Here is a 144179-nt window from a genome sequence, read left to right on the forward strand (position 1 = left end):
TCCAGCACGGGTATGAGCGTGTTTGCATTACTTGATATAAAAAAAAAAAATATATGTATTTTAATGCAATTTTAAAATTCAGATATTTGTATCTATACACACTCCTGTACAACATAAATAACATTATGTTCTCAAATTCTTCTCACGTACAGTCTTAGTAGCGCTCGCATAGAAACAGTGATGAACGGCATGATTGACAGCTGTCACTCAGGGCAGAGCACCATGGTAACCGCAGATCACCTGACGGCTCTTTTGGGACTCGCTGACAAAAAGACGGCAGTAAAGATCTGCTCGCTCTACTCGAAGGTAACGCAGTGTGTTTTTCTTTAAAAGAACTTAATGCCATTGATACTTTTGGAACGATTTCGGAATAATGAATGTGTGTTTCAGGATGATTCTGTGGATTTGAAACAGTTTTGTTTGAGTGTGTCTGCTGTATCTGGATTCAGAAGTCTGGAGTCGCTCTTACACACTGCATTCACGGTGAGGGTGTGTGTGATTTCACCACAGGACCTTTTAAAATGAATCGTAGACGAGGCAAAAAGGTGGTAAAAATGATGAAAATCAAATGACAAGCACTTATAGTCTGTGTGTCAACTAACCGTTTTCAGATGATGCAATCAATCCATCAAGAGAAACTAAATGTTTTAATTGTAAAATTATTTGCGTAAACATTTCGCAGTGGTACGACAGTGACTGCGATGGATTGCTGAGCGCGGAAGATCTGTGTGGCCTGATGGGGGCGCTGGTGGGCGTTCCACAGTACGATATTGCAGAGATGTACTCTGCGCTGACCACCAGGGGGCGACCTACAGAAGGTAAGAGCTACACAAATTAAAGACTCTACGACGTTAAGTTGATACATTTACATACGCAGTTATAACGGTCCTCATTCGTCTGTCCAAATATACATGAAAGTACGATTTCAGACTAATGATTATTTTCGTAAAGTGCATGTAAACGTATGAAGTGTTGGGTGGATTACTTCTGAAATACAATATGGTATCTATTACAAACTAAGTGTAATTTTACACTATGTAATCTGATTACTTTTGGATTACTTATTGCATGTTTTGAAATCTTATTTTAAGTGTAGCAAGCACCCATTTGAACTCCTTTCATTAGTACATTTAGTAAACAAACATGAAATAAAACAGAAATGTGCTTTTTTTTTTAAAAACTACTGCTTTGGCTCAGTATAAATTACAAGTTCATTGTCATATCGACCAGCAAACAAAAATAAAAAAATGACTTGTGCCTTTTTAATTAGTTGCACAAATAATATTTTAGCATTGAATGAGAAATTTACGATTTTATTTATTTATTTTTTTTAAATCCAACTACAACAGCATTACTTCAAGACCTATTGATGACGCATCCAATCTATCATAAACTCCTTACCGATTATCTCCACTCCGATGCGATTGTGACGGCTGACGGAAATCACAACGGGATACTGAATGGGAAAGCCAACGGCAACAACGGAATTTATAAGAAGTTTGACTAAGGACTAACGTCAGATCTCTTCAAAGTTTTTAATTGGTCAGTTGCTGTATCGTAATACTCATGACGAGTGTTTGCGAATGTGCAATATACTTCTGGCGTATTTATCCAGTCACATATTTTAACATGATTGCATGTATGTTAGCGTGCGCTTTGGAAGATATGAAGTGAGACTGAGTGTTGAGTGTGTGGGAAGTTTACATTTTTATTTTTGCGTTATGTTTTCTTAATATTGCTGTGAATGGTACTGTGAGAATGTATTGCTAAAAATGTGCCTTGCAATAAATACCTTTCTTTTTTTTAATGATGTTAGAAGGATTTGTATGTGTGTATATTGTCATTTAAGCTATATTTAATTGAAAAGCAAATTACTTTTGTATCATGAAAGCACACTGTCAACTTGTCATATTTTATACTTTAATATATTAAAGTTTCTTAATCTGTCTGCTGTGGTCCTGTCTAATAGTGTGTGTGTGTGTGTACTGTGTACAGTGGAAATATTTAAACATTTTAATGTAAATATGAAAATGATTAAATGTTTAATCAAATATTTTGTCAACTATATATAGAATCATGAATGAGCTTTATTGCCAAGTATACTTACACATACAAGGAATTTGTCTTGGTGACAGGAGCTTCCAGTGCACAACAATACAAAAACAACAGCAAGACATAGATAATAATAAAAAATAATTACACACACTGTGTGTATATACACACTCAGTGATCACTTTATTAGGTACACCTGCACATCTACATATTCATGATTATCTAATCAGCCAATCGTGTGGCTGCAGTGCATAAAATCATGCAGATACGGGTCAGGAGCTTCAGTTAATGTTCACATCAACCATCAGAATGGGGAAAAAAATGTGATCTCAGTGATTGAGTGTGGCATGATTGTTGGTGTCAGACGGGCTGGTTTGAGTATTTCTGGGATTTTCACACACAACAGTCTCTAGAATTTACTCTGATGGTGCCAAAAACAAAACGCATCCAGTGAGGGGCAGTTCTGCGGACGGAAATGCCTCCTCAAAACTGGACTATTAAAGCCTGAAAAAAACAGTTTTGGTGAGACCGTGCCCACTGCGGCCTCCGTTTTCTGTTCTTGGCTGACAGAAGTGGAACCCAACATGGTCTTCTGCTGTTGTAGCCCATCTGTCTAAAGGTTCGACAGTTGTACAGAGCGGTTATCTGAGTTACTGTAGACTTTGTCACTTCAAACCAGTCTGGCCATTCTCTGTTGATCTCTCATCAACAAGGTGTTTCCATCCACAGAACTGCCGCTCACTGGATGTTTTGTTTTTGGCACCATTCTGAGTAAATGGCATCAACAATCATGCCAGTCCGAATCACTGAGATCTCATTTTTCCCCATTCTGATGGTTGATGTGAACATTAACTGAATCTCCTGACCTGTATCTGCATGATTTTATGCACTGCTGCCACACGATTGGATGATTAGATAATCACATGATAATGCGCCATTCATAGTGAGTCATGGGACTGCAGAGCTCTTTTGGAGCTCTTTGTTAGCTGCGATTCTCTGATTGGTGGATTTTCCCACTCAGGATTATGGGTAGTGTAGTTCTGCATTGGGAATTCCATTATAAAACATGATTTCTTAAAGAAAAAGAAAAGGTTGAAATAACATGGAACTGTTGGCTTTAACAGAAGCATATACCATCGATTAACAACCTCGGAGCTCAAGTTAGGTCTGTCTTTAAAGATTTATAAGTTATCCTTAAAAATCAATTCACATATGGAAAAAATAAATGTATTTCTTTTTTACTTATGGACCCAACGGTCATGGTCAAGTTTACCCAAAAATGTATATTCTCTCAGTATTTACTTGCCCTCATGTCATTGTTAAACCTGTATGTTCTCCTTTTGTAAACCTCCTTCTGAAATACCTCCTTTTGTTTGGATCAAAATGAGGGTTTGTAAATGTTGACCGATTATTCATGTTGGGGTGAAATATTCCTTTAACCTTCTATTTCCAATATCTTTGTATATAATTTGATCGAGCTGCCAAAAGTCAAATCTTAAAAGATTAAGATGCAAAACCATGTTATTACTGACATGATGCTACTTGCAAAGTTAAAACCAAAGATATGGGCGAGTATTGATGCTGACTACCACCCCTGGAGTCACGAGTTCAAATCCAGGGTGTGCTGAGTGACTCCAGCCAGGTCTCCTAAGCAACCAAATTGGCCCGGTTGCTAGGGAGGGTAGAGTCACATGGGGTAACCTCCTCGTGGTCGTGATTAGTGGTTCTCGCTCTCAATGGGGTGTGTGGTAAGTTGTGTGTGGATCGCGGAGAGTAGCACGAGCCTCCACATGCTGTGAGTCTCCGTGGTGTCATGCACAACGAGTCACATGATAAGATGCGTGGATTGACGGTCTCAGAAGCGGAGGCAACTGAGACTTGTCCTCCACCACCCGGATTGAGGTGAGTAACCATGCCACCACGAGGACCTACTAAGTAGTGGGAATTGGGCATTGCAAATTTGGGAGAAAAGGGGAAACAAAACAACAAAAATAAACTATCAATATGAGGTCATCTGACAACACTGTAGCGTACTAGTTGCATTTAATTTACCTCCGTTACAATCTCGCTTTTGCTGGAAAATTCGCAAAGATACTGCGCAAGTACACTTACATTCATCTTCAACTCCTCATTGACTGACATGACCTCTGACCCATCATTGACTTGAATACTCGCTATCGGCGAGATCCTGAGTCGCCGACATCTGGACAGTTTTTTTAGCGCTTTGATCTGTTTCTTCACTTCAGTTGAGCTGTGCTTCACAAAACAACCTTAAAACAAACAGACAGAGAGAATTACAGGTAACATTCTGATGTTTCTGCATCCTAAACATGTTCGTTGCGTTAAGAGTCACCTTCAAATAAATATGTAATGCTGTTATTTTACATTGTCTGAGTTCTGCTCTGGGCAGGAATTGCATTGCTTTGCTTGTCTGTGAGAATTCCCACTGTAATGGCCCTCTTTTTCCTGTTCTTCAACCTCAGTGAACCTGAAGGAGTATAAACACAAACTAGCAAACCAACCAGATAATCTCCAAGTAAACCAAGGCAGATTATTGCATTGATAAAGTCACATTTGCTTTTTAAACATGATTCATAACTCTTCAACTTGACCCGTTTACAAAGGTTGATCATCGAAGCAAATACCGGGTGCTCCGATATCACTGATATGCAATCACATACAGATATGATGCAAAATAAAGTCATTATTTTGGGGTGATTCTCAGAAAACCTGTCCATAAAATGTCCTGCTCTTATTTCCTCCAAAATACAAACAAACAAATAAGATTTATTATGTTCTTATTTATTTTGCACATAGAATATAAAGTCTGTTTATATATATATATATATATATATATATATATATATATATATATATTACGATTATTTACATTGTGACATTTTTCTCATGAACGTTACGCACATTTTGCCCCCCAATTTTCATTAATGCGATCCAAAAGACATTGTATATAGTTTAAACTGTAAAGCATTTATACATCGTAGTTTACTCCCTTGGTACTGCCTTTCATTTCCAATAATTTAAACATTATTTTCTCTACGATGAGCATGATGTAAATGATGGCAGACTTGTCATTTCACAATATATTTATGTATGATTCTAGTGTGCACCATCTGTGGGATGGTCTACATGCATGTGTACTCACATGAAGAGCTTCAGTATCTGGACTGCTGGAGAAGAAGACTTTAGCCCTCTTGCAATATCTCTGCCACAGGCTGTAGTTATCAAGCACCTCTTGAGGAGGGAAGGGGAAACCTGGGTTCTTTGAGGAACTAGAAAGTTGAGCTCTACAAGAGGCACTAAAATGGGCCTGCTGAGGTTTACTTGAGGCACTAGCAAGGGGCTGATGAAGCTTGGTTGAAGTTGAAAAGTGGGGTAGTTGGTGTTTAATTGATGAATTGGAAGGGCGAAGTTTAGTTGAGGCATAAAAATGGGGCAAGTAGAGTGTTGATGAGGCATTGCAGATTGACAGTTAATGATTATACTTAGACAGTTGGGGTTTGGTTGAAACATTGGAGTGGGACAGTTGGGGTTTGGTTGAAACATTGGAGTGGGACAGTTGGAGTTTGGTTGAAACATTGGAATGGGACAGTTCAGGTTTGGTTGAAACATTGGAGTGGGACAGTTGGGGTTTGGTTGAAACACTGGAGTGGGACAGTTGGGGTTTGGTTGAAACATTGGAGTGGGACAGTTGGGGTTTGGTTGAAACACTGGAGTGGGACAGTTGGGGTTTGGTTGAAACACTGGAGTGGGCAGTTCAGGTTTGGTTGAAACATTGGAGTGGGACAGTTCGGGTTTGGTTGAAACATTGGAGTGGGACAGTTGGGGTTTGGTTGAAACATTTGAGTGGGACAGTTGGGGTTTGGTTGAAACAATGGAGTGGGACAGTTGGGGTTTGGTTGAAACACTGGAGTGGGACAGTTGGGGTTTGGTTGAAACATTGGAGTGGGACAGTTGGGGTTTGGTTGAAACATTGGAGTGGGACAGTTGGAGTTTGGTTGAAACATTGGCGTGGGACAGTTGGGGTTTGGTTGAAACACTGGAGTGGGGCAGTTCAGGTTTGGTTGAAACATTGGAGTGGGCAGTTCAGGTTTGGTTGAAACAATGGAGTGGGACAGTTGGGGTTTGGTTGAAACACTGGAGTGGGACAGTTGGGGTTTGGTTGAAACATTGGAGTGGGCAGTTCAGGTTTGGTTGAAACATTGGAGTGGGACAGTTGGGGTTTGGTTGAAACAATGGAGTGGGACAGTTGGGGTTTGGTTGAAACACTGGAGTGGGACAGTTGGGGTTTGGTTGAAACACTGGACTGGGACAGTTGGGGTTTGGTCGAAACACTGGACTGGGACAGTTGGAGTTTGGTCGAAACACTGGACTGGGACAGTTGGGGTTTGGTTGAAACATTGGAGTGAGACAGTTGGGGTTTGGTTGAAACACTGGACTGGGACAGTTGGAGTTTGGTCGAAACACTGGACTGGGACAGTTGGGGTTTGGTTGAAACATTGGAGTGGGACAGTTGGGGTTTGGTTGAAACACTGGACTGGGACAGTTGGGGTTTGGTTGAAACATTGGAGTGAGACAGTTCAGGTTTGGTTGAAACACTGGAGTGGGACAGTTGGGGACTGGTTGAAACATTGGAGTGAGACAATTAGAGTTCCAATGGGGTAGTAAAGTGGGCCAGTAAGGGCTTACATGAGGCATTACATAGGGCCAGAAGGTTCTGGTGGTTCAGGGTATTCTGAAGGACTTGACTGAAGATCTTTGATGGCTAAGGACATTTGAATTGAGTTGATCGGTGGATGAAGATCTTGACGACTTGCCTCCTGCTCTTCGGAGTAGAACTGCTCCAATCCAAAATCCCCTTTTTGATTGAGAACTGCCATCGATAGAGTCAAGTGTTGTGACATACTCTCAGGTTTTAGATCAAGTTCTTGATCACACTGCTGAATAATCTGAGCTCCTTTTCGATTTACAAGAGTTTTCCTTTTCAAGAGTTTTCTGAATTCAATTCAGCGTCCACATTGATTGGCTGTTGAATCATCTTGTGATGTTCAGTATTGGTGAAATCTAGCACATTTTCCCATGTCATATCAAACATTTCTGAGTGTGCTAGAGATCTATTTGACTGATCTGTAGTCAGGATGTTCACTAGTGTTAATACAGACTCTTCATCTTCAGTAAGTGGAAGCAAGTGGTGGAGTTCAGCAATGTGAGGAGATCTCAGATGTGTATCTTCAGACTCTTGATGTGTATTTGAGTGTGGAGGAGGTGAAAAAAGCAGTCCTGAAATGGTGTCATATTGTGGCTGGTCTGTTTGGTCTAGTTCGGATGAGAAAGATGGATCTAAGCTGAACTCAAAGGATCAGGTTCAGACTCCTGATGGTTCCTGTGTGATTGAAGGTTCTCCATCTGAATTTAGGAGGACAATCAGTTTTATGAAAGTGAAAGCACAAGTGATGCAAAATCAAATCACTTTAAAGGGTTACTTCACCCAAAAATGAAAATTCTGTCATGATTTACTTACTTTTAATCCCAGATGTGTATGAATTTCCTTCTTCAGCAGAACCGAAGTGAAGATTTTTATAAGCAGATTTCAGCTCTGTTTGTCCATACAATGCATGTGAATGGGTGCCATCAGTCTGCTGTCTGTTTGACAACTATTTCATGAGGAGTGATTGTAACAAGATTTCAACTATATTGTTTAAAAGTATATATATATTTTTTTACTTTACTCTTGTTTGGAATCTCAGAGACCAAATGAATGTTCACACACTAGCACTATCTGATTGGTTATCCGGTCACAGTACACTCCTGTCAGTTATTTGAATTTTGTATTATTGTATTTTTTTTTTTTTTTTTTTTTTCACAATAAATTTGCAAGATAATAATCACTTTTCTGAAAAAGTGCATGCCTAATTTATGATAAAACCATAGGGTTAATGCTTCAATAATATTCAGGTTAGAGGGAAATGAGAATTTGGAGAGACAAGAAAAGAAGGTATTGTTTAAATTACATTATTATTTTTACTCATACAGCACTGAAATCCAAACAGAAAGAAACTACAGTGAACATGAGAGTAAATCATACCTTTTCAGCACAGACAGCTGACATACAACCAGCAAGCAGAGTACATATTAAAACTCTTTCAATAAAAAAAAAACACACTTTTAAAAACAAACATAAACATCAAAGGATTCCAATGACACACAGATAGAAACTTATATTATTTTTTTATTATTTAGATTTATTTATAGAATTGAATTGCTTATTAATTAAATGATATGTATATACAAATTATTAAATAAATAAATCTTCGTTGCTTACAGTTGGCGGCGCTCGAAGCTCGAAAAAATAAAAAATAAAAAATAAAAATCCATTACCCAACATCCTGTCTGTCGCTCGCGCACTTCCGGTGTGCTGTGAGTTGGGTCGCGCACGTGTGACTGTGAGCCGCTGTGCTGTTTATACTCTTTATAACCTCATCTTTGACTGTGAGAGTGATTTTTCATCATGTTCCTGCAGTTTTATCTGAATGAGAACGGCGACAGGGTTTATACTTTGAAGGTGAGACGAGACTTCTAGTCGTTGTTTTAACAGTGATATTTTTTGCTTGTGCATATTTATTTTTTCTGGATAAAACTCTGCATATATATATATGGTACTCCAAGTTAATTCAAAGAATACCGTGGTATAACCATGGTACCATGTAAAAAAATAATAAAAAAAACACACATTATTAACATAATTTCCTAAAAACCATTGTAGTTTTTGTTAGTGAATGAAATATGCATAATGAGTGGACATGTTTTAAAATGTAACACTTAATTTTTATTTTTATTTTCTCTTTACAGAAAGTGGACCCATCCGGTCAGCCCACCAGCTCGGCGCACCCGGCCCGCTTCTCTCCGGACGATAAGTTCTCCAGACACCGAGTGACCATCAAGAAACGCTTCGGGCTGCTGTTAACACAACAACCACGACCTGTGCTGTGAACGGACCGATGAACTGATCAACAATGGACTTTAACACACAATTGTTTCCATTATATGAGTGTGTGTGTGTGTGTGTTTTATTCCAGAAAGTATGTCATCAGTTTTTGTAGATTGCTCGACAAGAATGTGTTTATTCAGTTAATATAATAAACATGTGAGCAATCATATGGAATAAAATGCATTATTTGTATCTCTTTTACATCTTCTGTCTAAGATCTATTTGGAAAGCATTGCTAACAGGGAATAGACCTATTTATGTTTGTAATACTTAAAGTATGCAATCAGTTTGTGCAGGTTATTTAAATGAATAGTTCACCCAAAAATGAAAATTCTCTCATCATTTACTCACCCTCATGCCATCCCAGATGTGTATGACTGTCTGTCTTCTGCTGAACACATGAAGATTTATAGAAGAATATCCCTGCTCTGTTGGTCCATACAATGCGAGGGAATGGTGACCAGAACTTTGAAGCTCCAAAAATCACACAAAGTCAGCATAAAAGTAATCCATAAGACTCCATTGGTTTAATGCATGTCTTCAGAAATGATATGATGGGTGTGGGTGAGAAACAGATCAATATTTAAGTCCTTTTTTACTATAAATCTCCAGCTCTGATTAGTATGTGGCAATATGCATGAAGAATGCAAATTGCCGGGGAAAAAAAGAAGAATGTGGAAGTGAAAGTATTTATAAAATGAATTAAATACCGATCTGTTTATCTCCCACACATATTATATTGCTTTTGAATCGTGGATTTAACCACTGGAGTCTTATAGGTTACTTTTATGCTGCCTTTATGTGCTTTTTGGAGCTTTAAAGTTCACTTGCATAGAGCTGTTCAGCCGTGACGTCAATTTGTAGGCAAACCCGGAAGTCTAATTCGCCATGGGTTCCCTCTGGATTTTCCTATTGGGTTTTTCAACTTCTGAGTGATCTGTGGTAAACATTACTTCATGGAAGTTTTGTTCTACAACATATTACACGCTTTCATACCTCAAACGTGAATTTTGATGCCACCGTGATTTTTTTTTTTTAAAGTATGCAATTCAATACGGCTTCAAAATTTTTGTTTGAGGCATGAAAGTGTGTAATATATGTTGTAGAACAAAACGTCCCCGTATCGTCAAGTAATGTTTACCACAGACCTTATTTTACTAATAAATACAAAACTCCCATGATAAAACCCCATAGGAAAAATCTGCATTGGTTGTTTATGTGGTATAAAATGTCTGCCAGAATTTATGTAAATGAACTGAGAAATATGCTTACAAGGAAAATAATGAGAAAACAAAATAAACCGCCCGCTTATTAGATTTAACCCGCATTTATTGAATCGAAACGCAAAAGAACTACATTTCCCACAACGAGTCTCTTACGCACACGACGTCATGACATCACAGCTCGTCACAGTCGGGAGCGCGTCCGCAGTCAAACGTGCTGATTTGATGAACTGCAACTAGAGATTCAAGCAAACGAATCAACCGAGCACACCGAGCTCGGGCTTCAGTGGAGCAAGTGACAATTGTCGGCAGGTGAATGAGCGTCTGAACGGTCAAGACTTTCGATCGTGTTGATCAGAAGTGAATGTAGCCGGTTTATTCTGGTTTAAATATACTCGCGCGTGTGAGAGGTAACCGGGTTTATTCGCACATGTGGCCCATTTGACCCGGTCTGAGGTGTGTATGTATGCGTGTATGTATGTATGTATGTATGCGTGTGTGTGAGCGGATTATAATTGGTTTAGTAGAGGCTTTCAGGTGCTGTTTGTGTGATGATAGAAGTGTCGCAGGATGTAAAAGTCTATCAGACCTACTGAGCTGCCTAGCTAGACAACATTATGGGATGTCATAGGTGCTATGGTACCAAAACAAGCTGTCTAGGAAGCTGCCTACATAGGGTTTGAGAGAATCTGAGGGTTTGAGAGATGTGCTTTCACTGTTCTCATATGTGAGGGGATCTAGATATTTCCAGATCAGTCCAGTTTTATGCATAAGCAAAAATCACATCAGTGATATGTGCAGTGATTGACAGCTGTCAGAGCACCTGTCTGTCTGAGAGAGATGGGCAGGTGAGTTGAACAAGATGGTGTAAGTTAAACCATCCCTGCTGTAAAAACATTGTATACCAGTTTCAGTGTGTGTGTGTGTGTGTGTGTGTGTGTGTGTGTGTGTGTGTGTGTGTGTGTGTGTGTGTACACACACACACACACACACACACACACATACTGTTGGTATCTAATCTGTTGCTGGTCTAAGGTGGTCTTTTAGCTCTAACCAGCTTGATCTGCCATATAAAACCCAGCATAGTCCAAAAAAATGACCATATAAAAAAACATGTTAAATCCATTACTATTAGAAGCTGGTTTAAACTTTGATAACGTGCAACATTTGTTCATATTGTGCTTTTTTATGTTATTTTTCTCTTCCCTTCGTGCACACACAATGTTTTCATTAGATATCCATATTTATAGAATCCGAGTATAAATAACCAACTTTTTTCGGTATATATTTACCATTTTTTCACAACTGAATAGTCAAATTTGTAATAAAGTAACTTGAAATTACACGTTACAATTCACAGCTACATCAATACATCGTAATCACTGCTGTTAAAAATACAATTTCATACATCTACTATCAAAATTATTTATCTGCACTCATAGCCACTGAAATATATTTTAATCACCAATATTAACCTCATAGAAATCTGAGTGTAGTTGGTTTCCGAAACATATTGCAAAAGAACGTACGAGCATTCGTACATAGTAACATACACACACGTCCCAGACTCACTTTACTGTCTCCATGGCGATGAGTCGGCCCACGTCCACGCCGCCGCACACCATCAGCTGAGTGTCAACAGGTCATCGTCGCTGGACTTCCAATACTGCCGTGATGTCGGACCCCCAGCAACCAGCGGCGCGGGAAGCCATGGCATCATCCGTGCGCTTCACCGTCACGCCCATCAAAGCCGAAGATCTCCCAGGTGTGTCGGACACGTCTCCAGACATCAGCTCACGTTCCAGCGGGAGGGTTCGGTTCGGCTCCAGGGAGAGCATGAACCGAAGCGAGCCGCACAGCGAAATGTCCGGTGGGATCGCGACATCTGCGGGGGCCAATACGCCGGACCGCTGTAACATGGATCAAGGTAAGCAAATCGGCTATTAAATTGTTTTTGCTGGTTTTCTTTTTAACGTTATTTTATTTTTCGCAATAGAGTGCAACAGTTGAGTAAAAATTCCATTTTATGTTAATTGTATTTAATTGCTGAGTGATAAACTACACTACCCATAATCCTTAAGAGATCCACCAATCTGAGAATTCACTGTTACCGTGAAAATGGGAATCGCGGCAACGGAGCTCAACAGCGACCACTCGCATTAAGCCTTACGAATGTAGTCGAATTTCCATGCACTCTCAAACTACTTATGTTGGTATCATTGTTGGGGAGTAACTAGCCTAACTACAAGTAGCGACGCTACTAACTTAATTGCGACAGTAGTTCAGCTATTTTCACAATAGTGTCGCTATTCCATTAACAAGCTACTTTTCCAGCGAGTAGCACTGGAGTGTCACAAAACGCGAAATGTTTCACATTTTATCGCAAATGGAGCTGCGGGAGTAATCAAACACGCTTGCCTAAACCGCTGGGAAATCGGAATCATTTAAGTGATCTGGTTCTTTCGGACAGTGCTTGTTAATGAACCAGTTGAAATAAGTGATTCAGTTGTTTTTATCGTTGGGAGTTCCAATTTATTTTCGTTGAAAAAGAGTCGCTTTGTTCGGACGGTTCATGTAAGTGAACTTGTTCACATAAATGATTCACTGATTCACTTGAGCCGTGCACAGCCTTAAAGGGACATTGCCTTCTTTTTTTTTTTTTTTGTAAGCGAAATATTTAGTTGATTGCTACTGTTTATTTGACTCTTTCATATCAAATACATTTTGTTAGTTTAAATTTAATATGAATGTATATGTTCAATTTAATCTAGTCACCCTAATTGTTTAATGTCTCCCTAATTAAAAAATATAACCCAATTGTTATATATTAAAAAAAAAAATCTTGAATGTATTTAGCTACTTCTTGTTAGTAACTCGTGGCGTAGCTAACTGCGTTTTCAAAAGATTATCTCGTTTGTAGTGTAACTACTTTAGTAGCTTGAGTAGTAATAAGCTGTAATTGAGCTAAATGAGCTATAATTTTGAGCTAATATATTTCTTGTATGCTTATAATGACTATAAGGCCACGCCCACTCATCAGTTTTCATTTTTAGTGTCCCAACACCACTTTCCAAAGTATGCGGTAATAATTTTATTGAAACGCTGAGTTTTTGTTGGAGAAAACGCTGTTTTAGTGTGAACGAGAGGAATAAATAGAGCAAAATCAAATAATATTGTGGACGTGGCCTGCTACAGTAGTTTTAAATCGTTTTTGTACGGTCATTTCTCATTCAATTACGTCATTCGCAATGTTTCATGGGATTGTAGTTCATTCCCTGATTAAAGACGTTAAGTACACGGTCTTGTACCTTTGACGTTTTGTTTGATTTTCAAATACTTTTTTATTTCAAATCAAAGTTTGTATTGTTGTGATTCACCTCGGAGCTGGTTGGTTTGTTTTTATGCCTAAAACTATTTATTTAAGAAAAGTTTAATTATGGAGAAAATGAACAGGGTAAATACTCCCAGAATCAAGGCTGCTGAAAAATTGGGCGATCACCGTTGAAAATAGGCCAGTTTCTTGAAGAGTTGGTGGTGGCGTAGTGGGCTAAAGTGCAGAACTGGTAAGCAGAAGGTTGCTGGTTCGATCCCCAATGCCATCACCATTGTGTCCTTGAGGAAGGCACTTAACTCCAGGTTGCTCCGGTGGGGATTGTCCCTATAATAAGTGCACTGTAAGTCACTTTGGAGAAAAGCATCTGCCAAACGCATACATGTAAATGTCTTATCCGCTAGTGTTTAGTATTTAGTGTTTAACCATGTCATTAGGTGCTCTTATCATGTTATAAATGGTAACAGTTGTGCATTATGCTAAACTTATCTGTGATAAAACAGGTCAGTATTGTACATTGTGACTGGCTGATGTTTCATTGGCTATGTCTGGAATGGTATACTGCCATACTACTCATACTATTTCTGCAGTACATTTTCAGGACTCAAGCCATATCTAGAGAACAGAATATCATATAGACTTTTGACTTGGGCCGTCTAGCAACTGCCCTGAATACCCTAGCAACCACCTAGCAACGTAGTGTTTCTGGCCTTAGAGTGTACACACACACACACACACACACACACGCTTCAGTCAGTCACTATGTTGCACTAAAAGCTTCAGACGTGGACGACACACCTCAGTGCTGAATGTAAAGAAATGACAAAAATACCCCCAAAATCAAAAATGGTGTACGGTGGTCCATGACGGACACTGTCCACACAAGGCAAGTTTGTTTTTTACTTAATTGCAGTTAATTAATATTTAACGTAATTACGTAGTTGCATATCATGTATCCACTGGATACACAAGTTATTTTTGATCATCTTAAGCGTCTGAATCAGTATAATCCCTCACTGAGCTATGGCTAATTTTAGCTCTTCCATTAGTAAAGTTGGCCAGAATATAGAAATACTTCCTTGAGTGACAACACAAGCAATTTCATTTTGAAAACAGTTGAAAAGTTGCATGACAGAAATGACCCTTGTGATGAGACGTGGTGTGTGTTACAGAGAAGTTGGCATGAGTTGTGTGTGTTGGGGAAGTGAGAGTGTGTTTGTGCTGACTGTGGTGCTGATGGTGACACAATATCATGTGATACAGTGCTGATCATTTCTTCCATTTCTATTGCAGTATCAGTTGAAAGTGCTTTATTGGCATGACAAATCACTGCTCATTTTGCATTTGCAGCTTAAATCTGCGGGGTGTAATTTCTACGGCACTCACGTCACCAAACGACATTGCAGCCTGATCTCGTGAAAATTACGCGACCGTGGCAACATTTTGCAAAACAAAATGATGCGCTTCATTACACGTTTTGTAGTGGCGGGAAAAAATATCGATATGTTAAAGTCTTGTAAGATTATATCGATATTTGCAGTCCAAATATCAATATTATTTACATTTTCCCACATTTGTATTATGGTGATGGGAATTTTTTTTCTCTTTGCCAAATTGATCTAGGAATTCAACAACAGTCCATTAGAAGGTGCAGTTATCATGTTTTACACATAATAACCCACCGTTACTCAAATCTGTCATGTTTTTACAGTAACATTAACTGAGGTATTTTGACAAAAATGTTAGTATCATATAAAATAGGCTAAACTTTTAGGTGAAATCAGTTATACTTTTGTGTTTTGAAACTGGGTTGTAATAAATAATATATTAAAAGTGTTTAGGCTACTATTGTATTCATAAATACTATAATTAACGTTTAGAAAGATTCGCTATATTGACATAACCGCAGAAATAAGGAGCCATTATGGTCTTATATGCCTTATGGCTTTGCATTGTACATGATATTAGGAAATAAACTGGCCTTGTTTTGTAGACTGGCACTTTTATATTAATTTATCAATGCGTTTGGTGATTTGGAAACAGTTCTCATAAGTCCGATGAAGACGAATGAGAAACATTGAGAGAAATATCACAATACACCAAAAATAATCGCAATAATATCGTATTGTGACCTAAATATTGATATAACATCGTATCGCCAGTAACCTTGTGATTCCCACCCCTAACGTTTTGGTGCAGTTTCCCAGTGAAATGTCCAGCGGGGGGCGCCAAAAGCAAGTGAAAAGGTGTCTTAACCAGACGAGGTTTATAAGGTGAATATTAGATGGAGGTTAATGAGTAAAACGTACCCCCCCTTACCTAAAAATTTCACCTGAATGTAATGCAACCACGTCATTCTGTGTCATTTTTTAGCACGTCTAGTGTTCATTTTAACAGCGGCGAAATGTAGAATGCGGCACATAAAAGTCAATTCGCAAAAAATGAAATTATAGTAACGTTCATTCTGAGACTAGGTTTTGGAATTGCAGAAAAACTGTAGATTGGTAAATTTTTGGACGAAAGTGTAAGTGGTGCTTGCACCTCAATGCCCCACCAGGAGCTTGAGTACAAAAGAGCCCACCCCATGTTTCTTTGAATGTTCTGATGCTGAGATATGGCTGGGTCATGTTGCTTTATGGTTGCTAGGGTGCTCTGGATGGTTGCTAGGGTGTGGCTATAAAGTTACGAAGTTATTACTGAATGGCTGCTTGCTGATCCGAGTCAAATCAGCCCACCTCCAAGTCTTTTTGACATTCAGATCTGGAGATACTTTAATCACTTATTTGACACCTCATTTATGGGTGTACGACCAAACGGTCACATGCCAAATTTTGGCGGGAAAATGAAGAATTGGTTTAGGCATTTGGAAAGTCCTTAAACAAAGGGCATAGCAGTAGTAATAGTGATGCCTTGCTAAAGACAGTTTTCAAACAGATTTCAGAAAACTCACCTGTCAGCCGTTGATCAGACAAAAAAAGATAGTCCCGCCTACTACTTACTAGGTCCTCGTGGTGGCGCAGTTACTTGCCTCAATCCGGGTGGCGGAGGACAAGTCTCAGTTGCCTCTGCTTCTGAGATAAAGAGTCTACACATCTTATCACGCGACTCGTTGTGCATGACACCGCGGAGACTCACAGCATGTTGGGGGCTCATGCTACTCTCCGCGATCCATGCACAACTCACCACACGCCCCACTGAGAGTGAGAACCCCTAATCGCAACCACGAGGAGGTTACCCCTTGTGACTCTACCCTCCCTAGCAACTGGGCCAATTTGGTTGCTTAGGAGACCTGACTGGAGTCACTCAGTACACCCTGGATTCGAACTCATGACTCCAGTGGTGGTAGTCAACGTCAGTTCTCGCTGAGCTACCCAGGCCCCCTCCTGGTGTGATTATTATACCACGAAAGGCTGTAATCTTAGTCTGCATGAGCTGTGTGCTTTAATGTGAATGTGTGAATCATACCGCTCATACACTAAAACTCCACAGACAAAGAGAATCATTTGTGTTGTATTAGATGACAAAGCAGAGCACTAATCCACTGTAAAGTGCTTATTACATGTAGACTATATAGTATACAGTATCGAGAACTATGAAATTTATCTGGTCTCGGTACTGACTACTGATTGTGGTAGTGTGACATCACTAATAATTATATTGATTTTAAATATATAATATAGAATAATTCAGATAATTAAAATGCTTTGCATTATTATGGCAGACGAGTAAAGCATTGATAAGACAATCCAAAATGTGGCTAATTGTGTATTTCCATATTATTGAACATGAGCCTATTATTGGCCTACAGTCCACAGCAATCCATTTTATAATAAATTCGTCACTCTGTACAAGATAGATATATGACGAGGCCTTTTCTAAGGATGCGTCAACGTACACATGTGTCAGACGGACACTTTTGGAGTGTGCACTTTGGTTGCGTCACATCATAAACACTGGGTTTTAAGGTTGCTGTGTCAAGTTGGGCAAGGCAAGTTTATTTATGACACATTTCATACACAGTGGTAATTCAAAGTGCTTTACATACAAATTTATTACGAAAATAAAAGATACATAAAATCCATTTTAAAATCACAAGAATGAGATAATAATAAAGACATTTAACACTGAGTTTGGGCACCCCTTGAATGCTGAACATGTGCCCTAGGGGTCCGACAGTCTATCACCCAGTGATTTTGAAGCGACGACTCTCTTCAGTCTTCATGACCCCCCTCCTTTATCATTCACATGATTCCACCAGATATTTAAATGAATAAAAAATGAAATGAAAAAAAGAATACAGAGATAAAATGATGCAGTGCAGCACAGTGTTCAGTCAATAAATGCACAGCTTAACAGATGTGTGTTTTTGTCTGGATTTGAATTTGTCTTTAGACCCCTGAAGTCAAGGTATGTGAATTTCGCCCTTGTTGCCAAATATATAAGACCATCTGTCTTGTCGTTGTTTAACTGAAGGACGTTTTGGCACATCTAATGGTTAATTAGTCTGTTACATTCGGAGCTGTGCTCCGTCCAGCTGTGTCTGAACGCAAGAACGCGTCCTCATCTTGTGCTGTCTGCTGTCAATAAGTGTGGTTTGTTGTCGGTACAGCTGGAGTTGCGCTTACTGCCCCTTGCTGACAGAAACTTGTAAAAACATGAAGGTGAATATTGCATTTTAGGGTCCGGTGGCATGATTAAATGCAATGCATTTATTAACAATAATTACTTAACAGTGCGTTAATTATTAATTAATTATTAAGTCGACAGCCCTATTTCAGCCAAATATTCATCAGGATGTCTGTAGCACAAACGCTGCAGGATGAGTTACACACTGAATGTTTAATATTTACTGTACTTAGAGGTTTGATCAGGTCAGTATGAACAATTGCAACAGAGATGCTTGACTTAATAAAACAGCACTAATAAATCTCTCTCTCTCAGGTGATGATGGTGTGAAGCTGTCCAATGTGTACAGTAATAACTCGCATGCGGGTGATGACGATGATTTCTACGACAGGAATCTGGCCCTGTTTGAGGTTTGTATTGAATACTCGCTGTCATTCTCGCTTTCATTCTTTTTCATGTTTCATATTAGATAACAATATATTTTTTCTTCTGTCAGGGCAGTAGTTCAGATTATTATATGGCCTGTCTATATGCTTAAGCAACATTTAAGCAACGTAATTTTATACGATGTGTCAAATTAAAATAGATTTGTATTTTTCTTTACATATTACCTTCAGGGTTCTCACGGTCATGGAAAACCTGAAAATTTCCATGCAATTGTAAAACTGTATTTTCCAGGCCTGGACAGAAGTCAGTAGTCATGGAAACTATAAATACATTTTTTACTGCTCTAACTATTTCTTGTGTAAATTAAAACTTGCTAGCGACAGTCATGTCTGATTTTTCAGCGAATCGTTCTTTTGAGTCTTTTTCAGTGAACCAATTAAAACGATTCACAAATAATTGTGGGTAAATATATTGATTTTTGGATGCATCACGATCTTCATTTGAGCGATATCAATTCTTAAATCCCAAGATTGATCTTTTGACTCCATGCACAACCGTCCACTACAATGAGAGAAAACCGCTCGCATTTGCAACCGAATTTTGCGCTATGTGACTAAAATATACTGTGTATATATTTGGCAACTGGCTGGTACATGTTCAGATTTCACTCACCAGTAATTGTGAAGTATTCAGCAGCGAGATCCTTTCACAGCGTGTTGAGAGTAAAAATTGTTCCGTGTAATGTGTGTCCAAAGACGAGATTCACGCGACCCATTTGTCATTGAATAATGTCTCTTTTAATATCCTTTCTTTTCTTTATAGTCAGTTGTTGATTAATAAATAACAAAACATTTAATTCTAATCATGCAAAGCACAGATGAGATAAAGCAGTTAGAGTCTCTCTCGTTAACATGCGCTCGTCTACTGGCGCTCTTTACAGTAATGCCAGTTTTCTTAAAGAGACAGTACCGGTTTAACAAATCAGTGTAAATACTTGTAAATAGTACAAATTATGCAATTGAACAATAAACGTAACAAAAAATAATATATTGAAAACATGGATTTGTTCATTTTTAAAAAGCCAAGATGTGACCAAAATTATGAAAATAAAATATAATTAGTCAAATGTATATTTCTGTAATGTACCTAGTTAGAAGGTCTCCTGTATAATTAACAGCTGGGAGAGAAAGTTTTCCATATAGAATCGAAAGCTTGTGAATCAGAATCGAATTGGGAAATCTGTATCAATACCCAGTCCTATTCACAAATCAGCCTAAATAATTTATTTAAAAATATGTCTGAATCAAAATGGTTTTAGAAAGCTATGTAGTGATAGACCGATATATCGGCCATGCTGGCTAATCAAACGATATTTGGCCATTTTGCGGTTATTGGCAAGGGTTGATAACCTCGTTCGCTTAACTTTGATTAACTTTCCCTTGTGTCAGTTCCAAAATCTGCTCATAGATTTGTCAGTAGATATCAACACTTCCTGTTTTCAAAGTTTTTTTTCTTTTCAAGCTTGTGCAAATTTGAGTAAATATCGCATAAAATAAGCTTTATTTTCACTTGAGATTTTTGTACATCTGATTTGCTGTTGTTAATTGTATTATGTTTATCGGCATTTATACCAGCCATCCTGATCTCTACATGTCGGTATCAGCCGTTGAAAAACCCGACCTCTATAACTAAGATCAGCAAACCAGCTTAGGCTAGTTGAAGCAGTTTTTTATTTATTTTTTAGCAGGGTAAGTTTATTTGACGAGGAGGAGGGCGTGGCCAGCTGATCAGCAGGAGTGCGAGATAAGGGCCAGCCGGAGATGCCAGTTCGAGAGAGAGAGACGCATGCGGCTGCGTTGCATGTGTGTCTGTGTCTTATGTTGTTTTAAGTTCATTTATATCATTAAAGTTTATGTTTACTGTTCAGCCGGTTCTCGCCGCCTCCTTGCCTGTCCTTACCTGTTACAGTGGTGCCGAGACCTGGGAAGCAGGAGGGATGCGCTATCGCGTAGTCCTTGCCACTGCCATCCGCCAGGAGAACAGCCGCAGCCGTCTGCGTGGGGACGGAGGGGTTGCTGCCGGCTGCCAAGAGCCGGAGGAACTGCGGCCGTCTGCCGAGAAGGGGAGGAGTGGTCCTGTCCGCCAGGGGCCGGAGGACTCGCTGCCGTCTACCGGGGAAGGTGCAAGCTGGGGTCCGCCAAAGGGCAGAGGAGCGGTTCACGCCTCCCCTGGCTGACGGCAGTGAGTCCTTCGAACCCTGGCGGACGGAACCGCTCCTCCCCTTCTCTCTCTCTCAAACCGGCGCCTCCGGCTGCCCCTTATCTCGCTTTCCCGCTGATCAGCTGATTCAGCGCCAGCCATGCTCCATCACGGCCCGGCCATGCCCTCCTCCTTGTCACACACCTCTCCCGCCCGATTCGGACAGGGGCGCCTCTGGTCTGACTAACTCCGCCCCCCCATCTCCGGGGGGGAGACGCTGGCCTTCCGGCTGTTCTGTCAGCCGGTGGCCCACCCCGCCTCCTGTGAACCTGGGGGGAGAGACGAGGGAAGGCGTGGGGAGAGGGAAAGGGAGAGCGGAGACACAGAGGGAGAGAGGAGAGAGAAAACTTGCTCGCCGGCTCCCAGACGCGCTGTCACCCGGTCCTCAACCGCTTCTCCCCCAGCGGACGGCAGTGGTGAAGACTCCACGACAGCACATCCCTCCTCCTTCCCGGGTTTCGGCACCACTATAGCAGTTAAAGGTCGGGCAAAGAGGTGGCGGGAACAGGCTGAACAGTCAACATAAACTTTTAATGCATTAATTTACTTAAAATAACATAACTTAAAACAGACCGGTGTCTCCGGCTGCTCCTTATCTCGCTCTCCCGCTGATCAGCTGATTCAGCGCCGGCCGTGCTCCATCACGGCCCAGCCATGCCCTCCTCCTCATCACAGTTCACTTCACAAAAACAGCTATAAATTAATAAAAACACTTTTGGTGGAAAACGGCAAGGCATATGGAGCAAAACATTCCAGTTTTGTTAATAATTTTCAACACATTTGAACTGATTATTATTGCATGTTTCCTTTGAGAAATTAATAGTTTGTCATTTGAATATTCATGTAAATCTCTCTCTTTAGGAAGAGATGGACACTCGTCCTAAAGTGTCGTCTCTGCTCAATCATCTGGCGAACTACACGAACCTCACACAGGGCGCTAAAGAACACGAGGAGGCGGAGAGTATTGGAGAGAAACGCAAACCCAGCAAGGTAACACACACACATACACACACACACACACTAGCTCTTGTTATGAAACCTAGTGAGCTGCCTACCTAGACAACATTTTAGGCAAACTCTAGACACTAAATCCCAAAGTGAACTTCAGTCAGATGCAAACGCTGAGCACATTTCAAAATCTCCACCAGATTGAGTTCAGCTCATGCTGATCAGTGTTGATGGATTTTTCCAGTGATTGTGTGTGTGTTGGCAGTCTCCTCAGATGGGCACGTTTATGGGTGTGTATCTGCCGTGTCTTCAGAACATCTTTGGAGTGATTCTGTTCCTCAGACTCACTTGGGTCGTCGGTACTGCTGGAGTTCTGCAGGCGCTGTGTATCGTCTTTACATGCTGCTGCTGTGTGAGTCTCACACACACAAACAATGTCCAACAGTGTCTGTACATGCATCACAGGAGATTTATGTGTCATTTCCAGTACATCTCAAATTCTGTATTGTGTTTAATAGAATTCTGTTCTGGAAATGACACCGATGGAAATGGCATTTTTAACAGTTTTGAGGCTAATTTCATAGCTAACATGTTATGTGTCCTAAATGCATGCAATTAAATAACATTTTCAAACTTTTTGCATAATTTGGCAAAATTACAGCTTTATTGGAAATGACGGCCGGTAAAGATGTGATGTTTCCCTTGATTTTTCTTTGTTTTGTCTCAGGCATGCTCTTCACTGACACTTTTGTCCACTTGATTAACAAGTTCACTAACTTTTTAAAAAAAAAAAAAAAAAAAAACTTTATTAGGGGCAAAATTGTTTGGTGTGAAGGAAATGACGGCACAACTGTGGGACAGTCGTAGTTTTTCAAAAATGTATAGATCATCATAATTCATACAATACATTTTAAAATGGTTTGTTTATTTCACTCTTTGTTTAAATTATCATAGTTTTAAACGTGTCATAATTTGTACTTTTATAATGGATTTTCATTAACCTTTAAGCGTTTTGCCAAACATTATTACATAATTGGGTCTTTAGCAACCCAGAACATACAATATATCTATCACAAATGGATCTACAAAATGCCCAGATTTTCAAAGCATTTTTAAGACAATTAGAAAATAATAGAACAGAATATATTCTGATGTGTTTTAATGTTTTATTTTTCATATATCAAAAAGATTATGCAACAAATGATAGAACGGGATTCATTACTTCCACGCTGAAATTTCATGAGATGCAAATGTCGGTCAAACACATATTGAGCTACACTTAATCTACACATAAGATACACAAGTATTTTCTCAGGCACTCATTGAGTCTAAATAGACACATAACTCACATAATGTCATTAGTACACCCAAATGACAATAGCCAAATCATACTGCTCATGTGTTAAACTTGCTATAGTTTACTTCCACGTTGAAATTTCATGAGATGCAAATGACGGCCAAACACATATTGAGCTACACATAAGATACACAAGTATTTTCTCAGGCACTCATTGAGTCTAAATAGACACAACTAATTTCAGTAGTACACCCAAATGACAATAGCCAAATCATAATGTTCATGTGTTAAACTTGCTATAGTTTACTTCCACCCTGAAATTTCATGAGATGCAAATGTCGGTCAAACACATATTGAGCTACACTTAATCTACACATAAGATACACAAGTATGTTCTCAGGCACTTATTGAGTCTAAATAGACACATAACTCACATAATTTCATTAGTACACCCAAATGACAATAGCCAAATCATACTGCTCATGTGTTAAACTTGCTATAGTTTACTTCCACGTTGAAATTTCATGAGATGCAAATGATACGGACTCAAGATGGCGCCGAGTATGGCTGCTGCGTTGCGAGCTCCGACACAACATAGCAATGGTTTGTTTGTTTTGTTTACAATTCTTATGTTTTTTTGTCTTGGATGTTGTCTGCCTTATTGTCTACGACAGACAAACACTTTTGGACATTGGTTCAGCGATCTCACACCGAAAACCGGACTTCACATTCCTCAATGCCGACCCGCTGTTTACAAACACGCAAGCGGAGCCCTTTGTCTGGGCAGCACGGCCGCGGAAACGCAGGAGGAAAAGGGGAAACAGAGCCGGCGTTCTCATCAGAGTAAGACGCCGCGCAAATCGACCCCCGCTACCCACTATTCTACTGGCAAATGTTCAGTCTCTGGATAACAAGCTCTGCGAGATGAAAGCGCGGATCTCTTTCCAACGAGAGACGAGGGACTGCTGCATTATCTGCCTTACGGAAACTTGGATGTCTGCGGAGATTCCAGACTCAGCCATTGAACCCGCGGGGTTCTCCGTGCACCGAGCGGACAGATTGAAAGACCTCTCAGGTAAAACTAGAGGAGGTGGTGTATGTTTTATGATCAACAAATCCTGGTGTGATCAGAGGAACGTACATTCCATCAAGTCTTTCTGTTCTCCTGATCTGGAATTTCTTATGCTTCTTTGTCGACCATTCTGGCTACCGAGGGAATTCACAGCGGTCATTATCACTGCTGTGTACATTCCCCCACAAGCCAACACAGACTGGGCACTCAAGGAACTGTATGGGAGTATAAGTGAGCAGAAAACCGCGCACCCTGAGGCCGCGTTCATTGTGACCGGGGACTTTAATAAAGCCAGTTTAAAATCAGTCGCACCAAAATATCACCAGCACATTAGTTTCAACACACGAGGGGACCGGGTTTTGGACCATTGCTACTCTCCGTTCCGGGATGGCTACAAATCCCTCCCCTGCCCACCATTTGGCAAATCGGACCACTCTTCCATTCTGCTTCTGCCCGCTTACAGGCAGAAATTGAAACAGGAAGCACCCACCCTCAGAACGATCCAGTGCTGGTCGGACCAATCAGACTCTACGCTACAAGACTGTTTTGATCGCACGGACTGGGAGATGTTCCGGTCCGCCTCTGATGACGACATCGAGCTTTACGCTGATAGCGTAATGTGTTTCATCAGAACGTGCGTAGAGGAAGTGATTCCGACCAGAACTGTGCGAATCTATCCGAATCAGAAGCCGTGGATCAATAGCGATGTTCGCGCGGCACTTAATGTGCGGACCTCCGCTTTTAATTCCGGGAAAGCGGAGGAGCATAAACAAGCCAGTTATGCCCTCTGAAAAACTATCAAAACAACAAAACGCCAGTACAGGAGCAAGATTGAAGGACAGTTTAACACCACCAACTCTAGAAGCATGTGGCAGGGAATTAACATCATCACGGACTTTAAAGGGAATAAAAACTCCGCCATGAACACCGCTGCCTCTCTACCGGATGAGCTAAATACTTTTTATGCTCGTTTCGAGGGAAATAACACCGCCCTCGCGGAGAGAGCTCTCGTGGCTGAAGCTACAGAGGTTAGTTCACTCTCCGTCTCTGTAGCGGATGTAACCCGATCCTTCCGACGGGTGAATATCCACAAAGCCGCAGGTCCAGACGGCATTCCGGGCCGCGTCATCAGAGCGTGCGCGAACCAGCTGGCTGGTGTTTTTATGGACATTTTCAACCTTTCCCTCTCTTTGTCTGTAGTCCCCACATGCTTTAAAACATCCACCATTGTGCCTGTTCCAAAACAATCAAAAATAACTTGTTTAAATGACTGGCGTCCTGTTGCTCTGACCCCCATCATCAGCAAATGTTTTGAGAGACTATTCAGAGATTACATCTGCTCTGTATTACCACTCAATCTTGACCCGCTGCAGTTTGCTTACCACAACAACCGCTCCACTGATGATGCCATTGCATCTACAATACACACTGCTCTCTCCCACCTGGAAAAAAGGAACACTTATGTGAGAATGCTGTTTGTAGACTACAGCTCAGCATTCAACACCATAGTGCCCTCCAAGCTAGATGAGAAACTCCGGGCTCTGGGCTTAAACAGCTCGCTGTGCAGCTGGATCCTGGACTTCCTGTCAAGCAGACACCAGGTGGTTAGAATAGGCAGCAACATCTCCTCATCACTGACCCTCAACACTGGAGCCCCACAGGGCTGTGTTCTCAGCCCACTCCTGTATTCCCTGTACACACATGACTGTGTGGCAACACATAGCTCCAATGCCATCATTAAGTTTGCTGATGACACGACGGTGGTAGGTCTGATCACTGACAATGATGAACAGCCTACAGAGAGGAGGTGCACACTCTGACACGCTGGTGTCAGGAGCACAACCTCTCCTTCAACGTCAGTAAGACAAAGGAGCTTGTGGTGGACTTCAGAAGAAAAGACAGAGAACACAGTCCCATCACCATCAATGGAGCACCAGTGGAGAGAGTCAGCAGCTTCAAGTTCCTGGGTGTCCACATCACTGAGGAACTCACATGGTCCATCCACACTGAAGTCGTTGTGAAGAAGGCTCATCAGCGCCTCTTCTTCCTGAGACGGCTGAGGAAGTTTGGAATGAACCGCCACATCCTCACACGGTTCTACACCTGCACTGTAGAGAGCATCCTGACTGGCTGCATCTCTGCCTGGTACGGCAATAGCACCGCCCACAACCACAAAGCACTGCAAAGGGTGGTGCGAACTGCCAGACACATCATCGGAGGTGAGCTTCCCTCCCTCCAGGAAATATATACAAGGCGGTGTGTGAAAAAAGCTCGGAGGATCATCAGAGACTCCAGCCACCCGAGCCATGGGCTGTTCTCACTGCTACCATCAGGTAGGCGGTATCGCAGCATCAGGACCCGCACCAGCTGACTCCATGATAGCTTCTTCCCCCAAGCAATCAGACTTCTGAACTCTTGATCTCCCACGATCAAAATACATCAGCACTGCACTTTATTACTCTTACTCTTATATCTCACACCGGACTGTCATAAATTATATTACTGTTATTATATGTATTCTCTCTTAACAACTGACTATCAACCGACAGCCTGAATGTCAATACAGTACAATACTGTACATTCTATATACATATATATATATATATATATATATATACTTTTTTTATATATATATTTTAATTTTTAATTTTTATTGAATAATGTGTATCTATATAGTAAAAAACAAAAACAGCATATTGTATACTGTACAGTGTATGTTATTATTAGTATATTGTTGAGTGTAATTATGTGTATAACAGATGTTTAAATTGTGTTATGTTAATTTGATGTTTTAAGTTGTGTAATTGTGTATAACAGATGTTTAAATTGCGTTGTGTTAATTTGATGTTATTGTAAATTGGTATATGTCTCATCACTGTCACGACTGCTATGTTGATCGGAACTGCACCCAAGAATTTGACACACCATTGCACTTGTGTATATGGCTGTGTGACAATAAATGTGATTTGATTTGATTTGATTTTTGACGGTCAAACACATATTGAGCTACACATAAGATACACATAAGATACACATAAGTATGTTCTCAGGCACTTATTGAGTCTAAATAGACACATAACTCACATAATTTCATTAGTACACCCAAATGACAATATCCAAATCATACTGCTCATGTGTTAAACTTGCTATAGTTTACTTCCACGTTGCTGCTTCATCAAATATCAATGTCAAATGTAAATCAAATCAATCACCGAACAAACAGCACCACTTCTTTGAGTAAGAAATAGCATGTTTAATATTTGCGTGTACATGCATATAGGATAACGATAATTCACCAGCATTTGAAAATCATGCAGAAAATTGACGATATACATATAGTAGTCAAAAAAATTAATATATATATATATATATATATAATATAGTAAACTTATATTGATGTGAAATAATCATAAAAATATGATTTATAGAAGGGGAAATAAATGTTACGACACTATCACATATTTCGGGTCACTAAAAAGTCTTTACACTTTTGGTAATTAAATAATTAGAAAAAATAATTGTTTGCTATTTGGGCAGGTTTTTTTATTTTACACTATTCAGAAGAGAAAGGTTGAGGAATACTATGGTACATAGTGGAAATGGATGAGGTACAGGGGGTGGAATGAGGTCCCGGGTCACTAAAGACTCGAGGTATACGTTTAAGGGTTAACAGAAAAGTTTGTGTCAGTTCTCAAGTCTACCAGCTTTATGAGTCGATAATAAACCACTTCTGTGTTCGATGTTTTTAGTGAATTTTCTGTACATTACTGCCATTGATTTCATAAACGCATCTCTTTTTCAATAGACCATGTTGACTGCAATATCTATGAGTGCCATCGCTACTAATGGAGTCGTGCCAGGTATTCTCTGTTTCTTTATAAAGCTGCCAGTTTACTGTGCTACTACGATTTCAGCTATATACATTAATGTATGAATGTGCATATTAAAAATGACTGAATTCTTGTGGTGAGACAATGTTTTATTTATTTATCATTTTTTTTCAGCCAACCATGTTGTCTCTCAGTTAATATTAAAAAGCATTTCAAAAATGTTGAGTAAAGTCAACTGCCGTAGATTTGGTCGATATTTCTCACACTTTCACGAATATGACCTTCGTAAGAGTTCATTAACATAGTGGTAATGTAGTGACTAACACACACACCTGTCTGTCTTCCTGTCTGTCTCTCTTCCAGCGGGTGGGTCGTACTTTATGATCTCACGTTCTCTGGGTCCGGAGTTTGGGGGGGCCGTGGGCTCATGTTTCTATTTGGGTACGACCTTCGCTGGGTCCATGTACATCCTCGGTGCTATCGAGATTTTACTGGTGCGAACATCTCCATCATATTTACATTTTCAGTGCAATTTAGTATTTCGATGCATACTTGTCTTAAAAATAAGTGTAGGAAAATATAGACAATAATGTAATTCATATATTTTATATTAATAGTTTATATTGTAATATTATATATAATACACACACTTTATATAAAAGTTTGTTTATTTATGATTTACTTTATATACTTTTGCATTTTTATAGTTAAATAAGTTATATAAATATATACATTTTAGAATTGTATATTTTAATTGTTTTAATTGTTATTTATAATTATAATTGCACTATATATACATTTTACAAATATTTTTTATTTATATTTTATTTTAGCTACATAAAAATGTCATTATATTTAAAATAATTGTTATAATCTAATCTACACAGATATTAACGTTTTATTTTATATATACTTTTATGTACAGTATATATTGTATGTGTGTATGTCTATATATTTAGAATTTATACATTTTTTATATATATATATATATATATATATATATATATATATAATTGTAATTATAATATATATATATATATATATATATATATATATATATATATATATATATAATTATAATTATAATTTAATTATATTTCAAATAATTGTAGTTCATTATAAAAGGTTTAATAATACTAATGATAATATTTTATATATTCTCCATAAACTCATGTATTGTAATTTAATATTTGAAGTAAAACAGACATTAAATGTGTTTGTTTGTTTGTGTTGACAAGGTTTTTAGCAGTGTTGCTGGTTCCTGTATTCCTGTAACTCTCGTCCGTGTCTTTGCAGATGTACATCGCTCCCGGGGCCGTCATCTTTGTTTCTGACAATACAGATGGCGAGGCAGCAGCCATGCTGAATAACATGCGCGTTTATGGCTCGATCTTCTTACTGCTGATGTCTCTGCTGGTGTTTGTGGGAGTCAAATATGTCAACAAGCTAGCGTCTGTTTTTCTGGCCTGTGTGATTATTTCCATTCTCTCAATCTACATCGGAGCGCTAGTATCCGCCTTCAGCCCGCCCTCGTTCCCGTGAGTATTCACGGAGATTTTTACATTAGTGATTGACAGTTCTAATTAAACATAGCCTGAAGGAGGAACGTGTACTTTGTAGTTGCTTTAAAGTCAGCAGTTAGTGGTAGTTAAAGTCAGTAGTTGAACTGTTTACTGTTAACTGTTTACAATTAAAAATAGACAGGTATATCGGCCGATATTTGGCAGATTATCAGATAGAGATTATCTGCATTTTATATTAATATTCAGTTAAATAAATTCATTTAAATTCAGATTTGTTGTGTACAATTTATTTGCTATAATTAAATTGTATTATTCAAACAATTATCGGTACCCGTTTACCGATATTTGTAAACGATTATCGGCACCCGTTTACCGATATTTGCAAACGATTATCGGCACCCGTTTACCGATATTTGCAAACGATTATCGGTGCAAACGAATATCGGTACCCGTTTACCGATATTTGCAAACAATTATTGTTATCTTTTTGATTTTGCCGAAATTTGAAGCAGATTTTCTATTTTATTTTAAAAAGTAAACTTCATTTATGATAAAGATTTTCAAAAGTACTAAACAGCTATTCATCTTTTCTACTTTAAATTATACTGGTCGAATTATATGGGTTTTAAATGTTCGATAGCGATATCTAGAGAACAGGTTGGCTGATTGCCGATATATTGCCAATATGTACATAATCCTATGTTTAAAACAGACAAAACAGTATAGATTTATGATATTGGCAAGTAATAGACCGATATATCGGCCAGACTGATTAATCAGATCATATTTTGCCATTCTGAGATTTTCATCATCATCGGACGGCCAATAAAAATGCAATAATGAAAAAATTAAAAATCTGATTTGCCAACATTATATTGAATTACGTTGAATAAATGCATATTTGAATACATATCTGCATTATATCGGTAAATCTATTTGTATTTATTGGTATTGTTTATTTAAAAATTGTCAGCTACTAATTTTGACCATTGTATCAGTCAAAAAAAATATTACCTGTTAGCTTTCGGTATTGATTTCTATATCAGTGCTCTCCTGATGTTAACAGTTCCTTATTGCACATTCTCAGTGAGTGACAGTGTAACTGACCAATCTGCTTCACTTCCCATAGTGTTTGCATGTTGGGGAACCGAAGTATCTCACAGCATGGGCTTAACAACACCCAGTGTGCTAAAACCGTCCGGACATTGCGTGATACCACGACGCAGGAGGCTGTTAACATCACCGCCACTGAGAGCTTCAATGCCACAGAGACTCCGCCTGTTACGCCTGCCATGGTGGAGAACACAACAGTTCTGTGGTGGCACTTCTGTAACAGCTCGGAGTTGAACGCCGTTTGTGATGAATATTTCATCCATAATAACGTCACACAGATACAGGGAATACCTGGACTGGCTAGTGGTGTGATCTCAGGTAAAAACAGATTCTCACATTCACATAAACATACATGTAGTGCTGGGCGGTATATTGAAAATTCACTGTGCCGATGTAAAATTAGCAACTTTGTGAATATCGCAATGACTTTTAATGCGCTTTTCAATGACCTCATCACCACAAACAACCGGTTTCTAAATGAGTCATGGTTAGATAAAAGCTTCAGTGCAACAGTCCTCAGTCAGTAAATCAGCCCCTCCAAACTTTACTTTTATGAGTGTCTGCAGAGATGTTAGGAGAGGTGGAGGATTAGCTGCAATATTTAAAGATGTCTTTCAATGCAAGCAAGTGTCACTTGGTGATTACTTGACCTTTGAATATCTAAGTATTGTACTAAATGGTGCTCCACGCATTCTATTTGTAATTATTTATAGGCCTCCAAAATACTCTCCTGGCTTTGTAGATGATTTTACAGGACTGTTATCAACAAATTCCTCTGAATTTGACTGTTTTGTTATTGCTGGGGATTTCAACATTCATATAGATAATCCTGAACACAACACTGCCAAAGGACTCATAACAGTTTTAAACACTTTTGATCTGACTCAGCATGTAGATAGACCCACACACAATCGCAGACACACTCTTGATCTGCTCATTAGTAAGGGTCTGAACATTTCGTCCACTAGGATGTCTGACCATTTCTGTATTTTCTTTGAAATATTGATTTCTCCTGCCACTGAAGTTAGACCTGTCTAGGTCAAAAAGAGGCACATAATTGAGAATACTAGTGTGCAATTTATCAAGGTTATATCTCTGAAACCGAGTATATCCACAGACTGCGTTGATGATCACCTCGATGACTTTAACTCAAAAGGTAAAAATGCTATTGATGGCATTGCTCCTGTAAAGGTCCGGACGATCACTGGCAGGCGTAAAGCACCTTGGAGAAACAGAACAGCAGTGAAAAACATGAAAAGAAAATGCAGGAAAGCAGAATGAATGTGGTGGAAAACACATCTTGAAGTCCATTATAACATCTATAAAGACAGCCTTCATTCTTTCAATTTGGAATTAGGCACATCTGGACAGACCTTCGTCTCAAACATTATTAACAGCAATATAAACAACACCCACACTCTTTTTGCTACTGTAGAAGATCAGTGATATTAGAATGGCGATCAGCTCATCCTCATGTTGCACTGAGGTCAGACAGCACCCACCACAAAAACTACAGATATTAGTCACTATGTCTGATTTTGGGGCAATTGATGGCAAAACCTTGGAAGAAACAGTACAGCATCTTAAAACGTCAACCTGCTGTCTTGACACACTCCCCACAACATTTTTCAAAAATGTGTTTAACTATCCGAAAAAAGATCTGTTCGAAATAGTAAATGCGTCACTCAATTCAGGCACATTTCTGAAGTCCCTGGCAACTGCAGTTGTCAAGCCCCTTCTATCAGGAAGACTCGCAGATTTGGGTAAAGTTTTAGATTACATTTATTTGAGGAATATAAAACAGGAATTTAATTTCTCTCTTTGGTATAAGCCCCATCTGGTGGTCCGAAGAAGTGTATTCAGAACCATCAGATCCTGACGGAGATAGGCAGGGGTGAGGAGCCTACCCCCATGCAGGACGGGACTCGACTGGTGGTGGTGGGGTGGTGGAGGTTGCCGTGTTAGCACACTGAAACGGCAATGTGACAGATTGTGAGCAGACTTATAAAGCAATGGCTTACATATGATTGGCTAGGAGTTACCTAGCTAATGGTGCGATGATGTACAGCTGCTAGTCTTCCCACTAGAACTACGCTGCGCTTCATTTCTTAAAAAGAGCAATCTAAATAACTCAATATTGAACAACTACAGACCAATCTCAAATCTTCCTTTAATAGGCAAGATCATTGAAAAGGTTGTTTTCAATCAGCTGAACAAATTCTTAATCTCGAATGACTACTTGGACAATTTCCAGTCTGGTTTCTGACTGCATCATAGCACAGAGACGGCACTCATACTGATCCCTAATGATATTCGGTTAAATACTGATTCAGGCAAAATATCAGTGCTGGTATTATTTTATCTTAGTGCTGCTTTTGACACTGTTGACCAAAACATTCTCCTAGACATATTGGAAAACTGGGTAGGGCTGTCTGGGACGGTCCTAAGCTGGTTCAGGTCATATCTAGAAGGGAGGGGTTACTATGTGAACATCGGCAACTATGAATCTCTGAGTGGACACCCATGCCGTAAGGAGTCCCACAAGGCTCAATTCTTGCACTGCTCCTGTTCAACCTGTATATGCTCCCACTAGGCCAAATTATGAAAAAGAAACCAATTGTGTACCATAGATATGAAGACGACACCCAGATCTATCTAGCCCTATCGCTAAAAGACTACAGCCCCATAGACTCTCTGTGCAAGTGCATTGATGAAAATAACAGTTGGATGTGCCAAAACTTCCTTCAGTTAAACAATAACAAGACAGAGGTCATTGTATTTGGCAACAAAGGCAAAATTCCCAAGGTGAACACATACCTTGACTGCAGGGGTCTAAAGACACAAAATAAAGTCTTGGTGTCATTTTGGAGTCAGACCTTACTTTCAGTAGTCACATCAGAGCAATAGCTAAATCAGCCTACTATCATCTCAAAAATATAGCCAGAATTAGATATTTTGTATCCAGTCAAGACTATCATTAAAAACCAATACTGGTCAATCTCTAATTTTGAATCTAAATTTTCGATCCAGCATTTATAAAACAATCACCCTTTAGTTATTTTTGAGCAAATACATAAATATTGAGACATGTATTGAACATTGTCAAAATAAATTCTTAGCTATATCTCCCATCCCAAATACATGTGTGCACATACAGTAAATGTCACATTCAAACATACAGTAATTATATGTGTGTTTACTGTCTCTCTCTCTCTCTCTCTAGAGAATATCTGGAGTTCTTATTCTAGTAAAGGAGATGTTTTGGAGCGTGGCTCTCATGCCTCCACCCACAGGCCGACTGTGTCCAATCACTACCCATACGTATTTGCTGACATCACCACTTCCTTCACTCTGTTGATCGGAATTTTCTTTCCCTCTGTCACTGGTAATCCTCTCTTTTTGTCTTTCCTTTAGCCATCAATCTAAGGCTATGTTTGGAATACCATGCTGCTATTCTACTCATACTATTTTGCAGTGTTCACTATGTACTGTGTACTATGGTGTAAATACACAGAACTCCTTTAGATGTTTATTACATTGATCTGTCTCTCTGACAGGAATCATGGCCGGCTCGAACAGGTCTGGAGATCTTAAGGACGCTCAGCGATCGATTCCCATTGGAACGATTCTCGCCATCCTTACCACATCCCTCGTCTGTATCCTATATCACACATATACCTTCACAGACATGGCTACTGTTCATACAAATCGTATTACACAACCCACATCTAAAAATGATTGCTGTTGTAAAGAAAAAGTTCTGGGCCTTCCTTCTGGTGTCAGTGATGTGACTCTGATGCCACAAATAAGGCTATGAATTAAACTGATTCTACCACAGTTACATTTTCAGCTGTAATAGAGTTGACTGTAGACTTTAATGCAGAATTCAGTTGATCTGTTCTCACAGTCACACAACAGCCTTAAAGTTGCCCCTCCAATCAGATTTCAGAGACTGAAATATCAACTTTTTAAATTAAGTTACATTGTTTTTGTGATCATGTTTCCTGAATATGATTGTCAGACTTGAGCTGTGTGGTGCTGTTTGGAGCCTGTGTGGAGGGTGTTGTGCTTCGAGACAAGTTAGTCTCTTCATTTCAGTTTCTTCACTCCTTCAGTTCCCCTTTTCCTATCCTCAGTTTCTTTCTTCTTTTAGTTCCTTCCTTCCTTCCTCAGGTCCTTTCTTCCTTCCTTCCTTCAGGTCCATCTGTCCTTCCCTCCTTCAGTTCCTTCCTTCCTCAGGCCTGTCTGTCCTTCCATCCCTCAGTTCCTTTCATCATTCCTTCCTTCCTGCCTTCTTTTCCTTTCCTCAGTTCCTTCTGTCCTTCCTTTTTCCCCTCCCTCAGTTCCTTCCTTACTTCCCTTTGTTACTTCCTGCCTTCCTTCCATCCCTTCTCAGGTCCTTCCATCCTTCCTTCCTTCCTCAGGTCCATCTGTCCTTCCCTCCTGCAGTTTTTTCCTTCCTCAGGTCCGTCTGTTCTTCCCTCCTTCAGTTCCTTCCTTCCTCAGGTCTGTCTGTCCTTCCATCCCTCAGTTCCTTTCGTCCATCCTTCCATCCTTCCTTCTGTCCTTCCTTCTTTCCCTCCCTCAGTTCCTTCCTTACTTCCCTGTGTTACTTCCTGCATTCCTTCCTTCCCTCCCTCCCTTCTTAGATTCTTCCTTGCTTCAGTTCCTTCCTTCCTCAGGTCCATCTGTCCTTCCCTCCTGCAGTTTTTTCCTTCCTCAGGTCCTTCTGTTCTTCCCTCCTTCAGTTCCTTCCTTCCTCAGGTCTGTCTGTCCTTCCATCCCTCAATTCCTTTCGTCCATCCTTCCATCCTTCCTTCTGTCCTTCCTTCTTTCCCTCCCTCAAATCCTTCCTTACTTCCCTGTGTTACTTCCTGCATTACTTCCTTCCTTCCCTCCCTTCTCAGATCCTTCCTTCCTTCAGTTCCTTCCTTGCTCAGGTCTGTCTGTCCTTCCTTCTGTCCTTACTTCTTTCCCTCCCTCAGTTCCTTCCTTACTTCCCTGTGTTACTTCCTGCCTTCCTTCCCTCCTTTCTCAGGTCTTTCCTTCCATCCTTCCTTCCTCAGGTCCATCTGTCCTTCCCTCCTTCAGTTCCTTCCTTCCTCAGGTCTGTCTGTCCTTCCATCCCTCAGTTCCTTTCATCATTCCTTCCTTTCTTCTTTCCCTCCCTCAATTCCTTCCTTACTCCCCTGTGTTACTTCCTGCCTGCCTTCCTTCCTTCCCTCCCTTCTCAGGTCCTTCCTTCAGTTACTTACTTCCCTGTGTTACTTCTTGCCTTCTTTTCTTCCCTTCTCAGGTCCTTTGTTCCTTCCTTCCTCAGATCCGTCTTTCCTTCCCTCCTTCAGTTCCTTCCTTCCTCAGGTCTGTCTGTCCTTCCATCCCTCATTTCCTTTCGTCATTCCTTCCTTCCTTTCCCTCCCTCAGTTCCTTCCTTACTTCCCTGTGTTACTTCCTACCTTCCCTCCCTTCTCAGGTCCTTCCTTCAGTTCCTTCCTTCCTTTTTCTTTCCTTCCCTGAGTTTCTTCCTCCTTCCTTTCTCAGATTATTTTCATTTGACTTTTTCAGATTTGGAGACTCTGTGAAAGGAAATCTTGTCGTGGGCACTGTGTCATGGCCCTCGCCTTGGGTGATTGTGATAGGCTCTTTCTTCTCTACGTGCGGCGCTGGCCTCCAATCACTGACTGGAGCTCCTCGTCTGCTGCAGGCCATCGCTAAAGACAACATTATTCCTTTCTTGAGGGTGAGACCTTCACAGAGTACTGCCCAATGCATTTACTCTAAAGACCAGACTTTCTGTTTTGAATTGTGTTTGTGTTGTGTTTGGATAATTAATTTTGTGTTTCTGTAGGTGTTTGGTCATGGTAAGGCGAATGGAGAACCTACCTGGGCTCTGTTACTCACCGCTGTCCTCGCTGAACTGGGAATCCTCATCGCTTCACTGGACCTGGTCGCTCCAATACTCTCAATGTAAGAGTGTTGTGAGTTTCCAAGATTCAGCTGCAGTTTCATTTGCATGTCATATATGTGTGGCATCACGTAGATCATCATTAAATATTCTCTCTGGCTGCAGGTTTTTCTTGATGTGTTACCTGTTTGTGAATTTGGCTTGCGCTCTTCAGACGCTGCTTAGAACGCCAAACTGGAGACCTCGGTTCTCATACTATCACTGGTAAAAAAAACACCTGCAGTCACACACATTATTCCACTTTAACACATTTTTTTCTGAATGAAAATATTTTATATAAAAGTGATTAATTAAATGGAAACTGTTCTCATTTGTGTTGAGTGTATCAAGAATTATGCAATCAGCCCATTATGTCATTTCCTGTTTTTCAGGACGTTGTCTTTTCTCGGCATGATGATCTGTCTAGCACTGATGTTCATATCCTCATGGTACTATGCTATTGTTGCCATGGTGATTGCTGGAATGATATACAAATACATCGAGTACCACGGGTACGTTGTCATGGGAACCAGAACCCTGAGTTTGTGTGTGTGTTTGTGTGGGTTATAGTATGTTAGTGTGAAACTATTAGCAGCTCTTTAACTAAGGGCTTTCATTAGATTAGGATAGTGATAGATTAATGAGAGTCTGGTTGTGGGATTGTTGTGTGTGTGTGTTTATTGTGTTTCTGCTTTTATTCCAAATAGTCTCATAGAAATCTCTCAGAACAAAACAAAATGGCTATAATGTCAAAATACAGTATTTGTCAAAATATGTACACTGTACTTCAGTATTATTGTGTGTGTGTTTTAGAGCAGAGAAGGAGTGGGGTGATGGTATCAGGGGTTTGTCTCTCAGTGCGGCTCGATTTGCTCTGCTCAGACTGGAGGAAGGACCACCACACACCAAAAACTGGAGGTATACACACACACACTTATTTAATCACATGTTCATGTACTGGGGATGTGCAAAACTATGTATTTTCAAACTAAAGTAGTTGGTCTTAAGGAAGTCCTGTATAATCAGGCTTGTTCCAGATTCATCTGACCCTAATTGGATGCTTTTATTTAAAAACGTTCACACAGGCGTTCTAGTCTTCAACAGCTAGGAGCAAAATGGAATGGAACAGAATGCATTTGTTGAACTATTTTTAACTTGACACAGTGTCTTAAAAATGCAGTGTTCATGACATGAGATGCTGAAAATACATTGAGATGCAACGCAACTGCGTGTACAAAGATCAACAAAAAAAAAAAGTTGTGCGGATTAGTGGTGTAACGGTTCTCGGTAAAAACCGAACCGTACAGTTCGCCAACCACGTGTTCGGTGAGCATTTGCTCCGCGGTTCATCTCTAGTTTAATAACGCATCTGGATCATATAGTTTAGTGAAGAAAACAAAGCGCCAAATAGACATGCCCAGTCGTAACCTCCGTTAATGCACCTGTATGGCTCTGTAGATGGACACACTCCGCCTGTGTTTCACGTGGGTCAACTTTCTACAGGGAGAAGTTGTCCTGTTAACTGAGTATGTTAAATCAGTTGATGACACCACAGTTCTGCACGCGTTGCCCGAATAGTTGAATAATCATTGTAATAATCGTTAGATTAGTCGATTATCAAAATAATCGTTAGTTGCAGCCCTAGCGAGCAAGGAGGCCTACAAACCTGACTCAGTTACACCAGTTCTGTCTGGAGGAATGGGCCAAAATTCCAGCTACTTATTGTGAGAAGCTTGTGGAAGGATACCCAAAACATTTGACCCAAGTTAAACAATTTAAAGGCAATGCTACCAAATACTAACAAAGTGTATGTAAACTTCTGACCCACTGGGAATGTGATGAAAGAAATAAAAGCTGAAATAAATCATTCTCTCTACTATTATTCTGACATTTCACATCCTTAAAATAAAGTAGTGATCCTAACTGACCTAAGACAGGGAATGTTTTCTACGATGAAATGTCAGGAATTGTGAAAAACTGATTTGGCAGTGTATTCAACTGTATGTATGTATCTGTGTGTGTGTGTGTGTGTGTGTGTGTATATATATATATATATATATATATATATTATATATATATAAATATATATAATTTGGTAATATATGATAATTTTTCACCCAGTCTCTGGCCCTCTGTCTGAAACGCTTGGTTTTGGCTTCAGCGCCTCCTTTAAACTTCATTGCAAACGTCCACTGTTATAATTGGATAACATTGTGCACCCCCTCGAATACAGCCATATTTGAGACTCAATCGGAAGAGAATGAACAAGCTCCACAACAATATAAAACTACATTTTATGATTTACACATAACGCACATCAAACAGATCACATACATTCATAGTCCAAAGTATGGTGAACTAGATGCACACACATACAGTATTATCCTGCACTGAGGCGCCGGAAACGCATCAGAATGGTCAAAGACGTCCATCTAGTGCATGCTTACATACACCAAGAAATAAAAATAAGGCAGATGGGCGCAAGAACACGTCAAAGACTGTAACTTGACACTGCATCTTTTAAAAGTGGCACGAGATACATGAAAATGGTCAAAGACATCTGTCTAGTGCATGTTTATATACAAAAATAATTCAAAGTAGTCCAGATGGGTCCCCTTTGGTCTTCAGGAATAGTTAGTAGACCACACTAGTTCTGTCTGTCCTGCTATCTCTCTGCTTATGAACTGAGCCCCAGTGGGCGGGGCAAAGAGTGCAATGATGTAAAGTAGGTTTTGATGTTGCTGTGGAGGCGGTCGTGAATTAATGAGTACCCTAGTGGCGTAGGGAAGCTGTGGAAGTAGAGAACGGGCCGTTTTTGCAGCTTGGTTTCAATAAATGCTTCTATTGCATTGGGGATTAAGTATGTTTTTAAAGACCTCTTTTATATGTCAAAATATCAAGTAAAATTTGATTCCTCATGACATGATCCCTTTAAATCAAGTCCAAACACTATGTAACTGTGTAGATATTAAAATAATCCTCACAGAGGAGTGCATGTACATGCTTGAGACTGGTCTTAGGCTACGTGCACATAACAAACAACAAAAAAATGGTGTAACACATTTGTGTTCTGCTGAAGAAAGAAAGTCGCACACATCTGGGATGGCATGAGTGTGAGTTAATGATGAGAGAATTTTCATTTTTGGATGAACTATTCCTTTAAACGTAATTTGAAACGTAGAAAAACACGTCTCACGCCCTGACAAATCCAGATGTGTTGGAACGCAAGAACACGTCCTCATCTTGCGCTGTCTGGTGTCAGTGTGGTTTGTTGGCATGCCTGTACAGCTGTGCGTTACCTGTGCAGTTGCACTTACTGCCCCCTGCTGACAGAGGCTCAAAAAAACATGAAGGTGGCACAGTACTTCAAGCTTGAATTGCTCCGATGGTAGGAAAATTCCTATCAGTTGTGATTGTTGATGTTTCAACTATAATTAATCACACTGAATTAACGTATTCAATCGACAGCCATAATAATAACAATTCAAATATATTTGTGAATAATATATCTTGCACCTGTCAGTGCAAACACAGTCAGATGGAGTTTATGAATGCTAGTTTCTCTCTCTCGCCTCACAGGCCTCAGCTCCTGGTCTTGCTGAAACTGGATGAAGATGCTCACGTGAAATCTCCACGTTTGCTGACGTTTGCGTCTCAGCTGAAAGCAGGGAAAGGTTTGACCATCGTGGGAACTGTTATACCGGGAAACTTCCTTCACGGTTATGGTGAAGCTCTCGCTGCCGAGCAGGTACTTCCTCCTCCAACAGTTTTACTTTCATGTGAAAATATAGCGATCAACCGATAGGTGTTTTTCAATTGCCGAATATAATGGCCTACATACAGAATATATAATATTCTTATTTCTTTTGATTTTGGGGTGAAATGGGACATTGCTTGACAGGTTTTGTGGGATTCAGCTTTTAGTTCAGCTGAGTAAATAAGGGTTTATTCATAGACCAGGGCCAGAAATTAACCAGAGATTGGCATAGAACTGTCAACACAATTATTGTAGTGACATTTAACTAGAGGTAGACCAATATATCGAAAGTTGCCTTTTGGAGCTACTGGTTATCGACATGATAGTTGTTTTTATTTTTATTCCTCTAGCCTCTAGAGGTCAAATAAAAACAATGACACCTCGTGGGGTTTGCTGTAAATATTTCATCTTGGACAATGTTCATCCATATTTTTATGCTCAGTGCATATTTTGTTATTTTGATTAGATCATCAAGTGTTTTAAATAAACGTGAGGGCATGCAAAGGGAAATGTGATGATATGGACTCTTCATCTGGTGAAAATAAAGTCTGTAAAAAGCTTCATTTGGTAAATACTTGCATATAGAGCGTTGTAAGAGATCCAGGTGTCTGTCGTTTCAAAATAAGAGTCCCCAGTGTATTTCCGGCATGTTTATAGTTAAAATTCCCACGTTATGAACCAAATCGTAATTTTTCTGGTTTTTATTGGGACTTTGGTTGCACAGTAAACTGCTTTTGGGATTTTATTCATTTTAGACTCTTTTAAGCCTCTATGTCTTTACCTGTCATTAGAGGTCGACCGATAGTGGATTTTGCTGATACCAATAACTAAGGTGGTGGGAAAGTTCGATAACCAATTAATCGGCTGAGAGTTTTTAAAATTGATTTGCAGAATGTAAAAAAAATAAGAGTCCTAAATGAATTATTGTTCAACCAAAATCCCCAAAAACTACCAGAAAAATTGAGGATCTGGTGCATAACACGGGGCTTTTAAGGATAAACAAGCCCAAAACACACCGGGACTCTTATTTTGACATGTCGAAATGATGAATAAACTATCTGCAACTATCGTCATAGATTTCTGCAGATAACAATAGTTCCAAAAAGCAACTATCGGCACAGGGAGTTAATCGGTAAAAACTTTTTTTTATCATTCTATGAATTGATTGTAAAAATAAAGAAACTTTCGTCAGATTAACTGGTTTTCGGCCTTTTCCACCTCCTTAGTTATCGTATCGGCAAAATCTGCTATCGGTTGACCTCTTCATGTAACCAGTGTCACTTGAGTGTAAGTGCTGAAAAATAGGAAAATTGAACATTACGCTCTCATATTGTCCGGTGGGGTAAATGATGCCTCTAAATCAAAATTAATGTCTGCCTCTGGACAGATGCGTCTCTTAACTCTCTGTTTTTAGACTTTGAGGTACCTGATGGATAAAGAGCGTGTGAAGGGTTTCGTTCAGTGTATTGTGGCGCAGAAGCCGCGTGAGGGCATCAGTCACATGATCCAGTCGAGCGGTCTGGGTGGCATGAAGCACAACACTGTTGTCATGGGCTGGCCGCACGCCTGGAGACAGAGCGAAGACCCTCAGAGCTGGAAAACCTTCATCAGTGAGTGACGGTGACGGCAAAATCTAACACACATTCATGTCGTTCCAAATCTGTCACTTTCTTCCCTACACAGATCACAAAAGGAGAAATTTAAAGATTTATAGTGGCCATTTATAGTGTCAAGCTTCAAAAAAGACAGAAAAGCACCATAAAAGGAGCCCATATGACTCGAAACATACTTATCCTTTGTTTTTTGTCCATTTTGGGAGCTTAACAGACATGGTCCTTGCAAACAGCCATTGATTCCTCAAAATTTCTCCTTGTGTTCGACGGACAAAATAACAGCGTTTGTAACAATATGAGGGTGAATAAATGATAACATAATTTTCATTTTTGAGTGAACTGTTCCTTTAATACACACTCTCTCTCTCTCTCTCTCTCTCTCTCTGCTGTTCATTTAGATACAGTTCGGGTCACCACAACAGCTCATTTGGCTCTGCTGGTGCCGAAAAACATCTCTCTGTTTCCAAACAACAGCGAGCCATGTACGGAGGGATACATTGACGTGTGGTGGATCGTTCATGACGGCGGAATGCTAATGCTGCTGCCCTTCCTGCTCAGACAACACAAGGTGTGTGATGCATGGTGTTACCGTCCTATAGGTCAGTAGTTCTCAACCTTTTTGACTTCAAGGCCCCCCACTGTCAGAGAAGATATTCGAAGGCACCCAATGTAGACTATTAGATATTCATATTATAAGATATATCTATTATAAGATATTTCCTCAGATACTTCTACTGTAATGATGACAGCTTTTTTTTTATTTAAGAAACTACTAGCGTAAATAGATTAAAAAAATTAATCATGGTACATTTTGTGATTCCAGAAATGTATAGAACTGTATGTTCTTCATAAAAATCAAGCTGTTTTTTTTTTTTTTGCATTTTCAGTAAAATTTAATTATAATAATTATATAAACATTATAATAATCTACCTTATTTTAAATAATTTTAAGAGATCTTGAGGCCCCCCAGGAAGTGTGCTGAGGCCCCCAGTGGGTCCCGACCCCCTGTTTGAGGACAACTGCTATAGGTGACAATATTGCGCCATATTAATTAAGGATGGAAGTCTTAAGCAATATATTGGTTCTGGTTTCAGTTCCATTACTAGCAGTTTTGAGGAAGCAGCAACTAATGTATCCAAACTACATTATACCTGCAATGTTTTGTTTATTGATATATCATGAAGAAAAATACTAAACAAAATAAAACTATTTTTGGAAACATGTGTAAAGGTCCACAGATAACGGATTTTGCCGAAACTGATAACTAAGGTGGTGGAAAATACCAATAACCGATTAATTAGCCAATTGTTTTTAAAATTTATTTAATTATATAAAAAATATATATCTAATAAAATAAACAAAACAATACTATTTTTGGGAATATTTTTCAAGTACCTTTTTACAAATCTGTAGATAACAGATTTTGTCAAACTAAGGTGGTGGAAAATGCCAATAAACGATTAATTATCCGATAGTTTTTAAAATAAATACGATTATAAAAAAACCAAAAAACAGTACTGTTTTTGGGAATATTTTTAAAGTACCTTTTTAGGGGTCGACAGAAATTGGATTTTGTCAAAACCGATAGCTAAGGTGGCGGAAAATGCTAATAACGTTTTCATTGGCAGATAGGGCTGCAACTAACGATTATTTTGATAATCGATTAATCTAACGATTATTAGAACGATTATTCGACTATTCAGGCGATTATTGCAACGATTAATCATTAGCTCTTAACCGATTATTCAGCTTGTGCCCCGACTAAAAAGGTTGCATTAAACGTGCTTATTAACAATAAAGAGGACAAAATCATCTTTTAAAAATACCTCTAAATGACATTCACTGAATTAAAGGGAAAAACAATATTTGGATTTTTATTGTTTAATTCATAAAAAAAAAAATCCCTGCAATAAATCCTTTTGTTATCAAGTGTTTTTGTCTTGTTTAGGCTAAGACAACACTTTCTCACCTTTTTGTTCACTTGATTTCGATCCATCTTTAACTCACAAAAAAACAAATTAATAGAGCTCGAATCGATGATTTTCTTCACGATAAGACACACGCTGTGACTCCGATATTATGATTCACTACATCGCGAGCCATCACGTTATAATCTAGCTGCAGCAAGCACACGCGAGTGATGAATCCCTCTCGCGCTGTTTTTCACGCGACTCATATAAGTGGTCTGACCGCACAGAGAAATGCCAGTTTTGTAGTTTGTGCTTATTTATACAACCCGCTTCTTTATTATTTGAACTTTGATAAAAGATGCATTAAAGATATAACGCTAGCACCCCGGTGCTTCCTTTTTAGACGATCTGACACAGCTGAGGTACAGCTCCGCTTTATTTCACGATAACACTGCTGCTGTATTTACTTATCTTGTGTTTTTTGTATTATAATTCCCTCATACTTTGCTACCTACATCACCTTAATCTGTTTGGAAAGTTTGGAGTGCGTCTGGACTGTGAGCTTCTTCTCCTCAATCAAACATCATTAGCATTTCAAATGATCTCATTTCATCTGTTTTGTCATCAAAATCATTCGAGTATTTCATTAACAACGCAACCGGTTCCGAAGAAGACTGGTTTTCAATTCCCAACACTAGTACTAGCTAATGCTCTGTGTGTATGTGTGTCTCAGGTGTGGCGTAAGTGTGGCATGCGTATCTTCACCGTGGCTCAAATGGAGGACAACTCAATTCAGATGAAGAAGGATCTGGCCACGTTTCTTTATCACCTGCGTATAGATGCTGAGGTGGAAGTTGTTGAAATGGTAAACAACGTTCTGTATCAGTACTAATATAATTAATATCAATGGCAAATTCTGACACAACACTGAATGTTCAAAATAAAATGTTAAATGTGTGCTGGTGATCAGAGTTGCTCTATCTGCAACTGATTCTTAACCCTGTTTTTTCAGCACAACAGTGATATCAGTGCGTACACGTATGAGAGGACGCTCATGATGGAGCAGAGATCTCAAATGCTTCGACAGATGCGTCTATCCAAGTCTGACCGCGAGAAAGAGGTAAGACGAGACAGATTGTATTGTACATAAAGCAGAATTATACACCATTTCAATACCTGAAAATCTGTTTCATCTCAACTTTATCTGTAGCGAGTTCGCTGGAGTTTTGATGATGTAAGTTCAAACTTTCACTCAACTCTAGCATCATAGCACAGGAACACTCCCCGCTCTGGCTTTCTGTATTAGAGAGAGAAAAATAGTTTGTGTGTTTGTGTATAGTGAGTATTTTTGTCTGCTTGTAGGCGTTATTGTCCCTGAAAAAAAATTTAAAAAAATAAAAGAAGTCAGCAGTCAGCTGGACAGTTTGTAGTGAGAGACCGATAAACTGACGAGGCTGAATTATCATCTGAATTTAATAATAATAAAGAGACTATTTTGAGATCAAATATCATATGAAAAATAACCGGAGAAACGCGGCTTATTTACACTCTAAGTGCCATATACTGTATATACCAAGAAAGTTGTTCCTTGTGATTAAATTGTATGAGTGTTACTATCGCGGTTGTTGTTACTACATCATATATTTGGGTCACAGGAAAATGCCCACGTTTCTGTATTATGTCTAATGTATTCATACTACTAGAGCTTAACCGATAGTGGATTTTGCCAGTATCTAAGCTGGTGGGAAAGGCCGATAACCGATTAAACAGCCGATAGTTTTTTGTAATTAAATAGTAATTTATTGAATGTTAAACTAATTTCTTAGTCTTTCTTTACTGTGACGGCAACAACCAAAGAGGCTACAAGAGTCCAAAATGAATAAAATCCTACATGCAGTATTTATTTTGCAATAAAAATACCAATAATTACCATTAAAGAAAAAATACGATTTGGTCGGGGGGCCTGGGTAGCTCAGCGAGTATTGACGCTGACTACCACCCCTGGAGTTCGCTAGTTCGAATCCCAGGGCGTGCTGAGTGACTCCAGCCAGGTCTCCTAAGCAACCAAATTGGCCCGGTTGCTAGGGAGGGTAGAGTCACATGGGGTGGGGTGCGTGGTGAGTTGAGCGCGGATGGCGTGAAGCCTCCACACGCGCTATGTCTCTGCGGTAACGCGCTCAACAAGCCACGTGATAAGATGCTCGGATTGACGGTCTCAGACATGGAGGCAGCTGGGATTCGTCCTCCGCCACCCGGATTGAGGCGAATCACTACGCCATCACGAGCACTTAAAAGCGCATTGGGAATTGGGCATTCCAAATTGGGAGAAAAATATTTAATAAATAAAATAAAAATACGATTTGGTCGATAACGCAGGACATTTGACTGCAAACAAGTCTGAAATACACCGGGGACTCTTATTTTGAAAAGTGCTCACACAAACACATATGGGAAAAGAAACAAATGTTTTACAATTATCCACAATATATTACAATAAAACACTATAAAGAAAACATTACCATAAAGGCTAATAAATACTTTATAAGCAATAATTCACCAACAGTAAATCATCAGTGATCCGGTGATAACAGATTTCTTCCTATTTATCTAGGGACACTGTCAGTCAAAAACATGTACAAATCCTCTTCAGAACACCAATTTTTATCACATTATAAAAAATAAAAAAAATAATAAAAAATATCGGTAACTATCGGTTTTGATTTTTGCAGATAACCGATATATATATAAAAACTATCGGCACCGATACAGTGTATATCGGTAAAACCAGTACATCGGTTGACCTCTACATACTACTCACCTGCAAGCCTAAAGAACCTTGTTTTTATTATTATATTTTTTTTATGACGAGAAGAACGTTCTTCATCAAATGCAGATACTCTGACAGTACACTAATTTGGACACAGCCTAGATTTTTCTGGCATTTCTAATTTAGTCAAAAACATAGTTTTTCAAACTCGTCCTTCAGCTTTCATTAGATCTTAACCAAATCATCTTTAAACCATGCTGGTCATAATTTACTCAAATCTTCTTTGATATATGAAACCGCACACATGTAAAGCCAGAAAAACACTTTACGCAAGTATGCGTATGTTGATGTGAGCGATTGGCCAACGGATTGCCAACGCCGGGTACAGTTAAACATGCTTAATGTGCGTTCTTGTGTTACTGTTGCCGTAACAAACCTCAGTACCGATTAATTGGCAGATTGTTTTTCAACTCTTTTTATATTATAAAGAAAAATATTAAACAAAACCATACTATTTTGGGGAATATTTTTAAGTACCTTTTTAGCGGTCGACATTTTATTTTTTTTTAATCCACTTTTCTCCCAATTTGGAATGCCCAGGTCCTCGTGGTGGTGCGGTTACTCACCTTAATCCGGGTGGCGGAGATCAAGTCTCAGTTGCCTCCGCTTCTGAGACCGTCAATTTGCACATCTTATCACGTGACTCGTTGTGCATGACACCGCGGAGACTCACAGCATGTGGAGACTTATGCTACTCTCCGCGATCCACACACAACTTACCACACGCCCCATTGAGAGCGAGAACCACTAATCGCGACCACGAGGAGGTTACCCCATGTGACTCTACCCTCCCTAGCAACCGGGCCAGTTTGGTTGCTTAGGAGACCTGGCTGGAGTCACTCAGCACACCCTGGATTCAAACTCGTGACTCCAGGGGTGATAGTCAGCGTCAGTACTCGCTGAGATACCCAGACCCCCGACAGATAATGGATTTTGCAGAAACCGATAACTACATTGGTGGAAAATGCTAATATCCGATTAATTGGCTGATATTTTTTTTTTTTTTTTTTTTATTAATTTATATTGTAAAGAAGAAAAAAAAAAACTACTATTTTGGGAATATTTCTTAAGTATTTATTTTTATATTACAATACAATACTATTTTTGGGTACTGCTGTTATGGTAACAAACCTCAGTACTCAAGGGGGTGATAGAGTTACCTTCAAAAGTCTGTGCCTTTAAACTATTATTAAAATTTTAAATACTTTTATAAATTATTAAGCTATTATTATTCCGTTAATTTGCTATAAATATATTGACTTTAATTTACTTGCTCTGCCAAGACATTAGTTGGCGTAAAAGAGAAAACTCGCCAATGAAGCAGACAGTTCACACTAATGTCCTCAATAGCGCCCCTTGAGGCAACGCTGAGAATGCAACGCGTACTTGCGTTATGAAATGCGTTGCATTCGGACACATTTTGGAATGCGGCAACGCACAAAATCGAGCTTGCCTAGCTAGAAGCGCCTGCGTTCTTCTTACGTAGATTACGTTTTCATCCTCAACATGTCCAATAATTCTGTGGCGAGCACGCCAAACAGTAAGTGAAGCTCTATCTTTGCAACGCTTTGGTGTATTGAAAAGAAACTTGGTAATTGTCTGTGCTGCCTACAGGTCATGAATCCTAAAATGTCTAATATTGCTTAGAACTTTTGAATTGTTTGTCGTAATTTCACTGCGTTTTATTTTTCCGTGCAGTATTTCGCTTTCAGTGAGGCTTTCTTCACAATAATAAATCTGATTCGTTTTTTAAACTCTGATCTTTAGCACTGACTGGATGTCATTTTGTAAGTGAAATCCGATCGTTTGTTCAGAGTGTAGAAAATATCCAAGAATAGCTGTCAGTGTGGAAAGAGGAGGACAGTTCTAGTCAATATTATGCAGTTTGTATAAAGTTACATGTGCGTTTCGTCCCAAATGACGAGAAACGACTTGAAATTTGTTCTGACCATTTCTGAGACGCATTCCAAAAATTCATGTTTTAGTTGATTTTATACCACGTATGGAAGTGGTTTGGATTGAGCTTGTTCAAATCCGATTTCAGTTTTTTTACTGTTCAGACTACAAAGAACTGAGTGATGGAGTATGAAAAGGAAAAGGGGAACGTCAAGGAAACAAGCAATGATAGATTAAAGGGTGCTTATTTTTCACTTGAATGCGTTATGAATGTTTTGTTGTTTTTGCGTTGTTATTGCGCCCCCTGCAGGCACAGCTTGTTAAAGAACGGAACTCCATGTTGCGTCTGACAAGCATCGGCTCGGACGATGATGATGACACTGATGGGATGAGTGCAGCCGAGAAGAGCGCAGATTACCGACGCGTTCACATGACCTGGACGAAAGACAAAGCACTGCAGCTCCTATCAAACACGCAAACGAACACGGCATCCTGCTGCAGCACGCCAGAAGGGTTCAGAGACATGCTCAACATTCGCCCGTGAGTTACACACACACAAAACACACAGATACGCTTTCAAATAAGGTAGATGCACAGCTGCAAACTGGTATCTAAAATTTCTGTAATGGTCAGTGGTCACAACATGGCATCAAACAACATGGAGGAAGGGCTTGTGGTGGTTTTTGTAGTGATTTGCTCAGACCAAGAATGGAAGGAAAAGAGATGAGAAATTGTTCCTGTTATTCATGTGACTTACATACATGTCTGTTTCTCTGACAGTGATCAGTCCAATGTGCGTCGAATGCACACAGCTGTCAAACTCAACGAGGTTATTGTTAATAAATCCCATGATGCTCGGCTCGTCCTCCTCAACATGCCAGGACCACCCAAGAACACAGATGGAGATGAGAACTGTATCCTTTCATTTAAAAAAAATAAAAATAAATATCTATCTTATTTATTACAGTATAAATATTTGTTTTATTAATTATCAATTCTTATTTTGAATTATAATGATGTATTATGTTTAACTGATTTTCATTTTAATTAATGCAAATTTAATTTATAATTAATTTTAATTATTTAAAATATATTAAACTTATTTTGAAGACAATACTATAATTACATATTATTAATTTATTATGGACAAATTTAATTAAAATATTTTAAAAATATTAATTGTATTATAAATTAATTATTATAATATAAATATAATTAAAATGTATTTTAAAGACAGCTATAATTTTATTTTATTAATATATTAAGAATAAATTAAAATATATTTTAATATTTATTAGATTTATTATAAATGAATTATTATTATATAAACATAATTAACATGTATTTTAAAAAATATTTTAAAGACAATACTATAATTTAACAATTAATATATTAAAGGTGCACTCAGTAACTTTTGTCTTTGTATACTGAGCGCACCTTTAAGAATAAATTATTTCAAGAAACTATTATTATTTTTATTATATATGAAGTATTACTATTATTATTGTTCAATTATTTGTATGTTTTAATACATTTAAATTAGATTTTCATGTAATTTTTATTTAATTATTATCTAACAATTATTTATCAATTAAAAATAAATAATAATTTAAATTATCGTGGCAAAATCCTTCCAGGACTGGGTGATCGTTGTAGAATAGTTCAAATTAGCAATGATTTAGTTGGACATTTCAAATTGAACAACATTGTGAATATTACTGATTGTTTTTGTTTTTTTCAAAGACTATGCGCTTGTGCAAGTTTAGCTCACCTTTATTTGTATAAATTGTAAGCCTAATCTTTGTTGGTTCCATGGACGTGTTATGCAATAACTACCCTGATCTAGAAAAAAATAAAAATAAAAATATCATTATGGGTCTGCAAATCATGAAATACCGAGTACAATTTAAGAGCGTTATTTTGAGTAGTTTCCAAATATTTACGTGTTCTCTGTTTGAATACTATATATTCATGCAAAAAAATACGATTTTACTTGACTTTTTCACAGATATGGAGTTTCTGGAAGTTCTAACTGAGGGGTTGGAGCGAGTCCTATTAGTGAGGGGCGGAGGAAGTGAGGTCATCACCATTTACTCCTGATAGCCAATCAGCTTCTGTCGCAGAAGAGTATTACAAAGGGAAGAACGGCCAATCGATTCATTTTTCTTTTTATGATTTATCATCGGCTGTGTCTACGAGAAACTCCCAGCCAACGCGTCTTAACTGTACGACTTCGATTTAAGTTTGCGAAAATGTAACATTCTGACCAAAAGTAGTGTTTGATATGACATATTTGGCATTATGTTTGTGTCCGAATATTTGTGCACATATGAAAACAGGCGTATAACTCTTTCAGGACCGTCATCGTAAATGTGCATGTGATAAACTGGACCAATCAGTATGAGACCGCATACACGCAAGCACACGGATCACACCGCGGGACGAAGAGTGTGTTCCACAGACTGACTCAGGGCTGAAGCGCTTGATATTGGACCTATAGTGTGTTGCATTTGGGAGAGTGTATGTGTTTGTTTTCGAGACAGAATGTTAAAGGGATAGTTCACTCCAGAAATGTTTGGGTGAACTATTCCTGTATATTGTGTTGCTAGCGTGTGATTGTGATCATACATGTTCTGCATGGAGAATTTGAATGTGAGTTGACATGTTTTAATAAATTGGTCTGACAGAATTGTAGCAATACTGTATTTTCAGCAGCCAGCCAATAATTCAAGCATTCATTGTCCTAATATTTGGATGTTTAAATGTACATACACATTTAACACTGTTATTTTCTCCTTTGAAACACTGCAGCGTCCTGTCGGCATCTGCATTGTTCCTGAATTCCTCCATTCCTAAAATGATTGTATTTTCCGGCCCGGCTTTATTTGTGGGAATGCGAGTCTTAATTCATATGTAGTAAACAAGTTTTTATCTCGTTGTTTTTTTTTTTTATCATTAATTGCTTCTATCATGTGCAGGGATTGTGAGTTTGTTTTTGTTTGTTTTTTTTTAAATCCCAAATGAAAAATCTGCTGTTTTTACCACGTTAGTAAATAAAAACAAAAGACTTTAATTCATCTCTTTTAAAAATTCCACCATGAAGGTTGTTGGTTTTTTTATTTTATTTTGGGGAACACTTTAAAACTAACATAAAAATATTTACCTTTGCTAGTTGAGAAACGCCCATTCTGGTTTGGAAACGCCCATTTTTGTTCTGTAGACACCCATACTTCAAATCAGAGATATTATAGTACTGAGATAACCTTCGCGGTTCTATTAGAGAGAGCGTAACGGCTGTAACGGTCAACTACACTTTTACGACAGTTTGCTGATGCTATACAAATCAAAGGAGAGAGCCGTAAACCGACACCTTCCGGTCGTAAAATCGTCCGTGACTTCTCTTATAAAATAGCCATTTTATCATAGTAAACTTCACACATAGTTGACTCCAAAAGGATTGTTTGTTAAGTGTAAAACATGTTGAAGATTAGCGGACAGGTGGTTAATTGATTTAAAGGATGAGCTGTTTCCTCACAAAAGCGGTTTATTCAGCGTTGTGAAGCATCTCCTGCATAGACATCCATTCAAAATGAACGGCCTCTTGTCTCCTCGCCAGTGTACCGCCATAGGACGTATATAACGGTAGCCAGCTGGTACGTGCTGTGTGTGTAAACCTCACTCCCCTGGCCTCAAGAGGCGCACTAGCAACTGACACTAGAGGCTGTAGCCTTTAGCCTCCTTGTTAGCACACTCGCCTCCCACGCTGGTTCAAATCCCGTTCGGAGCAGGACCGGTTACAGTGGTGCCGTGACCTGGATGGGAGTGAGGTTTAGGGGGGGTGAGTGTAACAGGAGCCAGCTGGTAGGTAGCTGTGCAGTATGTAAACCTCACTCCCCTGACCTCAACACGCGCACTAGCGACTGACGCTAGAGACTTTAGCCTCCTCGTTAGCGCGCCTGCCTCCCAAGCTGGAGATACCGGTTTGAATCCCATTCAGAGCGGGTTGAGCAGAACCGGTTACATATGTAACGGCAGCGTTGTGCTAACCTTGCAGGATTCTCTATCAGAAGGGCTTTGCTTCAAATTCACCAAACTTGAACAACACGTTAAATCGCAAGGAGAAATTCTTCGCCACCGCCATGATAACGCGGATTCACATTGAGATGACTGCATTTCGCCCACAGAATAAATGTGACTGCACCTTTGCAATCTGATGAAGTGTAAATAGAAACTTTGACGTCAGCTGAAAAGTCGTTTCGGAGGCGGAGCAAATTGTAACGTTCTGACGAAAGATTGTGAAGACAAATTTCTTCTGAATAACGTGCACAACGACGAATAACATCAACAATTTACCTCTAGTTATTTATGTTAGTGGTCATATTGTGCACAGTTAAACAGTGCACGTTATTCTAAAGACAAAAAAAATGTGTCTTTCCAACGAAATTGAACGACTAGGTGTTTATTAGCTTATGTACGTTTGTGAAAATTAAATACATTTAACACGAAGTGCATTTCAAGGCAAGTCTGTCCACTATCGGGCATTTTTGGAACGCTCTCAGGAGGCTATTTCCAGTCAGTGCAGATCCTATCTACTTGAATGGAGAAAGACCAAAATCTCAAAAATGGCTGGTTAAGATTACGATCAAAGAACTTATTTTCAAATCAGCAATAAAATCTGACAATTCTGGAATAATAAATTGTGCTTCTTTACCTCATATTATGCAAAAAAAAAAAAAAACACAGTTTTCCCAGTTTGTGCATTCTCGAGTTGATTGACAGGTGATGTCTGTATATAAAAAGGTGATTGGCTCTTTTAACTGTAAGGCGGGACTTCTTTTCAGCATCCGTTGACCACTGGCTGCCATCGGGCGTTCCAAGTTCTCCCATTAATTTTAATAGAAGTGGCCCGTCTCTACTAAATAATCTCTGTTTTAGTGTGAAAAAGTCGCTTACTAACCTTTTACTAACTCTAACTTTGCTGCTAAATACTCTAATGATACAGTTTAAATAATGCACGTGTTTTAACAGAAAAATTAATTTTTGTGGTATTTAACATTATGACACAAATGCTGTCGATTGAGCTTAACTTGAATTGAACCCGCGATATTCCTTGTAATGCCCATATGCTGAAGTGTACAGCGGTCACAGTGCAGTTATTACCTAAATGTGTCATTATATCGTTTTACTGCCAATAAAACTATTGAAACTTGCTTTAGCCACCACTAACATAAAAGATAGGCTAATTAAAATGACAGAAAAATTGTGAAAGCTACTTGCGCTTTTCCAAACAGGCGCACTGTGTAAGTTGTCCGAAAGTCCGTATTTTTTTGAACGAAAGTTGCCATGGTGATTTTCCTTAAGGGGCGAGGCCGCGCTGTGACGTCATCTCTGCGCACCCGTCCAACCCGGAAGTGCGGGTGCTATGATGCGCGATATATTTTGATTATTTTTTCCTAGTCAGTATCGCTTTGATCGGACTGAAAGAAAAAAAGACGTGTCGATTTCAGGGCGAGAATGGAGGTAAGAAGACCGTTAAAAGTCAGAAGTCGAAAGTAGAAGTGGTTAATGTGTTTAGAACCCTTTTGTGCCCTGTCCATCCAGTATAAACACCCCAGAAACTCCCTAGATACATTCAGTCCCAACACTCTTGGAGACTATATATTTACCCCTTTAAAGTGACACTATATATATATATATATATATATATATATATATATATATATATACATACATACATACACACACCTGAACAAATGCGGCGTAGGTTTATGTACATTGCATTGTTTAAACGGGCTACAATTGAAAACATTGGTTTGTTTGGTTGAGATTTGTTTTATAAAGTAACATTTAGCATACCATCACATTTAGATCAGTTAACATACATCGTCTTGTCCTGCAATAACAACTTGGTGTAGTATAAGTGTTAATTATATTGCCAAAATATGGAGTATTTTTTTTTATGTCTACGCTCCTCAATAGGCCATGGGTCATACCATTAGCGCGCTTGTGGGGGTGACGTACGTTAATAGTAAACAAATAATATACTTAAGTCTGGTGACGGTGTATTCCGTTCACTTTGGCGGTGTACATGCATGGTATTTAGGCTTCTGAATGAATAAAAAAAAGAAATATGTCTATGCAGTATGATTGGTTTAATTTTATTGATCAGACACAATCCCTGCACGGTGTCTTCCCAGATCTGCAATCCTGCGGCACGCGACGTGAGCAGTGCTGAGATCAGACAGAAAACCGCATCGGACCGATAAATCGTGTTTCTATTGTCGCGTTTCGAACGCGATCACTGTTATGAAAACAAACATATGACAGTCTGTACTGATGCACGGTCGTTGTTCGCTGTTTTGGAAAACGTCATGCACATGTTTCCATGTGCTGTCATATCGATACGGATCGAACGCGGAATTATCGGGATTATCGGACGGGACAGATTTTTGTGTGTTTTTGCTCTGTAATATGTGTTTTTGTTAGTGCTTGATGTCTATAGAGGATCATTTTTATGTGTCTGATCGCTAACGCAGTGCTCAGGCCTGAAGTTGATCAAAATGATCAGACAGGTGTGTCCGATTCGGTCTTCGTGACGTCACATCGTCACTTTTGAAAACTGCGGTTTAGTTTTTTACTTTTTTATTTCTTTTGTAAGTGTCGTAGGTCTTGGTTTCAGATACTCTGTTACGCTCAGACGCGTCATGGACCTGAATTTTTATTCTGATTTATCGGACGGAACCGGGCAACCAGGTGACGCGGAGTTCTTGGATCCTCAGGCGTTTAACGGATTTGACACCATTCAGAAGGTGACCTGATCGCATTAAAGAGTACTGTGGAGGTATCATGGTACCCAGGGTTCAATCAGGGGCGATTCTACGATTTCAATCTTAGGGGGCTCAAGCCCCAATGGCAATATAACATGCACACATTTAATGTATTTCACCCTGTTGCATAGATAGTTTTTTATGTGTTTACATCATTCAAGATAGCCAGCTAATATTCATTCAGAATATTGTCGTCTTTTTTTTAAAATAATAATAACACACAAACTGCTTAAAGAACCATTTAAAGAATATTTAACACAATTTGTAGAACGTGAATCAATATTTCCACGATAAACGTCACATTTAGCCAGTTTGTTATTTAGTGGAGTGAATTAAAGGGATATCTCGGGTTTAATACAAGTTAAGCTCAATCGACAGCGTTTGTAGCATAATATTGATTACCACAAAAATTGAGGTTTCAGTGAGGCACTTACAATGGAAGTGAATGAGCCACTCTGTAATCGTTAAAATACTCACTGTTTCAAAAGTATAGACACAAGACGTAAACATGATTTGTGTTATAAAATCGCATACTAACCTTTTTTGTTAGTAGTCGTAGTTTCTGTTACAACTTTGTTGCCATGATGTTATAATGTCAACAAACCCTAAAGCGACCTTAAAAATTACAATTTAATCATTTGACTTTTATAAAATGATAAGCTTCACTTTTCCGCATTTAAACCCTCCAAAAATTGGCCCCATTCACTTCCGTTGTAAGTGTCTCACTGTAACCTCGATTTGTTTTGTTGTTGATTTTAAAAGTAGGGAACGAGTGGTCTGGGTATCTCAGCGAGTATTGACGCTGACTACCACACCTGGAGTCGCGAGTTTGAATCCAGGGCGTGCTGAGTGACTCCAGCCAGGTCTCCTAAGCAACCAAATTGGCCCGGTTGCTAGGGAGGGTAGAGTCACATGGGGTAACCTCCTCGTGGTCGCGATTAATGTGGTTCTCGCTCTCGGTAGGTCTGATTCGTTTGTTTAGTGACTATTTTTGTAAATCACATTTTTATGCCAGCAGATGGCATCAAAGTACCATCTTTTATGTGTTTTGAGTGAGTCATTAAACCATTGGTTCATGAATGAAACAAGTCTAAATATACTTCATTAAAATCTGCATGTCTACTAACACCGTCTACACCGGACACGAAGTGCCGGAACGGCTTGAGGCTGTCTACACTGGACGCGTCTTCGTGAATGATCTAAACCATTTAATTTGTGTAGTAGTGCCAGCGCGTGCAGCGCAAAATGGAACGGGACACTCGTTTATTGTCGGCATAACAGACACTTCCAATGTAGACAGCATCATTGATTATAATGAGTTCTGTTACTTTTGCCGTTACGCGACGCATCGCTTGTGTCCGGTATAGACAGGGTGTAAGTACTTCAGCAGATTGTTTAAGCATCATAAGCATTTCTATCATTTTGTGAATTGCTGTGTGTGACTATCAAACTGTACAAAAAAGACTCACACCATCAACTCTTGGTGAAAAATACTTTCTTTGCTCTCGCACATATTCCATTTTGATCGACTCTTCTCAGGACCTTCAGTGCAAACCTTTTTTTATATATATATATATATATATATATATATATATATATATATATATATATATATATATATATATATATATATATATATATATATATATATATATATATATATATATATATATATATATATATATATATATATATATATATATATATATATATATATATATATATATATATATATATATATATATATATATATATTAACATTGAATTTATAGGAATATATTGTTTTTTATTTCTAGTTTTGTACTTAAAAAAAACATCCCTCGTGAGTATTTGCTCTTTGTGTGAGTAATCCCCATAAATGATTTAATAAAAAAAGTCATTATGAATGCATTGTTTTCTAGTTATGTTTGTATATTATATATATATAATTTACACTGATCAGTCACAACAGTAAAACCACTGACAGGTGAAGTGCATAACATTGATTATCTTGTTACAATGGCACCTGTCAAGGGGTTTGATATATTAGGAAAAATGGGCAAGCGTAAGGATCTGAGCGACTTTAACAAGGGCCAAATTGTGATGGCTAGACAACTGGGTCAGAGCATCTCCAAAATGGCAGGTCTTGTGGGGTGTTCCCAGTATGCAGTGGTTAGTACCTACCAAAAGTGGTCCAAGGAAGTACAACCAGTGAACCGGCGACAGGGTCACGGGTGCCCAAGGCTCACTGATGCGGGAGTGAAGGCTAGCCCGTCTGAACTGATCCCACAGAAGAGCTACTGTAGCACATATTGCTGATAAACTTAATCCTGGTCATGATTGAAAGGTGTCAGAACACACAGTGCGTCGCTGCTTGCTGTGTATGGGGATGAGTAGCCGCAGACCGGTCAGAGTGCCCATGCTGACCCGTCCACTGCCGAAAGCACCTACAATGGGCATGTGAGTGTCACAACAGGACCATGGAGCAATGGAAGAAGATGGCCTGGTCTGATGAATCACATTCTCTTTTAGATCATGTGGGCGACGGGTGCATGTGCGTCGTTTACCTGGGGAAGAGATGGCAGCAGGATGCACTATGGGAAGAAGGCAGGCCGGCGGAGGCAGTGTGATGCTCTGGGCAATGTTCTGTTGGGTAACCTTGGGTCCTGGCATTCATGTGGATATTACTTTGACACGTACTACCTACCTAAGCATCGTTGCACACCTGGTACACCCCTTCATGGCAACGGTATTCCCTGATGGCAGTGGCCTCTTTCAGTAGGATAATGCACTCTGCCACACTGCAAAAACTGCTCAGGAATGGTTTGAGGAACATGATGGTTCAAGGTGTTGCCCTGGCCTCCAAATTCCCCAGATGTCAATCCGATTGAGCATCTATGGGATGTGCTGGACCAACAAGTCCGATCCATGGACGCCCCACCTCGCAACTTACAGGACTTAAAGGATCTGCTACTAATGTCTTGGTGCCAGATACCACAGGACACCTTAAGAGGTCTTGTAGAGTCCATGCGTCGACGGGTCAGAGCTGTTTTGGCAGCAGGAGGGGGTCCTACACAATATTAGGCAGGTGGTTTTAATGTTGTGGCTGATTGGTGTGTGTGTGTGTGTGTATATATATATATATATATATATATGTATGTCAAATGTGTGGTTATTTTTGTTTGTTTTTTTACAAAACACATTACTCACAAACAACTGGAAAAATCATTGAATATCCATTGTTCAAAAGCTGTGAAACCCTGTGTACAGTGGTACCAAATTGTAATACATGGTACTGATATGTGTTACATTCATTTACATTGTACGTCTAGTTACTTTGAAGAATACCATGGCACATGTCCAAACCTTTTGTACTTTCAGACAGCTGACTGTTTATATTAAAGAATGATTAATTTCTGATTTAATGCACATTAAGGGAAGTTTGAAGGTGAAATGTATTTTCATTCATTTCAAAATGCGAGTGTAATGATTCGGTCCTTTTTTTAAAAGTCAAAAATCCAAACAAAGCTAATTTTTTTGTGTCTTGTTCAGTTCCCAGGCGGCAATGACAACTACTTGGCGATCAGCGGAGAAGGCCACCACTTCCTGTCGTCTTCAGAGGTACTGTCCCCTCCATACATGCTGCCAACACTCAAGTTTTGTTTGTTTTTAGCTTTAGTTTCTTTGTTAATGTAGTAGCTGCACTTGTTTTCTTCTTTACTGAAGTTCTGTTTAGACCAGCGCTTTAAAATAAACGTATCAGGTTCAAAACATGTTATGCGGTATTACTACAGTTGTGTTGTTATAGTTATAATTGTCTGAATTAATAATCCTTTAAAGTTGTCCTTCTGGTAGTGGGAATACTTTTGTATTGGTTCAGACATGACCAGAGCTCAAGAGCTTCCACAATGACTTTTAACGTGTGAGAACTTTTCCAAACTTTTTTGTTTTTCGAGTGGAATGGCAGATGTTGATCAGGCACACCTGTTGATGTACAGATGTATAATTTGTCTACATTATGAAAAATTTTGAACATCACACTATATAGTAAATGCCAGGCCCATGTGTGGGGTCAATGAGCATTAACAGGTTAACAGTATGGCAGCATAAAACACCTCTTTTTTTTTATTTTCCTTTACTCACAATTATCTCCGTCTCTCTAGAAGTTTCACACTCCCAGTTTGGGCGATGAGGAGTTGGAGATCCCGCCCATCTCCCTTGACCCCGACTCCGCCCTCAGCGTCTCAGATGTCGTTTCTCACTTCGGTGAATTGGGCGACGCTGGACCCTCATCTGGCATTCCGGGGAATGCAGTGGTTGGCGAAAACGATCCATCATTCGCTTCGACGTTTTTGAACGCCCCCTCACAGGGTCTGGAGCACCTGAGTCTGATGAGTCAACAGGGCGGTGGACCGATGCTCGGATCGTCACTGGGAATGGTGTAACTCTGTTTATGATCATTACTACTAGAGGTAGACCGATATATCGGTTTTACCGATTAATCGGTGCCGATAGTTACCTTTTGGAACTATCGGTTATGGGAATAATCTATGCCGATAGTGTTTTTTTGGGGGGGATCATTTCGTCATTTTAAAATAAGATTCCCTGATTTGTTTCGGGCTTGTTTATACTTAAAGGTGTTATGCACCAAATCGTAATTTTTCTGGTTATTATTGGGATTTGGTTGCACAATGCTACATAACTGCATATGGGATTTTATTCATTCTGGACTCTGTCTGCGACCATCATAGTTAGGAAAGAATTAGATTTTTTAAATATTATTATTTTTTTTAACGTTCTATAAATAGATTTTACAAAACTACTGCCCGATTAATCGTTTATCGGCCTTACCCACCACCTTGGTTATCGGTATTGGCAAAATCCTCTATCGGTCGACCTCTAATTACTACAGCAGTAATTCATCTACAACCAATTCAATTAATTGTGTTTTGAAATCTGGTTTAATATTGTTGTTATTGTAAGAGTAGTGTGGTGCATTACTAACTTAAACATTTCTTTAAACTGATTCCTTCTGAAAGTTCAAGATGGGTGCATGCTGTACGATTTTTGCCATGACTTTGGGCAGTATTGGATCGCATAGTGTGATTTGCTCATTGACGGCTTATTGTGTGTGTGTGTGTGTGTGTGTGTGTGTGTGTGTGTGTGTGTGTGTGTGTGTGTGTGTGTGATTCTCACAAAACCAGTCAAGGAAATGTCCTGGCCAAATTTAACCCCAAATCAATTGAAAAAATATGAAATTATATTTTGCATACAGAAAATCAAGCCTTCATTGAGGATCATGTAGAGTTTTTGTATTGTGACATTTTCACAATGCTTAAACACATTTTACCCCTAGTTCGCATTACCACAACACGTCCGGATGTTTTACTTTTACCATTCTCGTTGTTTTCAATAATGAATCTCTTCACCGTAACAGTCATGTTTTTACCGTTCATTTTTTTAGAGTATGATGCATAAATACTTAATTTAAATAAGATGCAATTTTTTTCACGTTGCGGTAATGACAATTGGGTGGTCAGATGTGCATAACTGTCATCAAAATAATGTGACAATGTAAAACGTTTTAACAGCCCTTCAAACAGATTTCATTTTCTATGTGCAAAAGGTGATTTCTTATTTGTTTTGGAGTAAAATAGGACCAGGAAATTTAATGGGCAGGTTTCGTGAGAATCACCCCTTTGCGATGACGGCTAAAACATACTCTATGCAAGTACGTGAGCGCAGACTTGCGTAGACTTGTGTCAGCTCGCGATTCTTAATGCGACGCAAGTGCACGGTGCATTCTCAGCGTTGCCTCAAGGGGCGCTATTGCGAGATTAGAGTTTTTTTTTATTTCAAGTCAACTACTGTCATGGTGGAACAAGTTAGCTGAAGTGTATTATATTTATATTTATATTAAATATAATACTTTATATTCAATTTCTAAAAAAAAAAAATTAGGGCTGTCAATCAATATAAAATAAAAAAAATAAAAAATATGAATTAATCAAATTATTTCATAATATGCCAAATAATTCATCGCATATAATCAATATTTACTGAAGAAGGCCCCCAAATAATGATAATTTTGTATGTAGTAATTAAAATAATTACAGATATAATGTATCTTTTTTTATTGCAGGATATTGGCCATCCCGTTGGTTCGCAGTTCAGTAGCTCCTCCCCAATGACCATTGATGTTCCGCTGAGTGACATGAACCACAGCCTGTTGGGGCACAATCAGCTGACCACTATTGACCAATCAGAGCTCAGTGCTCAGCTCGGGCTCAGTCTGGGTGGCAGCGCTATCCTGCCTCGCTCGCAGTCACCTGACCAGCCACTGTCAGCCACTGGTTCACTGTCTGATTCACTGCAGGATGATGACTTGGACGATTTCAGACGGGTGGGTTTTTTTGTATGTTTGCCCCTTCATTTTTATTAATGATTTTGATTGTGATTAATGATTTCTATTCTGAACTGTGTTTGCGACCCTCATTCAAATTCAGGAATGTAAATTGTAATTTTAAAGAAATGTTTAATTAATTTCTACATCTGTAACATCAGAACTTGATCTTGCTTGCTTGCGCTCTTTTTTCTCTCCCATCTGTGTTTTCGCTCTGGCTCAGAAGAGTGTTCTGGTGGATTCTCCCGTGTCCCTGTCTGTGTCGTCTGGTGTCATCTCTCTCTCGCCATCTCTCTCTGACCAGCCCGCCACTCCGGTGGCAATTGCTGCCCCGCTACGGAAAGCAGGCGGCGGCGGGAAGAAAGGCAAGAAGAAGAAAGATCCGAACGAGCCGCAGAAACCCGTGTCAGCGTATGCACTGTTTTTTAGAGACACACAATCCGCCATCAAGGGCCAGAATCCTAACGCGACGTTTGGAGAGGTGTCCAAGATCGTCGCCTCCATGTGGGATAGTTTGGGAGAGGAGCAGAAACAGGTAATCACAACGCAAATACTCTTCATGAAGTACATGCAACTATAGTTGTCACGATATCGATACAAGGTATAGAAGATCAGCAGAACAGCAGGTGCTACACAGCCAGAAACGGCACATACTTTACCACATTTTTCTCTTATCATCAGTTCTTGTGCTGTTTAGGAATAGTAGTATTATTGATATTAAAATAATAGAATAATACATTATAATATAATAAGAAGAAGAATAAATATAACTAAATGAAATAAAATATAATAATAACAATATTAATAAATGATGAAAATAAATATATTTAAAAAAATAATAATTATATTTATAAATTTAGCTGCAAGCCGCAATCACAGGGCCAAGCACCAGCATGGCAACCACTGCACAACACAAAGAGCACATAATATACACAGTAAGCAAACACCACATGGCAAGTCACCCAAGGCCGGATTCGAACCTAGGACGTTCCACAGTTCAGAGAACAGTCCACTGGACCACAGAGCCACAACATTGTCAGTCACCAAAGGGCCATACCAAACTTAGAGTAACACAGCCATACATTGCAGTCATCATAATGCAACTTTTCAACAAAGTTGAAAATCACAATTGATTGGGGAAAAGCCCAGCAACCATTCAGTAAGGAGAATACAAAAATCTACAGAACTACAGCAATTTCTAATGCATGACTTGCTGAGGTGGTGATCGAACCGACAACCCTTGGGATTATCGCCAACAACCTTACATACTGTGCCACTCAGTCGACCTAGTTTAGCCATGGCAAAGAGACATGCCGATTTTAGAGTCAGCACACAAGTGTGGGTTAATTAAATAAAAATAGGTGGCACTGTCTCCAAACAGTTCAGGTGTCCTCAGGACATAATGTTGATGATGCATAACAATTTTCGTTTAAATTCAACAATGCATTCAGACGTTTTTAACAAAACATATTTATCAGAAGAACAAGAATAATATTAAGAAGAATAAAAATAATATCTGCAAGCAGAAATGACCAGGGATAAGCCCTGCAGCTATTCAATAAGCACAATACAAAGACCTCCAAAACAATATAAAATCAACGATAATACTTGTCTCAGCCAGGATTCGAACCAAGAGCCTTTTGAATAACAATTCAGTGCACTTACACACTGAGCCACTCAATTGACATGCTCAGTAAATGTCAAAGAGACAGCACAAAAGTGTGGATTACCTTTCAAACTATAGGTGGCGCTGTCTCCAAACTGCTCAGGGATCCTCAGGACATGATGTCGATAAAGTAAGCCAATGTTTTTCAAAAGATTTGTCACCTTTTTATAAAATTCAATATGGCGGAGAGACGGTATGGCTGATATGGGTATTGTTGAAATCTTTATGGCCCATGGAGTCCGTAGACACAATGCTCATGATTGTAGGACATACGGTTCAAACGTTATGAGCAAAAATAGACATTTTTCACATTTCCTGACCCATAGGTGGTGCTGTCTCCAAACTGTGCATGTACCCTCAGGTCATGGTCCTGATGAAGCATACCACGTTTTGTTTCGATAGGAAAAAGCATTGCGGAGATATTGCCTTGTATGCATTTTTACATCGACCTTGTATGTTAACATAACTTTTCAACAAAGTCGAAAATCAAAATTCGGTACTATTTTTTCAGTGCGGCTAAGTCTGGAGATTTTTTTGAGCCATTGTTTGTGCAAATCAGACGACATTTCAAGGAATAGTTGGGGGTAAACTATAAACATCATAATCCAAGATGGCGGCCACTGTAATGGGCAGAGTTTTAATGTAAGGGGTCCATTGGAATCATCAAGATGAGAGTAATCAGATGCATAAATTTGTTTCTAGGACAAATGGTTTAAAAGATAAGCACAGAATAAAAGTGAATTTTTGACATGGTGGTGGTGGTGCAGTAGAGTTTGTCCTAGAGACCTCAAATTTAGTTTGGGGTCTATTCATACCCACCCCTATCAGTGTGCCAAATTTAATCATTTTACTATGTAGCGTACATAGGGCTGCCATAGACGCCATATAGGAAGAATAATAATACTAACGATTACAATAGGTGCCTTGCGCCTTCGGTGCTTGGTCCCTAATAATGGAAATAATAGAAATAATAAATTATGAAAATATAAATAAAAATAAGTAATAATATAACAATTGCATTTATAAAATGGAAATAATACAAATAATAAAATAATTACAATATTAATAAGTAATAAAAAGAAATGTAAATAAATCAAATGAATAATAATATAACAGTTATATTAACAATAATGGAAATAATAGAAATAATAATATAATAAAAATAAAGGATGAAAAGAAATACAATAAATAAAATTAAATAATAATATAATTATATTTATAATAATTGAAATAATAGAAATAGTAAATGATGAAAAGAAAAATAAATAATATAGCAATTATATTTATAATAATTGAAGTATATATATAATATATTATAAATAATAACAATAATAATAAATTATGGAAAAATATAATAAAAATAATTAGCAATATAACAATTATATATTTATAGTAATGTAAATAGTATAAATAAAAAATAATAAAATTATAATAATTATAATAAATGATGAAAAGAAATATAATAAATAAAAATAAACAATATAACCATTATATTTATAATAATATATAAAAAATATTAAATAATAATATAACAGTTATGTTAACAATAATGGAAATAATAGAAATAATAAAATAATAAAAATAAAGGATGAAAAGAAATACAATAAAATTAATATAACAATTATATTTATAATAATTGAAATAATAGAAATAATAAATGATGAAAAGAAAAATAAATAATATAGCAATTATATTTATAATAATTGAAATAATAGAAATAATAAATGATGAAAAGAAAAATACATAAATAATATAACAGTTATATTTATAATAATTGAAGTGTATATATATATAATATATTATAAATAATAACAATAATAATAAATTATGAAAAAATATAATTAAAATAATTAGCAATATAACAATTATATATTTATAGTAATGTAAATAGTACAAATAAGAAATAATAAAATAATAATTATAATAAATGATGAAAAGAAAAATAAATAAATAATAACAGTTATATTTATAATAATTGAAATAATAGAAATAATAAATGATGAAAAGAAAAATAAATAAATAATATAACAGTTATATTTATAATAATTGAAATAATAGAAATAATAAAATAACAAATTATGAAAAAATATAATAAAAATAAATAGCAATATAACAATTATATATTTATAGTAATGTAAATAGTACAAATAAGAAATAATAATAATTATAATAAATTATGAAAAGAAATATAATAAATAAAAATAAATAATATAACCATTATATTTATAATAATATATATAAAAAATAATAAATAATAATATAACAGTTATGTTAACAATAATGGAAATAATAAAATAATAAAAATAAAGGATGAAAAGAAATACAATAAATAAAATTAATATAACAATTATATTTATAATAATTGAAATAATAGAAATAATAAATGATGAAAAGAAAAATAATGTAACAATTATATTTATAATAATTGAAATAATAGAAATAATAAAATAACAAATTATGAAAAAATATAAGAAAAATAAATAGCAATATAACAATTATATATTTATAGTAATGTAAATAGTACAAATAAGAAATAATAAAATAATAATAATTATAATAAATGATGAAAAGAATTGTAATAAAAAATATAACCATTATATTTATAATAATATAAAAAAAATAATAATAAATAATAATATAACAGTTATGTTAACAATAATGGAAATAATATAAATAATAATAATAAATAAAAACACTAGAATTAATAATAGTATCTATCCTTCGTCCTTTTTATTATCTCACCATGACTGGGCAGGCCAAGTTTCTGACATCAGAAATTGACATATATGTGGACGATCATGTGTTGATGTGTTCATCTGTAACTTTTTTGACATCAGACAGATGTTCAGAACAAGTTGTTTTTGCAGCTTGCTTTAAATTACATCTGTTTTTTGGACAGGGAGGAACTTTTGAGCTCTGAAAGTTATAGTATTTTCACAGTACAGCTCTTATCTCAGAAGTTCAAGGGAAATCTCATTCTCCATTATATGACCCATTTTATTTACATATTAACAAAACAATAACTCTCCAAAATGAGCGTTTTGACCAAGAAAAGCTACTGTAAAAAGACTGTTGTATCTTTTATTATTTTAGTGTCAGTTTGGTATCGAAGTTCCAGTGCTTTTGATATCCCAACTATTAACACGAGATGCATTTATTTACTTTCTCAGGTATACAAGAGGAAGACTGAAGTTGCTAAGAAGGAGTATCTCAAAGCACTGGCAGCTTACAAAGACAGTCAGCTGTCTCAGGTGAAATACAGCCAACATGAAACGCCATGTGCCATTTTACTTCCTTAATGTAAAACTGAATATTCAATGTGAAAAAATGCTTGACAGGACATACATTTATCAATCACAAAATGTGTCTCTGTATGACATGTGGTTGGACAAAAAAGGAAAGTCGTTTCAGTGTCAGAGCGAATCATTATATTTGATGAAAGATTACAAACATTTGTTCTCATTGGATTAATGTGCACCAATGAATCGTTCACAGTAAGATCAGGGTCTTGATGTATACTTTAAATGTTGCAGATGCGACCCGTTTACACCTTCAGTGGGGTAATTTACAATTAAATTGTGAAAAGTTCAGTTGAAAAGTTGAAAAAGGCTTTATTTTTCAGATGAAAATGAACACCAGGAGTAAACAGGGTCTAAGAGATGATCTTTTTATTGCACTTAATCTTAGTGATGCAGTATTTACTAGGGATGCACCGTTACTGATAGTTTAGTGGTTCCTCTTTTTTTAAAGCTAGCTTGTTTCAAATCACTGATAATTACACAACAAAATAAATGTAAAGAATAACTTCTATTCTCTGTCTCTACATGTCTTCCAAGTTTCAGAGTAAATGGTCTTGGTCATAAACAATCAGCCGATACCAGTGTTTAGAAGATACATCACTGCATCTCTAGTATTTACTACATTTTTAACATTTATTTTTCTTCTGAAAAGTGCTAGCTTGCATCAATAATTAGTTTTTATATTTGTTACATTTTCTTCAGCAGCCAACTATTGAAGTGTTAGACACTGCACCATCGCCACCACCAGCCCCTGCACCCACCATCGCCCCGACGCCAACTGTCACCCCGACCCGCTCATCACGCATCCCGTTGCATGCACCGGACAACAACACCATCACTAACATCTGCACGTCCAACATCATATTAGACCTGCCGCAAGTCACCACGCGCTCACGCACGGGGGCGCACAAACCTGCGGCGAGCGCTCCTGCCCCGCCCATCGTTACGAAGATCATCATTCCTAAGCAGCATGCGCATTCGTCCGCCTCAGCATCTTCTGCAGCCCGCCAGCCTCCTCCCCTCCAGCAGATGCAGAACACGCCCCCACCGCCCCGCCTGCAGCAGATGGTACATTCCCCAGCCCCGCCCCCTCTACAGGCGAAGCCGCGCGGAGGTGCGGCAGCTGGACAGGTCGTCGCCACGGCACTGCCACCGCCTCTGCAAATCAAGATAGTACCCGCCCCCGTGCAGACGGATTTGAGTGCTCCAATAATATTGACGACTGCTGCCGCGGCGCCGGTCATGTCTTCTGCCAAGGTCGCGGAACCTTCTACCGTTGTGGCCGCCCTGTCGCCATCGGCAACAGAAGAATTGGCTGAAGGAGAAGAGGGGGTGAGTACTCTTAAAGTGTTTCATTCTTTTGAAAGAAGACACTTGGAACTTGAAATAATCTACATAAAGATGATTTAAATATTCATAAATTATAATAAAACTTTACATGCATAAATAATTCTTACGAGCCATGAAACTGTGTTGGGTAATAATAAAATAAAATAAAAACTTGGGTGACTTAACAGATGTTTTCTTTAATATACGGTATAAATGTCTTTCGTTTGAATCACTCATCACTTAAATCCACAAGGGATATCAATCTTACAGTTAGACTTAAATCATCTATTATGTTGCAAAGTTTTCGTCTGTCATTCTTACAGTTTTTACTTCTGTATAATGTTGCAGTTCATAATAAACTTTCCGGTTCGCATTTGCCACTCCGCTAGTGTTAATTTTGGTCCCTGCTTGTGAATCTTGACTTGTGGATGGAAGCTATGAAGCTGTCAGTACATGACTAATGAAAATCTAGATTATTATCATGGTACTCTGAAGTGTTCATGATAACATAACTATACATTTTAATTATAGAGCTTGACCGATAGTGGATTTTACCAATAACTAAGGTGGTGAAAAAGGTCGACAACCGATTAATCAGTTGCTAGTTTTTCTTTACGTATAATGACAGTTACAAATATAGATGCCATGAAAAAAATATCAGCAACTATCGGCAGAGATTTTGCAGATAACTGATAGTTCCAAAAAGCAAATATCGGCACCGATTAATCGGTTGCTAGTTTTTATTTACGTATAATGACAGTTACAAACATAGATGCCTTGAAAAAAATATCAGCAACTATCGGCAGAGATTTTGCAGATAACTGATAGTTCCAAAAAGCAAATATCGGCACCGATTAATCGGTTGCTAGTTTTTATTTACGTATAATGACAGTTACAAACATAGATGCCTTGAAAAAAATATCAGCAACTATCGGCAGAGATTTGCAGATAACTGATAGTTCCAAAAAGCAAATATCGGCACCGATTAATCGGTGAAACCGATATATCGTTCTACCTCTTGTTAAATATCGCTGTATACTGTATTACTGAATACCAGTGCATGTCTGTTTGCGAGTCCAATTTTATTTTTTTATTTTTTTGATGCTTCACAGTTTCCAACCCAGTTTATTTCTCTTTATTTCCATCAGATGGAGGTGGAGTTGAATGTTTGTTCGGCTTCAGACGCGACACCGTCAGACGCTCCCATTGTGTGTGTGCGCGCCGGCTGCAACAACCCTCCTATAGAGAGTAAAGACTGGGACAGAGAATACTGCAGCAATGAGTGTGTGGCCACACACTGCAGGTACACACACACACACACACACACACACGCTCAATACTGCATGTTCACTTGAACAATTGAAGTGTGTATTCTTTTGACTCTAAATATTTTGTTGATTATTTTTCTGTTGTCGTCTGCAGGGATGTCTTCATGGCCTGGTGTGCGATCAGAGGACAAAATTCAACCACTGTCACATAAAATCATAGGACCACTGCAGAGAAAGACCGATAGACAGTGGTGTGTGACGTATGCTTGTGTAACGGCAAACTGAAAACTAAACTACCAAACGCACAATTTACACCGTTACCTTGAGCAAAGCGCACTCACCTATCTGAAACAACATGAACTTTAGGTCTGGAATCAGGTTTGCAAAATAACAGTACTAGACTGATCATAATAGCGCTTATAAACTGGAACCGATCAGGAACAGAGCGCAAGAGAACAAGCAGTGAGGCTCGATCATGGGAATTCCAGAAAATGTTGTTTAAAGTGGAAAAATTGGAATATTTAAAACTTTTAATATATGTTGAAATAACATAATTATGTATCTAAATGTGCAGCTGTGGTATATGGTGTCACATTGGAGGATTCAGATTTTCACAGGGTGTGTGTTTGTGCAAGAACATTCACGCATGTAGACTCATACACAAACCATTGCTATTTTTTTTGGCATCCCAACCAGGCGGGGGAGGTGTTTGCGATCATTATTTTTGCAGTTGCATTTGGTAATGTGAGTGGTGCAGAATTACTCAACTCACGTTTAACAAAAGCTTCTGCGCGTGCAGTTCATCATCAACACAGTCCACGCATGGCCCAGATTTTCTCGACATGCGGATGTTCCTCATATGCACTTGCTGTTGACTTTACTTACACAGTATGTCAAAGCAGCTATAGTGCGCATGAGCCGAACGCGTTTGTATTCGCTTGTGGTCAAAAGATTGTACTTTGAAAGGCAAGGCAGTCAACGGGGGCGATCACATCTGGAACGCAGAAAAAGTAAGTATACACGGGCCTTCACTGTGGCAGTAACCAGTGTTGGGTTAGTTACTCAAAAAAGTAGTCCACTACAAATTACTAATTACTTTACAATTATAATCATATTATTTTACTGATTACTTCATGGCAAAAAAGTAATCATGTTACAAATTAAGTTACTTTCTAAAACTTTATCACAGAGTCGTATTTGTGTTTCCACTCAGTGAATTCAAAATAATGTCTATATTTCCTCTTTTTTTGATTCTCCCTGTCCCTTCAGCTGCCACGAAACACAAAACAGACATACATAAAAACGTAATTCATGTTTTAAATGTACTGCACATAAATATAATTTTTTTAAACGTGTAACTCAATTAATGTGCTTTGCAAAAATGGAGAGTTCTGGCAAACTTGCCGCAAACTCGCCTCTCATTATATTCACTTGCAAATTAATTTTGCGGCAAAACTCTTCATTGTCGCCAAAGGTTTGCTGCAGGTTCACCACTACCGGTGAAGACCGGCAGATTTCTGGCAAATATTTGTGCCGAATTTTTGCATGCAAAAATAGTGGGAAGTGTGAAATTTGCGGCAAGAAATCGGCAAGTTTGTAAGAACTTTAGTTTTTACGTTTTAAGTTTAGTTTTAATTTTTTTTTTGTCAGGGTAATTAACTCGATTGAAATCATTCATCTGTAATCTGGTTGAAATAATTAAAATTATAATGCGTTATACTACGTTTGACTTAAAAAGTACTCAATTACAGTAAAGAATTACTGTATAATCAGATTACACCCAACACTGACGATAAAGTTACTTTTAAATGTTTGTGCGGTTAGACTGCACGTGTTATTATTCCGGTAGCTAGCTGCAAACATGTCAACAGTTATCTTACTTGATGTAAACTGCTAAGCAAATATCTAAAGGGGAAAACTGATCATAGAAGTAGTTTACACTAATGATCGCTATTAGCGCCCCTAGCGGCTATTTCAAAGAAAATAACACGTACATGTGTGCCGTTATTAATGCAACAATGAGCAAAACTGAGCTTGCATCACTAATGTTTGCGTTCATGTTTCAGGCCACAAGCACACGTGTGTGCGTGCGTGTGTGTGTGTGTGTGCGTGCGTGTGTGTGAGTGTTCAACAAGTGAGTGAGAGTAGAAACTAATAATGAAAAGACAGTTGTAAAACAAAGTACATGATTTAATATTTTTTTTCTTTGCATTCGGTGCTGTTAACTACATTTTATATTGATCAAGGGTGTGATCTGTTCTACTCTCTTGAAAATGTACACATGATTGCTAAAACTTGTAGCCAAAATGTCAGTTACTAACTGTGGGAACTTGGTAGTTGCTACCACTTTCATATTCTTACACTGTTTGAAAGAGTTTCCATATTAATTTATTCTGATTTTACTGTAGGAACTGTGATATTTGGTGGAAACTATGGTTACATTGGTGAATGTTTGAAAGGGAGCATTTTAATATCTTATAAAATCCATTACGTTGGCAGTAAAAAATGGTTATGCTATGGAACATGAGAATATACCTGTGCTAACTGGTTATGAAAATATGAGTTTCATAGGAAGGTGTATATCTTTTTTTTTTTTTTTTTTTTGCCTTTAATTTATTACTTATTTTGGACTCTGTAAGTGGACTGTTTTAACGTTTCTCTTATTTTGTCAAGAAATGTTTGAGATGATTAATCAAATAAAAACATTGAAGTAAAACAGTAAATGTTTTCTTGGTCATAGATAGACATAGGTAGTTTTAAAAGATGTTATAGAACAGCTTTTAACATTTTAATTAATCTCTTTAATTACTTTTTCCTCATTTTAATAGCAATGTTAAATTTGACAGAATTTCTCTATTTTTTTCATTTAGGCGCCCAGATGTACGAACTTATATATATATAATTACAATGTATTTACTAAACACACTGTTTAACTGAAAGAATCAGAATCAGAATGAGCTTTATTGCCAAGTATGCTTAAACATACAAGGAATTTGTCTTGGTGACAGGAGCTTCCAGTACACAAACAATACTGGACAGATATATTACATATATATATATATATATATATATATATATATATATATATATATATATATATATATATATATATATATATATGTTATATACAGATAGTGCAAGAGAATGTAATGGCAGAAGAGGTGGGATATGTTGGATAAATGTTTAAAATCTTTCCAAAAACGTTACTTTCAGTAACTTTATTAAACTGGAAAAGGCGCCTGCTTCACAGATTGGCTCATTTGGCCTGTGCGCGCGCTGCAAACCCACGTGCTCGGTTACTTTCGCGCGCTTTCGAATGACACGAGATGGCGGGAAAAGCCGTGCACGCGGACGGCGAGAACTTCTTGACGTTAGCATCAGGGCGTGCTTTACCCTGGAGAGAAAACACGTCATGTGACAGTAAAAGCGGGATTTAATTCCCCGCCAACCGCGTGACGTCACCACTCAGGGTGGGAGTTTGTGCGAGGGAGCGAAACGCAGACACACAAAGGCCATAATGACAAGAAATACACCACTTATTAATTTAAAATCGAAAATATAGTTATGAAGCGAACACAGTGGGATGACTTTAGTTAAGTTTTAGTCCAGCATTTACTGTATACTGTGCATTAAAAAAATAATTACCAAAACACATACAGTATATTAACTCTGAACAAGCACCTTTTCAAAATGGCAGCAAAAATAATGAAAAAAAAAAAAAAGAAAAGTTAATTAGTTGCTTGAAGAGTAGTTATCACAGGGAGTTATCACACACACACACACACACACACACACACATGTTGGTGCAGCTATCATTATGAGGACTCTCCATAGATATAATGATTTTTATACTGTATGAACTATAGATTCTATCCCCTAACCCTAGCCCTATCCCTAAACCTAACCCTCACAAAAAACTTTCTGCATTTTTACATTTTCAATAAAACATCGTTTAATATGTTATTTCCCTTGTGAGGACCACCCAAAAGGTCTCACTACCAGAAATGTCCTCACAAGTACTGCAAAACCTGTACACACACACACACACATACACAAACACACACTCACTCACACACAAACACACTCACTCACACAAACAGACACACACAGTCACACAAACACACACACAAACACACTCACACAGACAGACACACTCACACTCTCACACACAAACACACTCACACACACACAGTCACACACAGACAGACACACACTCACACACAGACAGACACACACTCACACAGACTCACACCTACACACTCACACACAAACACACTCACTCACACACACACGCACGCACACACGTGTGCTTGTGGCCTGAAACATGAACGCAAACATTAGTGATGCAAGCTCAGTTTTGCTCATTGTTGCATTAATAACGGCACACATGTACGTGTTATTTTCTTTGAAATAGCCGCTAGGGGCGCTAATAGCGATCATTAGTGTAAACTACTTCTATGATCAGTTTTCCCCTTTAGATATTTGCTAAGCAGTTTACATCAAGTAAGATAACTGTTGACATGTTTGCAGCTAGCTACCGGAATAATAACACGTGCAGTCTAACCGCACAAACATTTAAAAGTAACTTTATCTTCAGTGTTGGGTGTAATCTGATTATACAGTAATTCTTTACTGTAATTGAGTACTTTTTAAGTCAAAAGTAGTATAATGCATTATAATTTTAATTATTTCAACCAGATTACAGATGAATGATTTCAATCGAGTTAATTACCCTGACAAAATACTTATAGTAAATAAATAAACAAATACTTACAGTAAATATATAAATACCTATTATAAAGAAATAAATGCTACTGATGATAAATAAATAAATACTTAAAGTAAATAAATGCATATGAAAAATATATAAATGAAATTAATACGTACAATGTATACCTAAATACTTATAGTATATAAATAAACAAATACCTATGATAATGTTATTTAGATGCACATTGAGGGAGGGGCTAAAGATCAGGTGCACATGCGCGTTTCAGCGTGATGTTTTAACATCAGTACACTGCAGCATGCATCAAACCCAACAGCACTTCAAAAATAACAATAACATATTTTAAATAAGTTTTTTTTATTTTTATTATTTTTATATATATATATATATATATATATATATATATATATATATATATATATATATATATATATATATATATATAAATAGGACGTATTTAATATTGTATTCACTCTTTATTGATTTTTTTCCCCTTTCGTTTGTGGTTTAGTTGGTATTCCAACATTGAGTTTAAATCAGAGTAGTGTGTTTATAAGTGTGTATAAGTGTGTGTATAAGTGTATATTAGCTGCTGTAGTTTCTGAGTTTCAGTGTTTGTTGATGTGATATTATGGCGGTGAATCTGGATAAAGACGCGTTTTACCGCCGCATCAAGCGACTCTACGGCAACTGGAAGGTACAGAGAGCTCATTTTGTGTTATAAACATCACTAACACATCTTATAAATTATGTTAATTCATAACGATTAACATATTATGTGTTTATAATGCTGAAAGCCCCACACATGCACATATACATCCAAACAGGCCTCATTTCCATACAACTGTTATGTAAACATACATTTAAGCGGCTTTATTAGTAACCGACGCTCTTCGGGGTCATTTTAAATGAAATAAGTTCAATTTTAGGGCTTTATTTAAATGTTTATCTGTGATTAGCACAGCGGCTAATGTGTTAGCATGTTAGCACACGCTGTTTCACCACGTTTCCTCTCGATAAATTCAGTTTAAACATAAGTCATAGATCATTTAATGTGTTTTATGTTTTTGGTTGTATTTTAGTAAAGGTCTGTCACATGCATGTGTTATTTTGATGTAAATATGTGCTCTTTGATGTAGCATTTAGCATGTAGCTCTGTGCTAACACTTTAAGCATGCTGCAGGTTGGAAAGAGCTAATTATTGTTATAACCATATTAATACATTTAAGAAAATATCTTTGATGTTTGAAAAACATATTAGCTCTCCAAGGGCTTAATCACCAGCATTAAAACTTTATTTAGAAAATATTTCATCTTTGGAATATAGATACCCAGATATGTGGGCCAATAGCCATTAGCTATATTGCATTTTAATTACCTATAGTATTAAAATATTTACTTAAAAGTTTGTTTTTTAACCATTCAAGCACTTTTTTTCATTAACTGATATTGTGACAGTGATTACAAAGCTAAACAGATTAGCCTGCTGTTTTATTATTATTATTATTATTATTTTATCATTCCCACCTAGAAATTAACGTTGTAGAACATTTTACTACTTTTTTGACAATTGTTTTTTTTTTCCAATAACTATTATAAAAGCCGTTAGTAAAAATCCATACTTGTATCAGCATCAGATATCGGCCTAATTAGACCGATTTTGACAGTTTTAATAATATTGGCTGACACTGAAATTGTCGATGTATTGTGCATATTTTTATTTTATTTATGTATTCATACTCCTAAAACTGTTTGACTACCCTATGTCATAACTATGTTTATTTTAATCGCAGAAAGGTGAAGATGAGTTCGGCAAGGTGGATGCCATCGTGGTGTCCGTTGGTGTCGATGAAGAGATCGTATATGCCAAATCTACAGCACTTCAGGTAGTTGAATTTACCTGGTATTATCATACATGAATAGTTGCATTTATAATTGTATTGTTAGAGCTGAGGGTGACCGTTACATGTTTGCAGTGGCATCTGAATAATTTTGTTTTTCTCTCCATGCAGACGTGGCTGTTTGGTTATGAGCTCACTGACACTATAATGGTGTTTTGTGAGACTAAAATCCTTTTTCTTGCCAGTAAGAAGAAAGTCGAGTTTCTGAAGCAGGTGGCTGTTACCAAGGGCAACGAGAACGCCAATGGAGTCCCTCCCATCATGTTACTCGTCAGAGAAAAGGTGCGAAGAAGTTCCCATTTATACTGGACACTTGTTCCTTTAACATCTACTCGCCCATTTGTCAGGAAATTAATACGTAGGCACTACAACACAAATTTCAAGCATTTAAGCGGCAGATGTTAGAACAAAAGGTTTTCTAGATTGTGAGAAATTCATGCGATTACATACTTTCAACTGCTAGCGTCATAAAGCCCAACCCTAATTTGTTCGACTTCTTTTTATACGGTGAATCTTTCTTCCATCACAGAACGAGAGCAACAAGGCAAACTTTGAGAAGATGATAGAAGCCGTCCGTGGGAGTAAAGAAGGCAAGACGGTGGGCGTGTTCATCAAGGACAAATTCCCAGGAGAATACATGAAGAGCTGGAGTGACATGATCACAGCCGAGGGGCTCGAGAGGGTAAATCGCAGCTAATTTCATTGAGCGCTGTTCCCTGCAATGTTATTCAGCAAAATAATTCCAAGAACATATAGAGGTAGACCGATATATCGGCTTTACTGATTAATCGTGCCAATAGTTGCTTTTTGGTACTATCAGTTATCGGCAAATCGTTGCTGATAGTTGTAGATTAGTGTTTTTGTTTTTTTCCCCAACTTCATATTGGGAAATAATAAACCTTATTCCTCATTAAACCTCATCTGGTGAAAAATATATACACACAAAACCGTTTATGTTGTCAATATAAAGACTATAAAAAGCTTAATTTAGAAAATACTTGCATATAGAGCATTGTAAGGGAACCAAGACTCCCCATTGTGTTTCAGGCTTGTTTATAGTTTAAAAGTCCCACGTTATGCAACAAATCATAATTTTTTTTTTTTCAGGTTATTGGGATTTTGATTGAACAACAAACTGCATCTGGGATTTTATGAATGTTGGACTCTTGCCGCCTCTATGTCAGTGCTTGTTATAGTAAGTAAAGACTTGTTTTAAAAACTATGAACCGATTAATCGGTTATCTGCATTTTCCACCACCTTAGTTATCTGTAGCTAACTAATAATATATTCACAATCAGTAGTAACCACAACTTGGTATTGCGTTGTCTAGATTGATAGTAGATTTTGCTACCGATAACTAAGGTGGTGGAAAAGGCCGATAACCGATTAATCTGCCGATAGTTTTTAAAACGATTTATAGAATGTTAAAAAAGACTTTCCTTACTATGACGGGCACAGACATATAGGATACAAGGCCAAAATGACTGCATCGCTGACCACATATAAAAACAAAAAGCAACAATCGGCACTGTTTAACTGGTAAAACCGATATATCGGTCTATGTCTAGAAAAAAACAAACATACAGCATGATCTAATCAATTGGTCAAATCAATTGCTGAATCAGACTGAATCAACAGTAATGAGTCTAAATCTACAATGTTAAAAATGCAAATTTGTAAGGTTATTTTTTCTTAAATCAGTATTTTTATTTCTGCAAGAACTCAATTTTTTCAATGTTTCAAGGTACTTTAAGCATATAGTTGAAATCCACAGAACTCCAAAGTTTGGTGTAGCAACCTTGAAATCGAAATGTTGGTGTAGCTAATTCTGTTCTCCTTTGTAATTTTGTGTGAATTGTTTGTCAGGTGGACATCAGTACTGTGGTGGCGTACACGATGGCAGTGAAAGAGGACGGCGAGCTGGCGCTCATGAAAAAGGCTGCTGCCATCACCAGTGACGTCTTCACCAAGTTCTTCAAGGAGCGAGTCATGGAGATTGTGGACGCAGACGAGGTTTGTATACTCAGTTTTAGGTGTTCTGCTGCGTTTCCCATAATGCCATTTAGCAAATCTTAACACTGTACGACATAATCCATTTCCCTTCTGTCTCTGTGTTTACTGGTTCTTTATTGGCTATTTATGTGGATATGTGTAACAGAAAGTGAAGCACAGTCGTTTGGCTGAGTCGGTGGAGAAGGCCATTGAGGAAAGGAAGTATCTGGGTGGAGTCGACCCCTCCACCGTGGAGATGTGCTACCCGCCAATCATTCAGAGTGGCGGAAACTACAGCCTCAAATTCAGCGTCGTCAGGTGAGATTGTGGCCTTCATAGTATTGAAGTAGCCATGGCAACATCCTGCAGTAAAACAGTCTGATTCTGGAAGTAAAAATCCCAATTCATTTTCTCCAGTTGATTTTTAACAATAAGTTACAAACCTTTTAAAGATGGACCTACCATGAGCTCTGGGGTTGTTAATTGATGGTATATATGTTTTCAAATTTTCTCCCCAATTTGGAATGCCCAATTCCCAATGTGCTCTAGGTCCTTGTGGTGGCGTAGTGACTCGCCTCAATCCGGGTGGCGGAGGACGAATCTCAGTTGCCCCCGCATCTGAGACCGTCAATCCACGCATCTTATCACGTGGCTTGTTGAGCGCGTTACCACGGAGACATAGCTCATGTGGAGACTTCACGCTATTCTCCGCGGCATCCATGCTCAATTCACCACACACCCCACTGAGAGCAAACCACATTATAGCGACCACGAGGAGGTAGAGTCACATGAGGTTACCCCATGTGACTCTACCCTCCCTAGCAACCGGGCTAATTTGGTCACTCAGCACACCCTGGATTCGAACTCATGACTCCAGGGGTGATAGTCAGCATCTTTACTCACTGAGCTACCCAGGCCCCATCAACTTCATTTTTAAGAAATTGTGTTTGTTAGTGGTATTCCTGATTAAGAACTGTTAACCATGGTCCTGAGCAGGAAAATCCCACAATCAGAGTGTTGCAGCTAACAAAGTGTGCCAAAAGAGCTCTGCAATGAAAATAAAGGATTTAACAAAAGCCCTGAAACAGACAATTAATCGTCATAATCGCAATTATTTGGTTGACAATTAAGCATCAGACAAATTTCATTATGGTGACAGCCCTAGTAGTGCTTCACCTTGGAGCTGGTTGGCTTGGTTCATGGTGCACAACTCTTAAAATATATATCTCAGTATTTTTCATTCTTAAAAAGCACTTGAAAAAGTTCAATAAGACCTATACAATGTTGCTTAATTATATGTTGCTAATAAAAAAACACCATAAATGTGAGAGTGTCCACACTGCTGTTATGCAGTGCCAAACTATATAAGAAATTTCATGTGTTGAAATATTCTCTTTTTAACGTTTCATAATTTTAGTGGTGCAAAATATGTGAAATAATGCACTGAATCTGTCTCTCAGCGATAAGAATCACATGCACTTCGGTGCGATCACGTGTGCGATGGGGATCCGTTACAAGTCCTACTGCTCAAATCTGGTGCGCACGCTCATGGTCGACCCGCCGCAGGAAATGCAGGACAATTACAACTTCCTGTTACAGGTGGAGGAGGAGCTTCTCAAAGAGTTGAAGCATGGTGAGCACACCGATCGAGTATGTGGTGTACTGAATAGTGCACTACCATACATATGCTATAAAATATGTAAACTACGCATACTACACAAAATTGGATTAAAATGCAAAACTTTTATTTATTTATTTTTTTAATACAAACTGGACAGCACTTGCTGAATTAATGCACATGCCATGGTAGTGATGGTCAGGTTTTCAACAAGTATACTACTGCATTATGATGTGTGTGTGTGATGCAATTTTCAGGAGTGAAGCTCTGTGATGCTTTTAATGCCATCCTGGAGTTTGTCAAGAAAGAGAAACCAGATCTAGTTAACAAACTCACCAAAAATATTGGGTATGTGTCGCCAATACACGAGACAGCGTGTGTGTTTGTGTGTGCGCACTATAAGGCCATAAACATACTCTTAAAGTGCACCTATTATGGTTTTTAAACGTGCTTAATTTTGTTTTAAAGGTCTCATACAATAGATTTACATGCATCCAAGGTCAAAAAACACTTTAATTTGCTCATAATTTAAATTGCAGCATCAAATTTTTTTTCCCAGTATCAAAAACGACTCCTTCAATGATCCGTTCTAAAGGATTCATTTTAAACTCCTCCTTTCAGAGAGCCTACTCTGCTCTGATTGGTCAGATGTCCCAGTCTGTTGTGATTGGTCTACCGCTTAGTGTAATGTTTGAGGGCGGGTCAAAGCTGTTCGCGAGCAGCCAATGAAGACCAGATGCAGGTTTTTTGTTACCAAATTACGTAGGTTAGTACAGGAAGTCTGGAATTACTAACGACTCATTTCAGGTGTTCAGAATCGGTTCTTTCTTTTGGGAGTCAACTTGTCGTGCACTTTGATTTTTGAAGCTTTGCAGACTTTTTTACATTCACAAACAGCTATATAACACACTACATGAAAGGTAATATTTGAAAAACCATAATAGGTGCTCTTTAATCAATTAGACGTGCAAACAAATGCGTGGCCAGTTTAACATACTTAAAATGCTTCCATAGCAGTAATAAACCGAGCGAAAGCGGGCTGTTTTCAGGTAACTAGCTATAAACATTAGAGGCAGACCGATATATCGGTTTTACCGATTAATCTGTGCCGATAGTTGCTTTTCGGAACTATCATTTATGCCAAAAATCTATGGTGGTAGTTGCTGATAATTTTTTCGTCATTTCAAACTAAGAGTCCCCGTGTATTTCAGGCTTGTTTATACTTAAAAGTCCTGTGTTATACCAAAATGTTTTTTTTCTCTGGTTATTTTGGGGATTTTGGTTGAACAATAGACTGCACCTGGGATTTTATTAATTTAGGACTCTTTTTCTGTGCCTGTCATGGTAAGAAAATAATACGATTTTTTTTTTTTTACATTCTGTAAATCAGTTGTAAAATCTATCGGCTTATTAATCGGTTATCGGCCTTTCCCACCACTTTAGTTATCATTATCGGCAAAATTCACTATCGGTCGACCTCTAATAAACATGTTGACAATTGAACCGACTTTAGCAGAGCGAAGGTTTTTCAAACTGTTGCTATGTCATGACAGTAGATGCCCTGAAGAGATAAATGAACATAGAAGACCATTTATGCTAATGTTCACTATAGCATCCCTAGTGGCCACGCTGAGAATGCAACACATTTGAATTGCATTATGAATTCGCTCTCGACACACTGCGCAATGCAGTAGTGTCTGAAGTAGCTAGTAGCATGTGTTTACATACTTGCATTGAGTATGTCTGGGCTTTAAAGAATCAACACAAAGCAATAAAATAAAGTCGTGAGTGTCGCCGGTTTGTTTTGTGCTGCAGGTTTGCGATGGGGATTGAGTTCAGAGAAGGATCGCTCGTACTTAATGCAAAAAATCAATACAAACTCAAAAAAGGTGAGTGTTAATGCATGTATTCAGGGTCCATGAGATTTACCGGCCAGAAGTATTTCTTACTGGATGTGTATATTGCTTCATTTTATTAAAATGCATATTTTGTTGTTTATTTAGTAAGTGCTTTTTCAAATGCAATCGATTAATTACAAAGAAGCCAATAATTTTGTTATTGTCGCGATACCAAATTCTAACATGTTTATGCGATAATTAAATTATATACATTTTTTATTTTTTATTTTCTCGTATGAAATATTTGCGGCAAACAGTCTGGGTAATTGCATCGCTTGCAGCATAAACTAGTCAGCCTTTTGACGAAATGCCCCCTTTCACAAAAACAACGAAAACCCTTAGTGGTTTTGTTTGGTGGCTTTTAAGTTTTGAAGTAAAATAAATATAAATAAAATTCCTGGCTCCCTAGAGTTCATCTTGTGATGTTAAATTTGTGCAATACTTTGTACATTGGCGGCAAAGACGATTTTTACTTGAAGATGCCTAGTGTTAATCTTGGACCTTACACGTATTAAACGTGTTTGTGTAGGAATGGTTTTCAGCATCAGTCTGGGATTTTCTGATATGATCAACAAAGAGGGAAAGAAAGAAGAGCAGAAGAAATATGCGCTCTTCATCGGAGACACCATACAGATTAATGAGGTGCGTATGACACACACTCAAACACTCTTATGCTCACGTTTGGTGTCTTGACTCGTCTGTGTGTGTTTGTGCGCGCAGGAGGACCAAGCTACCGTTCTCACGCCTGTCAAAAAGAAGATCAAAAATGTTGGAATTTTCCTCAAGGTAACGAATCGGATCGATCGAACGAACGTTGCTTTAGGTTTCTTCTTGTTGTTGATGTTCTCCTGTGTACGTCTGTAGAACGATGATGAAGAAGACGAGGAAGAGGATGATAATGCAGAGGAGCTGTTTGGGAAAGGAGCACGTGGCGCCGCCCTGCTGACTGACAGAACCAGGGTATCTGCGGTTTTCCTGTTTAATGCTTAAAAGCCCTCAGATATACACGTTACATTATAGAAGACAAAAGCATTGAGTTGAATTTGTAAATCAATGTGTCGTTTAGTTTATTTCCTAATCACTTCGTTCATTTTGCAGTCGAGTTGCCAATCATCCTGAAGGGCTGTTCACTAAATGAACGTGTTAAATTGACAGTCCTAATTATTACACCTACTGTAAGAGATCAATTATTAGTTGTTTCTTATGTGTGTTCTCCATCTCTGTAATCTGATCGGTTAGAATGAGATGACAGCCGAGGAGAAGAGGCGGGCCCATCAGAAGGAACTGGCCAATCAGGTGAATGAGGAGGCGAAGCGTCGACTGACAGAGCAGAGAGGAGGACAACAGATCCAGAAGTAAGAGGAAGACATGAATGATGCCTCCGATCATGCGGCTTGTTGAGGAGTGTCTTGTTGCTTTGACTTTTCTAAGCGATCAAGCTCAAGATTTTCACCTGATGTATGATAAATCTGTCAAATAGTCACGTGGACTTGTATTGGAGGGACCTGAGCCATAATATCAATAAATAATTCTTCCAAGTTACATAGTTCTCCGGTTTTACCATAGGCTATTTGATTGCCAAGCAACTTGCCGCGGTAATGGTGTTAACTGATGTGCGATCACGCCAGTATTGGCTGTTTTGCAACTTCCAATCAGGATTTAGAGCTGTAACTATCGGTCCAGTGTGTGTCGAGTGCTTGCGTAGTTTACATATACTAATAATGACTATTACAGCTATTACATAACTAGTTGTACTAGCCTGATGCAGACACAAATCAGCCGCAGAAATGTACTGAGTTACTTCTTTTTCTTGTAATGGTTCTCTCCAGAGCCAGGAAGTCAAATGTTTCGTATAAGAACGTGTCGCAGATGCCTCGCGAAAAGGACATCAGAGACATGAAGATCTTCATCGATAAGAAATACGAGACCGTCATCATGCCTGTCTTTGGCATCGCTACTCCCTTTCACATCGCTACTATAAAGGTAAGTGCTGTTTTTATTGTGGGACAGTCTCTGGTTACAAAGTCACTTCCTTAATTTTTATTAATCTTCATCTATCCTTGACCCATGTCAACACAACTGGTTTGCCTCAAATGTTGCCATCACAAATAAAACATGAACTATTCCCTGTTTGTGTGCAGAACATCAGTATGTCTGTTGAAGGAGACTACACCTATCTGAGGATAAACTTCTTTGTGCCGGGCAGCTCGCTGGGACGTCACGAGGGAAATATCTTCCCCAATCCAGAGGCCACGTTTGTCAAAGAGATGTAAGAGTTGCTGCGATATAACCCTGTTTACATGACACACTGCAACAGTTGTGCACTAATATTGTCTCTGTCTCTTTCTCAGTACGTATCGTGCGTCTAACCTCAAATCCCCCGGCGATCACTCCGTTCCCTCCACCAACCTGCAGAACGCCTTCCGCATCATAAAGGAGGTGCAGAAGCGCTATAAGACGCGTGAAGCGGAGGAGAAGGAGAAAGAGGGCATCGTCAAACAAGACTCGCTTGTTATCAACCTCAACCGCAGCAACCCCAAACTCAAAGACCTTTACATCCGCCCCAACATCGCTCAGAAGAGGATGCAGGGCTCGCTCGAGGCGCACACCAACGGTGAGACACATGGTGTCTGTATTAGCGCTCAATAGCGAAACTACAAACCTAAAAGAGTTAAATGCTACTAACAAAAAGTACATTGGAAAAACTACATTGAAGCTATTTAAAGACAATATTTTTAGATGGGCTTTATTACAGTCGGATGATATTATTTGATTGCTAATTTCAATTATGTCACCTGATAATTAGGGTGACATTCCCTCATGAAAAATGAACCATGGTTCCTCCCGTCATGGTTACTACAGTATTGCTATAATAAAACCATGGGTAAGTTTCATAAGAATTAAACAAGGAGGATGACAACATTAAATTGAACCTAAATGTATACTTGATAGACACTTATAAACTAGAAAACACCTTATTTTATATAACTGAATTCAAATATAGTTAGCTGCAGCAAGAAACTAAATATTTAGCTTCAACAAAGCTTCAACTTGGATTTTTCCCCTTTTTCTCCCAATTTGGAATGCCCAATTCCCAATGCGCTTTTAAGTCCTTGTGGTCGCGTGGTGATTCGCCTCAATCCGGGTGGTGGAGGATGAATCCCAGTTGCCTCCGCGTCTGAGACATCAACCTGTGCATCTTATCACGTGACTTGAGCGCGTTGCCACGGAGACATAGCGCGTGTGGAGGCTTCACGCCATCCACCGCGGCATCCACGCCCAACTCACCACGCGCCCCACCGAGAACGAACCACATTATAGCGACCACAAGGAGGTTACCCCATGTGACTGTACCCTCCCTAGCAACCGGGCCAGTTTGGTTGCTTAGGAGACCTGGCTGGAGTCACTCAGCACACCCTGGATTCGAACTAGCGAACTCCAGGGGTGGTAGCCAGCGTATTTTACCACTGAGCTACCCAGGCTCCGGCAAAGTGCCGTTCACCCAAAAATGAAAAGTCCCTCATTATTTACTCACCCTCATGATATCCCAGGTGTGTATGACTTTCTTTCTTCAGCAGAACACATTTGAAGAAAATTAGAAAAATATCTCAGCTCAGTAGGTCCTTAAAATGCAAGTGAATGGAGATTTTTCTTTTGAAGCTCCAGAAATCACAGACAGTCAGCATAAACGTCATCCATACGACTCTAGCGGTTAAATTAATGTCTTCTAAAGCAACATTATCTTTTGGTATTAAAAAAGATCAATATTTAAGTACTTTTTAACTCTAAATGATCACTTCCTGTAAGCTTCACGAGAGGGTGGAGTCCAAGCGGTCTCTCGTGTGACGTATTCACGTTGCCATGATACAGACGTAATCTCACATTCTCCACTCGGTTGAGACATTCAGGATAAGCACACAAACGCACCATTGTAAGTTAAGAAACAGATAAATAAACCAAAAACCAACGAAGCTTACAAGTGTAGAGCGTTCCTCCTCACTTGTAAACAGCGCTGCTCTTCCATGTGTCGCACGTGCGTCAGTTCTCGCGTGTTTTTTCTTCATTTGAAAAGTTGTGGAATTTCATGTTAGCGCAAATGGATTAGCAAAAATTATATTTGCCATGGTCTCCCATCCACCGCTATCAAGATTTACCCTGCAATCGTTTACTTCCACGTTTCAAAACCTGGAAAGTGCAAAGGGACCATATACTTGCATAAACCGGGTCATTTACATGAACCGTCCCAAAAAAAGCGTTTTGGGATGCTACAGAAATGCATGTTGGAAAATGTAGCTCATTACAGGAAAAGCTACACTATTGAGAAATGCTGATCAGCTGTCATGCTACTGAAAAATGCTGCTATGTTAGTAGCGTCGCTACTTTCAGCACCTCCCCAAAACTGGTGCTCGACCAATTATCGCAACAGTAACCATACAGTCTGGCCGGTGTTGTCCGTTTCACAAACATGTCAGCATGAAACGGAAGTTGCGACCGACTTTTACAGCTTATCGAACAAGAAAAAAAATGTAGGGTGGGGATTTGAGTTTATCCATTGGTTGTTGATTGGATTGTGAAAATATGGGCAGATCTGAAAGCGAGTTTGCAGTGGACACACACACACCCCTACCACCGTGGTGCCGGTTATCGGTGAAATTAAGCAGCGATCTCAACACAGTGATCAGGTATCCAAAGCATTGTATTCATTAGTGATCACCTCTGCAATTCAGGCATGAAATGTCTCGAACACGACCGCGAATTCGCTGTTATTCCTCCTCATTCGAAATGTTAATTCAAGCCAGCTGACCCGTAACCAAGGAACTTTGGGGTTAAGGAACTCTAGTTTTGAAGGAAATCAGATGAAAATACACCTTGCCATCTTCCCCAACATGTGATTGATGCTTCGCTCAACTCTACGCAAGGTTGTGGTATTTATAAGAAAGGGGGCGGGGTTTAAGCGGAGTAAATGATTGGAGAAGTCCTGCATACGTCACCAGAGAGAAGTCTGTGTCACCGGAAGATCGAGTTATTACATTTTGATTAAAGATTACGAGGTCAAATAAATAAAACGTATGCATGGATGAATCATTCACGATAAGATCAATAACATGCATTTTGAAAATGGATATGGTGAATTTTCATTTCATGCAGACTTGAATGAGTCTGTACTCATGAGTTATCGGTTTGAATCAGTCTAACGACTCGCTCATGACTGAATTGGTTGGAGCCGTTCTTGACTCAAGTCGTCTCTTTCTTTCAACTCGAAACTGAGATTTTTTTTTAAGAATTGGTACTTAAAACATTGATTTAAAAACGTGGTGTTTTTGTTGAATATCTGAGTTGTGTATAGTTTGATGAACCATTAAAGAGAGTCATTACCAGAATTGTTAAATGACTTTAGGATTCACATATCTGCAGAATTTGACTCTTCGCTCCGTGTCTCTACAGGTTTCCGTTTCACATCGGTGCGTGGTGATAAAGTCGACATCCTGTACAACAACATCAAACACGCCATATTCCAACCCTGTGACGGGGAAATGATCATCGTTCTACACTTCCATCTCAAGGTGAGACACTACGAGAAAATGATTAGGATACCAAAGAAAAACTTGGAGCTGAACTGTCTAAATTTATTTTCCTGACTCAAATTGAAAAATGGAAAACTTGGTATAAGCGTATAGAAATATTTGGTGGTAGTAATGGTGTAAAGAAAAATACACTAGCTTTCGAAATAAGTTCATATGGGAAAATGTCACTTATTGTCCATTTTTCTTGCATATGAAAGAAATGATCTCCCAGCTAATTGTGGTGTTATTCTGGGGACCTTCTAACTAGGTAAATTATGAAAATCTTCCCATGGGAATGAATGACTTGAGGCAAATGATCTTCACCGTCACAAAAAGAGAAAAGCGTTATTTGAAAGCGATTACAAACCTCAAAACAATAGTGTACGTAAAAATAACTGCTTAAACCGTCTCATAACAAACTCATTTTGATGCTGTGAACTCTATTTACTATCACCTGAACTAAGACCCAAATCAATACATAAATTTAATCTTGTTAAGTTAGCTTTAATTTTCCTTTGAGGAAATGTAGGTGTTGTCGCTGATGTTATACACGTTCATTTGGGAATGGGTTATTCCATAACATGCTCTTCTCCAGATTTATTTAAAGGTTGTTTTAAAAAGAACCAAAAACACTGCATGTATCCTCTCTGTGTACCTTGTGTCACTGTTATCAGTGACCCAGCAGCTGTAGCCTAGTTTCCATCCACTTTTCACGCTATTTTGTTATCGACAAAGTGAAAATGCGGAAAAATTTATTTGCGAAATATGCCGTCTTCTGCCTGTTTCCATTCAAATGGCCTTTTATCGATACAAATGGTGTGCGTGATGATGTCATGCCTAAAAAAAACACTGTCTCGTAAGTTTTGGTTTATTGCAAAATAAATCTGCCCTTAAGCCGTTTCCATACAGAAATGTGTTTATCGCTAATTCGCCTCTCAGATGTCTCTAATGTTTTTTTCCTCCGAAGTTTTGTTAAAATGGGGAGATTATTGAGAGTTCATTGAAATTAGCCAGCTTACTGTCATTTTAATGAATAAATGCAATCAGAATATGAGGAATTGCAATCAAAAGGGAGCTGTTGCCCTTCTGATAGGACTGTAATATTGGTCCTGATGTTGCGCCTATCGCAGGTTGCTTCCGGTTCCGACCCGAAAGCGAATCGTCATGACCCTGTTCAAGCTGGCAACCTGCACCAAGTAGTGGGGGAATCTTTCAGACTTAGTATAAGGACCGTCCATCGATGTGTATATGCTGTGCACAGCTATTAAAGAAGAAAATTGATGCAGTGTAATATCAGGGTTTACATATATGATACATTCCTGATATTCAATAGGCTATTTTGAACAATCATCTAAAGCATCACCATCACAATTAGTGTCATAATGCAATTTACATGTTCTGAAGAAGCTCAGCAAATGCGATCAGAGGTAAAGAGGGTTAGATTTAACATATTTAAACGTTTTAAAATGTTCAAAAGTTGGTTTTCTGAAAGTGAACTCATTGGACAAATAGTTCTGATAGTTTATAGTCTTGAAAAAAAAAGTGTAGAACATCCTGATAATGTCATTCAGCTGACTTTTCTCATCTATAGAACAGGGTAAGGCTAATTTAAGTTTGTGTAAAAAAAGGCATATATAGGTCTAAAAATATATATTTTTTCATTTGGTAATTTATTTAATTTCATACAGGGAATTTTGCCGCTATTTTTTCAAAAGTATAAAATATAATTTTAAAGAATTTGGCTGTTAGTGTTCCAAAAAGCACACTGAAGTTTTTCTTCTAGTTTTGTGTATTTATTTTTAATTTAAAACATATTTGTGCACAGAAATGATATGTTTTTTGTATTGTGGGTTAAATCCATGACTGCCGTCTATAATTTTGAACTGTGTGTAAAAGCAGCTTTAATAAATAAACGGATGTCTACCATGATTAAATTAATCACAAACAGTGGCCATTAATTTGTTCTCCGTACACTTGTCGATGTGCATGATATATTTGTGTTGGCACTCCTGGAAGTGTCATGTTTGCAGTGATCGGATCTTTATGCCGTTAAGATCAATTCATAATCACGTACAATAAATCGTCTTTCAAGGATGTATACTGTCCTCATGATTAACACAGGCTAATGATTGGGGCAAATTCTGCCATGTTTTGCGTTAATGCCAATTTTCTCGACAAAAAGTGTTTCCAAACCAGTTTTTCGCGACATTTGAAGTATCGACTTAGAGTTTATGCGCTAGAATAAAACGGAAAAATTATTATGTTGACACTTGTGAAATTGTAGCGATAATTTGCGTTTCCATCAGCTTTATTTTGATGCACTGAAAAGTTTCGCAAAAAATCCTTGGATGGAAACGTAATTAGTGTTTTTAGGATAATTTTGATAAAATCCCGCTTAAGATGACTTAAACACACATCACTCCTGTAGGCTCTCATTGTAAAAAGGCAGAGTAATGGCGGCGGGGCAGCAGTTGCTAAGACAGGATTGGTCAGAAATGCTTTTAAGGCAGGGCTTAGCAAACGGTCAATTGTATTTTTATTAACTAACATTAACAAAGATTAATAAATACTGTAAAAAATATATTGTTCATTGTTAGTTCATGATACCTAATGCATTTAATAATGTTAACTAATGGAACATTAGTAGGAAGTGCTACCAATTGACATGTATGCATTCCATCAATGAATTATTAATTGCATATATTATCATTGTTTAAAGTATAATTTATAGAATTCAAGTATTAAGATTAATCAGTAGAACACATGCTAAAAATCAACACTGTCCCTTTAAGAAAACCAGCAGTTCTGTAAAGAGCGTCTTTTAAAAGATTGTTCTTGAGATTAAAGAATCGATATTGAGATCATTCAAATGAAGATCGTGATGCATCAGAAAAGTCCTAGTGGTAGTACTTAAATATGAAAAATAGGATAGTAGTGCTATATAGAAATACTTGGTAGCTGTACGTGGAAAAATAAATGGCTCCAATTCAAATCGTTCTCTCTTTGTGTCAGAACGCCATTATGTTTGGTAAGAAGCGTCACACAGACGTGCAATTCTACACGGAGGTGGGCGAGATCACGACAGATCTGGGCAAACATCAGCACATGCATGACCGGGACGACCTCTACGCTGAACAGATGGAGCGGGAGATGCGACACAAACTCAAATCAGCCTTCAAGAACTTCATTGAGAAAGTCGAGTCGCTGACCAAGGAGGATCTGGAGTTTGAGGTTCCATTCAGAGATCTGGGGTGAGTGGAAGAAATGTTAAAATTAATGTCAAATAAAATAGTTCACCTAAACATAAAACGTCTGACATTTAATCAGCCTCATTTTCTTCCAAATCGTTATGGCTTTCTTTGTCCATGAGACACGAGAATTTTTCAGGGGTCTTCACGCAGCTCTTTTCCATATACTGACGGTTCATAGTGACCAAGTCTGTTGAGCTACAAAAAAAAAAAAAGTATCATAAAATTAGTTTATACGACTCCAAGCACTGTATTCCGAGTCTTCTCAAGTCATACGATGGCTTTGGCGATAAAGTGCGGAAAATGAAGTCGTTATTGAAATTTAAATGAGCTTTTCAGGTTGAAAAATGGTTGTCGACGTGTTCCAGCAGGTTTGTCATTGTTGCCATGCGAGACGAGTGTGCACTAGTTACAATCTTCAGACCTGAAAATGAGATTTGAGAGCTGCAGAAGGAGGGAAGTTTTCAGTAAATAACGATTTTAAATTTCAGTTTATTTTTCATGATTTCAGAAGATCTTTTTTAAAATGTAAGTCATTATTTACTGAAAATCTTGCAGCTCTCGAACCTTATTCACTCTTTCGTATATTTGATACGTCATGATCAGTTATTACAATTACAACGTCAAAGCTGGCGCTATGCACCTTAATTTGTACAATTTGAATATGCACATGTGCGAATCAGATTTAAATCAAAGTTATACCTTTTTTTTTTTTTTATGATTTGAGTGATGTGGAACTAAGCCAGCGATTGGCCCGTCATGTGCTGATGTCATTCATGTGTTTTAGATTCCAGGGCGCCCCCTACAGGAGCACATGTCTACTGCAGCCCACGTCTAGTTCGCTCTGTAACGTCACGGAATGGGTGTGTTGCGGCTTTTTTTTGTTTTGTTTTTTTTGTTGTTTTTTTTACTTTTCAGCAATGGTCATAAAAATTGTCACCTGTCTAATGCCCTTTTTACCCATCTCTCTCTCTCTCTAGCCTCCATTCGTGGTGACCCTCGACGAGGTGGAGTTGGTTCATTTCGAGCGAGTCCAGTTTCATCTGAAGAACTTTGATGTTGTCATTGTTTACAAAGACTACAACAAGAAAGTCACCATGATCAACGCCGTGCCCGTCAACTCTCTCGACCCTATCAAAGAGTGGCTCAAGTAAGCTCCGCCCCCTAACACAATAAAGCAGAAGTTCTCAAATGCTAGGTCACTCAGAGGTCTGCACTGATACGACAGCAGGGGAAAACACTGCTAAATGCAGAGAATAAAAAGCAACCAAGCCTGTAATTGTGTATAATTAGCATAGCAAAATAAATGGAGAAAACACTTCCCATTTGTTGTCATGTCAAAGGCAGTTCATTCAGTCAGATATGATGGTATGTTAGTGTAAATCTGTCTCTTGGTAGAAGGTGGTAATATAAGGCCGTATATATTGTGTGTGTCTGCAGCTCTTGTGATATAAAGTACACAGAGGGCGTCCAGTCTTTGAATTGGACGAAGATCATGAAGACGATCGTTGATGATCCCGAGGGCTTCTTCGAGCAGGGCGGATGGTCTTTCCTCGACCCAGAGAGTGAGGTGAGATCTGTCAACTCAAACTGTGTGATTTATCTGAGCAGCAGTGTCCTGTACGGCATCTGAGGACAATTTCAGATACAATCCATCTGCTTAATATGTCTGATCATTAGACCTGTCTGCTATTATTACAAAATCATCAGATCACAATTATTTGGTAAATCACGATTATATGAGAACACAAATCACTGTGCGCTGTAAACCAAATGAGGGAATTTTAAGTTATTTTACTCCTAATTGCACTACTGCTTACTACAGCTACTACTAACTGCTGCTACTACTACTACGACCAAGCACTTTTACTACTGCCTTCTAACTGCTACTACTAATCCTACTATTACTACTACGACTAACCACTTTTACTACTGCCTTCTAACTGCTACTACTAATCCTACTATTACTACTACGACTAACCACTTTTACTACTGCCTTCTAACTGCTGCTGCTGCTACTACTACTACTGCGACCAAGCACTTTTACTACTGCCTTCTAACTGCTACTACTAATCCTACTACTACTACTACGACTAACCACTTTTACTACTGCCTTCTAACTGCTACTACTAATCCTACTATTACTACTACGACCAAGCACTTTTACTACTGCCTTCTAACTGCTGCTACTAATCCTACTATTACTACTATGACTAACCACTTTTACTACTGCCTTCTAACTGCTACTACTAATCCTACTATTACTACTACGACCAAGCACTTTTACTACTTCCTTCTAACTGCTGCTACTAATCCTACTATTACTGCTATGACTAACCACTTTTACTACTGCCTTCTAACTGCTATTACTAATCCTACTATTACTACTACGACCAAGCACTTTTACTACTGCCTTCTAACTGCTGCTACTAATCCTACTATTACTACTATGACCAAGCACTTTTACTACTGCCTTCTAACTGCTACTACTAATCCTACTATTACTACTACGACCAAGCACTTTTACTACTGCCTTCTAACTGCTGCTACTAATCCTACTATTACTACTATGACCAAGCACTTTTACTACTGCCTTCTAACTGCTACTACTAATCCTACTATTACTACTACGACCAAGCACTTTTACTACTGCCTTCTAACTGCTGCTACTAATCCTACTATTACTGCTATGACTAACCACTTTTACTACTGCCTTCTAACTGCTATTACTAATCCTACTATTACTGCTACGACTAACCACTTTTACTACTGCCTTCTAACTGCTACTACTAATCCTACTATTACTACTACGACCAAGCACTTTTACTACTGCCTTCTAACTGCTGCTACTAATCCTACTATTACTGCTATGACTAACCACTTTTACTACTGCCTTCTAACTGCTATTACTAATCCTACTATTACTACTATGACTAACCACTTTTACTACTGCCTTCTAACTGCTACTACTAATCCTACTATTACTACTACGACTAACCACTTTTACTACTGCCTTCTAACTGCTACTACTAATCCTACTATTACTACTATGACCAAGCACTTTTACTACTGCCTTCTAACTGCTACTACTAATCCTACTGCTACTACTAATCCTACTATTACTACTACGACTAACCACTTTTACTACTGCCTTCTAACTGCTACTACTAATCCTACTATTACTACTATGACCAAGCACTTTTACTACTGCCTTCTAACTGCTACTACTAATCCTACTATTACTACTATGACCAAGCACTTTTACTGCTGCCTTCTAACTGCTACTACTAATCCTACTATTACTACTATGACCAAGCACTTTTACTGCTGCCTTCTAACTGCTACTACTAATCCTACTATTACTACTATGACCAAGCACTTTTACTACTGCCTTCTAACTGCTACTACTAATCCTACTATTACTACTACGACCAAGCACTTTTACTACTGCCTTCTAACTGCTACTACTAATCCTACTATTACTACTATGACCAAGCACTTTTACTACTGCCTTCTAACTGCTACTACTAATCCTACTATTACTACTACGACTAACCACTTTTACTACTGCCTTCTAACTGCTACTACTAATCCTACTATTACTACTACGACTAACCACTTTTACTACTGCCTTCTAACTGCTACTACTAATCCTACTATTACTACTATGACCAAGCACTTTTACTACTGCCTTCTAACTGCTACTACTAATCCTACTATTACTACTATGACTAACCACTTTTACTACTGCCTTCTAACTGCTACTACTAATCCTACTATTACTACTATGACCAAGCACTTTTACTACTGCCTTCTAACTGCTACTACTAATCCTACTATTACTACTATGACCAAGCACTTTCATTACTGCCTTCTAACAGCTACTACTAATCCTACTATTACTACTACGACTAACCACTTTTACTACTGCCTTCTAACTGCTACTACTAATCCTACTATTACTACTATGACCAAGCACTTTTATTACTGCCTTCTAACTGCTACTACTAATCCTACTATTACTACTATGACCAAGCACTTTTACTACTGCCTTCTAACTGCTACTACTAATCCTACTATTACTACTATGACCAAGCACTTTTACTACTGCCTTCTAACTGCTACTACTAATCCTACTATTACTACTATGACCAAGCACTTTTACTACTGCCTTCTAACTGCTACTACTAATCCTACTATTACTACTATGACCAAGCACTTTTACTACTGCCTTCTAACTGCTACTACTAATCCTACTATTACTACTACGACTAACCACTTTTACTACTTCCTTCTAACTGCTACTACTAATCCTACTATTACTACTATGACCAAGCACTTTTACTACTGCCTTCTAACTGCTACTACTAATCCTACTATTACTACTATGACCAAGCACTTTTACTACTGCCTTCTAACTGCTGCTACTAATCCTACTATTACTACTATGACCAAGCACTTTTACTACTGCCTTCTAACTGCTACTACTAATCCTACTATTACTACTACGACTAACCACTTTTACTACTGCCTTCTAACTGCTACTACTAATCCTACTATTACTACTATGACCAAGCACTTTTACTACTGCCTTCTAACTGCTACTACTAATCCTACTATTACTACTACGACTAACCACTTTTACTACTGCCTTCTAACTGCTACTACTAATCCTACTATTACTACTATGACCAAGCACTTTTACTACTGCCTTCTAACTGCTACTACTAATCCTACTATTACTACTACGACCAAGCACTTTTACTACTGCCTTCTAACTGCTACTACTAATCCTACTATTACTACTATGACCAAGCACTTTTACTACTGCCTTCTAACTGCTACTACTAATCCTACTATTACTACTATGACCAAGCACTTTTACTACTGCCTTCTAACTGCTACTACTAATCCTACTATTACTACTATGACCAAGCACTTTTACTACTGCCTTCTAACTGCTACTACTAATCCTACTATTACTACTATGACCAAGCACTTTTACTACTGCCTTCTAACTGCTACTACTAATCCTACTATTACTACTACGACCAAGCACTTTTACTACTGCCTTCTAACTGCTACTACTAATCCTACTATTACTACTCCCTACCACTTCTGCAACTACAGCTTATATTAACCGCTTTTACTGCTGCCTACTACTTGCTGCTGCTACAAATACTCCTACTAATACTACTGCAACAACTAATCACTTACTACTGCCTACAAATTTTACTACTACTAACAACTTTTACTACTGCCTACCACTTCTACGATGACTACTAACCAATTTTACTGCTGCCTGCTACTAACTGCTGCTACTGCTAGTACTGTTACTACTACTACTAACCACTTTTTCTGCTGCCTTCTTACTAATACTACCTCTAACCACTTTTTCTGCTGCTTACTAACTGCTACTACTAATACTAATATTACTACTGCCTACCACTTCTACTATTTCTATTAACCACTTTTATTGCTGCCTACTACTAACCACAACTATTGCTGTATTTTCTGTAAATGTAGTCGCACCTTACTATAAGTAAGTACTATAAGGTCCCGGGAGCTGCCCCTCCCTTCACCAGTTCCACGTGCTCCGTGAAGATTACAGTACCTCAGAATCTACACATCAGATCACAGTGTTTTTGGGCTTGTTTTAAACAGGAGCTTTAATAATCGTGTGTAACTGTTTCTCATATTCTTTTTATGTTTTATGTTTATGAAAGAAACACGACAAATAAGCCACATCGGTTTATAACATCTGTATATGCTGTGCACAAATAAACAGCTTTTAGTCTTTGAGTAAGACAATGTGCCTGTTTTACATTCTTTCATTAACATTAGGGACTCTGTTTGCAACCCTGTTTACAAAGTATTGTTTATCCGGTTCACTGACTGAAAGTTTTTACTACGAGTGTGATGATGAAGCATCATTTTGTGGGCATGTGAGGAGTTGCGTATGACAGCGGACTAGAGTGTGTTACAACAATAATGTTATGATGGACAAAATATTTAAACTGGTTGCATAAGTTACTTTAAGGCAAAATATTCTGAACGGACATCTTTAGAAAGCTTCTACTGTCTCTATGACTGCTGTTTTATTTGTTTTGGTGCATGTGTGTTTGACCAGCCGGCATCAGAATAAATTATGTATATAAGTCGCTTCTGACTATAAGTCGCAGGACCTTTCAAATTATGAAAAAAAAATACAGTAACTAATAAAACTACTGCTGCTAGTTCTACTACTGCTAAATAATACTACTGCTAATAATCACTTTTATTAATAAATACTACCTACTACCCACTACCACCACAACTATTACAACAACAGCACAATGTAGTTTGAGTGCAGTGAAGGTTAATTAACGTGTGTGTGTGTGTGTGTGTGTGTGTGTGTGTGTGTAGTGTGTGTTAGGGCAGTGGAGCCGAGGAGGATTCAGAGTCTGAGATGGAGGATGAGACGTTTAACCCTTCAGCTGATGAGGAGGAGGAAGAAGAGGAGGACAGTGATGAAGATTACTCATCAGAGACAGAGGACTCTGGTAACATGATGTGCAGTTATCATTTACTGAAATGTCACGTGACTCTTCTGTTCAATCAGTGGTCAGTTACATGCCTGAATATTGAGTATACAGTATGTGAAAAATACAATGCCAGTGTTATCGTGCAGTGTGTGTGTTACTTGTAACTCGTGTCCTCCGGACACTAATGGCGAATGATTTTTATCTATTGCACACTTGTTTGTGTCTCTCAGATTACAGCGCGTCTCTGGGCAGCGAGGAGGAGAGTGGCAAAGACTGGGACGAACTGGAGGAGGAAGCCAGGAAAGGTGAGAGGAAGTAAAATCCACTTTTCCCACTATTTAGTTTGATTTGTCTACTAACAACAGTTAAACATAAGTGCATCACAAGAGAGAAATAAAATATAACCGCGTACTGGTTTGGAATGGTTAACCGTTAGGATGTGAGACAAAAACAGTGCCTTATATGCACCTCAGTCTGCCTTTTTGTAATTTATTTGTTCTTTCCTTCGCTAGCGGATCGCGAGAGTCAATATGAGGACACAGAGGAGACCTCAAACAGGAAGAGGAAGGGCCGTTCATCAGCCCCGCCCCCTAGCAGCAAGAAGAAGAGGCGGCATTAGATGATGCACACACACCTATAGATATACACACATACACACTGCCAAATCAGTTTCCCACAATTCTCTTTTATTCCCACCCCCCCGCCCACACACACACTGTGTTTGGTGTAAATAGCGTTGGCGTGTGCTGATGCGTGCTGTAGAATAGCGTTTTCATATCAGAGGAAGGATTTAACCCCTCACACATCTGTATTTCCCGTTTTCCTCCTCCATTCCGGTGAATGGCATCTCTCAGGTGTGTGTGTGTGAGCGCTGTTCTAACCCAGTAGACGTGATACAGTGTTGGTGTTTTATGCGCATTACGTGACTCATTCACATTATTGTGCCGTTCCTCTGCATTTCGGAATGAATCGATGGACCGTTTCCATGCTGATGTGGTTTTATGTTAGTACTTAATAATTCTGTTGCGCTTTTTTTCTAATTTGAGGGGGCATGAGCATACTCGACATAAACATACACTTTTTTAGTTTTTCTTTAATACTTGCTCATTCTGGATTGATAGTCTTGTATTGTTCAATCAAATGTTTTTTTTTTCTTTTCTTTTTTTAATAAAAGTTCAAGGAAATAAAACCAATTTAAGGTGTGTTTCTCATTTTCAACTCATTTTGGTCAGGGGGTTTTCTGCTAACCAGCTAACAATTTTTGGCTCCCAGAAAGTTTCGGAAATGCTGACCCTAACCCTAACCCAAATGCACATTATAACATTCACATTTATTTATTTATTTTCAAACAATAGAACATTCTTCTAACCTCTATAATCCACGACTTGTTCTGATCTATTGTTTTATTAATCATTAAAATAAGGTAAAAATATCACACATGTAGAGTTTTAAATAGGTAAGATTTGCTTGAACATTTTTAATTTTTTTTAATTTATATTTTAACCACAACACTTAAAACTAAGTTTTGATTTAGCATTTCCTAAAACACTGTACCTCAGCTCTGGACATTATGAATATAAAGTTGTGCTCAAAAGTTTGCATACCCTGGCAGAAATTGTGAAATTTTGGCTTTGATTTTGATCTTTTATTTAAGGATAGTGATCATATGAAGCCATTTATTATCACATAGTTGTTTGGCTCCTTTTTAAATCATAATTATAACAGAAATCACCCAAATGGCCCTGATCAAAAGTTTACATACCCTTGAATGTTTGGCCTTGTTACAGACACACAAGGTGACACACACAGGTTTAAATGGCAATTAAAGGTTAATTTCCCACACCTGTGGCTTTTTAAATTGCAATTAGTGTCTGTGTATAAATAGTCAATGAGTTTGTTAGCTCTCACGTGGATGCACTGAGCAGGCTAGATACTGAGCCATGGGGAGCAGAAAAGAACTGTCAAAAGACCTGCGTAACAAGGTAATGGAACTTTATAAAGATGGAAAAGGATATAAAAAGATATCCAAAGCCTTGAAAATGCCAGTCAGTACTGTTCAATCACTCATTAAGAAGTGGAAAATTCAGGGATCTCTTGATACCAAGCCAAGGTTAGGTAGACCAAGAAAGATTTCAGCCACAACTGCCAGAAGAATTGTTCGGGATACAAAGAAAAACCCACAGGTAACCTCGGGAGAAACACAGGCTCCTCTGGAAAAAGACTGTGTGGTTGTTTCAAGGAGCACAATACGACGATACTTGAACAAAAATGAGCTGCATGGTCGAGTTGCCAAAAAGAAGCCTTTACTGCGCCAATGCCACAAAAAAGCCCGGTTACAATATGCCCGACAACACCTTGACACGCCTCACAGCTTCTGGCACACTGTAATTTGGAGTGACGAGACCAAAATAGAGCTTTATGGTCACAACCATAAGCGCTATGTTTGGAGAGGGGTCAACAAGGCCTATAGTGAAAAGAATACCATCCCCACTGTGAAGCATGGTGGTGGCTCACTGATGTTTTGGGGGTGTGTGAGCTCTAAAGGCACGGGGAATCTTGTGAAAATTGATGGCAAGATGAATGCAGCATGTTATCAGAAAATACTGGCAGACAATTTGCATTCTTCTGCACGAAAGCTGCGCATGGGACGCTCTTGGACTTTCCAGCAGGACAATGACCCTAAGCACAAGGCCAAGTTGACCCTCCAGTGGTTACAGCAGAAAAAGGTGAAGGTTCTGGAGTGGCCATCACAGTCTCCTGACCTTAATATCATCGAGCCACTCTGGGGAGATCTCAAACGTGCAGTTCATGCAAGACGACCAAAGACTTTGCATGACCTGGAGGCATTTTGCCAAGACGAATGGGCAGATATACCACCTGCAAGAATTTGGGGCCTCATAGACAACTATTACAAAAGACTGCACGCTGTCATTGATGCTAAAGGGGGCAATACACAGTATTAAGAACTAAGAGTATGCAGACTTTTGAACAGGGGTCATTTCATTGTTTTCTTTGTTGCCATGTTTTGTTTTATGATTGTGCCATTCTGTTATAACCTACAGTTGAATATGAATCCCATAAGAAATAAAAGAAATGTGTTTTGCCTGCTCACTCATGTTTTCTTTAAAAATGGTACATATATGACCAATTCTCCAAGGGTATGCAAACTTTTGAGCATAATATTTTATATTAAAGCAATAAGCCTTGCGAGGCCGTGCATTACTGTGATTTTACCACGGCTAAGGAGTGTTCTTGAGCACGAAGTGGTAAAATCGCTCTACTCAAGTGGCTTATTGCTTTAATAGAACAATAACATCAGTATGTTAAAATATACTGTTCAATGAACTGTTAAATTTATTAACAGAACAAACAATCCTTCTTTAAAATCCTTCATGAATCCTTTATTGTGTTCATTGTCCCATTGAATTCAATAGAGCATTTAAGCAAGAAGCGCTTCAACCATTTACACTAATTTGTCCTGCTCGTGTTTCGTGAATAAGGCGCTGCAATTGTTATGTTCCCATCAAATTTAATATATGCGCACAAATTGGAACATCTCAAAATAAATGGTGAATAAAGCAGCATTTTCATCCCATGTTTTTAAGAGAACATAATCATCACAAATTGGTGCAAAATAGAATTGTAAATGGAAGTTGAAGCCACTGAGGAGCTTGAGCTGAAGATGTTCATGTTTGCCACCGTTCAGCAGCAGATGTCTTATGTCTGGGAGCAAAAGAGTGTCGAGTTCTGGGATAAAATTAGCCAATCATTTTGATGACAGGCATTGTGAATAACCCCCAAAGCAACATATATTGATATTAATTATATTCTCTAAGCGAACTATGTATTTACATGGCTTGTTTGGGCAAAGTCACAATACTTTTTTGATGCACATCTGTACTTCAATCGTAGTTTATGTGCATGCCATAGAATTGGATTTTGCTAAATTGAACATATAAAACAAAATCTTCTGACATTTTAAATAAAAATGAAATGGGTAAACAAAAAACGATTTTCATTTGAATGATCCTGATTCTTAAAATCAATAATTACATAGTTTTTTTTTTTGCAGCAAGCAAGATTAATCAACTGCATGTTGAGAATAAAAGTGTCCAAAGACGAGATCCATGCAATCCATTTGTCATTGAATAATGCCTCTTTTGGATTTTCTCCACAATTTGGAATGCCCAATTCCCAATGCGTTCTAAGTCCTCGTGGCGGTGTAGTGACTCGCCTCAATCTGGGTGGTGGAGGACGAATCTCAGTTGCCTCCTCATCTGAGACCGTCGATCTGTGCATCTTATCATGTGACTTGTTGAGCGCGTTACCGCGGAGGCGTAGCGGGTGTGGAGGCTTCACACTATTCTCCGCGGCATCCACGCCCAACTCACCACGCACCCCACCGAGAGCGAGAACCACATTATAGCGACCACGAGGAGATTACCCCATGTGACTCTACCCTCCCTAGCAACCAGGCCAATTTGGTTGCTTAGGAGACCTGGCTGGAGTCACTTCAGCACACCCTGGATTCGAACTCGCAACTCCAGGTGTGATAGTCTGCGTCAGTACTCACTGATCTACCCAGGCCCCCGAATACTGCCTCTTAATATCCTCTCTGTTCTTTACAGTCAATTGTTAATCAAAAACCATTAAAAAAAGAAACATTACATTCTAACCACACTTAGCACAAATGCGGTAAAAAAGCCGTTCAACTCTTTACCGAAACACTTCTGTGAGACACTCGCTGAACTACCGCTATTCTTAAAGAGACAGTACTGGCTTAGCAACTGTTCTACATATCAATGTAAATAGTACAAATTATGCATTTATTGTATATGTGTGTCCAATTTCAAAATATATTTATTGATTTAATACATGGAATTTATAAATTTTTAACCCTTAAATGTATGGTAATTTTCCCAAACACTCTTACATAATCCATTTACATCTATCAAAAATCAATGTACAAAATGCCCAGATGGTGTAACATTTTCTATATACTTTCAAGACGATTAGAAAATAATTAAAATATATTTTGATGTATTATTGTTCATAAATTAATGAGATAATGCAACAAATCAGGACAAATCTAGAACAGGATTCATTATTTTCACACTGAAATTTCATGAGATACAGCTGGCTGTCAAACATATATGGAGCTACACATAAAATAATCTACACATACGCTACACATATGTATTTTCTCAGGCACTTGTTGAGTCTGAATAGATGAACAATTTACATTATATCAGTAGTACACCCAAAGGGCTAAAGTCATATGCTGTTCATGTGTTAAACTTGCTATAGTTTACTTCCACGTTGTTTCTTCATCAAATAGCAGTCAAACGTAAATCAAATCAATCACTGACACATCAATGCCACCTTAAGAAATAACATGTATAATATGTATGTGTACATGCATATTGGATACTGATAATTCATTGTTCCACAAAGTCAACGTGATATAATATGTGTGTGTGTGATATTTATTTATTTTGATGTGTTACACTATTTATAAGAGATAGATTGAGGTATACCAAAGAGGTGTGGGCACAACTCCAAAAAATGGGGGGGTGGAATGAGGTCCCGGGTCTCTAAAGACCCGAGGTATGCAATCAAACTGTCATGGAGAACCAGTCAGATGGAAATGTCTTCCAAAAGAAAGACCAGAAGAATGACACCACTGATCAGACTTGCCATTAAAAAGTGAAGAAACACATTTTAACTGGTTGCTTTGTGATAAGAAATTGTATTTGCATGGGAATAATAGTATAGTAATAACTGAAGTTATATGCTTTTTCATAATCTGATTAGGAATGTGATTGTAATGCTGAAAGTCATTGATATTGCCTAAAGTTTAAAATAGTCAAATATTTTTTATTTTTGTTTTTACTATGTATGATCGCTGTCTCAAAATAACACATGTAAGAAAATAATCCAACAAAAATCTAAACTGTGACTAATAGTGTTTTTTTTAGTTCATTACTGATACCTCACGGCTCTAAATACATAATGGACAAAACAGTGATGTGTTCAGTGACAAAGAACCACCCGACACAAAGTGGAGTGTTTAAATCGTTTAACACACACCTAGCAGTGGTTTATCCTGCTTTTACCATGGTCACTTGCCAGTATACAGTATATTCGATTTTTGCAGCGCAAATTTTGATTGGAACAATAAAAATAAGGGTTAACTTTATAAGAGTCATTAGATTTAGAGTTCTGCCTGTTCTAAATCAGACACAGAGACTGATTTTTTTGTTTCTGGATTATGCACCTGGGTCACGTATCACCCCATCCTTGTCTTGCCGGAGAGCAAAAGATGCCTTTGATTGGTCCCGGATTCCACGGTTTAAATGCACACATTCCAGCCAATCAAAATTGAGTATTCAGATAGACCATAGTATAACTGTTATACAAGAGTTGTACAATGCAATGTTAGCAGCGTGTGAATTACAGGGGTGGGGTTTGGGGGACTTTGACCCCCCTAATTAAGGCTTGATCCCCCCTGAAAGACATCAAAACAAGATGTTTAAATGCAATGTATACAATGTTAAATATTTCTATAGCTCTGCTCAATGTTAAGTTGTGATTTCAGCCACCACTGAAATGGGTCATTTCATTGACACATTGCCTGAATGGTTTAAGTAAATGCGCATAAAAAGATGCCAAACTGACATGGAGAAACCAATCATATGGGAAAGTCTTCCAAGTCTTCTAGAGGACCAGAAGAGCATTGGCGCTGCATCAAGACATTTCTTGAATGTGTGGGGAGCTAGGGACAGCCCGAATGACAGGACTTTGAAATGGTAAGCAGTCCACTGAGGGTGAATCTCAAGAATGGCCTGTGGCAAAGGGCTATTTGTGTGTAAAAATATCCAACTCTTTGGTCGATTGACACAAAGCAGTCCAGATGACTGATATGAGACAAGATCTGTCTCTAGTAACCATCTTTAATGGAGAATTCGCGAGTGTCTGGTTCAACTAAAGCACATAGCCGTTCGACAACTGAACTTTTTTTTATACTTGTATTTGTGCCTCGAGCATCCGCAACAAGGTCTGAATCCTGGCTGGAGAGAACAATTTTATGCTTAGGCCATGGCCACTGGGGCATATAAAACTGGCTCAGTTTCCACTTTCCGGGGAGCTGGAGCAGCATGGGCACTGAGCTTAGTAGAGCTCCATCTTGAGGAAGAGCGCGAGCAAACCAGTTGCATCACAGTGTCAACTCACCTCAGCAATAGGTGCTTATACACTTGTGACTGCTTTTTAGCTGTTTGTCACTGAAGAGGACCTGCTGCAACACCGGAGTGTCGAGCAGCACAGCTTTGTCCTTATAGTGAATCTCTGTAAAGTTGAGCCAGAGATGATGCTCTATGGACACCAGGCTACCAATAGACCTGCTGATGGCTTGGGCAGTGATCTTAGTACCCCAGAGCACCAGAACAGTGGAGTGACACTGCTTCTTAAAAGACTCTGGGTCTGGCCCGCTCATGTCCATGTTCTTGAGCAGGTCAGCCTGGTAGGCCTATAGGACCACCATGGTGTGCAGGGCCAAACAAGACTGACCTGCTGCAGCGTAGGCTTTGCCCAAGAGTGAGGACTTGAGCCGGTATAGCTTGAACTAGTCCACTGGCCGAGCTTTCCATCCCAGTGCAGAGGAGGAGCATACATGGGCCTCGACTGCCTCTTCAACTGAGGGAATCTCAGTATATGTTCATGAAGGTCGGAAACATGCGTTCGTGTAGAGTAGGGAAATTGTAATGTTTTGAGCAGTTGGTCATGTAGCTCGGGGGAAAATGGCACCGGGCGACAAGACTCTGTAAGAACCGCTTTTCAAGCCGAGAATGCTCAGAGATCCTCTCACTGGAGCTTCTAGACCTCCCAAAAGAGAACCTGTATTGGCTCAGACATTTGTTTGGTTTTCCTCCCCACAGGGGAAATATCAATGGGCTCATAAGTAAGTGACTGAGTAAGACCAGGCCTCACCTTCAGACGCTGCAAGCAATATAGCATATCCGTCTTCATCATAACTGCCAAAAACGAGCGAAACATGCTTGCCAATCTTGCTAATTCAACCTCTGAAGATGCTTGAAATTGAGGCGGGGAGGCATCCGAGGCTTGCGCTGGTGACAAATCTTCCTCAAATTCTCTGCGTTCTACATCCCAGCCACAGTGGGAGTATGGTGGGAGGGAGGGGGATCGGTGTCTTCCTTCAAAAAGGTGAGCCGCAAACAAAGTGTCTTGAGTTTCATGTATTCACAATGAATGCCATCAGTCTAACCTAGCACCACTTCTGCATGGGCTTGGCCAGGGAATATAACAGTCCTTGTTCCTGTCAGAACAACAATCACAATACAATAGCGTTTCAAATGCCATCTGCCAATAGGTTGCCATGTTTTTAAAGAACTTCAGAGATCATCACTCCTGGAAGGAGTTCCCAGAGTATCAGCTGCTAACGCAGCGTTGAAATGACCGACTTGAAAGGGAACCAATCCTGGAATACTGAGTTTGTCCAGGGGTTTCTGCACTGTATTTATCAATTCCCATTTACTTGGCAGACATTGTTTTATCAAAGTTTATATAGGCAGCATGCATGAACAACTGCTTTAGAGTAAACAACGTGAAACCTATGTAGAGTCTTAAAGGGACAGTTCACCCAAAAATTATGTTGTTCAAACTTGTTTGACTTTTTTTCTTCTTCTGTGGAAAACAAAGGAAATGTTTGACAGAATTTTACCTTCATTCACCATTTACTTTCATTGTATGGAGAAAAAAACACGAAGGTAAATGGTGACAGAGGTTACATTCTTGGGCAGACAGAGAACAGCGTGTGAAAAAGACATTCAACAGAATCTGCTCATCATACCATTATCAGTGATTAATTTCAGTCCATTATCATCTTTGTAATTTGTTTCCTGTGCATGATGTGTTCATGAAAACATTCAGGTGCTGCTTTGAATAGATGGAATTTGAATAGCCTGTTCCAAATTGAAAGTAATAATTAGGGAAAACATATAGGAAAAGTCTTGGGTTATCTGAGGTCATGCATGTAAAACAACATGGATCGTTAAACGTAAAAAAAGGCTCATTTATTCTGTCACAATAACTTAGGCAAAATAATATTTTGCGTTAAACTAATTTTTTAAGAAGATACATTTAAAATTAGGATTCACCCTATACGAACAAAAAAAAAAGAAGAACGAAAAATAAATGGTGAATTTTTTTTTTATCACTGACACTGTGACATGAATTTTGTATCTATATAGTGCGTATTGTATACTGTACAGTGTATGTTATTATTTGTATACTGTTGAGTGTAATTATGTGTATATCAGATGTTTAAATTGTGTTGTGTTAATTTGATGTTATTGTAAATTGGTATATGTCTCATCACTGTCACGACTGCTATGTTGATCGGAACTGCACCCAAGAATTTCACACACCATTGCAATTGTGTATATGGCTGTGTGACAATAAAGTGATTTGATTTTGATTTGATGAATCTGATCTGGTCATGTTCAGACCTCAATACGACAATACGACGATACTTGAACAAAAATGAGCTGCATGGTCGAGTTGCCAGAAAGAAGCCAATGCCACAAAAAAGGCCAGTTACAATATGCCCGACAACACCTTGACACGCCTCACAGCTTCTGGCACACTGTAATTTGGAGTGATGAGACGAAAATAGAGCTTTATGGTCACAACCATAAGCACTATGTTTGGAGAGGGGTCAACAAGTATTGTGCTCCTTGAAACAACCACACCGTCTTTTCCCAGAGCAGCCTGTATTTCTCCTGAGGTTACCTGTGGGTTCTTCTTTGTATCCTGAACAGTTCTTCTGGCAGTTGTGGCTGAAATCTTTCTTGGTCTACCTGACCTTGACTTGGTATCAAGAGATCCCCGAATTTTCCACTTCTTAATAAGTGATTGAACAGTACTGACTGGCATTTTCAAGGCTTTGGATATCTTTTTATATCCTTTTCCATCTTTATAAAGTTCCATTACCTTGTTACGCAGGTCTTTTGACAGTTCTTTTCTGCTCCCCATGGTTCAGTATCTAACCTGCTCAGTGCATCCACGTGAGAGCTAACAAACTCATTGACTATTTATACACAGACACTAACTGCAATTTAAAAAGCCACAGGTGTGGGAAATTAACCTTTAATTGCCATTTAAACCTGTGTGTGTCACCTTGTGTGTTTGTAACAAGGCCAAACATTCAAGGGTATGTAAACTTTTGATCAGGGCCATTTGGGTGATTTCTGTTATAATTATGATTTAAAAAGGAGCCAAACAACTATGTGATAATAAATGGCTTCATATGATCACTATCCTTAAATAAAAGACAGTTTTTTTTTGATCAGTCATATTTTCAAAATCAATGCCAAAATTTCACAATTTCTGCCAGGGTATGCAAACTTTTGAGCACAACTGTATATATTTCTATAGCTCTGCTCAATTTTAAGTTGTAATTTCAGCCACCCCTAAAATGGGTCATTTCATTGACACATTTCCTGAATGGTTTAAGTAAATGCACAAAAACATATGCTAATTTTTATCTGCAAAAGAAGATGCCAAACTGGCATGGAGAAACCAATCATATGGGAAAGTCTTCTAGAGGACCAGAAGAGCACTGGCGCTGCATCAAGACATTTCTTGAATGTGTGGGGAGCTAGGGACAGCCTGAATGACAGGACTTTGAAATGATAAGCAGTCCACTGAGGGTGAATCTCAAGAATGGCCTGTGGCAAAGGGCTATTTGTTTTTAAAAATATCTATCTCTCAGGTCGACTGACACAAACCAGTCCAGAGGGCTGATATGAGACAAGATCTGTCTCTAGTAACCATCTTAAACAGAGAATTTGTGAGTGTCTGGTTCAACTGAAGCATGTAGCCGTGTTCAACAACTGAGCTTTTTTTCATGCTTATATTTGTGCCTCGAGCATCTGCAACAAGGTCTGAATCCTGGCTGGAGAGAACAATTTTATGCTTAAGCCATTGCCTCTGGGGCCTATAAAACTGGCTCAGTTTCCACTTTCCGGGGAGCTGGAGCAGCATGGGCTCTGAGATTAGCAAGGCACCACCTTGAGGAAGAGCCCGAGCGAGCCGGTTGCATCACAGAGTCAACTCACCTCGGCAATAGGTGCTTGTATGCTTGCGACTGCTTTTTAGCTGTTTGTCACTGAAGAGGACCTGCTGCAACACCGGAGTGTTGAGCAGCACAGCTTTGTCCTTATAGCGAATCTCTGTAAAGTTGAGCCAGAGATGATGATGCTCTATGGACACCAGGCTACCAATAGACCTGTCGATGGCTTGGGCAGTGATTTTAGTAACCCAGAGCACCAGATCAGTGGTGTGACACCACTCCTTAAAAGACTCTGGGTCTGGCCCGCTCATGTCCACGTTCTTGAGCAGGTCAGCCTGGTAGGCCTATAAGACCACCATGGTGTGCAGGGCCAAACCAGACTGACCTGCTGCAGCGTAGGCTTTGCCCAAGAGTGAGGACTTGAGCTGGTATAGCTTGGACTAGTCCACTGGCCGAGCTTTCCATCCCAGTGCAGAGGAGGAGCATACATGGGCCTCGACTGCCTCTTCAACCGAGGGAATCTCAGTATAAGTTCATGAAGGTCGGAAACATGCGTTCGTGTAGCGTAGGGAAATTGTAATGTTTTGAGCAGTTGGTCATGCAGCTCGGGGGAAAATGGCACCAGGCGGCGAAACTCTGTAAGAACCGCTTGTCAAGCTGAGAATGCTCGGAGATCCTCTCGCTGGAGCTTTTAGACTGCCCAAAAGAGAACCTGTATTGGCTCAGACATTTGTGTGGTTTTCCTCCCTGCAGGGAAAATACCAATGGGCTCAAAAGTAAGTGACTGTGTAAGACCAGGCCTCACCTTCAGACGCTGCAAGCAATATACTGTAGCATATCCGTCTTCATCATAACCGCCAAACATGAGCGAAACATGTGTGCCGATTTTGGGGTGCACGTTGTAACTTGCTAATTCAACCTCTGAAGATGCTTGAAACTGAGGCAGGGAGGCATTCAAGGCTTGCACTGGTGACAAATCGTCCTCAAATTCTCTACGTTCTACATCCCAGCCACAGTGGGAGTATGGTGGGAGGGAGGGTGACCGGTGTCTTCTTTCAAAAAGGTGAGCCACAAACAAAGTGTCTTGAGTTTCATGTATTCACAATGAATGTCATCAGTCTAACCAAGCACCACTTCTGAATGGGCTTGGCCAGGGAATATAACAGTCCTCATGCTTGTCAGAACAACAATCACAATACAATAGCATTTCAAATGCCATCTGCCAATAGGTTGCCATGCTTTTAAAGCACTTCAGAGATCATCACTCCAGGAAGGAGTTCCCAGAGCATCAGCTGCTAACGCAGCGTCGAAATGACCGACTTGAAATGGAACCAATCCTGGAATACTGAGTTTGTCCAGGAGTTTCTGCACCAATTCCCATTTACTTGACAGACATTGTTTTATCAAAGTTTATAAAGGCGGCATGCATGAACAACTGCTTTAGAGTAAACAACGTGAAACCTATGTAGAGTCTTAAAGGGACAGTTCACCCAAAAAATCAGTCATCATTTACTAACCTCATGTTGTTCCAAACTTGTTTGACATTTTTTCTTCTGTGAAAAACAAAGGAAATGTTAGACAGAATTTTACCTTCATTCACCATTTACTTTCATTGTATGGAGAAAAAAACACGAAGGTAAATGGTGACAGAGGTTACATTCTTGGGCAGACAGAGAAAAGCGTGTGAAAAAGACATTCAACAGAATCTGCTCATCATACCATTATCAGTGATTAATTTCAGTCCATTATCATCTTTGTAATTTGTTTTCTGTGTATGATGTGTTCATGAAAACATTCAGGTGCTGCTTTGAATAGATGGAATTTGAATGGCCTGTTCCAAATTGAAAGTAATAATTAGGGAAAACATATAGGAAAAGTCTTGGGTTATCTGAGCTAATGCATGTAAAAACAACATGGATCTTTAAACGTAAAAAAAAAGGCTCATTTATTCTGTCACAATCACTTAGGCAAAATAATGTTTTGCATTAAACTCATTTTTTAAGAAGATACATTTAAAATTAGGATTCACCCAATATAAAATAAATAAATAAAAAAAGAAAAAAAAAGAACGAAAAATAAATGGTGAATATTTATTTTTATCACTGACACTGTGACATGAATCTGATCTGGTCATGTTCAGACCTCAATCTACATTCTTAAAGCATAGCCCTTCATTTATTGATCACTAATCTGAATATTGAGTGACACATCACTCTGTGGTGGTTTTATATATATATATATATTTGTAGAATATGAAGATTCTAGATTTTTCTGAAAGCATGGAAATCTCTGCTCACACTCCCAGAATGTTATTTTCAATGTAAAATATGCAAACATTGGCACTTACCTAAATATAGAGCGACACATTCACATGAAACAGACAAACTGGGAGTGCTTCAACACAAGCTGTCTTATTCTGAGTTTGGGTGAAAATTAATTGGTGTCTCATGAGGATTAATCTGTTCTTTGTTCTGTTTTCAGGTCAGTTTCACTGTTTTTTTTAATGTTTATTTATATCTTGCATTTAACCAATTGCCAAGTGCAGTAGGATGATTTTTAGACAATGTTATCATATTATTGTAATGTAGTATTAAAGCGACTGCAAATAGAAATACAATATAAGCAATGGTGTGATGTAGACTAACTCTATATTACTGTTACTTACATTATATATATTGTAAAAAGGTCTGTGGTAACCTCTCAATTAAATGTGTTGCAAGATTTTATTGTAATATACATTAAATATATAATTTAGTTTAATATTATCATTTACTTATCCTCGTGTTCCAATCCTCTAGTAATGTCTTTCCTTAATGGAATGAGTTGTATGGACTACTGTTATAATTATTATTATTATTTTTTTTCATTTATGAGCTTCACAACCCCAGTCTCCATTCACTTTCATTATATGTAAAAGAGTGCCCAGAATGTTCTTAAAAAAATAGAATAAATAAATAAGAATTGTGCTCCACATAAGATGACAGATCTTTCTTTTTTTCTGTTTTGGCTGAATTATTCCTTTATTATTTCCACAGTTCTGAGTCTGTGTGTCGGCTCTCTGCCTTACACGTTTTACTTTATTCCTGTGAATATGAACTGGATGACTGCACAGAAGTACTGCAGACAACATTACACTGATCTGGCCACCATTAATGACCAGACGGATGTTAATGAGATGGTAAAAGTTGTACCCAAAGATTTTAAAGAAAAATATATATGGATTGGACTCTATCAGACAGGTGCCAAAGCTCCATGGATCTGGTCTGATCAGAGCAACTTCACGTTCAGATGGTGGGCTTCTGGACAGCCGAACAACTATGGTGGCCACCAGTTCTGTGCCTCAACATATACTGATGGATTCTGGTGCGATGAGAATTGTGGGCTTGAATACACTTCCATCTGCCACAAAGGTGAATATTTGACAATTACTGTACATTTCACCACTTCATTGACTTTAAAAATGCAAGAAAAAGTGACAAACTAATTAAACTTTCCTTAAATCTTGATCATTACAAGCTTTGTGTTAGTTAAAACATACTTTACATTTTACAGTATCATGTTTTTCATTGCAGATTCAGAATTTTTAGCATCACATATGCAATAAAATTCTGGTGACTTTTGTCGAGATTTTCCATGTTCAGGACAATGGCTGTATTCAGAATATTCAGAGAACACTGTGTGCTTGCTTACACTATACACTGCATACTACCTACTATTTTTAAACCAAGTGAAAGAGTAGTCAGTATGCGATGATAAACGTTTAAAACAGTAGTATTATGCGAAATTCTCAATGAGTCAAAATAGAGATGTTAAAAGTCTCGGTTGTAATTATCTGAGGGATTGAATATTCCTCACAGTGTGCTCTGTAGTTGGTCATCTGTTTTTTTTTTTTTTTTTTCATGCATACATAAAATTTGGATAATGTGCACAGAAAACATTCTGTATGGCAGAAATATTCAAGAGTATGCATGCTATTTCAAACATAGCTAAAGTGTTTGTTTGTTCTGATGTTCCAGGCAGAAAATTGCAGACAAATGCATTTACTAGACGTCCTTAATACAAAATAAACTACTACTCATCTACTATCTTATATTATTATTTATTATGAGCATCTAAGTGTGTTTGTGTGTGTTTTTCTTTGTTCACTCAGAGAGAAACACACAGATTATGCGAGTTGAAATGAAATCAAGTCAAAATGTGAATGATCCTGAAGTGCAGAAAGAGATTTTAAAGAAGGTGAGTTTTAGTGGCTAAAGTGGATATACAGTATATTAACATGGATAGATGAAGTACTTCGCAGGAGTATTGAATAATAAAAGGCTGTTTGTTTTCTTCAGATTGAGCAGAAACTGGAGAAGGGGTTGCCAGAAGAGGCCAAACTGTCATGGAGAAACCAGTCAGATGGAAATGTCTTCCAAAAGAAAGACCAGAAGAATGACACCACTGATCAGACTTGCCATTAAAAAGTGAAGAAACACATTTTAACTGGTTGCTTTGTGATAAGAAATTGTATTTGCACGGGAATAATAGTATAGTAATAACTGAAATTATATGCTTTTTCATAATCTGATTAGGAATGTGATTGTAATGCTGAAAGTCATTGATATTTCCTAAAGTTTAAAATAGTCAAATATTTTTTGTTTTTGTTTTTACTATGTATGATCGCTGTCTCAAAATAACACATGTAAGAAAATAATCCAACAAAAATCTAAACTGTGACTAATAGTGTTTTTTTTAGTTCATTACTGATACCTCACGGCTCTAAATACATAATGGACAAAACAGTGATGTGTTCAGTGACAAAGAACCACCCGACACAAAGTGGAGTGTTTAAATCGTTTAACACACACCTAGCAGTGGTTTATCCTGCTTTTACCATGGTCACTTGCCAGTATACAGTATATTCGATTTTTGCAGCGCAAATTTTGATTGGAACAATAAAAATAAGGGTTAACTTTATAAGAGTCATTAGATTTAGAGTTCTGCCTGTTCTAAATCAGACACAGAGACTGATTTTTTTGTTTCTGGATTATGCACCTGGGTCACGTATCACCCCATCCTTGTCTTGCCGGAGAGCAAAAGGTGCCTTTGATTGGTCCCAGTTTCCACGGTTTAAATGCACACATTCCAGCCAATCAAAATTTTGTATTCAAATAGATCATAGTATAACTATTATACAGCAGTTGTACAATGCAATGCAAACAGGGTGTAAATTACAGGGGTGGGGTTTGGGGGGCTCTGACCCCTCTAAATAAGGCTTGATCAGACATCATTTGAAAGACATCAAAACAAGATGTTTAAATGCAATGTATACAATGTTATATATTTCTATAGCTCTGCTCAATGTTAAGTTGTAATTTCAGCCACCACTGAAATGGGTCATTTCATTGACACATTGCCTGAATGGTTTAAGTAAATGCGCATAAAAAGATGCCCATTTTATCTGCAAAAGAAGATGCCAAACTGGCAATGAGCTGCATCAAGACATTTCTTGAATGTGTGGGGAGCTAGGGACAGCCTGAATGACAGGACTTTGAAATGATAAGCAGTCCACTGAGGGTGAATCTCAAGAATGGCCTGTGGCAAAGGGCTATTTGTTTTTAAAAATATCTATCTCTCAGGTCGATTGACACAAACCAGTCCAGAGGGCTGATATGAGACAAGATCTGTCTCTAGTAACCATCTTAAACAGAGAATTTGTGAGTGTCTGGTTCAACTGAAGCATGTAGCCGTGTTCAACAACTGAGCTTTTTTTCATGCTTATATTTGTGCCTCGAGCATCTGCAACAAGGTCTGAATCCTGGCTGGAGAGAACAATTTTATGCCTAAGCCATTGCCACTGGGGCACATAAAACTGACTCAGTTTCTACTTTCCAGGGAGCTGGAGCAGCATGGGCTCTGAGATTAGCAAAGCGCCACCTTGAGGAAGAGCCAGAGTGAGCCGGTTGCATCACAGAGTCAACTCACCTTGGCAATAGGTGCTTGTACACTTGCGACTGCTTTTTAGCTGTTTGTCACTGAAGAGAACCTGCTGCAACACCGGAGTGTTGAGCAGTACAGCTTTGTCCTTATAGCGAATCTCTGTAAAGTTGAGCCAGAGATGATGACGCTCTATGGACACCAGGTTACCAATAGACCTGCCGATGGCTTGGGCAGTGATCTTAGGAGCCCAGAGCACCAGATCAGTGGTGTGACACCGCTCCTTAAAAGACTCTGGGTCTGGCCCGCTCACGTCCATGTCCTTGAGCAGGTCAGCCTGGTAGGCCTATAGGACCACCATGGTGTGTTGGGCCAAACCAGACTGACCTGATGAATGAATGAACGTTACATTTATATAGCGCTTTTCTGACACTACACTAAAAGCGCTTTACACAGGGAACAGGGGACTCTCCTCAACCACCACCAGTGTGCAGCATCCAACTGGATAATGCAATGGCAGCCATAGTGCACAGTACACTCACCACACACCAGCTATTGGTGGAGAGGAGAGAGTGGAGTGATAGAGCCAATTAATGGATGGGGATTATTAGGAAGCCATGATTGATAAGGGCCAATAGGGGAATTTGGCCAGGACACCGGGGTTACACCCTTACTCTTTTCGAGAAGTGTCTTGGGATTTTTAATGAACACAAGGAGTCAGGACCTCAGTTTAACGTCTCATCCGAAGGACGGTGCCTTTTTACAGTATAGTGGCCCCATCACTATACTGGGGCATTAGGACCCACACAGTCCACAGGATGAGCACCCCTGCTGGACTCCCTAATACCTCTTCAATGAGCAGCAATTCTGACGCAGCGTAGGCTTTGCCCAAGAGCAAAGACTTGAGCCGGTATAGCTTGGACTGGTGCATCGACCAGGCTTCCCATCTCAGTGCAAGTGAGGAATATAAATGGCCTCCATTGCTTCTTCAACTGAGGGAATCTCAGTATATGTTCATGAAGGTTGCAAACACGCGTTTGTGTAGAGTAGGGTAAATGCAACGTTTTGAAAAGCTGGTCGTGCAGCTCAGAGGAAAACGGCACCAGGTGGCGAGACTCTATAAGAACCGCTTGTCAAGCCGAGAATGCTTGGGGATCCTCTCGCTGGAGCTTCTAGACCGCCCAGAAGAGAACCTGTATCGGCTCAGACTTTTGTGTAGTTTTCCTCCCCGCAGGGGGAAATACCAATGGGCTTATAAGTAAGCGACTGAGTAAGAGCAGGCCTCACCTTCAAATGCTGCAAGCAATATAGCGTATCCATCTTCCTCATAACCACCAAATGCGAGCGAAACATGCACGCCGTTTTGGGGCGCACGTTGTAACTTGCTAATTCAACCTGTGAAGATGCTTGAAATTGAGGCAGGGAGGCATCCAAGGCTTGCGCTGGTGACAAATCCTTCTCAAGTTCTCTGCGCTCTACATTCCAGCCACAGTGGGATTATGGTGGCAGGGAGGGGGACCTGTGTTGTCCTTCAAAAAGGTGAGCCTTTGGTAAGAACATGCTCATTGTTTTACCACTATTCTCTTCCAGAAATACTGGAGAGGCTCACTATTGTCATGTACTTCACTGTATTTTATATTTAAATGATGTTACATCACACATTTTTTAAATATTGAATATTCCCTATCTGTCACTCACTCGACATTGTGTCGATGTAGTGACACTAGGGGTCACACTTGGGAGCCCAAGACACCTCTGGTCTTTGATAAATGGCCAATGAAAATTTGTGAGTGGTATTTGCATGCCACTCCCCCAGACATATGGGTATAAAAGGAGCTGGTATGCAACCACTCATTCAGTGATGAAGCGGTCTCATATGTATCAACCTGAGCGGGGTGGCCACCGCTGAGGATGCCATATGCCCCAGGAGCCTCTGAAAGAGTTTCAGTGGAACTGCTGTTTTCTGTTTGAACACCTTCAAACAGGTCAGCACTGACTGTGCGTGCTCGTTCGTGAGGCGTGCTGTCAATGAGACTGAGTCCAACTCCAAACCGAGAAAAGAGATTCTCTGAACCGGGAGGAGCTTGCTCTTTTCCCAGTTGACCTGAAGCCCTAATTGGCTGAGGTGCGAGAGCACTAAGTCCCTGTGTGCACACAACATGTCCCAAAAGTGAGCTAGGATTAGCCAATCGTCGAGATAGTTGAGAATGAGAATGCCCACTTCCCTTAACGGGGCAAGAACTGCCTCTGCAACCTTCGTGAAGACGCGAGGGGACAAGGACAGGCCGAAAGGGAGGACCTTGTACTGACCCTCGAATGCAAACCACAGGAAGGGTCTGTGGTGAGGTAGAATCGAGACATGAAAGTATGCATCCTTCAGGTTTACCACCACGAACCAATCTTGATGCCGGACGCTCGCCAGAATGGGTTTTTGCATCAGCATCTTGAACGGGAGTCTGTGTAAAGCCCGGTTCAGTACTCACAGGTCCAAGATTGGCTGCAACCCACCACCTTTTTTCAGTACGATGAAGTAGGGGCTGTAAAACCCCTTCTTCATCTCGGCCGGAGGGACAGGTTCTATCTCACCCTTCCGTAGGAGGGTGGCAATCTCCGTGCGCAAGGTAGCAGCATTTTCGTCCTTCACCAAGGTGAAGTGGATACCGCTGAACCTGGGCGGACGCCTAGCGAACTGAATCGCGTAGCTGAGTCGGACGGTCCGGACAAGCCATCGTGAGGGATTGGAAAGCGCAAGCCACGCATCCAAGTTCCGTGCAAGGGGGACCAAAGGGACAACGTCGTCGGACGTACCGGCAGGTTGGGCCTCGCGGCGGGGCAGAGCCTGAGGTGCCACACCGTGTTGTGGCCGTGCTGAGTTCAGGGACATTGAAGCACTTACCTGGCTCCTTGTGACCACCCCCAGAACAGCCTGGGATGGGGGAGGAAGAGGCCTGTCCTCGTGACCCGTGGAGACTGTCACATCGGGGGTGGATTTGTGCCACAGCTGGGCGCTCAGGGGCGGGTAGACCGCTGCTGGAGCGCCAAACCTGCCAAATAGAGTGGTGGACGGTGGTCGTGATGATGGCCGTGCACACCGGATACGTGACCCAGGGAACATGGAAACCACTCTTGCTGAACTCTTGGGTACTGCAGCCACTTGGGCATGCAGTGCAATTAAAATGCAAAGGTAACAAAAGATTCTCCTCCCGGCCCTCGACTGGGGGATGGAGTGATCTGCTTACTAGCTCCAGAGCAGCGGGTTTTGTTGTCCCTGGGTCGCCCATCTCAGGGTCACTTCGAAGCCTTTCACGGGTTCTTGGCGGCCGCGAGACGAGTGGTGTCTGCTTCCTATGGTGGGCTCCACGCCGGGGCTGGGCCGCAGGGGTGGGCTGCGACGGAGCCGGTTCAGTCACCGCAGGGGGCTGCAGACGGGGTGCGGGATCTTGAGCCGCGCCGGGGCAGGATGTGCCGGATAACCACCGTCTGCTGCTTCACCGCTGAGAACTGCTGGGCAAAGTCCTCGGTGTCGCCGGACTGGCCAACTTGGGAAATGGGGGCAGCAAGGAACCATGCCTTGTCAGCCTCTACCATCTCGACCAGGTTGAGCCAAAGGTGGCACTCCTGGACCACCAAGGTTGCCATCGCCTGCCCGAGAGACCGCGCCATGACCTTCGTCGCCTGGAGAGTGAGGTCGGTTGCCAAGCGCAGCTCCTGCATCAATCCCGGGGCGGAATTACACTTGTGCAGTTCCTTTAGCGCCTTGGCGGACTTGCAGGAGAGCCATGGCATGAAAAGCGGAGGTGGCTTGCCCAGCGGCACCATTGGCCTTGGCTGTCAGAGATGACATAAACCTACAGGCATTGGACAGGAGCTTTGGGCCAGGTGGCAGCGCTCTGTGGGCATAGGTGCACCGTGAGCACTTTTATCCACCGGGGGGATTGCCGAATAGCCCTTGGCCGTCCCACCATCGAGAGTAGTGAGGGCGGGGAAGCTGAAAGATCGGGACCGGGCAGTAAAAAGTGCCTCCCACAAACTTGTCAGCTCTTCATGCACTTCCGGGAAGAAAGGAACGGGGGCGGGGTGTGGCTTTGAGTGGTGCCGCGAGCCCAGGAACCAATCATCAAGCCGCGAGGGTTCAGGGGAGAGCGGAGGGTTCCACTCTAGCCCGACACTCGTGGATGCCCAGGAAAGCATGTCATCATCTCCGCGTCAGCCTGTGACTGGGCGACCGCACCGAAGGGAGGAGCCCAGCTGAGGCTTCCGCGTCCAACTGGACGAGCCTGCTCTCCGATGCTGTGCTCGAGAACTCATCACTTTCGCGGGCTACAAATAAGAGGTCGAACTCGCTATGAGACGAGCCGGCAGACTCATCCGTAAGCCCGATCGGGGCAGACGAGCGTGCTAGGGAATGGGAGGTCTGCGGGGGGATACCCGGCAGAGGCGGTCCCATTGGGGTCCCCAAATTGCCCCCAGTACTAGCTGCGCTGGCCTCATACCCGTGGGTAGAAGGACCGAGGCGGGGAGCCTCTGGGGTGACTTGCTTTCTTACGAAGGTAAGCCGTGACTGCATCGTTGCCATGGACATGTTCTCGCAATGAATACATGACCCATCCATGAATGCTGTCTCTGCATGAGCAGTGCCCAGACACGAAAGACAGTGATCGTGACCGTCAGAAGGCGAGAGATAATGAGCGCAACCAGGAATAACACACAAAGGAAAGGCATCTTTAAAAAGACGCGTCATTAAAAAGACGTTCCGTGTGTGCCGCTCTTTTAGAGAAATATACTCTTTTAGAGAAATATACTCTTTTATTTCTGCCGAAGCACCCAGGGGCATTCTCTGCAGTGCACCAGTGCAGAGGAGGGAGAAGCCGCTGAAATGCACTGTCAGATCCAGCAGAGGTGAATGAACAGTCATGGGAATTCAGCTCAGTGAGCATGACCGTTCAGCTCTGAAAAGAAAAATCTGAATGAGTGGTTGCATACCAGCTCCTTTTATACCCGTATGTCCGGGGGAGTGGCATGCAAATACCACTCGCCAATTTTCATTGGCCTTTTATCAAAGACCAGAGGTGTCTCGGGCTCCCAAGAGTGTCCCTCTAGTGTCACTACATCGACTCAACGTCTTGTTCCCTCCATCAGGGAACGGAGGTTACGCAAGTAACCATGATGTTTGTATTAATATGCAGTATGTAGAAATTAACATAAGCCAAGATTTAAAACTGCTGTAAAACTATTGCTCATCAACAGATCATGTAAACTACTGTGTAATGTTAATGTATACAAGCTTATTGCAAAGTGTTATCAATACATTGAATAAACAGCAATCAATGCTCTCATGGATAGACACATTCTCAACTATAGAGTATACTCTCTAGTAACTTTTCTTTACTGAATATAAAAAAACTCCCCTCTTTGTTTTATTTCTCTGGCTCATGGAGTCTTAAATTCACATGGTGATTAATATCTCAAAAAAGAAGGGCTCTATTGTTGCTATAGTAACTATTGTGATCCTTACATGGGGCACTAGTTAAAATGTAGTGGGCCTCACACAAGACACCAAAGTATGTGGTTGTTTTGATCACACGAAAGAATGATCCAAAGTGACCATTCAATAAATTAGACATTTGTAAATTGGAGGGAGTTGGTCATCTGAATAATCTGAAGGATTTGTAAGATTCAGCATAACCTTTAGAGCCCTTACAACATTATCAATTCAAGGAAAACACAGTTGTGATAAAATGAATTATATTTAAAAAAAGATGCACAAGAAAAACTAACAACAACTACAAAATGGTACTTATATGCAAAAAAATGCTACAAATGGAGAAGAAAATAAAGTTCATAGGATGGAAAGATGCAAGTGGTTGAGCTGGATGTTGCTATGGTTGAGAATGACTATTATCTTATGGAAAGATAAACTGCCGTTTCTCTAACTAAGATAATCATAAAATGGTAGTATAAACCATTTCAAGCATGTAAACAATGACAAAGGAATTAGAACACAACTATTCCAGCACTTCCTGTATCATTTACAGATCCTTTAAATACCGTAAGGCTCTGAGTTAACATATTTTCCACAAATAACTTCAAACGTTTACCTGAACTGACTTACTTATCCAGACATGTTGATAAGGAGCGTCTACACAAGAGCGGCAATGAAATTGTATCATAGTTTAGATGCTAACAATTATTTCCTCAGCGGAAAGTTTGGGAATGTTGGATCGCTTCTGTTATAATCAATAAAGCTGTCTGCGTGACCTGCAGACAAGGTAAGGATTTATTTTTTTGTGTTCCTAATTTGTAAGTCATTTAGGATAAAGGTGTCTGCTAAATGACTAAATGTAATAGTAAATGACTTGTGGAGCTTTATTCATTATAATGGATTCCTACACGTTTGGTCAAGTTTTGCTTACAGTCTTTGTTACCGCTAATAACTCTAAAAATTACACATTCTTCTCTTACTACTGGTACTATTCCTGCATCTCATAAAGTAGCTGCTATTACCTCTATACTTAAGAAACCTGGTGCAGAACATAATAACCCAGAAAATGTCTGACCCATCTCTAATTTACCTTTCCTTTCCAAATTGTTAGAAAAAATATTTGCTCAGCAGGTACATGCTCATCTCGTAGATAATAACTTATACGAGCAATTTCAGTCTGGCTATTGCCCATTTCACAGCACAGAGACTGCACTAATTAGAGTTACTAATGATCTATTGATGGCTGTAGATTCTGGACTTCTATCAGTACTTGTTTTTCTAGATTTAAGTGCAGCTTTTGATACAGTTTCACACAGCATTCTACTGGTGAGATTGGCTTCCACTGGTCTTACTGGTATTCCTTTTACTTGGTTTAGATCATATCTATCGGGTCGAACCCAGTTTGTTCAAATGAAAAATTTTAGATCATGGACCTCAGAGATTATTACTGATGTGCCTCAGGGCTCAGTCTTGGGCCCTCTTTTGTTTATTATTTACCTTTTACCTTTAGGACGTATTTTTCGTAAATTTGGAATACATTTCCATTGTTATGCTGATGACACCCAGCTGTATTTGTCTTCTAAGCCAAATTCAGTTTTACAGCCTACATCACTATTGGCCTGTTTATCAGAAATTAAATCATGGTTAACATGCAATCTTCTTAAACTTAACAGTGACAAAACAGAGATCCTATTAGTGGGCACCAAATCTAAATTGAAAAATTGTGACAACTTCTCACTGACTATCGAAAATTCTGTTGTTTTTCCTTCAGTTCAGGTTAAGAGTCTGGATGTCATATTAGATAGTATATTATCATATGTAAATAACATTATTCAGTCAGCATATTATCATTTACGTAACATAAATCGCCTTCGACCATCTCTAATGGCTAATGGCACTGCTGTTCTTGTACATGAGTTAGTCACATCTCATATAGACTATTGCTACTGGTTCTTAGCCGTGTCCCACAAACTTCTGCACAAACTTCAAATGGTCCAAAATTCTGCAGCTTGGATCATTATGCGAACACCTTCGATAGAGCACATTTCTCCGGTACTCCAACAACTTCACTGGCTGCCAGTCAAATACCGGATAGAATTCAAGATTTTACTTTTTACTTACAAGGCTCTTCATAATTTAGCCCCTTCATATCTATGTGATCTTCATGTTTACTCACCAAACTGATTCCTTAGATCTTCTACTTCACTTACTCTTACTGTACCCTCTATACGTTTGACTACTATGGGGTCTAGAGCTTTTAGTTACACTGCTCGTCTTTGGAATTCAATACCACAAGATGTACGTAATAGCCCTACTCTGCTAACTTTTAAATCACATCTCAAAACCCATTATTTCAAATTATTTTATTCCTGATTTTTTAAGGATTGCATTTGTTGTTCTTTGTATATTTGTTTGATAATGTTATGCAATTATTGTTTGTGTATTTTAATGTACATGTAAGGTATCCTTGAGTGTCCTGAAAGACGCCCATAAATAAAATGTATTATTATTATTGTTACTTTTAGAGCTCTACCTCTCAAACGTACAATTATTTGGCCTAAATTCTGTTCATCTACTAGAGACAAGACGTGTGCTACAGTTGTTAGTACTGCACGTATCCAGCCGTCTCGCTTAACTGTTGCGGTTCATATGTCCATTTGTGGTTGTTTTTATAGAGATCTAAAGGCATCCAGGGAGCATACAGCCACCAAAAAACATGGTCCACATTTTAATAACGACATTTTATGGCAGTTGTGTTAACGTTAGTAATGTTAATCATGTTGAAGTAACTTTGAATGAAGTGCCTCTCGCTGTTGTTTTGAATGAGTGTGCGTTCCATTTTTAAGTGATCATCCCTATTCCCTATTCCCTATGAAGACTTTACCATCCACTCTGAGAGCCTTGAAAGGCTAAAATGTGTGGGGCTCAAAAAAAAAAAAAGGTTAATTCTGAACTCCCTTTTTAAGTCATTTTTATTGGAAATTCTGTTTGAAGCAATCTTACAGCATGAATATCATGACTGTTCTCCCTTCGAAGTGCCCTTTGGAGGGTGATTTATCCAGTTTGGAATGCAGTCTGAGTTCGAAAACTAGCAGGAAATGTTCAAGGGACAAAAAGACGTCACTTCCTTAAACTGTCTTGAAATGGTTTACACACTAATGCCAAGGTCTCAGGAAAGAGGTTTGAATAGTGATTTTGCGTTCCGCTTGATCGAGTGAGGAGCTCACTGGCGATGTCTTCTGCTGGTTTTGCTGGGATGCGTTACAGTTGGGAAAGAGCTGGAATCGGTTTCAAACAGCCTTGGACACTAAGCACTGAGGAATGATGCTATCCTGGAGCGCCGATGGGGTCCTTACAATGTGGAACACACAGATGAAGCCCTGATGTCAGTGCAGAAGTTTCTTTATCTTGAACATGTAGATGCAGGAAACATGAAGAGACTGTTTGTGTACAGGAGCTCAACCTTGTAGCTGGTGATTCTGTAGTTGTCTCCCTGGTATGGGGACCCGGAACTTGCCGTTGCTATTGTCTCTTGTAGTGAGACTTGCTACTTGGTAGGTCTTTTACTATTTCTTTTTTACCACACACAGAGAAAAATACTATGCAGTGACAATACTATGCTATTCCTTGCATTGCCTTAAACTACAATGCACAGATCATATGATCCACTTTTATCGTTATGACACGTTAATGGTGTTTTTATTATTTTTTTTCTGTTTTTTTTATTTATTTATTTTTTTTTGGAGCTTGACAGTCCCCCATTCATTATGTGGAGAAGAGTGTTCTGGACGTTTTTCAAGAATTGGGTAAACTAATGTTATGTAACTAAGTCAAATCTGTTGATTACACTAGGTGTAATCACTGGAGGGTCAAGGAGGAATACTGGATCAAAAAGGACTCATCGGCCAACATTACCACAGTCAACAGTGATTCATTTTCAGATTTATTATTATTATTATTATTATTATTATTATTATTTTTATTCCTTCAGGGAGTGTGGGCAACGTCTTCATGATGTCACTGATTCCAGCACTAGAATGACTAAATGTAAATGATTATATTCTATTAAGTGGCAAAAATAAAGTATATCTTTACAAAAGCAGGACAGTGTCCCTTTTGTGCTCTTTAACCAGAAATGAACTTTGAATAACCCCTCCAAATTACACCATTGCCTGGTAGAATATCATTACTAGCCAACCTACCTGACAGAAATATATGGTTCTTCTGGATATCTCACTTAACCATTACAAACGAGTATGCTGTTACTGTATGTTTTGGGGTTAGATTTCTATTAATAACTACTTTGAAAATCATGGTAACCCACTAGTAATGATGTGGTGTTACCACATCTTTCTAAAGGAATTACTAATTATCTTGAACAGTATTCTAAAGTGAAAACGCATTATAAGCCATTAAAAGTAACGGAGGTGTTACATGTCAGTTAATATTGAATTGAATACTCAAGTATTTGGCTCTTCAAATTATTAATTTAATCAGATACATAAATCAGTTACATAAACATGTAAAAACATTCCAAACATCTTTCTATGACATTAAATTAATTGAATAATAAACACTTTACTGCTTTACAGTATCTTTTGTCAAACCTATTGAAGGATATAATGCTTTTAAAAGGTTGTAGCCTACTACATAGGCTGTGTGTGTGAACGAGTGCAGAAGGCCTTTCACAAGTTTAAAGTCGCCATTAAACGGAAGTTGGGACCGATGTTACTTTCTCCTCATTCGAAACGTTAATTCAAGCCAGCTGACCCGTAACCAAGGAAGTTTGGGTTAAGGAACTCTAGTTTTGAAGGAAAACAGATGAAAATACACCTTGCCACCTTCCCCAACATGTGATTGATGCTTTGCTCAACTCTACGCAAGGTTGTGGTATTTATAAGAAAGGGGGCGGGGTTTAAGCAGACTAAATGATTGGAGAAGTCCTGCATATGTCACCAGAGAGAAGTCTGTCGTTTAACCGGAAGATCGAGTTATTACATTTTGATTAAAGATTACGAGGTCAAAATAAAATAAATAAATAAATAAATAAAACATAGTATGCATGGATGAATCATTCACGATAAGATCAATAACATGCATTTAGAAAATACACAACTCCAAAATCAGATTTCAAAGCATTACCTTTCAACGTAAATTATGTAATTAAGATGATTATAAAAATAAATGTCTACAGAAAGTGCGCTGATCTCCAAGTCATCCGGACAATGACGCTTCTCAGAAGCCAATTCCACCCGTCTGTGTACTTCCGCTACTTCCATGTGTCCTTTGACTATTTTGATGTGAACAGAACTAAACATATCTTAACTGTGTGTATGTGTTGATCGCAGCGCGTGTTCGGGCGGAGCTTAAATATTTAGATACCACAGAAAGCTAACATTGATAATAATAATAATAATTATATTTATCACACATTATACATTTGCACATATACAGTGAAATTCTTTTTTTCCCCACATATCCCAGCTAAGCTGGGGTCAGAGTGCAGGGTCAGCCATGATATGGCACCCCTGGAGCAGGTAGGGTCAAGGGCCTTGCTCAAGGGCAACTTGACAGTGGCATCTTGGTGGTACTGGGGCTTGACCTTCTGATCAGTGACCCCTGGAGCAGGTAGGGTCAAGGGCCTTGCTCAAGGGCAACTTGACAGTGGCATCTTGGTGGTACTGGGGCTTGACCTTCTGATCAGTGACCCAAAGCCTTAACCACTGAGCCACCACTGCCCAAGTTTTCGCATATTCCAGCCAAGCTGGGGTCAGAGCACAGGATTTAGCCCCTGGAGCAGATGGGGTCAAGAGCCTTGCTCAAGGGCCCAATGGTGGCATCAGATGGGGTCAAGAGCCTTGCTCAAGGGCCCAATGGTGGCATCGTGGCGGTGTTGGGTCTTGAACCCCTGACCATCTAGTCAGTAACCCAGAGCCTTAACCGCCAAGCCACCACTGCCCCTAGGAATCCTTGCACAAACACAGACCATGTACAGGTGTTCTTGGTGATTGTATTACAGGGCTAGGCAACTTTTTGACATGAAGTGCCATTTTTAATTTTCATTTTTAATAGCTAGATTAACAAGGATAGTGTACTGCCATGTTACACTTTTATTGGCTAACCTTAAACCATCTGGGGGAGTTGCTCTGATTTGAATGGTATCCTCAAACAGTGATTTACTGTTGTTACACTCTGACTGCAGTTCCTGGACATCAGGGTCATTATATGATTGGCTTAGAAGACTCACGTGATCCAAGTTGACCGTTACGCTATAAGTGAATCTCTGGTTATAACTGGCTTAACTGACTAAAGCAGCGTGCTCAGAGAATCGGATGTACTACTAGAATTTGTTCACTTGAATGAGGTGTATTCAAATAATACTCAGTGTTGTGAAAAGCTGAATATTGCAAGAGTAATGACCTGACCTTAACAATCATGTTTTTCCTAAAGCAGCATATGGATATGTGTCGGTTCATTTTTCATTGTACCATCTGGATGGGCTCAGTTGCTGGCTATTTTCATGCTCTGCAAAGCCATGTAAATAAAGAGCATCAAATTGCAAGCAGATTCAAAATGTAAATCAGTGTTTTACTAAACTGGATTGGTTTAATCCATGTGTTCTGAAATGATAGATTCAGTTTTGGGAGAGAAACAGACCATAATGTAACTTCTCCTCACTATAAATCTGCATTTCATCTCATCTGCAGCCTCCTCTGCATGATCATGATTTGAGGCTCACCCAAAACCGACTGAATCGTTTAGAAGTCTTGAAGTATAAAGTCTAAAGAGTGTAAACTTTATCATTCATCTGAACAGTGCACTTGCATTTTAGACACCGAGTACTGCGTTCTGTCCATGCATGGTATGAATGCGTGCCACTGAATGAGCAATTTTGTTAACGTATGTATTTGAACCGCTATAGCAATCACTGGGTTTGTTCTCTGAATATTTGAAACTGGTCTTAATCTCTACATATCATTTGCTTCAGGCTGTATATTCAATAAAAATCATGCTTTCTTCCTCACTCTATGATCTGAATCCACATGTAATCAGTAAAAGAAGCTGTTATAATTATGTTCATGATGATAATTTAAAAGATATATGCAGTACATAATGTGTAATTTGTAATGTTTACATCCTGCATTCATGGCATTAATGCTAGTGTGCTAACCTTGGCCATCGTATGCACCTGTTACCCTCTTTTATTGTATTTTATGATGGAATGTGTGAAAATAGTCCACGTAAGATCATGAAAGAATATTTATACTTGTTTCATTGCTACTGCAAAGATGGATGTTGGATGATATACATTTACAATAAGTGTTATTATGGCAGACAGATAGGAGGATTAATCAATGGACAAAATAATAGTAATTAGAGGCACATCAATGTTTCACAGGTGTGAGGGCTTTACAGAATGCTAATCCATCCAAAAACAAACATCTACTAAAAAAATCTAGCATTCGCCATGTGTCCCTGCATTGCAGATGAGAGAAATCAGCCAGAAAAGGGCAGTTCGAAGGGGGAACAATCATAGTAGCCATGCTGTAAGATGCCAAACAGAATTTCCAATAAAACTGACTTAAAAGGTGAGTTCCGAATAAACTTTATGTTTGAGCCCCACACCTTCATCACAACAGACAATGAAACACCTTTGATGGGTCCCAGTTTCCTTCTCTTCCTCTCCGTGCAAAACATAACTGAATGTCAAACCATACTTTCCTTACAAGCCTTATGGGTGTGTCAGGGGAAAGTGCAGGTGCATTTCTAATTTTCTCCAGGTCGGAATCAGTAGTACAGGGTTAATAAACAGCTGGCGTCTTTTCTGTTTTTCGTTTAGCACTTCACAATTGATTTAAAGAAGGCTCTGAGACTTAGCAGACTAGCTATTCTATATCTAGAGGAAGTTTGAACAGACAGATGCATAAAACGCTCAAATATCTCATTACGGAGGACAGCAGAGCAGGCACATGAATATAAAACGGTGCTTAAAACGGACTGAAACTATGTGTGCATTAAATGGTTTAAACGCACACATTCCAGCTAATCAAAATGGAGTATTCAAAGAGACCACAGTATAAACAGTTATAGAGTCCATTGCAACTCCTTGATCCAAAAACAAGTAAAAAGGGGTAAATATCTCCACCTCATGGTGAACATTTGTATTAGTTTCTTTTTAATTTAGCCATTAAAACATGAATATGGAGTGACTATTATGAGTAAAATATAAATAAAATGGGGACGATAAATTGCGTCAATAGGTATTTTGACTGAGTATTACTGATATTGCATTTTTCTAAATTATCGAGTCATTCCATTAAAGTAGTAACATTTGTTTCCACAACTGTTTAACAAGCTAATTAATGTTAATTGAGTTATTATTGTTCAATAAGTGTAAATGTAGCCGATACTGCTCAACTCGCTCTGAATGGGACTCAAACAAGCGTCTCCGGCATTGGAGGCAGGTGCGCTAACAAGGGTGCTAAAGGCTACAGCCACTAGCATCAGTCGCTAGTGCGCCTCTTGAGGCCAGGGGAGTGAGGTTTACACACACTGCACAGCACATACCAGCTGGCTACTGTTACATAAACAACACTGGCTAATGTGCATTCATGCAGAGTAGGGCAAACACAACATTTTAACCAGAAACACATCTTATATTCTATAACTCCGCTTTAAAAGTGAATGGCATCTACACTAATATTATTTTCTCTGATACAAACAGTATCCCGAGGTTACCCGAGCCTGCCAGATCCAGATTCAGTCCAGCCCGATGTCCCACTCCTACCACTATGTGCCACTGAGTGATGACTACTAACTGCAGCCGTGCCAGTCAGACAGCTAGGGGCACTTCGATGATCACTGACAGCATCACTTTAGTCTTCTACGATGGACATCACAGAGGATGAACTGCTACCAACTTCAACCATAAAACATGAGATAATTCACTGTCCACTGCCTGCACCTTGGGATGAAGATGGACTTAACTGCGAAGTATAAATTCAGTTTCTACATTTTCAGTTTGGGTATTCCACCAGCAGGTGGTTATAAAGTTCATGTTAAAATATAGTGGAACATCAAATTATGTCCCTGACGATCACTGTCCTAGCTGTTTTATGAAACAAAAATGTATGAGATTTGTGTTAAACTTTCTATAGGTCATGGATTATTTTTCTATTATTATTATTCTGTTTTTATTTACAAATGTATTTATGATCTAATTTGTATTAGTAATTTTCTACCTGTTGTCGCAGAGTGATTTTTAAGGGGTTGGTGGAAGAAGTTGGAAAGAGTAAAATGTTTGGGTTGGTACATTCAACAAGTATGCAGTTAATGCACTAAAGAACCATATTTCTATTCTTCTAATCTTTCTATTCTTTATTGCATAAAGTCCATTTAAACTAACAACTTGAATGTGCTGTCTCTGTTTATATCTCTGGTGCTTGAGGGAGTGGATTATATAACAGGACACAGATGCTGCAATAACCGGAGAAGAACCTCAGAATTAATTTGCACTTGACCCAGCTCATTAGTGCGTTGTGCACGCAATTTCGCCAAACCCACTTGCATCTAGATTTAGTATATGTTTGCATGAAAATACCAAAACTGTGTGTGACTTAAAGCATTGCGCTTAGCGCTAGCGCTCTTAAAATAGGGCCCTTAGAATCATAGTTTGAGTGATAATTAGAGGGATAGTTCACCCAAAAATTCAGTCATCATTTACTAACCCCATGTTGTTCCAAACTCCTATGAGTTTTTCTCTCATCTGTGTAAAAAAGGAGATGTTAGACAGACTTTTACCCTCAGTGACTATTCACTTTCATTGTATGAAAAAAATGAAGGTGAATGGTAGACAAATAAGCTTGTGAAAAAAAAGACATTGAACAGAATCTACTCATCTTACCATTATCCAAAATTAATTTCAGTCTGTTATCATCTTTGTTATTTGTCTCCTGTCTATGAGGTGTTCATGAAAACTTGCTGTTTGAATGGTTGGAATTTGAAGGGCCTGTTCCAAATTGAAAGTAATTATTAGGGAAAACATATAGGAAAAGTCTTGAGTTAACTGAGGTCAGGCATGTAGAATCAACATGGATCATTAAGTGTAAGTAATGGCTCATTTGTTCTGTCTCAATTACTTAGGCAAAATAAAGCTTTGCTTTAATCTCATTTGTTAAGCAGATCAATTAATAATAAGGTTGCACCCAGTATGAACATGAACATATTGCTATATATTTACAGTACTGTGCAAAAGTCTTAGGCACATAAGATGTTTCACAAAAGCATTTGTCTTAAGATGGTTATTTATATCTTCAGCTTTAGTGTGTCAATAGGAAATATAAATGTTAGACTCCCAAACATGACTTTTGTAAATAGAAAAGATTAGAATAGAAGAACAGGGAGCCCTGCAACAGATGTCATTGCCCCCACAAAGCCCCCCACTGAATATCATGTCAGTCTGAAATTACATAAAGAGACAGAAGCAATTGAGACAACCTAAATAGATAGAAGAACAGGGAGCCCTGCAACAGATGTCATGGCCCCCACAAAGCCCCGCCCTGAACATCATGTCAGTCTGAGATTACATAAAGAGACAGAAGCAATTGAGACTAAATAGATAGAAGAACAGGGAGCCCTGCAACAGATGTCATGGCCCCCACAGAGCCCCCCACTGAACATCATGTCAGTCTGAGATTACATAAAGAGACAGAAGCAATTGAGACTAAATAGATAGAAGAACAGGGAGCCCTGCAACAGATGTCATGGCCCCCACAAAGCCCCACCCTGAACATCATGTCAGTCTGAGATTACATAAAGAGACAGAAGCAATTGAGACAACCTAAATAGATAGAAGAACAGGGAGCCCTGCAACAGATGTCATGGCCCCCACAGAGCCCCGCCCTGAACATCATGTCAGTCTGAGATTACATAAAGAGACAGAAGCAATTGAGACTAAATAGATAGAAGAACAGGGAGCCCTGCAACAGATGTCATTGCCCCCACAAAGCCCCCCACTGAACATCATGTCAGTCTGAGATTACATAAAGAGACAGAAGCAATTGAGACAACCTAAATAGATAGAAGAACAGGGAGCCCTGCAACAGATGTCATGGCCCCCACAGAGCCCCCCACTGAACATCATATCAGTCTGAGATTACATAAAGAGACAGAAGCAATTGAGACAACCTAAACAGATAGAAGAACAGGGAGCCCTGCAACAGATGTCATGGCCCCTCTGAATGTAAAATATGCAAAAAGGTGTCGTCAAAGATGTGTCACTGTCACTTACCTTTAATAGAGAGTGACACATTCACATGAAACAGACCAACTGGAAACAGTCTTATTCTGAGTTTGGGTGATAATTTGTTGGTTTATCATCATGAGGATTAATCTGTGCTTTGTCCTGTTATCAGGTCAGTTTCACTGTTTTTTAAAGTGTTTATTTCCCCAAATGTTAAAAATAGAAAGCTGACTATAAATGAAAAATTAATTAATAGCTGTATTCATGTTTTACATTCAACCATTTGCTGACTTAGTGCAGCTGTATGATTTGTATAACCACAATATATTAATATTATCATATTATTTTAATGTTTTATTAGTGGTATTGCAAATATAACGATAAATACAATAAATGCAATGGCATGTGGTCGGCTACATCTCTATTACAGTGAACATGTAAACTCTAAAACGTTTTTTTTTATTTTTTTTTATGTGAAAACATCTAAATAATTTTTTTCCTCCCTAGATTTTAGGAAAGTCAATATTATCATTTACTCATCCTTGTGTTGCTCCAGTCCTAAATATTCTCTCCTCCATGGAAGACAAAATAATTTTAGAAGAATATCCTGACCACTATTTTATATAAAATAGGTTTTTGTCATTTTGGAGCTTGACAACCCCAGTCTCCATTCACTTTCATTTTATGGAAAAGAGTTGCCAGGATATTCTTCAAAAACCTATCGTTTCTCTTATGGGTTTGGAATGGCATGAAGGTGAATAAAGGATGACGAATATTTCCTTTTTGCCTGAATTATTCCTTTATTATTTCCACAGTTCTGTGTCCCTGTGTCAACTCTCTGCCTCATTTGTTTTCCTTTGTTCCTGCGAGTATGACCTGGTCAGAGGCACAAAAGTACTGCAGACAACATTACACTGATCTGGCCACCATTGATGACTGGGCGGATACTGTTGAGATGTTAAAAGCTGTACCCAACAATTTTCAAGGAGAATATATATGGACTGGACTCTATTGGACGGGTGGCACAGCTCTCTGGATCTGGTCCGATCAGAGCAACTTCGGACAGCTGAACAATAGTGATGGCCACCAATTATGTGTGGCAACAACTCCTGATGGAGTCTGGAAATATCGGGATTGTGAAATAAAATACACTTCTCTCTGCTACAGTGGTGAGTATTTAACATTTACTGTACATTTGATCACATCTCTGACTTTAAGAATGCAAGAAAAACTGGTCACTCAATAAATCTTTCTTTCTATGTGTTATTTTAGGTGAAAAGACATTCTTAAAATTAATGTGTTTTTCACAACAGACTCTGGATTTTAATTTACTATCATATATACAGTAAATGGATGGCAGAGTGTCTTTTCACAGAATACTCACAATATTCAAAGAATACTGTGTGCTAGCTTACGCTCTATACACTGTATACTGCCTACTAGGGCCGGCTATTGATACAGATTTCCAGATTCGATTCACAAGCTCTCGATTCCGATACTGATTCATATGGGTTTATAGCAGTTATAATGTCCCTTTTGCTTAAATATGAAATACATTTTCTCACAGCTAATGCTGTTAATTATACAGAGGACCTTTTAACCGGTTATCATTTTGGTCACATTTTGGCTTTTTAAAAATGAAAAAACCCATGTTTTCAACTGTTTATAATTTGTACTATTTACAAGTATTTACACTGATTTGTTAAACCGGTACTGTCTCTTTAAGAAAACCGGCATTACTGTAAAGAGCGCCAGTAGACGAGCGCATGTTAACGAGAGAGACTCTAACTGCTTTATCTCATCTGTGCTTTGCATGATTAGAATTAAATGTTTTGTTATTTATTAATCAACAACTGACTGTAAAGTAAAGAAAGGATATTAAAAGAGACATTATTCAATGACAAATGGGTCGCGTGAATCTCGTCTTTGGACACACATTACACGGAACAATTTTTACTCTCAACACGCTGTGAAAGGATCTTGCTGCTGAATACTTCACAATTACTGGTGAGTGAAATCTGAACATGTACCAGCCAGTTGCCAAATATATACACAGTATATTTTAGTCACATAGCGCAAAATTCGGTTGCAAATGCGAGCGGTTTTCTCTCATTGTAGAGGACGGTTGTGCATGGAGTCAAAAATCTTGGGATTTAAGAATCAATATTGAGATCTTTCAAATAAAGATTGCGATTAATCAGAAAATCGATACCCATCCCCACTGACTACTATTTACTTAAAGAGAAAAAGTAAGCTATATGTGATGATAATTAAAAAAAAATGTAGAACATTCTTGACTCAAGACCTCATGTGAGTGCCGTCGTGATCAACTCCGCTATTTGCATTTTTTATTTACTTTTGCCTTAACTTTTTAATCAAACAAGGATTCAAAATAGAGATCAGATGTAATTGTGGGTTACAGTATTCCTCAGTGTGCTCATTTGTTTACTGCACATTTAAGTTAATGTGGTTGGTAATCCAGGTATTATATTATTTTTTATTAAGAGCACCTCAGTGTGTTCACACAATTTTTTTTTTCAGTTCACACAGTAAGGAAGACACAGACTGTGAGAGTTGAGGTGAAATCAAGTCAAAATATGAATGATCCTGGAATGAAGACAGAGATTTTACAGAAGGTGAGTTCATGAGTGTGTAAAGTGGATGTATAGTAGGTGTGTCTCATTATAAGGATGCATACTTTGTAGGCAGCAGTATACAGAGTGTCCTCAACTTACAGTAGAAGCTTCATATAAACGAGATTGCCTATATAGGACAAACGGAAGGAGAACGTATCACTCTCAACCTGCACGAGGGCTCGGACTGAGAAGGGAAACTCTGAGATAAACTTTAGAAGAGTAACAGTACAACAATGTAGTGAGAATTACATATTTATTTGACATTCTAAATTATTATAATTTAACATATTATTCATTTTACACCCATCTACTGAGGTACTTTACCTTGGGAATCAACAGTACTTGCATTTAAACATCATATCTTCGTTTTGACTTCCAACAAAGGATACACCTCTTGCACCATCTGAATTCCTATGAATGAAGGTCACATTCGAAGGCTACATTCAAGAGTCCTACCTGCTTTTTCTGAAGTGAGACCGCTTCTATGACGTACTGTATGCAGCCTCTTAAACGAGACACACCCATTGAATATATGTGGACAGGGGAAGTGCTTAACAAGAGTATTGAGTAATAAAAGTCTGTTTATGTTCGTCAGATTGAGCAGAAACTGAAGGAGGAGGGGTTGGCAGAAAATGCAACACTGTCATGGAGAAACCAATCAGATGGAAATGTCTTCCAAAAGACAAATCAGATGAATGATACAACTGAGCAGACTTGCCATTAAAAAAACTGGTTTGCTTTGTAATAACATTAGATTAAGCCTTTATCCGCTGGGGAATAATAAGATAGCAATAATTGAATATATGCTTTAACATAATTACTCTCTCATTTTAGCTGATTAGCTAAATTATTGGGAGTCTGCAGAAAAACTCCTCTGAATACTTTCCTGAAGCTTCCTGATGTTTAACACATTTTCCACAAGTTTAAGTGAAAAGAGTCTCAGATTATTTCTTTAACCCTTGTGCACTCTTCGTTTTAGAATCACACTTGTACTCTTCAAATTTGACCCGAAAACAATAAACTAGTAATTCTTTTATTTTTATGAAAGGAATGTAATAACACTAACTTCAATAAAGTAAAACAACTACAATAACAAAAAAACAAAAACAATAGTTGTGCATTTTTGGGAGGGATTTGGGGGGATTTTATTGTCTACCATACAACTCACTTTTTATTATTTGTTTGAATGATGGAAACTCATGGAATAAACAGGTTTTTTTATTTTATTTTGAGATATACTGAAGTTAAATATCAATTTAAAAGAATGCATGACAGCTATTCTCATCATGCTTGGATGTATTTCATGCCTGTGTGGGAGTGTTTGTGTGCTGTGTTTTGCTATACATGTAATTTTGTGCTTAAATCAGAACGAGGTCATTATACTTCTTCAGATTCTTCTAAACACTTCTGTTGTGCAAACTACTGTATACTGAAGAGACTACTGGATGACTGGAAATTAGTGTTACTTAGTGGCACTGTGCTGTCATAAAATTTTACAAAGAAGGAAAAGCTCTCATTGTGTGAGTGTAGAACACTGAACGTCTCAAAAGTGAGGTAGAACATTGCCAAATCAGAGCATGGAGATCGCTGTTATGTCATTCGTAATTGTCCAGATAAAGATATATATATATATAATGTATACAGGGTTGGGGAGCAAAGGAATACATGTAACGGGATTACGTATTTAAAATACAAATATAAGTAACTGTATTCCACTACATTGATAATTAGAATACAGTTACATTCAAAAAGTATTTTGATTACTGAAGAGATTACTTTGCATTTTATTGTTATTTGTTTCATTTAATATTTAGTCCTTTCAGATGGAAAACATTTATACATATAAATGATGCGATCCAAAGTGCATTTGAACAGCGGTGAAACACTTTCTTATGATGTGTTACATTCATACGAGCAGACAGAAAAGTAAGTTTGAAGTAAGTTTGGAGCAGAAGAAATAGAAATAAACCTTGTGTAAATTGTCAGCTTTACGCTAAGATAAAATGCTATTTCTGGCCATTTTACATGCACGTGACCAGGCACGATCATATTTTTATCAAGAAAATTCACGTTAGATCATAATTTCTTTTTTTCTAGTAAGACCTTTGATATTAGGGCAAAAATCCTTAAAACAAGATCAATTTGATTGATCTTGTTTTAGAAACAACACTGCATAAGATATTTAGGTTTTCAGAGAATGTATTTTTAACATGTGTATTTTGTCTTACTGTACTGGCAGAGTTTTTATAGTCAAAACAAGTGAAAAAATCTACCAGTGCTGAAGAAGTAATCCAAAGTATTTAGAATACGTTACTGACCTTGAGTAATCTAACAGAATACGTTACAAATTACATTTTACAGCATGTATTCTGTAATCTGTAGTGGATTACATTTCAAAAGTAACCCTCCCAACCCTGACACTAAAACGCTAATTGATCGTGAAATCAAAGATTTAACAACTTTATCGCTCAAGTAATACACGAGTTTTAACAAAAGAATGAATGTATTTGATTTCATAAAATGATGAGCGTCACATTTCTGCTTTTAAACGCTCCATTAGTTGGCCACATACTAATTAGGGTGGGCTTCAATTAAATATAGAGAGAGCACAAGAATAGAGCAAGGTATTGGGAAGCAGGAGACAGAAAATAATTCAAATCGCCCACATCTCCATACACGCTGTTTTTTATTATTTTCAGCTGGACTTTTTTTTTCTTTGCAAATGGTGCGATTAAGCACAAAATCAGGCATGAGCAGTTCTATTGTGTTTGTTGACATGTTCAAGAATAAACTGAGGGAGTTTGTGAATTAATCAGGGGTGGAAAGAGTACTGAAAAATCATACTCAAGTAAAAGTACTTGTAGTGTGAGTAGAATAAAATGACCTGTCCTAAAAACTCAAGTAAGAGTAAAAGAGTAGATTATTTAAATGTACTCATGAGTAGTGAGTATTGAGTATTGGGTTGCAAATGTGACGACCCCTTAATAATACAAAAACTGTATGCTGCAATTTCAAAATGTAGCATACAGTTGTGCTCAAAACTTTGCATACCCTGGCAGAAATTGTGAAATTTTGGCATTGATTTTGAAAATATGACTGATCATGCAAAAAAACTGCTTTTATTTAAGGATAGTGATCATATGAAGCCATTTATTATCACATAGTTGTTTGGCTCCTTTTTAAATCATAATGATAACAGAAATCACCCAAATGGCCCCGATCAAAAGTTTACACACCCTTGAATGTTTGGCCTTGTTACAGACACACAAGGTGACACACACAGGTTTAAATGGCAATTAAAGTTTAATTTCCAACACCTGTGGCTTTTTAAATTGCAATTATTGTCTGTGTATAAATAGTCAATGAGTTTGTTAGCTCTCACGTGGATACACTGAGCCATGGGGAGCAGAAAAAGACCTGCGTAACAAGGTAATGAAACTTTATAAAGATGGAAAAGGATATAAAAAGATATCCAAAGCCTTGAAAATGCCAGTCAGTACTGTTCAATCACTTATTAAGAAGTGGAAAATTCAGGGATCTCTTGATACCAAGCCAAGGTCAGGTAGACCAAGAAAGATTTCAGCCACAACTGGTATTTTTGACTGCCAACTAATACAATTCATCACTTATGATAAACTCTACATGAATCTGATTCCAAAAAATAAAAGGGAGACATGATTACAGAGATGAAAAAGTTATTCTCAATACACTGATCACCATTTTAAATCGTAATGTATGAAACAATTACATTGAAATCAGTTCATGTGTCGCACCAAAAAAGTCCTTAATGCAGACATAGAGAGTTATTGTTGTGCATAAAACATGTTCAAAACAATGCAAAGAAAACAACTAAAACAACTAAAAATCAGGGTCACTTGGCGCATCACATCCCGCACAATAGAGGGGGTAGATCAGGGGTGGGCAACGTTTTTTGGTACAGGGGCCACTTCGGGCTTTAAGTGGAACATGGGGGGCCACATTATATTCCTTTTGAGATACAATGTTTCACATTTATGTAATTCTTGTTTCTTAAGCCCAGAAATATTTGTGTTCTCATTCTAATGAATGATGCACAATTTTCTGAAGTGTATTTGTGACTGATGGGAATATTCTGTCTGTAGTAATTCTCTACAAAGGTTGATATTAGGCATTCGAATAACTTGATAAAGCCTAAGCATAATTATGACTTATTTTATCATCTCTACTTCCCTGGTAATTAATTATTCAAATGAACACACTCTCTACATCAGGGGTTGGTATTATTAAAACAATAAAATTAACAATATTATTAAAAAATATAATTAATAATAAAGATCACTGTTTTATTATATTACATTAATACTTTTAAAGCTACTAAAGTTATACAGCCAAAAGCAGTGAGTGGTTTTCTCATTTTCTTGTTATTATTGTTTGATTAATAGCCTTTTTATGACACATTAGACAGTGGTCTATTCGGTTACAGTTACACTTCAAGTCCGACATTTTGATACAAATCTGCTTTTTGTCCCACTGTTTACGTTCACTCTAGACATAACTGACTGTGTTTACATTAATACCTTGTGAAGACAGAGTTTGCCTGAATTATGAAGTGTATTTGACCGTTTAGGCATGTACCTGTATTAGCACTCTCAGAGCACACATGCATGTAATACACACAAACATTAGCCACCTGTTAATCAAACAGCGCGCGGCTTCAGAAGTGAGGAAATAAAAAGTCAATCTTTTATATTTTATCGAGATCAACCAGTGGTTGTCTTTCTATTGCCATCGATGTAATGAGCACCCCTGGTCTAGATGTAGAACATAGGCTAAATATAGAAAATTACTCTAAAAGTTTATCATCGATATCGAGGATTTTGTTTTTTTTAGCTAAATATCGAGATATATATTATATATATTATTTTTCAGCCCTGTAACCTAGCAAACATTGTATACATTTCTCACAGCAGCCCAATAATCTCAGTAACCGATAGTTAATTTACAGGCGTTATAGATACAGAAAACCTAGTAAGTAGAAATATGAATTTTACCTCAATATGTTTCTTCAGATTAGATGTAGAATTAATGCTGTTATCTTGACTGGCATGAGCAAATTAAACTCGCATGACACAAAAAGCTCTTTCAAGTTCGGCCGTGGATGTTCAGGTGTTGAACTGCTGCCTGATGATTCCTCCACATCTATGATGAATAGCAGTTTGGCGCCCGATCTACAGCTGTCGTTCAAGTTTCTAAGCGTGATTTGATTTGACAGGAGTCACGAGACTCTCCCTAGACAGTCACATTGATGAATAAAAATAAAATCAGGACAGGGAAGTAGTGAACAAAGATAGAGGGAAAATAGTGCAGTAAAGTACAGTTACAGCACTTAAAATGTACTCAAGTAAAAGTATCCCTTTTTAAAACTACTTAAAGTACAATTGCTGGGAAAATCTACTTAATTACAGTAATGAGAGTATATGTAATTTGTTACTTTACACACCTGGAATTAATTTAGTTAATGTATTTAGTTAAAGTTAAAATGTGGTGGGACTGCAGTATACCCAACAGACTCATGCAGCACGTGGAAGTCATTTGCGCTTCACTTTTGGTTAATTGCGCAAGATAATACACACCCACTTTCCTTCGGTGATACTGTGTGGATGGCTGCCTATATTCCGTGTTACCTTTGTTTCTTTTTGCTTTTCTACAAACATGGTGACTGGGGCAGAGGTGCCTCTGCCCAAGGAAGATGCAGTTTACACGGGACGAAACCAGTTCCACCCGGAGATTGTAGAACTTCGCAAAGGTGTTGGGTGTTGCCCAGCCCGCTGCTCGGTAAATGTCTATTAGAGAGGAGCCACCGGTCAAGGCCCAGGAGGCCGCCACACTCCTGGTAGAATGGGCTCGTAGCCCTGCCGGGGGCGGCACGTCCTGAGCGTGATATGCCATTGCTATGGCGTCAATGAGCCAGTGGGCGATCCCCTGCTTGGAGACAGCGCTTCTTTTTTGCTGTCCACCAAAGCAGACAAAGAGCTGCTGAGACACTCTAAAGCTCTGCGTGCGATCCAAATAGATGCATTAAGTGCACACCGGACACAGCAACATCAGGGCTGTGTCTGCCTCCTCCTGGGGCAGCGCTTGCAGGTTCACCACCTGATTCCTAAAAGGGTCGTGGGAACCTTGGTCACATAGCCTGGTTGGGGTCTCAGGATCACGTGAGAGTAGCCCGGACCGAACTCCAGGCACGTTTCGCTGACAGAGAACGCTTGCAGGTCTCCTACCCTATTGATGGAAGTGAGCGCAGTCAGGAGGGCAGTCTTCACAGAGAGTTCCTTAAGGTAAGCTGACTGCAGGGGCTCAAAGGGGGATCCTTTTAGACCCTGAAGAACTACAGAGAGGTCCCATGAGGGAATGAGGTGCGGTCTGAAGGGATTCAACCTCCTGGCGCCTCTCAGGAACCTGATGATCAGGTTGTGCTTCCCTAAGGACTTACCGTCCACTGTGTCGTGGTGTGCCGCTATAGCGGCTATATACGCCTTCAAGGTGGAGGGGGACAGCCGCCCTTCCAACCTCTCCTGCAGGAAGGAAAGCACCAAACTGACTGCACATCTCTGGGGGTCTTCGCATCAGGAAGAACACCACTTAGTGAACAGACGCCACTTCAAGGCATACAGGCGCCTCATAGAGGGGGCCCTAGCCTGAGTGATTGTGTCTACCACCGAAGGTGGTAGGCCACTTAAGTCTTCCGCGTCCCATCCAGGGGCCAGACATGGAGATTCCAGAGGTCTGTTCGCAGGTGCCAGATGGTGCCCCGCCCCTGAGAAAGAAGGTCCTTCCTCAGGGGAATTTTTCGCGAGGAGCGTGAGGTCAGTAGGGTGCAACCAGGATGACCTGCTCCTTGTCCTCCTTGACCTTGCACAGGGTCTGTGCAAGTAGGCTCACTGGGGGAAACGCATATTTGCATAGTCCAGGGGGCCAGCTGTGTGCCAGCGCGTCTTTACCGAGAGGTGCCTCGGTCAGGGTGTACCAGAGCGGGCAGTGGGAGGATTCTTGGGAAGCGAACAGGTCTACCTGTGCCTGCCCGAATTGACTCCAAATCAGCTGGATCACCTGATGCGTGACAGCACGTCCACTGCAGTGTTGAGGTCGCCCGGGATTTGAGTGGCTCGCAGCGACTTGAGGTGCTGCTGACTCCAGAGGAGGAAACGGCAGGCAAGTTGTGACATACAACGGGAGTGTAAACCGCCTTGACAGTTGATGTATGCTACCGTTGCCATGTTGTCTGTCCGAACTAACACATACTTGCCCTGGATCAATGGCAGAAACCTCCGCAGGTTGAGCAGAATTGCCAACAACTCGAGGCAGTTGATGTGCCAACATAGTCACATGCCCGTTGCATACAGTGCCCCAGCCTGTTTTGGAGGTGTCAGTCATAACCACGACACACCTGGAGACCTGCTCTAGGGGAAGGCCTACCCATAGAAATGTGAGGTCGGTCCAAGTGCTGAAGAGGCGGTGACAGACCGGCGTGATGGCCACGCAATGTGTCCCGTGGCGCCATGCCCATCTTGGGACTCAAGTCTGGAGCCAGTGCTGAAGCGGTCTCATATGCATCAACCCGAGCGGAGTGACCACCGCTGAGGATGCCATGTGCCCCAGAAACCTCTGAAACAGTTTCAGTGGAACCGCTGTCTTCTGTCTGAACGCCTTCAAACAGGTCAGCACCGACTGTGCACACTCGTTCGTGAGGCACGCCATCATCGAGACTGAGTCAAACTCCAAGCCGAGAAAAGAGATGATCTGAACCGGGAGGAGCTTGCTCTTTCCCCAGTTGACCCGAAGCCCTAGTCGGCTGAGGTGCGAGAGCACCAGGTCCCTGTGTGCACACAACACATCCCGAGAGTGAGCTAGGATTAGCCAATCATCGAGATTGAGGATGCGAATGACCACTTCCCTTAACGGGGCAAGGGCTGCCTCTGCGACCTTTGTGAAGATGCGAGGGGACAAGGACAGGCCGAAAGGGAGGACTTTGTACTGATACGCCCGACCCTCAAATGCAAACCGCAGAAAGGATCTGTGTCGAGGTAGAATCGAGACGTGGAAGTACGTGTCCTTCAGGTCTACTGCCGCGAACCAATCTTGATGCCGGATGCTCAACAGAATGCGTTTTTGCGTTAGCATCTTGAACAGGAGTCTATGTAAAGCCCGGTTCAGTACTCGCAGGTCCAAGATTGGCCACAACCCCATCTCTAAAAAAAAAACCCCATCTTCATCTCAGCCGGAGGGACAGGCTCTATTGCACCCTTCAGTAGGAGGGTAGAGATTTCCGTGCGCATGGTAGCTGCGTTCTCGCCTTCACTGAGGTGAAGTGGACACCGCTGAACCTGGGCGGATGCCTGGCGAACTGAATTGCATAGCCGAGTCGGACGGTCTGGACCAACCATCGCGACGGGTTGGAAATCGCAAGCTACGCATCCAAGCTCCGGGTGAGGGGGACCAAGGGGACAATCTCGTCGGACGTTCCGGTGGGTGGGGCCTCGTGGGGGGGCGGAGCCTGAGGTGCCATACCATGTCGTGGCCGTGCTGAGTTCAGGGACATCGAAGCACTTACCTGGCTCCTTGTGACCACCCCCGGAACAGCCTGGGATGGGGAGGAAGAGGCCTGTCCTCGTGATCCGTGGAGACCGTCACGTCGGGGGCAGATTTGTGCCACAGCTGGGCGCGCAGGGGCGGGGAGATCGCCACTGGAGCACCAAACCTGCCAAAATGGAATGGTGGATGGTGGTCATAATGACATATGTGACCCAGGGAACAAGGAAACTGCTCTTTTGCTGAACTCTTGGGTACCGCAGCCATTTGGGCATGCAGCGAAATTAAATGAAAAGGTAACAAAAGATTCTCCTCCCAGCCCTCCACCGGAGTTGAGCCAAAGGCGGCGCTCCTGGACCACCAAAGTGGACATCGCCCACCCGAGAGACCGCGCCGTGACCTTCGTCACCCGGAGAGCGAGGTCGGTCGCCGAGCACAGCTCCTGCATCAATCTCGGGGCAGAACTACCCTCGTGCAGTTCCTTTGGCGCCTTGGCTTGGTGGACTTGCAGGAGAGCCATGGCATGCAGGGCGGAGGCAGCTTGTCCAGCGGCACCATAGGCTTTGGCTGTCAGGGACGACGTAACCTACAGGCCTTGGATGGGAGCTTTGAGCGCCTGCGCCAGGTGGCGGCGCTCTGCGGGCATAGGTGCACCGCGAGAGCCTTATCCACTGGGGGGATTGCCGAATAGCCCTTGGCCACCCCACCATCGAGGGTAGTGAGGGCGGGGGAACTGAAAGATCGGGACTGGGCAGTAAAAGGTGCCTCCCACGACCTTTTCAGCAACTCATGCACTTCTGGGAAGAAAGGAACAGGGGCGGGGCGTGGCTGTGAGTGGCGGCGCGAGCCCAGGAATCAATCATCGAGCCGTGAGGGTTCAGGGGAGAGCAGAGGGTTCCACTCTAGCCCGATGCTCGCGGCTGCCCGGGAAAGCATGTCCGTCATCTCCGCATCAGCCTGTGACTGGGCAACCGTACCTGAAGGAGGGAACCCAGCTGAGGCTTCCTTATCCGACTGGACGAGCCCACTCTCTGATGCTGCGCTCAAGAGCACATCACCTTCGCGGGCTCCAAACAAGAGGTCGAACTCGCCGTGAGACGAGCCAGCGGACTCATCCGGAAGCCCGATCGGGGCAGACGAGCGTGCTGGGGAATGGGAGGTCCGTGGGGGTATACCCGGTGGAAGTGGTCCCATTGGGGTCCCCAAATTGCCCCCAGTGCTAGCCGCGCTGGCCTCATACCCGTAGGTAGAAGGACGAACGCTGTCTCCACGTGGGTAGTGCCCAGACACGAAAGAGAGCGATTGTGACCATCAGAAGGCGAGAGATAACGAATGCAACCAGAAATAACACACAAACGGAAAGGCATCTTTAAAAAGACGCGTCTTTAAAAAGACGTTCCGTGTGTGCCGCTCTTTTAGAGAAATATACTCTTTTTTTAGAATATACTCTTTTATTTCTGCCGAAGCACCCGGGGGCATTCTCTGCAGTGCACCAGTGCAGAGGGGGGAGAAGCCACTGAAATGCGCTATCAGATCCAGCAGAGGTGAAAGAACAGCTGTGGGAATTCAGCTCAGTAATTATCGACTGTTCGGCTCCGAAGAGAAAATCTGAATGAGTGGTTGCATACCAGCTCCTTTTATACCCGTATGTTTGGGGGAGTGGTATGCAAATACCGCTAGCCAATTTTCATTGGCCTTTTATCAAAGACCAGAGGTGATTTGGGCTCCCAAAAGTGACCCCTAGTGTCACTACATCGACACAATGTCGAGTGAGTGACAGATAGGGAACTCAGTGATGGTTATACTCAACAAACATCATAAGTAAAACATGAGCTCTTAAAATCACCACACAACTATTAATAAACAGTAATGAAAAAAAAAAAAAACAACAAAAAAAAGAAATTACAGCAGCACAAATAAAGTCTGAAAATAGCAATAATAATAATAAATAATATATAAGTTGACAACACTAACTTCATGTATTCATGCGGCAATGCATGCTGGGAGCTGACCAATCCATGTTTGTTCAGACAACTTTAAGTGAGTTGGGATGACAAATACACTTGTTGATTCAACTAAAGTACAAATTGACAGAATCACAACTTAATATTTTAAATTGACTGGATAATTTAGTTGTGAAAAGCACCCTGATACAACTAGATTGTAGAACTAGATTTCTTTTTACAGCGTGAGGTGTTAAAATTAAACATAATAACCAGGCAAGATTAGAAAAACTCTTAGAGGTCACAACATTCACAAACAACATGGATCATTAAACATAAGACATAGCTCATTTGTTCTGTCTATCAATCAATCACTTAGGCAAAATAACTTTTAGCTTAAAACTCATTTGTTGAGAAACTCATTTGTTAAGAAGAT

General features: G+C 39.2%; 5 protein-coding genes across 18 annotated transcripts in view; all 5 read left to right on the forward strand.

Annotated features, from left to right (window-relative positions):
- The window catches only part of LOC127447786 (lysophospholipid acyltransferase LPCAT4-like), a 12326-nt gene extending 10384 nt beyond the window's left edge, over positions 1-1942 (forward strand). The window contains exons 9-13 of the mRNA XM_051709856.1: positions 1-10; positions 153-306; positions 391-483; positions 683-818; positions 1350-1942. The exon at positions 1-10 is cut by the window's left edge and continues 116 nt beyond it. Coding sequence (XP_051565816.1) covers positions 1-10; positions 153-306; positions 391-483; positions 683-818; positions 1350-1507 — 551 coding nt within the window. The 3' untranslated portion in view covers positions 1508-1942. The remainder of the gene's footprint in view (positions 11-152; positions 307-390; positions 484-682; positions 819-1349) is intronic.
- Positions 1943-8475: 6533 nt separating this feature from the next.
- On the forward strand, positions 8476-9255 carry LOC127448107 (H/ACA ribonucleoprotein complex subunit 3). Its single transcript, XM_051710408.1, has 2 exons — positions 8476-8632; positions 8920-9255. The coding sequence occupies exons 1-2, from the start codon at positions 8579-8581 to the stop codon at positions 9058-9060; spliced, it is 195 nt and encodes a 64-aa protein (XP_051566368.1). The 5' UTR covers positions 8476-8578; the 3' UTR covers positions 9061-9255.
- Positions 9256-10485: 1230 nt separating this feature from the next.
- On the forward strand, positions 10486-51726 carry LOC127447530 (solute carrier family 12 member 6-like). 5 transcript variants are annotated; one of them, XM_051709477.1, is made up of 26 exons: positions 10486-10737; positions 11516-12208; positions 18554-18648; positions 21746-21874; positions 22098-22244; positions 28007-28061; positions 28395-28525; positions 29328-29569; positions 30684-30985; positions 33891-34052; positions 34225-34323; positions 34689-34746; positions 36233-36407; positions 36516-36634; positions 36738-36836; positions 37004-37123; positions 37425-37529; positions 40191-40359; positions 41783-41978; positions 42380-42549; positions 44626-44757; positions 44905-45012; positions 45103-45126; positions 48926-49155; positions 49396-49529; positions 50624-51726. In XM_051709477.1, the coding sequence occupies exons 2-26, from the start codon at positions 11956-11958 to the stop codon at positions 50713-50715; spliced, it is 3546 nt and encodes a 1181-aa protein (XP_051565437.1). In that variant the 5' UTR covers positions 10486-10737; positions 11516-11955; the 3' UTR covers positions 50716-51726. The 5 variants fall into 5 exon arrangements, with proteins under 5 accessions (XP_051565437.1, XP_051565454.1, XP_051565465.1 ...); XM_051709486.1 differs by having other exon boundaries at positions 10491-10593; XM_051709494.1 differs by lacking the exon at positions 45103-45126 and having other exon boundaries at positions 44905-45011; positions 48907-49155.
- A 2252-nt stretch (positions 51727-53978) lies between these two features.
- On the forward strand, positions 53979-72092 carry LOC127447680 (TOX high mobility group box family member 4-B-like). 9 transcript variants are annotated; one of them, XM_051709732.1, is made up of 9 exons: positions 53979-54135; positions 58974-59042; positions 59585-59860; positions 61564-61836; positions 62048-62359; positions 66661-66741; positions 67492-68121; positions 69267-69421; positions 69541-72091. In XM_051709732.1, the coding sequence occupies exons 1-9, from the start codon at positions 54130-54132 to the stop codon at positions 69596-69598; spliced, it is 1860 nt and encodes a 619-aa protein (XP_051565692.1). In that variant the 5' UTR covers positions 53979-54129; the 3' UTR covers positions 69599-72091. The 9 variants fall into 9 exon arrangements, with proteins under 9 accessions (XP_051565692.1, XP_051565616.1, XP_051565638.1 ...); XM_051709656.1 differs by lacking the exon at positions 53979-54135 and adding an exon at positions 54729-55424 and having other exon boundaries at positions 69541-72092; XM_051709678.1 differs by lacking the exon at positions 53979-54135 and adding an exon at positions 54729-55424 and having other exon boundaries at positions 67495-68121; positions 69541-72092.
- Positions 72093-74599: 2507 nt separating this feature from the next.
- Positions 74600-98054, forward strand: LOC127447567 (FACT complex subunit SPT16). Of its 2 annotated transcripts, XM_051709521.1 has the most exons (24): positions 74600-74812; positions 75909-76001; positions 76128-76298; positions 76546-76698; positions 77884-78030; positions 78176-78327; positions 79470-79642; positions 79885-79975; positions 81443-81516; positions 82055-82167; positions 82246-82311; positions 82390-82485; positions 82765-82880; positions 83355-83508; positions 83667-83794; positions 83877-84139; positions 86971-87089; positions 90102-90340; positions 91125-91200; positions 91318-91487; positions 91778-91907; positions 96753-96879; positions 97092-97166; positions 97374-98054. In XM_051709521.1, the coding sequence occupies exons 1-24, from the start codon at positions 74747-74749 to the stop codon at positions 97478-97480; spliced, it is 3099 nt and encodes a 1032-aa protein (XP_051565481.1). In that variant the 5' UTR covers positions 74600-74746; the 3' UTR covers positions 97481-98054. The 2 variants fall into 2 exon arrangements, with proteins under 2 accessions (XP_051565481.1, XP_051565487.1); XM_051709527.1 differs by lacking the exon at positions 79885-79975 and having other exon boundaries at positions 81443-81515; positions 82053-82167.
- Positions 98055-144179: the final 46125 nt, after the last annotated feature.

This window comes from Myxocyprinus asiaticus, chromosome 1 (genome assembly GCF_019703515.2).
Source record: "Myxocyprinus asiaticus isolate MX2 ecotype Aquarium Trade chromosome 1, UBuf_Myxa_2, whole genome shotgun sequence".
NCBI classification, from domain to species: Eukaryota; Metazoa; Chordata; class Actinopteri; order Cypriniformes; family Catostomidae; genus Myxocyprinus; species Myxocyprinus asiaticus.

Excerpts from the sequence above, each read along its gene's own strand:
- LOC127447530 (XM_051709477.1), top strand. The coding sequence starts at position 11,956 with ATGTCGGACCCCCAGCAACCAGCGGCGCGGGAAGCCATGGCATCATCC. Across the intron at positions 34,747-36,232 it reads GGTGTTGTGCTTCGAGACAA|ATTTGGAGACTCTGTGAAAG; the intron begins GTTAGTCTCTTC and ends TGACTTTTTCAG. Across the intron at positions 49,156-49,395 it reads GACATGCTCAACATTCGCCC|TGATCAGTCCAATGTGCGTC; the intron begins GTGAGTTACACA and ends TTTCTCTGACAG.
- LOC127448107 (XM_051710408.1), top strand. The coding sequence starts at position 8,579 with ATGTTCCTGCAGTTTTATCTGAATGAGAACGGCGACAGGGTTTATACT. Across the intron at positions 8,633-8,919 it reads ACAGGGTTTATACTTTGAAG|AAAGTGGACCCATCCGGTCA; the intron begins GTGAGACGAGAC and ends TTCTCTTTACAG.
- LOC127447680 (XM_051709656.1), top strand. The coding sequence starts at position 55,320 with ATGGACCTGAATTTTTATTCTGATTTATCGGACGGAACCGGGCAACCA. Across the intron at positions 59,861-61,563 it reads TCGGATCGTCACTGGGAATG|GATATTGGCCATCCCGTTGG; the intron begins GTGTAACTCTGT and ends TTTTTATTGCAG. Across the intron at positions 62,360-66,660 it reads TGGGAGAGGAGCAGAAACAG|GTATACAAGAGGAAGACTGA; the intron begins GTAATCACAACG and ends TTACTTTCTCAG.
- LOC127447567 (XM_051709521.1), top strand. The coding sequence starts at position 74,747 with ATGGCGGTGAATCTGGATAAAGACGCGTTTTACCGCCGCATCAAGCGA. Across the intron at positions 78,031-78,175 it reads AGATTGTGGACGCAGACGAG|AAAGTGAAGCACAGTCGTTT; the intron begins GTTTGTATACTC and ends TATGTGTAACAG. Across the intron at positions 91,488-91,777 it reads CCTATCAAAGAGTGGCTCAA|CTCTTGTGATATAAAGTACA; the intron begins GTAAGCTCCGCC and ends GTGTGTCTGCAG.